Genomic DNA, 142,087 nt, shown 5'->3' with positions numbered 1-142,087 from the left:
TTGGTACAGAAACCTTTGTTTGCAATCACAGAGATCATATATTTCCTGTAGTTCTTGACCAGGTTTGCACACACTGCAGCAGGGATTTTGGCCCACTCCTCCATACAGACCTTCTCCAGATCCTTCAGATTTCGGGGCTGTCGCTGGGCAATATGGACTTTCAGCTCCCTCCAAAGATTTTCTATTGGGTTCAGGTCGGGAGACTGGCTAGGCCACTCCAGGACCTTGAGATGCTTCTTACGAAGCATCTCCTTAGTTGCCCTGGCTGTGTGTTTCGGGTCGTTGTCATGCTGGAAGACCCAGCCACGACCCATCTTCAATGCTCTTACTGAGGGAAGGAAAAGCAGAAAAGCATCCCCTTTGCAGAAAAGCATCCCCAAAGAATGATATTTCCACCACCATGCTTCACGGTTGGGATGGTGTTCTTGGGGTTGTACTCATCCTTCTTCTTCCTCCAAACACGGCAAGTGGAGTTTAAACCAAAAAGCTCTATTTTTGTCTCATCAGACTATGTGACCTTCTCCCATTCCTCCTCTGGATCATCCAGATGGTCATTGGCAAACTTCCGACGGGCCTGGACATGCGCTGGTTTGAGCAGGGGGACCTTGCGTGCGCTGCAGGATTTTAATCCATGACGGCATAGTGTGTTACTAATGGTTTTCTTTGAGACTGTGGTCCCAGCTCTCTTCAGGTCATTTACCAGGTCCTGTCGTGTAGTTCTGGGCTGATCCCTCACCTTCCTCATGATCATTGATGCCCCATGAGGTGAGATCTTGCATGGAGCCCCAGACCGAGGGTGATTGACCGTCATCTTGAACTTCTTCAATTTTCTAATAATTGCACCAACAGTTGTTGCCTTCTCACCAAGCTGCTTGCCTATTGTCCTGTAGCCCATCCCAGCCTTGTGCAGGTCTACAATTTTAGCCCTGATGTCCTTACACAGCTCTCTGGTTTTGGCCATTGTGGAGAGGTTGGAGTCTGTTTGAGTAAGTGTTTGGACAAGTGTCTTTTATACAGGTAATGAGTTCAAACAGGTGCAGTTAATACAGGTAATGAGTGGAGAACAGGAGGGCTTCTTAAAGAAAAACTAACAGGTCTGTGAGAGCCGGAATTCTTACTGGTTGGTAGGTGATCAAATACTTATGTCATGCAATAAAATGCAAATTAATTACTTAAAAATCATACAATGAGATTTTCTGGATTTTTGTTTTAGATTCCGTCTCTCACAGTTGAAGTGTACCTATGATAAAAATTACAGACCTCTACATGCTTTGTGAGAAGGAAAACCTGCAAAATCGGCAGTGTATCAAATACTTGTTCTCCCCACTGTATGCTCCAAATGCAATTCTGAAGTCTATACATCCACAGTGCGACTTCAACTGTTTTTTTTTTGGTGGGTCAAATTAACTCATTATTGTATTTTGTTTAATTTATATAACAACATTCCAACCTTGTTTAGCATTACCTAGTCTAGTCCAATTGTGGCATGATTCCACTATTTTCATTCGCTTGCATCAATTTCAAGTCGGACCTTTATTTTGAAAGCGAACCGCCGATTCCATTATTGCTGCTCACGTTGTGGTTCACAACAAACACGTAGTGACGTGAGTGGGCAAAAACGGTGGAGGAGGAGCATCCTCACATCGGACAGTAATCCGCACAATTCCGGAGAAGAAAAAAAATTAACCTACCAATCTATGTGCGATATTTGGTGAGACGAAACCCCACCCACTCTACTCAGAGTGGATGCAGGCAACAACACACACGCTGTTTTCACTTTTTTTCATTCAACTTTATTTTCTTTCAGATATCAATTTATAAAATTATAGTATTTTAATCTGTCATGACAACAAAAATACTTGCCATGAAGAATTCAGTGTTTTACGGACTGAAGACTCTCCAAAGCATCCATGCGAGGAATTTTAGGTAAGAGAAGTAACGTTAGTCAGAAACGTTGGCTAGCTAGCACGCGGATTAATTGGCAAAGTGTCAAAAGTGAGCTCAGCTGTCAAGCAAAGTAGTTTACAGTACAATCTATTTCCATCGTTTAACATTCAGAGTGCCACAGTGTATTTGTGGTCGTGTTTTTGAGACTTATAAATGCAAATGTTTGAATGGGGAGTCTGTCTATTTTTCATCCTCTTGTCATTTGCAGCATTGGAGCACAAGCTCTGGGTCCGGTCAACCTCAAGGGTCGCAGTTTCCTGACTTTAAAAGACTTCAGCTCAGATGAGATCAAACATCTTCTATGGGTGTCAAGTGACCTAAAACACAGGATCAAACATGAAAAACAGGTACAGTGAGGATCCATGTCACTAACCGAAGTTTTAATTTCAAATGGAAGATTTATAATGCACTGCTGATCGAGTTCAAGTGAGATAACGGTCACTTCTATTTGCAGTACCTTCCTCTTCTTCAAGGGAAGTCAATTGCCATGATATTTGAGAAGAGGAGCACCAGAACTAGAATGTCCACAGAAACAGGTGTGAGTTACATTTGTGTCAGGGTATGGTCTATCTACGCTTTTGGAGTAGAGAAATACCAAAATAGCTCCGCCACTCATGTTGGGTCGTGCAATCACTTAGGGAGTGGTTCAAATAAAAGTCATTTCAAAAGCCTCTTACATCATTGTGGATATTTAAGATACAGCAAATACAAGTTCCCACATAGCTTTTGTGCTGTGATTTTAAATGTGTGGGTGCATTGGAAAGTTCAGTTGCACTCTTTCATGGGGTCACAACTCTGAATGGGTCAGGAATCAGGACTAATGCAGAACACAATGAAACTGCTGAAAAGACACTCTCCCTCCATTTGTGGCAAAAATCTAACTCTGTTAGACTCACTTATCCCTACTATTTCATCTTGCTATCCTCACATTTGTATATATCTCTACCACATAGTTTCCCCCTGTTTTGTAAAGAGGAACATTGCATTGCAGATAGAAATGCATGATGAATGGACACAACTGTCTTCCATGTGGAATGTGCAATTACTTTCTATCAGCAATAGTAACATTTAGTGCGTTTGAATAAGCCCGTTATCATGTGTACTTCCTGCAGGTTTTTCTCTGCTGGGAGGACACCCCTGTTTCCTCACGTCTCAGGACATCCACCTGGGAGTGAACGAGAGCAGCACAGACACAGCCAGGTCAGTCGGTCAGCCAAGGCCACAGCAATAGCCAACTTTTTGCTCCTTGACTACACCAGGTTATCATCACCATTGGAATCAAACTTTATTGTGTGTGTGTGTGTGCAGGGTTCTCTCTGGGCTGTCAGACATAGTCCTGGCACGGGTGAACAGCCACACTACTCTGGAGGAGCTGGTGAAGGATGCATCCATCCCCATCATCAACGGCCTGTCTGACCTCTACCACCCCATCCAGATCCTCGCTGACTTCCTCACCCTGCAGGTACTGAAGCCTAACAAACAGGGATGCAAACTACTCACCTTTCGGTGAAATTCACCGTTTTCAATCCAAAATAGGTGACATACGGGATTCGTGTAGATCCGAGGGGGGCTTTGGATGACTACTGGCTGGATGCAAAAGAGTGATCCGTGTTTGGCGCAATACTGGCTGGATCCAAGGCTCAGCCAATTGTTCACATAACAGCAGAATGCAGGACGCGGCTGAAGAGAGAAGAGACAACCAATTCACTAGTTACAGCATCAGTGCGCCTCTGGAAAGAGCAGAGAGAGGAAAGGCAGTTTGCCAGTACAGCAGCATAACTTAACCAATTCGCTATAGTATTAACAGGTATACGACTCATTGCCGTTCCTCAAGTTATAACAAGTTAGTTGCTTACTGGACCATGGCAATCTGTGTGACATGTTAACTAGCTAACGAACTAACTACAATCTGTGAACTAATGTTTTCTCTACAGTATGTGGTTAATTTTCAGAATGAGAGAATTAGGTTAAAATGAGGTGTTGCTTGTTAAACAAGTGGATTCGGGGATCAAGTGTAGCTGTAGCTGAGCCTGGCTTAAGCTGGATGCCACTATAGAGGTGAAAGGAACACCACACTTTCCCTCTTTCTCACTTTCTCAACACAGTGGATAAAAAGGGGAATGCCAGGTGTTCTCTCTGCCTGAAAGAGATCAATTATGCCAACAAAGGGTATCATGCTCTGCTGGCACATTGTAGAACAGATGTCCACAGGCAGAAAGTGTACAATGTAATAATGTGCAGTGTAGCCCAAATATATTGTATTTGTTGTGTTGAACTTGACAGTAACGTGTGTGAGTGATGGGGGATTATTATTATTAATATTTTTTTCACCCCAATTTCGTGGTATCCAATTGGTAGTTACAGTCTTGTCTCATCGTTGCAACTCCCGTACGGACTTGGGAGAGGCAAAGGTCGAGAGCCGCGCGTCCTCCGAAACACAACTCAACCAAGCCCCACTGCTTCTTGACACAATGCCCATCCAACCCGGAAGCCAGCCGCACCAATGTGTCAGAGGAAACACTTACACCTGGCGACCTGGTCAGCGTGGACTGCGCCCGGCCCGCACGGGAGTCGCTAGTGCGCGATGAGACAAGGATATCCCTGCCGGCCAAACCCTCCCTTACCCGGACAACGCTGGGCCAATTGTGCGCCACCCCATGGGCCCTCCACCCGGGAGGCCCCTGATGGGGGATTATTTAATGTTTTATTCTGTGAACATTATTTTTGCACATGTAGCCTTGTGCACTTGATCGATGTCTATTATAGTGGCCACAAAAATAGAGCAAACAGAATGGCTGTTTGTTTCATTCTACTTTAAGATGTTTTTTCCTCAAGTGCAATATTTAGATGTGTGTGGTCACAAGCGTTCTATTATAAAGGCTGTTATGGCTAACTGCAATATTAGTGTACTGTTTTTTTCTCAAGACTTGTGTCATTTGCAGTAAAGTAGGCAACAAATAACATTGGATTGCTTTCTTTAAAATGTTTAGCTGTGAGTTAGGTTCACATTAACCACTTTTTATTTTTCACACAAGAGACTGATCATGTAGATTCTATTCTTTGTTGTTTAATTAGTTAACCTGCATTTCCCCCTAGCAGGGATTTTTTTGCACGTTTCAGTGCACAGAATTATGTCACCTTTTTGGGCCCTCACTTTGTTCAGGGATGTAAACTGCTATCAGATATAGATGGGCGGAGCTATAAGTACACTCCTGACCTGTAAAACAACCAACATCTAAAACTGACCCTAACCTTAACTATGCAAGTCAGTTAAGAACAAATTCTTATTTACAATGACGGCCTACCAAAAGGCCTCCTGCGGGGACCTGGGATTTTAAATAAATAATAAATACAATATAAATATAGAACAAAACACACATCACAACAAGAGAGACAACACTACGTGAAGAGAGACCTAAGACAACAACAGAGCAAGGCAGCAACATGACAACACAGCATGGTAGCAACACAACATGGTACAGCACAAAACATTATTGGGCGGAGTCAACAGCACAATTGTCAACAAGGTATTTCAATTGACTGATTTCCTTATATGAATTGTAACTCAGTAAAATTGTTGCATGTTGCGTTTTATATTTCTTTTGTATATATTTCCACTCTGATTTTGGAATAATATTGTGAAAATTATGATAATGTCCTTTTAGTGTAAGAGCTGTTTGAAAAGACCATCTGAAATGTCTGCCTGTTTTGTTGGGGATGGAGTTTTGGCCTACCATGGTGACATCACCATGCTGTAAATTAGTTCATAGACAAATAAGAACCTCTGTCAATAACAGCACATTTTCAGTTTTCCCCTCCCCACAAAGACCACTTCCAGACAGTCCTAACAAAATTCTTGCTTGAGAAATTGCCATTTACTAAGCTATTGTAGTTTATTTTTTTACCATTTTAATTGATTTAAAAAATCACAGTAAGGTACTTAATTATTACCCAGAAATGATTTGATATTGAGATAAAAACAACTGCATTGGCCCTTTAACCCCAACCAATTCTGTAAATACCGTTTTGCAGGTTAGGAGTGTCTGTATAGCCTTTTCCGACTGCCAGATTCAAAATGGCGCCGCTCTGTGTTTTACAGGAGCATTATGGTTCGTTGAGTGGGCTGACTATAAGCTGGATCGGAGATGGAAACAACGTGCTGCACTCCTTCATGATGACCGCAGCCAAACTGGGTGTCCATCTTAGAGTCGCCACGCCCAAGGTCCACATTCTCCCCTACCCATCGCTCCCTTTTCCTCCTTTATATAAGTTTCTTTTTAGTGGCCAAGCCACTGTGTTTTGTGGCCAGTGACATGTACTGGGGCTCTCTGTAACTTCACTCTCAGGGTTATGACCTGTATAGTACTGGTAGTTGAGCTCTAACTAACCCCATTACTCTGTATAGTACTGGTAGTTGAGCTCTAACTAACCTCATCACTCTGTATAGTACTGGTAGTTGAGCTCTAACTAACCTCATCACTCGGTATAGTACTGGTAGTTCAGCTCTAACCCCATCACTCTGTATAGTACTGGTAGTTCAGCTCTAACTAACCCCATCACTCTGTATAGTACTGGTAGTTGAGCTCTAACTAACCCCATCACTCTGTATAGTACTGGTAGTTGAGCTCTAACTAACCCCATCACTCTGTATAGTACTGGTAGTTGAGCTCTAACTAACCCCATCACTCTGTATAGTACTGGTAGTTGAGCTCTAACTAACCCCATCACTCTGTATAGTACTGGTAGTTGAGCTCTAACTAACCCCATCACTCTGTATAGTACTGGTAGTTGAGCTCTAACTAACCCCATCACTCTGTATAGTACTGGTAGTTGAGCTCTAACTAACCCCATCACTCTGTATAGTACTGGTAGTTGAGCTCTAACTAACCCCATCACTCTGTATAGTACTGGTAGTTGAGCTCTAACTAACCCCATCACTCTGTATAGTACTGGTAGTTGAGCTCTAACTAACCCCATCACTCTGTATAGTACTGGTAGTTGAGCTCTAACTAACCCCATCACTCTGTATAGTACTGGTAGTTGAGCTCTAACTAACCCCATCACTCTGTATAGTACTGGTAGTTGAGCTCTAACTAACCCCATCAGTCTGTATAGTACTGGTAGTTGAGCTCTAACTAACCCCATCACTCTGTATAGTACTGGTAGTTGAGCTCTAACTAACCCCATCACTCTGCCCTGCCTCCCTCTCAGGGTTATGACCCAGACAGCAGCATCATTCAGGAGGCACAGAGACTCTCCAAACAGGTGAGAATTTCTAGACTTATGGCGTCAGACTCTTTATTAGGATTGTATTACCTGGTTATTATTATTCTGATCGATACTAATGGTGTCAATACCAATAGCACAATGTCCTTCATTTTGTCTGCTGTGTGTCAGCATGGGACCCAGTTTCTCCTGACCTCTGACCCAGTGGAGGCAGCTCGAGGCAGTAACGTCCTGGTGACAGACACCTGGGTCAGCATGGGCCAGGAGGAGGAGAAGAAACAGAGGATCAAGGACTTTCTTGGCTACCAGATCACCATGCAGGTACATAAAACAGTAGACTCAAACAGTGAATAAATTGATGAGTATTCTCTTGCTGAATACTAACCCTACCCCAGGCAGCCCCCCTACCTCTAACCCCTTCATGTATGTGCCTGTTCACTCAATCATCATGTCTCCTGGTTATGTCCACCCCAGACAGGAAGTGTGGCAAAGCCAGACTGGACCTTCCTTCACTGTCTCCCACGGAAACAAGAAGAGGTGGACGACCAGGTGTTCTACTCCCCTCGCTCACTTGTCTTCCCTGAGGCTGAGAACAGGAAGTGGACCATCATGGTAAACTAAGCTGTGTACAGTAACAATATATAGTTAAATGTGGACTACTAGTAGTATTTGAATGAAGTTAAAATTGCCTTTTTAGGAAATCAGTCGGGGTCTCAACTTACTGTTGAGAGTTAGAATCGAAGAATACACAAGATGCAATTTCGAAATGTGGTTCTGCATCAGCAGTTTTTCTCTTGTTATGTCAGTCACTGACAGTACCTCAATAAGTCCATGTCAGCTAAACATTTTGTGATTGGTAAGTTAGTCTAGCCACTATCTAAACTTGTAGTAATCATGGTTGAATTACTGACCGAGGGCCCACATTGATTTTGTTCGTCAGTCTCACTCATATATCCTATTAAAAACTGCAAACATTTGTCTCCACCTTAAGGCAAAATGTGTAGAATTGCAGGAAATTGGCTTTAAAGCTGCACATTTTTCTATCCGCCCCATGGCAAAATGTGTTGAATTACAACTTGCTTTAAGACTGCAATATTTTCTCTACGTCCCATGTGTAGGAAATTAACTTAAAAGTTTTTTAAATCTCTGCTGTCAAGAGCGGGGCAGTCAAAATGTTTTGCTCACAAGATGGAGGGGGGAGTCACCCCAACAAAAAATGACTTAGGCCCCCAAAAGGCTAGGGTCTGCTCTGACTGCATTTGTGGACATAGGGGCAGCAGGTATTCTAGTGGTTTGAGCGTTGGGCCAGTAACCGAAAGGTAAGCTGACAAGGTAAAAGTCTGTCGTTCAAGGGCACTACTGTTCCCTGGTAGGCCGTCATTGTAAATAAGAATTTATTCTTAACTTACTTGCCTATTTAAATAAAGGTTAAATAATTAAAAATATAAATGTAATATGGATGTGGGTACACAGACCCACCAGCCACTGTGGCCTCATGAGTTCAGTTTTATGGCCCTCACCCCATTCAAATTTGACCTCTTTATTCTCAAGGAGAGATTCTTTCTTTCTCTTCATTTATTTGTGCCTCATGCTCTCTTTCTTTTAATTCTTTATTGCTCTCCATCTCTGCAGGGTCTGATGGTCTCTCTGCTGACTGACTACTCCCCCCAGATCCCCATGCCCAGATTCTAACTCTATCCCTACTTGCCAAAGGTATCCTAAGTTTACAGTTTTGTAATACTACAAAACAGCGCTCGGTCAAGTACTTGATTGACGTTGTAGTCTGCCAGGTACATTGGAGCCAGTTTTAAAATTGCAAACTTAAAATGTGCACTTAATGCATGAAAGTATTTTACAAATGTATTTGAACCAGGACTGAATCTGAGAGAATAAAAGCTTGTTTCTTTGTATTGGACATGTGATTTGTATACACAATTCTAGTTTAAGATATTAGGAATTGATTTTGGGGTTAAACAAATAAATAAAAGTACCTCAAAATGAACAGGCGTGTTTTCTGTCCTAACACTATCTTAGTTTACCAACAACTGCAAATTTGACCAAGTCTAAGGAAGAAATGCTGCGTTCCATGTGGTGCACCACAGAGATAGCTAGCATGTGCACCTAACGTTACCCTGCTCAGATTTGGCTGGGAAGATCACATTTATCCTTCCACATACAGGTTGCATCCAAATATACAGAATTACAATGTAATGCACGAATAAAGTTTGTAGAATGTAGGAAATTTAGCACACCATTTGCAACAGTAGTCGTGTAGACAAGACTTCTGTTATCAGATTACGAAGCTCGATTTGAAAAGATGGGTCTAGACGCACAAAAGTTGCTTTGCGTTTAGATCTGTCTGACCACTTTAGGAAGTGCTAATATTTAGAAAACCAGTTTTTTTTGTGGTAACTAAAACAATTTTATGCTAACTTGTTTGCAGTCCCTTTAGAATTGTGTGCTATGCTAGCTTGCTGCCTAGCTAGAGGTTTGCTGGTTACTTAGCAACAGAAGTTAGCTTCTGTCATCAACTACTGTTGTGTTGTTGTATTTAGCCTATGCCATCGTTTGTAGAATTTAATTTGAATATAGTCCAGGAACAGACACAATGTGGACACATTTAAATGTAGACAAGGCGTGGTCGGAACTCCATTATCAGAGTACAAAAGCTGCATGAACTGTCAAGTCTAGACACGTTACCACATAACCTTCACTCCAAATCAAAACTCAAAACCTACAACTTGGTTTGGGGCGGAATTACTGAATCACCTGGAAGGCTTACAACTACCAAAGATGATTATTCCAACACTTTACAGCAAATGCTCTGGAAAACAACAGAAACCTGAAAACACCATCCAACCTGGTACTGAGTGAGTAATGATTAGTCTGAAGCTCTATTTTATTTCCAAAAGCCAAGAAGAAAAATACATTCAATTACTTTATAAGGACTGAATACTAAATTAAGGCTGCCAAGCTTGATACAACTTCAATTAGCACTGGCGTGTCAAGTGAGAGGTGTCAGTCCTTCAGCCCAACAATGGCAGGAGAGTCACACAGTCTACTCAAACCAAATGGAGAGGCCTTAGAAACTGCCTCCTGCTGTTCAGAGGTAATTAAAATACAGTATGCAGTGTATATAAAGAATGATAAGGCAAGAAAAGATCACAAAATGAAGCTCCTTATGGAAAATTAAGAGAGACTTTTTGCTGACTATTATAGAAATGGGAACATCAGCAACCTCATCTTCCACACAAACCACCCCCTGGCATGGCACAGTGCTATATTAGCACACTACCCCTCTGTTAAAAGGGGGGGTGTTAACGAGGGTTGAAAACTACTAGACAACGAGGACTCTGAGTCAGCTAATATAAAGCTCTAAAGGTCTGGAACAGTAATGGTACAGGGCAACAACAAACAGTTTCAGCTGGACTTTCACCTAATCAAAGAATTAGTCCAGCAGGAGAAGCTCTCCTTTGAGAAAGATACCCCCACCCCGAGCGGGTCAGACCAGACCTCTTCATTATGTAACGCCACAGACGAGCAACCCCAAGCGGAAAGTCAACCTCCCAGCACAGAGTACTACCCCCTCATTGAAATGAAGGATACATTTACCCAGCTGGAGGTAAGGCAGGTGGACATGGAACAGCAGGTGAATACACTCCAGTCAGCATAGACCCAGACAACAGTCTAGCACAACAACACCACCTTAACCAGACCCGGAGAGCAGGAGGTGGAGAGAGACGTATCTGCACTCTGGACTGTGGTGAGAAAACTTCAATATAAAAAGCAAGAGCAGGAGAAGAACAGAGCACTAGAGGAGAGGATCAGACTGCTGGAGGAGAGGGTGAGAGGGATGGCGTGTGACAGATCAACCCACGAGAGAGGTGGCCACCCCTGCAGAGAAGCCAGCAGAACAGCCCACCTCAGCTCCTGACAAAAGCCTCAAAACCACAGCAGAATAGTCCACACCAGACCCTGACCATAGCGTCGACATCACAGCAGACAGATGAAGAACCCCAAGCCCAGGGGATCTCACCCCTCTGAGCACCCCCTGTCAGCCACCCGGATAGCCCTCCTGACAACCCCCACACCCACTGAGGACATACGCAAGACACAGATTGTACTCCTTATGGACTTAAATGGGAAATATATACAAGAAAATTTAAAAAATTCTCGAACACAGTGTGTTTAAACTCTGGTGTCCAAACACCCAGCGTGCCCTAGACTTTCTGTCTGAGGACCAACTAGGTTCACCTAGCCACATAATATTACACACAGGCACAAACAACCTGAGAACACAGCAGGAAAGGGTTGCCACAGCACTGAAGGGAGTGATTGCAAAAGCTGCTTCTACTTTTCCCAATGTACAAGTGGTTATCTCCACCCTGCTACCATACAGCGGGTAAATGCAAGTATTTCCCATGACAGTGCCTCAAAACCAAATGTTTTCCTGGCCCACCACTCCACCCTGGACTTGAACAGCATCTATGACCAGGTCCACCTATACAAGGCAGCAGTGCCCACCTTCGCCCGGACTCTAAAGGACATCGCTCTCAAACGAAGCCCCAACACTTCACACAGGAGCAACAGATTAATAGACGCCCCGCCCAGACCTGCGAGACACTCTCCCAGACCTGCGGGACCCCCCCTGGACCTACACAAAGGACCCATGCTGAGAAGACCTACATCCAGACCACAACACCACCAGCCACATACACACACCCCAACCAATCAACACCCCCCCAAGTCAACCTTCCCCACAACCCATTTAGGCCCCCTCAGATCCGACCTATGCCCCTCCTGCCCAACCCATGCTCCCCACCCCCGCAAAGAGGGCCTCAACATGGAAGTCACACATACGCCCAGGCCGTGAGCGGGTAAACAGGCCCAAACCCCACTCTTACACTAACCCAAGCCAATGGCATGTACCAGATGCTCAGCAGGCTCTGCTCACACTTACTGGCCTGAGGCCAAACCACACGACCAACAACATTGGACACTTTATGGAACACAAAGCCTTCATTATCTCATCCTGGAATATCCCGGGCCTGAGGTCATCTGCCTTTGGCCTAAAGATCAGGAGCCTGGACTTCATCAAAGAAATCTGAAATACAGGCATTGTCATCCCACAAGAAACCTGGTATAGAGGAAACAGGCGCATTGGTTGCCCTCTAGGTTACAGAGAGCTGGTAGTCCCATCCACTAAACTACCAGGTGTGAAACAGGGAAGGGATTCAGGGTATTTTTTTTATTTCAACTTTATTTAACCAGGTAGGCTAGTTGAGAGAACAAGTTCTCATTTGCAACTGCGACCTGGCCAAGATAAAGCAAAGCAGTTCGACACATACAACAACACAGAGTTACACATGGAATAAACAAACATACAATCAAGAATACAGTAGAACAATCTATATACAGCATCTGCAAATGAGGTAGGATAAGAGAGGTAAGGCAATAAATAGGCCATGGTGGCGAAGTAATTACAATATAGCAATTAAACACTGGAATGGGAGGGTGTGCAGAAGATGAATGTGCAAGTTGAGATACTGGGGTGCAAAGGAGCAAGATAAATAAATACAGTATGGGGATGAGGTAGTTGGATGGGCTATTAACAGATGAGCTGTGTACAGGTGCAGTGATCTGTGAGCTGCTCTGATAGCTGGTGCTTAAAGCTAGTGAGGGAGGTAAGAATCTCCAGCTTCAGAGATTTTTGCAGTTTGTTCCAGTCATTGGTCACGCCCAGCGCGTGCTGGAGCGCGTGCTACGGGTGGTGCTGCTATGCTGAGCTGAGATAAGGTGGGGTTTTACCTAGCAGAGACTTGTAGATGACCTGGAGCCAGTGGGTTTGGAGACGAGTGGTCACCCCCAAAGCCAATTCTTCCATTGGCAGCCTCTTTTTTTGGGGGGGGGGTGACCTGCTGGAGCGTGTGCTACGGGTGGGTGCTGCTATGGTGACCAGTGAGCTGACATAAGGCAGGGTTTTATCTAGCAGAGACTTGTAGATGACCTGGAGCCAGCGAGTTTAGTGACGAGTATGAAGCGAGGGCCAGCCAACGAGAGCATACAGGTCGCAGTGGTGGATAGTATATGGGACTTTGGTGACAAAACAGATGGCACTGTGATAGACTGCATCCAATTTGTTGAGTAGAGTGTTGGAGGCTATTTTGTAAATGACATCGCCAAAGTTGAGGATCGGTAGGATGGTCAGTTTTACAAGGGTATGTTTGGCAGCATGACTGAATGATGCTTTGTTGCGAAATAGGAAGCCGATTATAGATTTAATTTTGGATTGGAGATGTTTAATGTGAGTCTGGAAGGAGAGTTTACAGTCTAACCAGACACCTAGGTATTTGTAGTTGTCCACATATTCTTAGTTAGAACCGAGTAGTGATGCTGGACGGGCGAGTAGGTGCGAGCAGCGATCGGTTAAAGAGCATGCATTTAGTTTTACTTGCATTTAAGAGCAGTTGGAGGCCACGGAAGGAGAGTTGAATGGCATTTAAGCTCGTCTGGAGGTTAGTTAACACAGTGTCCAAAGAAGGGCCAGAGGTAAACAGAATGGTGTCGTCTGCGTAGAGGTGGATCAAAGAATCACCAGCAGCGAGAGCGACATCATTGATGTATACAGAGAAGAGAGTCGAACCCAGAATTGAACCCTGTGGCACCCCCATAGAGACTGCCAGAGGCCGAACAACAGGCCCTCCGATTTGACATACTGAACTCTATCGGAGAAGTAGTTGGTGAACCAAGCGAGGCAATCATTTGAGAAACCAAGGCTGTTGAGTCTGCCAATAAGAATGTTGTGATTGACAGAGTCGAAAGCCTTAGCCAGGTCGATGAATACAGCTGCACAATAATGTCTCTTATCGATGGTGGTTATGATATCGTTTAGGACCTTGAGCGTGGCTGAGGTGCACCCATGACCAGCTCTGAAACCAGATTGCATAGGGAGAAGGTACGGTGAGATTCGAAATGGTCGGTAATCTGTTTATTAACTTGGCTTTCAAAGACCTTAGAAAGGTAGGGTAGAATAGATATAGGTCTATAGCAGTTTGGGTCTAGAGTGCCACCCCCCTTTGAAGAGGGGGATGACCATGGCAGCTTTCCAATCTATGGGAATCTCAGACGATACAAAGAGAGGTTGAACAGGCTAGTAATAGGGGTTGCAACAATTTTGGCAGATCATTTTAGAAAGAGAGTGTCCAGATTGTGTAGCCCGGCAGATTTGTCGGGGTCCAGATTTTGTAGCTCTTTCAGAACATCAGCTATCTGGATTTGGGTGAAGGAGAAGTGGGGGAGGTTTGGGCGAGTTGCTGTGGGGGGCGCAGGGCTGTTGACCGGGGTAGGGGTAGCCAGGTGGAAGCATGGCCAAATGCTTATTGAAATTTTCAATTATTGTGGATTTATCGGTAGTGACAAGTGTTTCCTAGCCTCAGTGCAGTGGGCAGCTGGGAGGAGGTGCTCTTATTCTCCATGGACTTTACAGTGTCCCAGAACTTTTTTGAGTTTGTACTACAGGATGAAAATTTCTGTTTGAAAAAGCTAGCCTTAGCTTTCCTAACTGCCTGTGTATATTGGTTCCTAACTTCCCTGAAAAGTTGCATATCACGGGGGCTATTCGATGCTAATGCAGAACGCCACAGGATGTTTTTGTGCTGGTCAAGGGCAGTCAGGTCTGGAGTGAACCAAGGCTATATCTATTCCTAGTTCTACATTTTTTTGAATGGAGCATGTTTATTTAAGATGGTGAGGAAGGCACTTTTAAAGAATAACCAGGTATCCTCTACCGACAGGATGAGGTCAATGTCATTCCAGGATACCCCGGCCAGGTCGATTAGAAAGGCCTGTTTGTTGAAGTGTTTTAGGGAGCGTTTGACAGTGAGGAGGAGTGGTCGTTTGACCGCAGACCCATTACGGATGCAGGCAATGAAGCAGTGATCGCTGAGATCTTGGTTGAAAACAGCAGAGGTGTATTTGGAGGGCGAGTTAATTAGGATGATATCTCTGCGGGTGCCTGTGTTTACAGATTTGGGGTTGTACCTGGTAGGTTCATTGATAATTTGTGTGAGATTGAGGGCATCAAGTTTAGATTGTAAGATGGCCGGGGTGTTAAGCATGTCCCAGTTTAGGTCACCTAGCAGCCGAGCTCAGAAGATAGATGGGGGGGCAATCAATTCACATATGGTGTCCAGGGCAAAGCTGGGAGCAGAGGGAGGTCTATAGCAAGTGGCAACGGTGAGAGACTTGTTTCTGGAAAGGTGCATTTTTAGAAGTAGAAGCTCAAATAGTTTTGGTACAGACCTGGATAGTAACACAGAACTCTGCAGGCTATCTCTGCAGTAGATTGCAATACCGCCCCCTTTAGCAGTTCTATCTTGGTTGAAAATGTTATAGTTAGGAATGGAAATTTCAGGGTTTTTGGTGGTTTTCCTAAACCAGGATTCAGACACGGCTAAGTCATCCGGGTTGGCAGAATGTGCTAAAGCAGTGAATAAAGCAAACTTAGGGAGTAGGCTTCTAATGTTAACATGCATGAAACCAAGGCTTTTACAGTTACAGAAGTCAACAAATTAGAGCACCTGGGGAGTAGGAGTGGAGCTAGGCACTGCAGGTCCTAGATTAACCTCTACATCACCAGAGGAACAGAGGAGAAGTAGGATAAGGTTACGGCTAAAAGCTATAGGAACTGGTCGTCTAGCACGTTCGTAAAGGGAGAGTAAAGGGAGCAGATTTCTGGGCACGATAGCATAGATTCAAGGCATAATTTACAGACAAAGGTAAGGTAGGATGTGAGTACATTGGAGGTAAACCTAGGCATTGAGTAATGATGAGAGAGATATATTCTCCAGAGACGTTTAAACCATGTGATGTCATCGCATATATGGGAGGTGGAACAACATGGTTGGTTAAGGCATATTGAGCAGGGCTAGACGCTCTACAGTGAAATGAGACAGTAATCACTAACCAGGACAGTAATGGACAAGGCATATTGATATTAGGGAGAGGCATGCGTAGCCAAGTGATCGTATGGGTCCAGTGAGTGGTTGGGCTAGCTGGGGACATGGCGATTCAGACAGTTAGCAGGCCGGGGCTAGCAAGCTCGCAGAAGGGCCTTAGAGGGACGTCGCGATGGGAGAAAGTCTGTTTTTGCCTCCTCGTGCGGTGACATTGATAGACCAGTCGTGGAATTAGTAGGGTTCCAAGTAGCAGAGGGGTCCAAGTCCAATTGGCAAAATGGATATAGTGGTCCAAGAAACTGGCCGATGGATCAGCTAACAGTCCAATATGCTCTAGATAGTTAGCAGGCCGCAGTTAGCAGAATGGGCCTTCAGGGGACGTCGTGCCTGAGGGGCCTGTTGGGATCCTCGGGCAGATTATGTCGGTATTCCAGTCGTGAAGGATCGCCGTTGTTCCGTTCCCCCTACCGGCAGTAGAAGGGGTCCGGATATTGTAGCCGAGGAGTGGGCTTTAGGAGTAGCCCAGGAGCCCTAGCCGGGAGATGGGTCTAGCATGGGCTAGCTCCAGGCTAGTTGGTGCTTGCTCCGGGATGGAAACGTTAGCCAGGAGTAGTCAACCCGGGTTGCAGTTAGCTAGCTGCCATGATCCAGATGAAAAGGTTCAGAGTTTACTGTAGGAATCCAGGGATATGGAGAGAAAAATAGGTCCGGTATGCTCTGGTTTGAAATGCATTGTATGAACTAGTGAGAGCTTTCCGAGCTAAAGGTTAGCTAATGACCGCTAGCAGTGGTTAGCTGACTGATAGCTGGTAGCTAGTTAGCTAGCTAGCTTCAGTTGAGGTATTCCAGGTCAGAAGGTAAATAGAAATACTTTAGAAAAAAACAGATGCACACCACATTGAGTGAGGCGGTTTGCTGGAAATTATTTTGAAGTTGTATATGAGGACAATTATTAAAAAGAATGCTAATAAAAATATTTAAATGATATAAATATGGGACGAGACAAGACAAAGACAAAGAAGTCTGACTGCTATGCCATCTTGGGAAATGCTAATTTGGTATAGAGCGGACCTAACTCACTCCATTAAATTAATCAAAACAGGAACATTTTACTGTTGGATAGAAATTCAAAAGGAAATGATCTTAACAGAGAAAAATGTCCTCCTGTTTGTTACCTAAACTCAGCAAAAAAAAGAAACGTCCCTTTTTCAGGACCCTGTCTTTCAAAGATAATTCATAAAAATCCAAATAACTTCACAGATCTTCATTGTAAAGGGTTTAAACACTGTTTCCCATGCTTGTTCAATGAACCATAAACAATTAATGAACATGCACCTGTGGAACGGTTGTTAAGACACTAACAGCTTACATGAGGTAGTCAATTAAGGTCACAGTTATGAAAACAAAGGACACTAAAGAGGCCTTACTACTGACTCTGAAAACACCAAAAGAAAGATGCCCAGGGTCCCTGCTCATCTGCGTGAATGTGCCTTAGGCATGCTGCAAGGAGGCTTATGGACTGCAGATGTGGCCAGGGAAATAAATTGCAATGTCGGTACTGTGAAACGCCTAAGGCAGCACTACAGGGAGACCTTACCGTGGCAGACCACGTGTAACAGCACCTGCACAGGATTGGTACATCCGAATGCACAATCCCTCCATCAGTGCTCAGACTGTCCGCAATAGGCTGAGAGAGGCTGGACTGAGGTCTTGTAGGCCCTTGTAAGGCAGGTCCTCACTAGACATCACCGGCAACAACGTCGCCTATGAGCACAAACCCACCGTCGCTGGACCAGACAGGACTGGCAAAAGTGCTCCTCACTGACCAGTCGCGGTTTTGTCTCACCAGGGGTGATGGTCGGATTCGCGTTTATAGTCGAAGGAATGAACATTACACTGATGCCTGTACTCTGGAGCGGGATCGATTTGGAGGTGGAGGGTCCGTCATGGTCTAGGGCAGTGTGTCACAGCATCATTGGACTGAGCTTGTTGTCTTTGCAGGCAATCTCAATGCTGTGTGTTACATGGAAGACATCCTCCTCCCTCATGTGGTACCCTTCCTGCAGGCTCATCCTGACATGACCCTCCAGCTTGACAATGCCACCAGCCATACTGCTCGTTCTGTGAGTGATTTCCTGCAAGACAGGAATGTCAATGTTCTGCCATGGCCAGCAAAGAGCCCGGATCTTAATCCCATTGAGCAGGTGGGACCTGTTGGATCGGAGGGTGAGGTCAAGGGCCATTCCCCCCAGAAATGTCCAGGAACTTGCAGGAAGAGTGGGGTAACATCTCACAGCAAGAACTGGCAAATCTGGTGCAGTCCATGAGGAGGAGATGCACTGCAGTACTTAATGCAGCTGGTGGACACACCAGATACTGACTGTTACTTTTGATTTTGACCCCTTTGTTCAGGGCCACATTATTCCATTTCTGTTAGGCACATGTCTGTGGAACTTGTTCAGTTTATGATATCTCAGTTGTTGAATCTTGTTATGTTCATACAAATATTTACACATGTTAAGTTCGCTGAAAATAAATGCAGTTGACAGAGAGAGGATGTTTATTTATTTTTTGCTGAGTTTATATTCCCCCACTAGAATCCCCATACTTTAATGAAAACAGCTTCTCCATCCTGGAGGGGGAAATCAATCATTTCCAGGCCCAGGGACATGTATTGGTCTGTGGCGACCTAAATGCCAGAACTGGACAAGAACCTGACACCCTCAGCACACAGGGGGACAAACACCTGCCTGGAGGTGACAGCATTCCCTCCCCCATATGCCCCCCCTAGGCACAACTATGACATCATAACCAAAAAAAACAAGTCACAACTCCTGCAGCTCTATCGCACGCTGGGTATGTACAAAGTTAATGGTATGGTTTGAGGGGATTCCTATGGTAGGTACACCTATAGCTCATCTCTTGGCAGTAGTACTGTAGACTACTCTATCACTGACCTCAACCCAGAGTCTCTCAGAGCGTTCACAGTCAGCCCACTTACACCCCTATCAGACCACAGCAAAATCACAGTCTACTTGAACAGAGCAATACTCAATCATGAGGCATCAAAGCCAAAGGAACTGAGTAATATTAAGGCATATTGTAGTTTGGAAACCTACCAAAAAACAATTAGGCAACAATAAATTCAATCCCTTTTAGACAACTTCCTGGACAAAACATTCCACTGTAATAGTGAAGGTGTAAAAGAAATTGAGAAACCTGTCCAACCAAAAACATAGAGACCCGGAAAACCTGAATCTACACCTTCACTATGGTGAATCACTAAAACAATACAGAAATACACTATGGAAAAAGAAGGAACAGCATGTCAGAAATCAGCTCAATGTAATTGAAGAATCCATAGGCTCTAACCACTTCTGGGAAAATTGGAAAACACTAAACAAACAACAACACGAAGAAGTATCTATCCAAAATGGAGATGTATGGGTAAACCACTTCTCCAATCTTTTTGGCTCTATAACAAAGAACAAACAGCAAAAACATATACATGAGCAAATACGAATCTTAGAATCAACTATTAAAGACTACCAGAACCCACTGGATTCTCCAATTACCTTGAATGAACTACAGGACAAAATAAAAACCCTCCAACCCAAAAAGGCCTGTGGTGTTGATGGTATCCTCAATGAAATGATCAAATATATAGACAACAAATTCCAATTGGCTATACTAAAACACTAACATAATCCTTAGCTCTGGCATCTTCCCCAATATTTGTAACCAAGGACTGATCACCCCAATCCACAAAAGTGGAGATAAATTTGACCCCAATAACTACCGTGGGATATGCGTCAACAGCAGCCTTGTGAAAATCCTCTGCATTTTCATTAACATCAGACTTGTACATTTCCTCAGTGAAAACAATGTACTGCGCAAATGTCAAATTGGCTTTTTACCAAATTATTGTACGACAGACTACATATTCACCCTGCACACCCTAATTGACAAACAAACAAACAAACCAAAACAAAGGCAAAGTCTTCTCATGCTTTGTTGATTTAAAAAAAGTGGAAAGTGGTGTTGGGGCAAAAAACATACATCATTATAAAATCCATGTACATTATAAAATCCATGTACACAAACAAGTGTGCGGTTAAAATAGGCAGAAAACACACATTTCTTCCCACAGGGCCGTGGAGTGAGACAGGGATGCAGCCCCACCCTCTTCAACATATATATCAACGAATTGGCGAGGGCACTAGAAAAGTCTGCAGCACCCGGCCTCACTCTACTAGAATCTGAAGTCAAATGTCTACTGTTTGCTGATGATCTGATGTTTCTGTCTCCAACCAAGGAGGACCTACAACAGCACCTAGATCTTCTGCACAGATTCTGCCAGACCTGGGCCCTGACAGTAAATCTCAGTAATACCAAAATAATGGTGTTCCAAAAAAGGTCCAGTCGCCAGGACCACAAATACATATTCCATTTAGACACCATTGCCCTAGAGCACACTAAAAACGATACATATCTTGGCCTAAACATCAGCGCCACAGGTAACTTCCACACAGCTGTGAACGACCTGAGACACAAGGCAAGAAGGGACTTCTATGCCATCAAAAGGACTATAAAATTCGACATACAAATTAGGATTTGGCTAAAATACTTGAATCAGTTATAGAACCCATTGCTCTTTACGGTTGTGAGGTCTGGGGTCCGCTCAACAACCAAGAATTCATTAAATGGGACAAACCCCAAATTGAGATTCTGCATGCAGAATTCTGCAAAAATATCCAGTGTACAATGTAGAACACCAAATGATGCATGCAGAGCAGAATTAGGCCGATACCTGCTAATGATCAAAATCCAGAAAAGAGACGTTAAATTCTACAACCACCTAAAAGGAAGTGATTCCCAAACCTTCCATAACAAAGCCATCAACTACAGAGAGATGAACCTGGAGAAGAGTCCCCTAAGCAAACTGTCTCTGTTGACAAACAGACCCCACAGAGGCCCAGGACAGCAACACAATTAGACCCAAACGAATCATGAGTAAACAAAAAGAGAATTACTTGACACATCGGAAAGAATTAACAAACAAAGAGAGCAAACTAGAAGGCTATTTGGCCCTAAACAGAGAGTCCACAGTGGCAGAATACCTGACCACTGTGACTGACCCACACTTAAGGAAAGGTTTGACTTTGTACAGACTCAGTGTGCATAGCCTTCCTATTGAGAAAGGCCACCGTAGGCAGACCTGGCTCTCAAGAGAAGACAGGCTATGTGCACACTGCCCACAAAATGAGGTGGAAACTGAGCTGCACTTCCTAACCTGTAGCACAAACTCAAAAAAGTTCTGGGACACCTCCTCCCAGCTGCCCACTGCACTGAGGCTAGGAAACACTGTCACCACTGATAAATCCACGATAATTGAGAATTTCAATAAGCATTTTTCTATGGCTGGCCATGCTTTCCACCTGGCTACCCCTACCCCGGTCCAACAGCCCTGCACCCCCCACAGCAACTCCCCCATTTCTCCTTCACCCAAATCCAGATAGCTGATTTTCTGGAAGAGCTGCAAAATCTGGACCCCTACAAATCAGCCGGGCTAGACAATCTGGACCCTCTCTTTCTAAAATTATCCGCCACAATTGTTGCAACACCTATCGCTAGCCTGTTCAACCTCTCTTTCGTATCGTCTGATCCCAAAGATTGGAAAGCTGCCGCGGTCATCCCCCTCTTCAAAGGGGGAGACACTCTAGACCCAAACCGCTACAGACCTACAGTATATCTATCCTACCCTGCCTTTCTAAGGTCTTTGAAAGCCAAGTGAACAAACATATCACCGACCATTTTGAATCCCAACGTACCTTCTCTGCTATGGTTTCCGAGCTGGTCATGGGTGCACCTCAGCCACGCTCAAGTTCCTAAACTAAATCATAACCGCCATCGATAAAAGACAATACTGTGCAGCCGTATTTATCGACCTGGCCAAGGCCTTCGACTCTGTCAATCATCACATTCTTATCGGCAGACTCAACAGCCTTGGTTTCTCAAATGATTGCCTCGCTTGGTTCACCAACTACTTCTCAGACAGAGTTCAGTGAGTCAAATCAGAGGGCCTGGTGTCCGGACCTCTGGCAGTCTCTATGGGGGTGCCACTGGGTTCAATTCTCGGGCCGACTCTTTTCTCTGTATACATCAACGAGGTCGCTCTTGCTGCTGGTGATTCTCTGATCCAACTCTATGCAGACGACACTATTCTGTATTCTTCTGGCCCTTCTTTGGACACTGTGTTAACTAACCTCCAGATGAGTTTCAATGCCATACAACTCTCCTTCCGTGGCCTCCAACTGCTCTTAAATGCAAGTAAAACTAAATGCATGCTCTTCAACCGATCGCTGCCCGCACCTGCCCGCCCGTCCAGCATCACTACTCTGGACGGTTCTGACTTAGAATAAGTGGACAACTAGAAATACCTAGGTGTCTGGTTAGACTGTAAACTCTCCTTCCAGACTCGCGTTAAGAAATCCAAAATTAAATCTATAATCGGCTTCCAATTTCGCAACAAAGCATCCTTCACTCATGCTGCCAAACATACTCTCATAAAACTGACTATCCTACTGATCCTTGACTTCAGCAATGTCATTTACAAAATAGCCTCCAACACTCTACTCAGCAAATTGGATGCAGTCTATCACATTGCCATCCGTTTTGTCACCAAAGCCCCATATACTACCCACCACTGCGACCTTTATGCACTCGTTGGCTGGCTCGCTTCATATTTGTCGACAAACCCACTGGCTCTAGGTCATCTACAAGTCTTTGCTAGGTAAAGCCCCGCCTTATCTCAGCTCACTGTTCACCATAGCAGCACCCACCCGTATCACGTGCTCCAGCAGGTATATTTAATTTAATTTTTTAAATTTTTTAAATTTAACTAGGCAAGTCAGTTAAGAACAAATTCTTATTTTCAATGACGGCCTAGGAACAGTGGGTTAACTGCCTGTTCAGGGGCAGAACGACAGATTTGTACCTTGTCAGCTCGGGGATTTGAACTTGCAACCTTACTAGCCCAACGCTCTAACCACTAGGCTACCCTGCCGCCCCACTGGTCACCCCCAAAGACAATTCCTCCTTTGGTCACCTTTCCTTACAGTTCTCTGCTGCCAATGACTGGAACAAACTGCAAAAATCACTGAAGCTGGAGACTTATATCTCCCTCACCAACTTTAAGCACCAGCTGTCAGAGCAGCTCACACATCACTGCACCTGTACATAGCCCATCTGTAAATAGCCCATCGAACTACCTCATCCCCATATTGTTATATATATTTTTTGCTCCTTTGCACCCCAGTATCTCTACTTACACATTCATCTTCTGCACATCGATCACTCCACTGTTTATTTGCTAAATCGCCACTACGGCCTATTTATTACCTTACCTCCCTAATCTTACCTCATTTGCACACACTGTATATAGATTTTTTATATTGTTTTATTGACTGTATGTTTGTTTATTCCATGTGTAACTCTGTGTTGTTGTTTGTGTCTCACTGCTTTGCTTTATCTTGGCCAGGTCGCAGTTGTAAATGAAAACTTGTTTTCAACTGTCCTACCTGGTTAAATAAAGGTGAAATAAAATTAAAATAAACAACCTCCTGCCCAATGTATGACTATATTAGAGACACATATTTCCCCCAGATTACACAGATCCACAAAGAATTTGAAAACAAAGACGATTTTGATAAACTCCCATATCTTTCTGGTTTGAAATACCAGTGTGCCATCACAGCAGCAAGATGTGTGACCTGTTGCCACAAGAAAAGGTCAACCAGTGAAGAACAAACACCATTGTCAATACAACCCATATTTATGCTTATTTATTTTCCCTTTTGTACTTTAACCATTTGTACATCGTTACCACTAGGCAGGGTATCCTAGTGGTTAGAGCGTTGGAGTTCAATTCCCCGAGCTGACAAGGTACAAATCTGTCGTTCTGCCACTGAACAACCCACTTAACCCACTGTTCCTAGTCCGTCATTAAAAATAAGAATTTGTTCTTAACTGACTTGCCTAGTTAAATAAAGGTAAAATAAAAACTAAATGAAACAACACTGTATATATACATAATATGACATTTGTAATGTCTTAATTATTTTGGAACTTCTGTGAGTATAATGTTTCCTGTTCATTTTTGTTTATTTCACTTTTGTATATTATCTACTTCACTTGCTTTGGTAATGTGTTTCCCATGCCGATAAAGCCCCTTGAATTGAATTGATACACTCAGGATACAAGTAGCATCACATAAGGTACTCACTCACCGACAATAAAATGTTATTTGACAAACACATCAGAGGAGAGCGCGAACGCAGTCCCACACTACCAGAAATGATTCAATTGAGATTTCCACATTTGGGAAATTCGCAGTGGTCAGTCCAGTCAGAGTGCAATTGCTGATTCTAGGTGTCGGTGAAGGGGTACTCATTTCAGTACAAATATTACCGGCTAACGGTTACCACTTTGGATCCTGATAATAACGCATCATATCGACCAGGGGGTTCGTGACAGTTATGCATGCAGTTGCGGAAAGAGCGATGCAAATGCGATTCATTTTGTTTATGAGATTATATTAGTATAATATCGCGTATTTTCCCATGATGCAACACAGTATACATTATTGATACATTTACCTTTTAATATCTAAACGGCTGTCTGATATCACAAAAGTAGGTGATGTACCAAATTCTGAAATCACGTTTGTGCACATAGCCAAACGAATGACATCAAATATATATATTTCGTAGCAATTCAGGCATTGTAAGCATAGTAGTTTCCTCGTGCTTGTGTTCTGCGCTCAGTAAAACATGTAGCATTTAGACCATCGACCACAGGGTGGCAATGTGCATTACAACCCCTAGATACGGTTTCCACTAGATTCCACAGCCACACAATCAAAATAGTCTATATCGTACAAATGTTGGTCTTCATTGAAGGTTAGGCATACGGTTAGCAATGTGGTTGTGGTTCAGATTTGAAATCAAATTTAAAGAAGGTAATTTTAGAAAAAGGTGGAGTTTAGCTATCATTTTGACTTTGTGAATGTGGAAGGTAGTAGCGACCCCCAGATATGGGGAAGATGACCTACACCTCAGTGGAGACACAGTAGCCTACGACTTCCTCCACAAGACAGAGTAGTAGGCTGGGCTAAATGACAGTAATAGTAAGCGGGATGAACGTTTTTCTTATCAGTAAGTGTATTTATGCATAAACCATGCACATCACTCACTTTAAGTTTTTGCAGGTAGGCCGATATAGCCAGGCCACAAGTAGGGTACACTTAAAAGTGTCCACCACATCCACCAATGCATTAGACTACATACAACCATTTGGCCAATTGTTATCATGAAGATTATACAGCTCTTTATGCAGACTAAATAGAATAACACTTTTAAGTTCTCAACTATCTCCCCTCATCAAGTGGGTGCACTCATTGGCCTAAGTAGAGTTGTTTTACTCACTCGAGATGTTATAATTACTAATTGTACAAAATAATAACAATAATATAAATAACTAAACAACCCAAAAGGGGTTGCCTATTTGTGTACAAAAAATATATATATAAACGGTTTAAAATATGGCAGTACATCATACCCATGTCTAATACGTTTTTGTATCAGTTGAATTTTGTATTATTTCAATTCTATGAATGTATGTATGACAAAATCACTCTGCATTTACTGTCCTTGCTTTTCATCATAAAGTCAATTCAGATGTGGTTGGAAAACAATGAATAGTAGGACAATTATTGAACAGAAGTTTGTTAAAAAATGATCAGTGAAAGTAGGCCAATAAGCAACGTTGGGGACAGTTCCACATGCAAGACCCTAACGTTACTTATAATTGTGTCAGTCACTCTTGCTATTGCTAGCTATAACTTTTGGAAATGCATCAGAGGCGTGAATTTAGTGGCGGGTCGTGCGTCCAAAAAAGTCCATTCCTGAATTTGCAACTCGCCTCAAGAAGATTCATTTCTGAGTGCGTTGGTTGGAACGTCATCGCTGTCCATTTGTGTGTTCATTGTTAGCAGCAGCAAGCAGGCAGGTTGGCGTGTGCCTTCACGAAAAGGCACTCAAAGAAACATTACCACAATCACCACATTTGGAAACAGACGACGGCATTAATTGTTATTTTCTCGCAAAAATAGTGTTTTATATTCGTTTGATAATGTCGGTGGGCATCGAGTCGGGATTCTCAAGTGAGGAGGTTCTGAACGTTCGCTTCCCACTCCACCGGGCGTGCAGGGATGGAGATATCGGTGCGTTGTGCTCGCTTCTTCAGTGTACCTCAAACCCGGCGGACCTAGCAGTGGAGGACTCTTTCTACGGCTGGACACCCATACATTGGGCTGCTCATTTCGGAAAGGTACAATATATATATATATTTTTTACAATGAAATTATAGAGAAAAGAGGCAAGGCCTCCAGTCACTTTCACTAGACATGCTGACACTGAATGATACATATTCACATAGCTAGCTAACGTTAACGTACCATAATTTGATTAATTGTTGCCAGGAAATGGTTTGAAACATGTACTTTGTAGGCTGCTCTTTCTCTATAGGCAAGTGTAATTTGACATGGGGACGGTTGAAAATGAACAGTGTTGTGCCTCCAGCTAAGAGGAAAGTGACTAGACTCCATCAAGCAATCAACGAATATCTTTCAGCCGTCGACGGCAAATATTTGTTATATCTGTGGCGGGCTCGCTTGTTTATTGGTTACGGTGGGAACCAATAACCTGCAACGCGCCAAAAAGGCAGTTTACAAACACGCGGGGATCCTTCCCATGCGGAAGTGTTTACATAAAAATAGTAAACAAGTCAACTGAAGGACGAGGTGTGCATGGTTTTAAATCAGCCTCACCACTGACTAAATACTAATGCATTTTGAGAGAGCAGAGTAAAGTACAACAACAATAGCGACACTGTATCAATTCTAACATCTATGTCAAACAAACAGAACAGCACCCCCTGTCCATGTCCCTGCCTGGTTAGTGATGTGTACCTATCTCAGCCCCAGGCATAGGTTCCAAAATCCAATCAGCCATTGACTCTGTCTCCTCCTCTTTGCTGCTGAGTGAACATGATTCACCCCGAGTTACTGTATCCTGATGGGAATGATGGGTGTTTAGATGAAACAGCAGGGTTTTAAAAATAATACAGGCATGGTCTGCCTCACTTAATGGCTGACCACAAGGCATTTTGTGTTTGTAAGAAGCAGTTGTTTGTCTTGCGTTGATCATAAAAGAGGAACTCACACCAACACTATATACACACTATATCGAGCATGGCCAACTTCCAGGTTACACCGCTGTGTTAAATGTCTTGCTATATCAGACACTGCTACAGCACTGCTGGAGGAAAACACGTTTGTTCAAGCCAATCTGAGGGTCATCCTTGAGGAATGAAGGAATGAATTTGGGAAACCTCATCTAGTCAAGTTAGAATTGATGCGTTATTATATTACTCTGGTGGTGCATAACTGGGTGTGATTGTACCGGCTGTAAAAATAACCCTAGGGCGGGATTTGATTACAGGAAGTAGTCATACTGTAGGCCTTTGTCTTTTGATTTATTGTTACACTATAAGGTTTTGCTCGAAGGACTGTGGATTACCTCATCAAGGCAGGACAGACACAGCAGAGTGTTTTCAATCACTGTATTGGTATTTAGTAATACAATTAATTTCTCTCTCTCTCACACACACAGTTGGAGTGTGTGACGCGTTTGGTGCAGGTGGGCTGTGGGGTCAACTCGGTGACCACGAGGTTTGCTCAGACGCCCACTCACATCGCTGCATTTGGGGGCCACCCAGAGTGCCTGCTGTGGCTGCTGCAAGCTGGTGCTGACATCAACAGACAGGTACAGTGCACATGGATGGACACACACACTTACCAAAACACACGTCTATGTGCACACACACACAGCAGGGTTTCCGTTAACAGGTAATAGCCGGCTTTTGTCCAATCTTTATTTAATAAAAAAGCCGATAAATAAAATGTTTGCGGCCAATTGTCCGGGAGAAGAAATCCCATAGTAAAATGTTTTTGTATTTTTGCCTATTCATTGATTTCAGTTGGTGGAAATGCCTTTGACTGGTCATGCTAATTGGTATATATGTCAATTAGCATACTTTAGTGGAATTAAATTGGCGTGTGTACACAGTATATTCGTTATGCATCTTATTTATCACACATGTACAGCATACAGATACAGAGCCTTTGAGTGGAAAATCTGTCAGACAGCTAATGGAAAAAAAACTATGCATATCGGTCCGTTAAATTAAAATGTTGCTGGTCAAATGTCCGGCACTACGTTTTCCTAACGGAAACCCTGACGCGTGTCCATTCGTAAAGGAAAGGGGGGCAGCCCTAGTGAAAATGACAGGGGTGTGTGAGAGAGTGGGGTTGAGCTCAGACTGATCCTATCAGAGGGATCATCCTGGCTTTGTGCCACTCGACCTGACCCTTGACCCCTCTGGACTAGTGCCTGTTACGTAGAAATAGATTCAATGTGACAGTTGATAGGAAAAATACCAAGGCGCTTGCAAGAGATTCTGTTTTGTGGCTATCGTCGTTATTGTATCCTTAATACCAGTTTAACGTTGTGTTTGAAGAGCCCCAGACAGCCTGCTTCTGCCCTCATGTTGTTGGATTAAAGACTGAAAAGCCTGTCTGAGCCCCAGGCCACTAGTTGGTGTGCACGTACGCTTATCTACATGTGAAAAGCCAATAGGGTTTGCATTTAGACTTGACGTCATCGTGTGAGTGTGTGTTTTTCTGTCATGCTCTTTCATTTCTGCTCCTGTGTTGTGTACACACACTTCACTGACCATCTCTGACGCTTCACTGCACCGCTCAGAGAAATCAGATTAGTAGGTCACGATTACACAACTCTTAGCTGCATCTCCTCTTGGCTTGCTGCAACACATCACTGTTATTTCTAATACAGCCTACATTTAAAATGTCCCTGATCCAACACATTTAAAAATTAGCCATCCAGTTTCCCCAGCATTAAACACATCACCCTCTTTTAAAGGCCTAATGCAGTCAAAAAGGTGATATTGCTGTGTTTTTTTATTTCCACATTCCTCCCCGGACAGTCCTAGCAAAATTTCTTGCTTGAAAATTGCTCTTTGCTAAGAAGCTATTTTTGTTTCTGTGACCATTATATAAAAAAATATTTATTATTTGTTTTAAATAATTCACAGTAAACTCCTTTTACATTTTCACCAGAAATGATTTGATATTGAGATAAAAACAGCTGCATTGGCCCTTTAACCCCTCCCTCCCTTGTGTGGTTTTAATAGAGCCACCCTACATTCTCTGGGTGTGGACAAATATGACTATGGATGGAGGAGGGATTTTGTTTTGAAAAATTCTCTCTGCCGCCTCCTCCTTCAGCACCTCTCTCACTTTCTCTCTCCTGAAGGAGGGATCTATTTTGAAAAATGCTCTTACTACCTTGCCACTGCCCTCTCTCTCTACCACCTTCCTCCCTCCCCCCTTTCTCTCAGCCTGTGGCCTGCTGTGTAGCTGGGGTGAAGAGTTCAGGCTCTGCCCCTGGAGCACTCTACCCTGGTTTGGGAGCGGGGGAGTGAGGCTAACCGGCTGCATATTATTGCCGCTCTAGAAACCAATGTGAGCAACTCATTCAGTTTGTGTAAATACGGTGTAACGTGTTTATTTCTGTCTGTCCGTGTATCTCCTGTCTCTCTCTCAGGACTATGTTGGTGAGACTCCTATCCATAAGGCTGCCCGTGCAGGCAGTCTGGACTGTGTCAACGCTCTCCTGATTCAGGGGGCGAAAGCTGAGTAAGTCGAGCTACTGCACCCCCTGTGTGCTCGGTCTTCTCCTCACTGTAACATCCAACAGCTCCCATATCTACAACATTTACACGAGGATTCCATCAAAACTCGGTTAACGACCTGTACTTGTACGGTTCACACTGTGCTCCATGTTCAAACTGTGCAAATGGGTGTATTTGTTTTGTATGGGTCTTGGGTTCTCTAGACTGACAAGGAAGTAGAATTACTACACGGGCACAACCAGTGGAATAACATGTGTAGTTACCCTCTAACAAGCATGCAGAGATATACCATGTTTGTAACTTATATTTTATGTTCAAAACTTTAACAATGGTAAGCGCTATAGCTGCCTGTACTTACACTTTGTTACAAGGTCATTTAATGAGTTATGTCCTTAGTCAGTAGTTACTCAGGAATTGCAGCTATGAAAAGTTGTTGCTGAGATGTCCACCTCAGTGTATGTCCTGTTACTGTAGGAACCAGACAAGGACAGCAGAACCATTCATTTCATTTGAGGGATACACATTTCCAGATAAATGAAGAAACAATAAAAGATTCCTGTTAACTTTAACCTGAATCCGATCATGTTGCTCCACTCTCCTTGGCTGTGCCTCTGTTTGGGCCATCTGAAGTCACAACACTACCTACACCAAGGGATTCTAACTATTCCTGGAGAGTTACTGGTGGTGCAAGCTTTTGTTCCAGGCCTATAGTCACATCTGACTCAACTAATCATGGTATTCTGTTTGGAGCATGATTAGGTGCACTGAGTGTGTGCACTCAGGGCTGAACCAAAAGCATGCATACCCAGTCCCTTTCCAGGACTTAGTCAGGTGTTCGAGACCCTACTCTTAAACTGGTCTGAGAGAACCTCGCTCTTCAGCACTAGTCATTATCTGAACATGGAGCTGTGTCTTTATAGGGAAAAAAAGTTTTGATGGAGTTCTCCTGCAAATGTGACCCGTGAGCTTTACCATATTGAAAATGTTATTTGGATGTTATGTTTAAACTGTAGATTATGATTTGTATAATTGAGAGCATTTGTCTTCTTTGTTCACATGTTGATTTGGTAAGTGTATTTCTATAGTTGTAGCGGCTGACCAAATGCACATTTCCTCGTTGAATGAACGCAGAGAGGGGAAAGGGCTGATTCCTGGTAAATCTGAACAAAACATCCCTTTTACTTGCTTGGAGATGACACTGAAAACCCATCATCCCTTAATGAGCTTCTGCTCTCACTCCTTGTCTTATTTTCTTTGACCCAAACGATGTGAAAGGATTTGAGCGGTTAAAAATGAGTCAATGTGGCAGAAACACCACATAATGAACTTGTCACCTATCCAGTCCTTTCTCACCATTGGAAATAAATGAAGAACTAGTTGAGAGGAAGTTGTTAATATTATCTGGAGGTAGCCAGCCATAGTCTCCCATCACTACAAAAGAGCTTGTCACGATGCATGCAGATAGAGAGAGATGGACAGGGAGCAAAGAGAGACATACTGAATTAGTATGAATTGTCTTAAATGCCCTCCTCTGTTCTTGCCCTTTTCAAAATGTCAGTAGAGAAGTTCAAATTTTAAATAAATAGGATAAATTCCCAACCTTGTAATGGAGAAGAAAATGATAAGCTGTGCAACGGCTGCCATGATCTGAACCAAGGATGGAAGCTGTTACCATGTTATAAAAGCTTGTTTGGTGATTTGGCAAACACCCAGGTGGTAGAGGAACTACACCAGCCAGTCAGCTCCAGTGCCCAAGGTTCCAGGTAGCTGATGAGTGGTTTACCTGATGTGAACTACACACATGTACACCTCACCCTAGACACCTGTATTTGTGCTTCAGCAGTATTTTAGGTTTGTGTAACTCTAGAAGGAACCACAAAAGAAAGAGTTATTGTTGACGCCAACAGTTGTTAATCCCTCACGCCCTCAGTATGTTTTCCAGAGACTCTGACTTCTAAATGGAAACATTCAGAAACATACAACTAGCCAGTCCTGTTTGTTGTCTTTTGATTGAGTGCTATTTGATATACCTGAGGAATTGCAGTATGAAGTGACACTTACATACTCACTCAACTTGAAAGACGATAAAGGTCTGTTTGACGTGATTAGAATACAGGAGAGGCTCTGCTCGCCATACTGTGGATGTGCTCCTAAACATTCTCAGTGCCAGCTACTTTATCTCCTTACAAGTAAATGTGTTGATTTATTTAGTCTAAAACAAAAAGTGCCTCACCAAACGTCAACAGAGATTAATCTCATAGGGAGGGTAGACTATACCTGCGGTGTCCCACAGATGATGGATGTAAAATGGACAGTCTGAGGGAGATGATCTTTTTTTGTCCTTTTAAAACGGATGGATTTTTAATAATGGCCTGCATTTGTTCTGCTGTCAATTATTCTGTAGGTTAGACGCTGCCTGAGGCAAACTGCATTTATTGATATTATTTATACTAGTCACACACAGATAGTGAAAAGTTAGTACATGTATTTAGTAAAGGCCACTACCATGCCCTGCAAATATTTTGCTTCCAACAGTTTTAGGATGTTCCTCATTGTATGATCAAGTGCCATCGTGTTTAGGTAGATGGAGATACTAGAATCCTACTACCAGAGTAGTTTTAAAACCTTGGCCATGCAAACAGATGTGTTCTTGTCAAGATGCATTGTTGACAGCAGCCAGCAGAGATGGTCTGTTTGACAGGGATCTAATTATTTCACAGCAGATTTTTTTTGAATTTAGTTGCTAAGTGATTTAAAAATATATGTATTTTTATTGATTTATGTTTTTCTGTCTCGAGGACAAATTAGTAGTTTGATTCTGTCAAGGGAATTTGAGGCAGAAATAGTTGTTTTTAAATCCTCTTTGTTGTATCTGTGGGACAACCGGTATACATATTCGGCTGTCCGTCAATCATAACCCGAACGAACACACACCAGAAACTACCAGTGAGTTTATATGCCATGTGTTTATTTTAACACTGCCTGGGTTTACTATATAACTGTTACTAGAACCTTTCTGATTAGGAAGAAACTAAACTACATGTATTGCCAGGGAGAAACAGAAACCAGCAGGACACTGCAGCGCTTGGGGGTTTGAGTTCGAGGCCTACATCCCTGAACTAGTGAAATGTAACATCTCTTATTGTAGGTGGTCATAAGCTACTCTACTCCTTATTTAAGCTGACATACAGTCAGTTATGCCATTCTGCATTGAGGTGAAGTGTATTTTAGTTTCTGGCAGGAATTATGACAATTCTTATAATTCTCATCAAGTAGAGTTGCGACCTAACCAAACGTTGTATTATGTAAATGAGCCTATAGTTTTGCTTGTCTTTGTGAATGACACACAAAACCGAATGCCAACAAATGTAGCCAATATTGTTATAGTAATAGTTAACCCAGGTAGAAAACTAAAATAAAACTTGGTATGTCAATTTAATTTAAAATCACTGGTGTTGGGGGGGGGGACATCTACATGATGTTCATTCTTCTGATGAAATGTGCATTTGGTCGCCAGCCACTGAACTATTTTGAAAGTTGTTTATGACTGTTTTTCCCTAAAGGTCCTATAAATGCTACTGTACAGCTGTTTTGAGTTAATGTTTGATGTCACCATGTTTTCTTTGACAGCTGCAGCTCATGTTCTGTTTCTGATGGCCCAGCATTCTATAGTAACAGAGAAAGCAAACTAGACAGGAGGCTCATGGCATTAGATTCTTTTTTGTCTACAATACATTCTTAAATTCAAAAATATTGCCCCGTCTAGAAAGTGACCTAAGAAATTATAGGTGAAAATAAAATTAGTCACAACCTTAAATATATTAATGTTAGCCTCATGTCTCATTAGTACCAAGCAGTAGTTTTGTCCCCTGCATGCTTCCATTGACATATGGTGCTTCAAAGGGCCCAAGGGTTTATCCAATAGCAAACTGGTTGTAAAATGTAGGCTAATCCACATGAAACCAGCTTTTATTTTGGCTTCTGAAAGACAAACTATAAAGGTTGTAAAAATAATAATCTCCGCAGGTTTTGGATGAAGCCATTTTCTCTTGTGCTCCGTGGTTACTTCCACAACTGCTCAGTTCCCAGAGATGGAGCTGATAAAACTGAAATGGAAACCCATTTGACCATTGATTTATATGTATGGCTCAGGCTATAGCCTTAGTTTTCCTCCTGTGTTAAAGGTAGCTATAGTTTGAGTAAATCTAGCCTATCGATGCTATTAAGAGCAAAAATATATACTTTTGGCCGTGTATGTGGATACCCCTTCAAATTAGTGGTTTTGGCTATTTCAGCCACACCCGTTGCTGACAGCTGTATAAAATTGAGTACACAGCCATGCAATCTCCATAGACAGACATTGGCAGTAGAATGGCTCGTATGGAAGGAGCTCAGTGACTTTCAACATGGCACCATCATAGGATGCCACCTTTTCAGCAAGTCAGTTTGTCAAATTTCTGCCCTGCTAGAGCTGCCCCGGTCAACTGTAAGTGCTGTTATTGTGAAGTGGAAACGTCTAGGAGCAACAGCGGCAGGCCACACAAGCTTACAGAACAGGACTACCGAGTGCTGAAGCGCATGTAAAAATTGTCTGTGCTCGGTTGCAGTAACACTACGAGTTCCAAACTGCCTCTGTAAGCAATGTCGGCACAATAACGGTTTTCACGGCCGCACACAAGCCTAAGATCACCATGCGCAATGCCAAGCGTCTGCTGTAGTGGTGTAAAGCTCGCCACCATTACTCTGGAGCAGTGGAAACGTGTTCTCTGGAGTGATGAATCACGCTTCACCATCTGACAGTCCGACGGATGAATCTGGGTTTGGCGGATGCCAGGAGAACGCTACCTGATTGAATGCATTGTGCCAACTGTAAGGTTTGGAGGAGGAATAATGATCTGGAGTTGTTTTTCATGGTTTGGGCTAGGCCCCTTAGTTGTGTTGAAGGGAAATCTTTTTCCTATTTTTTTGTACATTTTTGTTGTATTTTTACCCCCGTTTCTTCCCAATTTTGTGATAGCCAATTGGTAGTTAGTCTTGTCCCATTGCTGCAACTCCCTACGGACTCTGGAGAGGCGAAGGTCAAGGGCCACTCGTCCTCCGAAAAACGACCCAGCCAAGCCGCGCTGCTTCTTGACACACTGCTAGTTTAACCGAGAAGCCAGCCACACCAATGTGCCGGAGGAAACACCCTCCAGCTGGCAACCGAGTCAGCTTACAGGTGCCCGGCCCGCCACAAGGAGTCACTAGATCGCGATGGGACAAAGAAATCTCAGCTGGCCAAACCCTCCCCTAACCCGGATGATGCTGGGCCAATTGTGCGCGCGCTTGTGTCTCCCAGTCACATCCGGCTGTGACAGCCTGGGATCAAACCCGTGGCTGTAGTGATGTGTCAAGCACTGCAATGCAGTGCCTTTAGACTGCTGCGCCACTCGGGAGGCCTGTGAAGGGAAATCTTAACACTACAGCATACAATGACATTGTAGACGATTATGTGCTTCCAACTTTATGGCAACAGTTTTGGAAAGGCCATTTCTTGTTTTAGCATGACAATGTCTCCGTGCACGAAGCAAGGTCCATACAGAAATGCTTTGTCGATCGGTGTGGAAGAACTTGACTGGCCTGCACAGAACCCTGACCTCAACCCCATCGAAAACCTTTGGAATGAATTGGAACACCGATTGCAAGCCAGGCCTAATCGCCCAACATCTGTGCATGACCTCACTAATGCTCTTGTGGCTGAATGGAAGCAAGACCTGCAGTAATGTTCCAACATCTAGTGGAAAGCCTTCCCAGAGGAGTGGAGGCTGTTATAGCAGCAAAGGGGGACCAACTCCATATTAGACGAGCACTTGTCCACATACTTTAGGCCATGTAGAGTATGCAAGCTCTCTCGCTTATGTTGTGAATCATCAGAGAATACTGAACACTTCATTTGAACTTGGTTCAGATGGGTGGCAATATCCATGTGCTGTAGAGGAGACGGCGTCGATGCGCTAGTCTAATAGTAATGTTGGCCCTTTTTAGTGCTATTGACCCATTGAAGCATGCAGGCTAAATAAAATGTGCGTATTAGTTTCAAATGGAACATCAGTAAAGCCCTTAAAAAAAATTACATTTACTATAAATGGCAATGCTACAAAAATGCATTCAGCTTTAAATAACTTCTACAAACAACGTTAGGCTGTTATTGGGCCTACCGTTCACGCGCCAGCTCTAATTCTACTGTAAACGTAGCTCCGTTGCACGCAGACATTCCCACACAGACTGGTGCCAGGTTTACACAACAGCTTCCTTTGAATTCTGGAAGTTATGTCTATACCAGCCAGATTAATGTTTGTTTGAGGGGAGCTTTTTAATTTAAATTAACTGCTGACGAAGGAAATGGTTTATTTTTGTAAGATTAAGCCGCATGTAAACAGACTTATTTTGACTGGCGGCAAATACAATTGAACATCCTACAGTATGAATCATATTCATAAATATAGCATTTTCTTACTGTTGCCAACTATACGTTTATCATGATATTGAATAGTACATTACATTTTGAACTTTCAAATGCACCCAACCATTTTAAACTTGTTACTCTCAAAATACTTGGTCTAAGCTGTTATCTGGTGTACCTATCAGATGATTGCACACACTCTTGTTTTGATGCTCTATTGATGGAGAGCTTCCATGCCAAGCACCACCATTAGCAACACACTCTGTTGTCATTAATGTGTTGCATGGCACAGTTCCACCAGGAGGATTCAATTCTGAGAATTAAAAAAAATGTTCCTGTCTACCTAAACGGTCCATCCCTTTTCCCTTCACTGTGACGCATTCAGTCGTTGAGCCAAAAACATCTCCATCTTTAAAAGTATTTCAAAATAATTAGAACTAATATGGGTGAACTAATACTATAACTTCTTTTTTGTTCTTAATCTATTAGGGATTTGATCTGATATTCCTTGGTCAGACTTGTCCCCCATTTGGGGATATAGCTACATTGTTGCTGCTGCTACAAAAATTGTTAATAGATATTTATTGTACCATACTTCTCTCTGCGTTTCATGAACAGAGCTCTCTCTCTCACTTCTGAAGAGGACATTTGAACCTTGACCAATCACAGAAGTCACTTTTGCGCTGTGCTTTTTCTGCTTTGCCACTTTACTCCAGTACCCTTTCCCCTTCCTGCTTCTCGCCCCTCAAGAGGAACCCCTCCTGATCTTTGCTGTGACTTTCAGCTGACCTTAGATTGACCTTCTCCTTGGACATTTTGAGGGAAGATGGTGAATAAATGAAGATGTCCAAATCAGGCAGTTTACCATTAAAACATTTTCTCTCACATTTTTGGTCTACATAACGTGTGGTTCTCCCATAGACACCAGTGTGATAGCAGCTAGGTCTGGTCTACGAACCAGAAAAAATGAGGGAGGGAGATTTCTCGCTTCCATCTGATTTGAGCTCTTGTCTGCTCCCCCTCAAATTCCAGTCTGACTTACCATTTAACTGATCAATACCTCTGCATTGTGCTACACAATTTACATCAGAGGTCAAGCCTATTCAGCTTCTCAAACCACAACATGAAGAGCAGCTAGAATGATTTATCTTTAAGATAGACCCAAATATGCAGACCATGGACATTTTCTGAAGCCATGGAACGTGTCCTTGTTTGTCCCTGAACCACCTCAACTAGCCTGAAACATGATTATCATAAAGAAGAGTTATAGCTCAACCATCTAGCATAGCGTTTTCTGCATCTGAAGTTCAACAAAGCAAGACTATGACCTATTTTGGGGGGGGGGGGTTCGATGGTGGCAGTGCATTAAAACGTTATTCTGGACACGTGCTTTTCTTGTGCCCTGATCATCTTGAATCATCGCAAACATCTCAGCCTGCAGACTTGGTTGTGTTCTATCGTTTTTGATTCAGGTCTTTTATTTCCCTGTTAACACACTACTGCCCTTTTTCCAGATGACATTGGACAATTTACCTAATCTCTTGGTATCATCGATCTGAGACCTTCGTCAATACATGCAGAAAAGCAGCAAGTGGCAGCAGCATTCTGTTCAGGGAATTTCAGGTTAAACATTCTAGTTTATTAAATATATAAATATATGCTTAAAATATCAATTCTATTAGGTTTCACTCATAGTCATCCATTTAAATTGACAAACATTCACAGTCAACCTCGAATACCTAAAGACATGCATAGATCGTTTTGATGCTTAACATGTCAATATTTAATTTAATTTCACTTTTGCATTCTCCTTTTGGATTTCTTGTCATGAGCCTCAAGCACGTTCAGGATTTTACAATGAGCTCCTCTAGGGGGAAAGCTCAGCATAGGTAGTTGATAAATCACTCCGGGTAGGGTAGTGGATAGACTGGAGTCCAGAGTAGCACAGTCTCTAGGGTCAAACAGTGCCTGAACTATTTAACTGTATAATGCTAACAATTCTGTCATAATGGTTCTTAACTGTCATATTATACATTTTATAGGGCCTATACTATTTCTGCTGCGTAGAAGACAAACTGTTCTGTTTTTGAATGTCACCTTCAGTATTAACCCTATGATACCATAAGATCTGTTTTGATTATCTGATCTTCTGTCACCTTTCCCCTTATGAAAGTGGCATTAAGAAAGAAATACTCCAGAAAATCTTATGGTCTCTTCTTCTTTTGTACTGTTAACAAATAAGACTCAGAAACCTCCACGTCTCAATGTTTTGCAGCCATTGAATTCGAAATGACTTGATTTTTTCAAGTAATCCTAGAAAAGGGGGAGAATAGACACTGCAGAGTCTGCCCCGTTCCCTGGGATAGCCGTACTGTTGTGGCATTGAGTGTTCTCACTATCGCTTCCTATCTACACACTGGCAAACTGTTGAGGTATTTCTTGCGGTGATTGGTTTTAATGCTAGGACATTTATGAATATTTAAAAAAAGTAAATTTCTTTAGACATGTTTAGACCTGCATGCTTTGCTTAATATTACCTGTTCCTGTATTTATTTGTTTGTTTCTGTTTGTAAACTAACCGTAGGACCCATTTATGAGTAGTGAGCTTTAATCAGTCACAGGTCAGCATGATTTTAGGATCTCTCTTGAAGGTGATAGGCTAGCAACAGAAGACAGTGGCTGTGTGCTCAGAACTCAAAAGCAAAGCATACCAGGCATTTAAAAAGAGAAATGAACGCTTCCTTACTTACTGTTCAGATTCGGACATGGTCATGATCATTTCAAATCCAACAGGCTGATTCTTCAAGGTACTGTATCATTCTTCAGCATTTCACACACAGATGACGGGTCTCACTGACAGGACATTATGATTGTTTATTGTAGATATCATTATGGGGTGTGTTGAGGTTAAAATAAGGATGGCCTTAATTTCCCCCGCTCTCCCTGACCTGAACCATAGATTCATCAAACTTTTCAGCAAAGCACAACATCTAAGTGGATTGATTACTTTGTCACTAGAGCACTGGTTTCCAACCTGCCGTCTGCAGAGGTGTACAGCAGATTTTCTGCAATAAAATAAACATCTTCCATATTTATAACAGTTGGGGGTATTAGTGGTATTATAAGCAATTTTACATTTCACAATACAAATTAATAATAGGCCTTTAATTTGTTAACATTTAGTGAATTTTAGCAATCAATGTATGTTGAATTATTTTTAGACTCTGCGAATGTTGGTCCTCAAGCTTTTGATGGTGATTTGGCTGTCCACGTAACGGAAAAGGTTGGGAACCGCTGCACTAGAGGAACCAAATGGGAGCAGAGGTGCTAGGATGTGGTGAGAGTTTTGGAAATGGAATGTAGAGGGCTAGAAATCTGGGAGAGGAAGAGGGGAAATGCAAGGCCTCCCTTATCTAAAGGGAGATAGCAATTAGCCTGTCGTTGTCCATGCCAACTCTGACATGTCATTCAAAAGACTCCCCTGCTGAGGTATGTGGTGCGTTAAACCAGGGACAGAAAAATAATCATAGCTGAAAGCAACAAAAAGAAAACTGCAGGATTAAAAACCCACTTAACTAAGTGTTTTTATTGGACATTCCGTCTTAATGCTATGCAGCTTTACCATATTCAGGGACGTGAGATCTGATTCAAATGCACAAAATACAATGTCCTCTTGACTTACTAACCATAGTTTATTAATGGATTACTGTAGATGTTTGAGTCAAAATTTAAATTTAAAAAATCTTGCCATGTAGTATTTAATCAGTACATGAAAAGGAACATAGTCTAACTGCATACAAATCCAAACATTCCTTTTATTGTGCAGGAACAATGTTTTTGGGACCTGTCTCCAAATATAATTCACAGGAGACTGGGGTATTTCCTATTGCTTATTGACCTATTTAAAGACAAGACGTGCAGAATGAGTAACTAAAATAGAGCCTCTACAGTGGGGCTCGGATCCTGTGAAGGGAAACACAACATTATTATCCAGCTTTAACAGCACTCTGAGCACAGTGTTGCCAAAATAGAGGGGTTACTATGGAGACGCTTGGAGATTTTGATAGAGTTGGAGAGGGACAAGAAGAAGAGAACTACTCCATCTCCATAATTAAGAAGTGAAATGACAGAACTTCAGCTGAGTATCCGAAGTTGAGGGTTTTGATGAGATGTCAACGCTTCGTCTGGATAGATAAACCCAGTAATGGACAGTTGGAGTCAAAGGCCATTATTGACATGCCAATTGATGATCCATCTAATAATGCTGAGATTCTAATGTCGTCTACCAACTCATTCAAGTGCAATAATTAATTGAAACATTAAAGTCAAATTGTCAGTGAAATATATTTTCCCTCTGTCTCAGCAGTGGTATTTCAGTAGCTGGAGGTCATGTATGTAGCTGATATTCAGTTTGAAGGTTAATTTATGAAGTTGTAGTGACAATTTACTTAAAGGAGTGGTCACAATGCCTCCATTGGCTTTGGTGAATGGACATTTATCACCAACACTTCAATTAAAGTCTCACTGAGGGTTTTTCAGACGATGCCAGTCTGTTTCTGCTATAACCAACTCCTTTGTTGTCATGGCATCATAATGATAATCAATCAAATGTATTTATAAAGCCATTTTTACTCCAACCTCTGTTACAACGTGCTACACAGAAACCCTGCCTAAAACCCCAAACAGCAAGCAATGCAGATGTAGATGCACGGTGGCTAGGAACAACTCCCTAGAACGGCAGGAATCTAGGAATTAACCGAGAGGAACCAGGCTCTGAGGGGTGGCCAGTCCTCTTCTGGCTGTGCTGGGTGGAGATAAGAGTACATGGCCAAGATGTTCAAACGTTCATAGATGACCAGAAGGGTCAAATAATAATAATCACTGTGGTTGTAGAGGCTGCAACAGGTCAGCACCTCAGGAGTAAATGTCAGTTGGCTGAGTAGTTAAAGGATAAACAGTGACATCCTTTCAATGGGGACCACTTTGTGTACAAAGGAGCAGCATAGAATGTTTCCCAGAAATTCTGGTAGTTTCCCAGAAATGTTGGTAGTCATATGTTTCAGTCACACATTTATTATGCAGAATGTAATGTAATCAAATTTTTGAGGGAAAAAAACTATGTCAACGTGTGGTTTATCTGAAAATGTTTTAATATACTTCATATACAGGTTAAAAATAAAGGAAGCGACAACATAGTGTCGTAATAGGCCATTGGGCCACCGAGCCAGAACAGCTTCAATGCACCTTGGAATAGATTCTATCAGTGTCTGGAACTCTATTGGAGGGATGTGACACCATTCTTCCACCAGAAATTCTGTAATTTGGTGTTTTGTTGGTGGTGGAAAACGCTGTCTCAGGCATTGCTCCAGAATCTGTTCAATTGAGTTGACTGAGACAGCCATGGCATATGGTTTTCATGCTCATCAAACCATTGTGACCACTCGTGCACTGTGGATGGGGACATTATCCTATGGGGGCCTGCCCAGCCTTTTTATACATGACCCTAAACATGATGGGATTTTGACTTATTTAACTCAGGAACCACACATGCCAAGTATACAATATACTTTGTGCCCTAATTTACTTTAGTGTTTCCTTTATTTTCAGACCTTTCCCTGTTATATTCAATGAAGATTGTTGGGGGCTACAGTCTGTTCATAACATCATGTTGAGTGCTCCATTATTTTCTTCACTCAATAACTGACAAAGGATCTGTGTGGGGCCATTATGGTAGTACAGGTAAAAGTATGGGTAAAGCGTTACGTATCACATTACATGTCACTCATTAATGTAACATCAGGTAGTCTGAGGAGCAACCTGTCACTTTGGATATGTTTCCACAGGCAGCCCTATTGTGATCTCTCTTTTCACTTATTGGTCTTTTGATCAACAGATCTGAAAAAGATCGAATGTGAAAAGATCTGATTTGACTGGTCAAAATACCAATTGGTGGGAAAAATATCAGTATTGGGCTACCTGTCTAACTGCAACCATTGGTACTTTTGGGTGTATGCTATCCTATCGGTTACTCCAATGTCTGATTACACATTACGGTCAAATTATGGCTCCCGAGTGGCACAGCAGTCTAAGGCACTGCATCTGTGCTAGAAGCGTCACTACAGACACCCTGGTTCGAATTCACTCTGGTTCGAACATCCGGCCGTGATTGGGAGTCCCATACTGCGGCACACTATTGGTCCGGGTTTGGCCAGCGTCGGCCGTCATTGAAAATAAGAATTTGTTCTTAACTGACTTGCCTAGTTAAATAAAGGTTACAAATTATTGTATTGAAATGTTATTTCCATGATTTCTTCTTACAGCCCATGTGCTCTAAAAAAAATACTATTGTTGTAAACAAGAACACTTTTGCAGTTTGACTCTTCGTTATTTTTCTTTCATAAAACAAACTTAAAAGGATCTTTAGTCGGTGTAATTTATCCATAATACATCAGTCAAATTCAAGGAGGTGGAGTTTCTACCTTTTAAAATTTTAATCCCTATATTTTAATGACACATCTGGTCTTTGTTAGTTACAGCAAGGGGTGGGTCCAGGCCTGGGATTGGATCAGAAGGGTAGGGGTTAGGCTGTAGACTCTTCCTCCTTAACAACGTGGGAGATTATTGGTGGAATTAACTCTGACCTTTCAGTGACTGACTATTTCCTTCCTAATAAGAGACAATTCTTTCATCAGAGCCTCATTATTTGGGTCATAGTTCAGATATAAATAGACTGAAAGATGGGTCTCTAACTGTATGAGTACACATTGCATATAACCTACATAGTATCATTTAGTTTGGTTGATCATAAACTATATCCTGTTTCTCCCTTCAACATATTCACTTGCAGAGTTGGGTTGAAGTGTTACCTGATTACCTATACAATAATGGTTATTTCTCAGAGAAGCCAGAACACAATACTTGGCGTCTTGTTCTTTGTGCACATCGTGTTCCCCACACTGGTTGTCTCAGATTCTCTGGCACCCTGAATGATTGTTACTCCTCTTAGTGAGACCCGTCAGTCTACATGCTCACAACAACATTCTATATAAACAAAGCTGTTGCTTGAAGGTAGAATCTCTTGGAAGCGTTCATTTTTGTTTTTTCAAACTTGGTCAGAAGGGGGGATATGTATGCAAGTTAATCATGTGATTTTTATTTTTATTCTTATTCAACAGAGAAATGTGATCTCAAGCACGTTATTTACAGTGCGTTGTTTGTATTTTTGTTTGACTGCACATTAAGATAGTAATAGGGAGTGTAAGAGAAACAAAGCAGTGAGTTTATGAATGAGTGAACCATATCTAAACTGAAGTGTGTGTATAACTTCCTGGATGTCACTGGGTTGCTGCACCTTTCACTTTATGTATATTTACAATTGATATTTCTACAGTACATCCATAAGACGATTCTACGACCACATACAGCAACACAAAACACTGGGGTAGTTTCTCAGATTTCATTGTTCTTAGTGCATCATTGGAATCTATGAGAGGCACACACTGCCCACAGAAGGGCAAGTGTTCCCGTTTTCTAATTTCCAAATAGAAGTTCATTCCTTGACACACAGGCCTGCCTCAACCTTCTTCCCCTCACAAAGACCTGGTTGTTCGCCTTGCACAATCATTTTCCCGCAGAATCCAATGGTGTTTAGCCTCAGAAATAACAAGTGTGGAACTGTTCTCCCGCCAGCCAGCAGAAATTTTGGGCAATTGGCATCCAGACAGTCAAGCTTATGGCCTCCGTTTGCTTAGAGTATTTTTCTAGACACTTCCAGGAAATGAATTGAACTGGTTCCATGGCAGCGCAGACCTCTATCCTTACAAGGGAATGTTTTTGGTTTGCTACAACGCATGCCAGGACAGGAGCAGTGACCTGGCAATTCTTTACTTGTCTATGACCTACTTAGAAGCGGGTCTTTTTGGTCTGGCCCTATTTGATAGCTTTATATTTGACTTGGTACCCAGGTTAGAGTAGTACTATATTTTAGACTAATTTGCTTTGACACTCACTTATCCCTTTCACATTTTTTACCCAATGATTTAAAAATCCAGACCGAGAGCTGCCCAAACAGTGATGCAAGAGTGACTCTAATACTCTGAAGTGTTACCCACCCAGTGACATCCTTGCCTTATAGCATATCTAGAAGCATTATGGAAATCATGCTCACTGCATTGCTGTTTGCTCATTCATAAAGTCCTACTGTATGTTTATTACAGGTTTATAGCGGCAACAGAAAATGACTAAACAGACTGTTATGCACACGCCTGAATCTGAGACCAAATCACCCATTGGTATTGTTGTTGTCTGTTGCGATACCAACGTGGATGGTATGGTGTTTTCTTAACCTTATTGGGTCCTTCTGATTGGATGCCAGCTGCTTTGACACCATGACATGTCTGTTTTCATTTAAAAAAATGTTCTCTTCTTAAACCGTGAGTGGCACTGAGCTCCAACTCATCGAGTCTCTTTTTCACTTTCCTATCCTGGAAGAACGAAGACATCTTTGGTCATTCTTGTTCCTTGAAGATTACTCTGCAGTTCTGTTTGTTTCTTTCCCTGTCTTTTCCCTCTTTTTTTTCTTTTCTGTGTCTCATCAAAACATGGACATCATGGATGTACTGAAAAAGGCTGCTTCCCGTGATATGTGCCTAACCAATGAGGAGTTGGAGGACCTCAATGCCTGTCCTGTGGCCTGCAGTTTGACCACATTTAGAAAGATAACTTTGATCCTGTGTTGCCAGTCTCTTCTACTCACTTTGTCAAGATTGTCATTATTCAGCTTTTTTAGATCTAAAGTTTCAAAGGCACTTTTCTTAAATTCTCTCATACATGCATGCATACATGCACATTTTCCACAAGGTAGACTTGACCATGATTTTGAACCTGCTCAACATCTCTGTACCTGAACGTCAAGAATTGACACCACCTTGCATAACTTTTAATGTGAAGGAAATGTCTTCCTTTGGAAATTTGTGCCAATTTGGGGCGTCACCAATCCAAAACCGAACAATTCCTCTTTGTGATGGCTTTTAACTGAACGAGTCCATGATCTCCAAGGACGTACATTTCTTCTGCTCAATCTTTCAGACATTTGATACCAGAAATCAACCTAAGGAATATTTTGACAATTTGACACACAAATATTTCTGGAATGCGGAAGTGATTTTGGTTTTGAGATTCACGCATTATTCATATGTATGTATAACAGTTGTTTATCATGTTCTCTTGCAGTGGACATATTTACGTGTCATTTAAAAATACATTTTATTTCCAAAACCTTAAATTATAACTAACAAAGGTGAAGAAATGATCTAATAGGATCAGTTGTCATCTCTCACTCAGAGATGATGTTAGGCTAGCAGAGGCAGTCAGGGACCTGTGTGTGTGTGTGTGTGTGTGTGTGTGTGTGTGTGTGTGTGTGTGTGATCCCTGGCTATGGCAGGGTGTGGGTTTCTCTAACACTCTCTTCTCTTATTGCACAGTATGAGGAACGCTAGTGGGCTGTCCGCTGCTGACCTGGCCCATGCCCAGGGGTTTCACGAGTGTGCTGAGATACTATCCAATGCCCAGAACCTGCAGCGGTACCAGAACCTGACCCAGCTTAATGGCTTTGGTCTGAACGGTGCCATCCAGAACGGAGGCCACTCCCACCCTCTCATTCAAGGGCGGAGCCTCCTTAACGGGGCACCAAATAGAAAGCGGTCGTTTGATAACATGGAAGACAATCAAATCAAGAAGGCCAGAACTGAAGGTTAGGTTTTTGCATTTGTTATACTTTATAAAAAATAACCTAATCAAACCTGGGAGGAGATTATAAATGTTTTTCATGACTTTCCATTATTATACGTGAAAAAGCATCAAGTGTCAAAACCTCATAAAATCCTGTTGTAAAACCAGGATTAACCTTTGAGTGCTGGCCTATTGAGAATCTGGTTGAATACATTATTGTTCCCTTAGTTGTGCAGCGTTACAATGAGCAGTATGAAGAAGGGGATGGGAGGGGACTTGCCTGTGGCTGCTTGCCAGGCCTCTGATGTTGGCATGTGTAAATGTATGGCTTGTTTTATTGGACTTCTGCAAACTCTGGAGTAGAATTGTGAGTGGTTGTCAGGAAGTTGATTGACGCTGCAGGGTATCAGGTAATGGGGAAGTGGATGATTATTGCTGAATGAAGCTTACAATTGGGCTTTGGACTCACTGAGTAAGTTTGATTATTCTAGCATGCTAAATTGCAGTCTCCCCTTATGCCCAGGCAGCTGTGCATGATGGAATGACCTCTTTGGGCCTGTAGGGTTTTCTGCCCTGTATGTTGTGTTCTCATCTAGTCCTGTTCTTGATGGTAGTTCAACATGCTCATCCACTGCTCTCACCAGGTCTGTGCCTGCCGCTGGGGATGCTGAACGGGAATGGGTTGGTCTGCGGTGTCGGAGAGGTACTGATGGAGAGCATGCACCCAGAGAGTATGGAGTCAGCAGCGCCGCCGGCAGTGAGCTCAGGTGGGCCAGGACCCTTTGCGTTTGGGATGAATGGGTCTGCGCCGGTGCCAGGCCTGGTGGGCCAGGGGGGAGTGGAGGTGTCTACCCCAGCTGCTAAGGAGCAAGAGATCTTCACTGTGGCCTCCATGCAGATCCCCTGTCGCTGCACTAACTCCTACGCCTACCTGTAGAGGCCTTAGTGTGTTGAGTAAGAGTGTTGACCCTCCTAGTGGTTGTATCTTGGTAGAATGTCCACCAGGCCCTCTGGCCATGTTTTCCAACAGATGGCATTACTTTCTTTGGCATGGTATTGTTGGGTTTTTGGCATGGTAATGTTATACTCTTGCGGTTCTAAAAGTATGGGTGTAAATAACTTGTATTGTACACATTGTACATACATGTTATGAAAAACATTGCCTTGCTACCATAATCGCTAGAGAAACATGAATTTTTTGTGTTTTGTTTTACTGGTAGCTTTGAATGATTCACAATATTCTTGTTAAAAAAATCTCTTGTGTTTTTGGCAAAGCCCCTTTTAGGATGAGTGAATTCTGTTTTGCACAATTATCCTTTCACCGCCCCTACATTGCACAATGTTAACTGTAATAACGTTGTCAAATGATAATTCCAGTTCTTTAATGTAGAAACGCCCACACCTTGGGTACAATGTACTGAAACAAGCCTCAGTTTATGGAGAAGGTTAGACTTCAAGTCATTGAGGCTGCACTGACGTTTCCCTCTGCATCATGAATATGCAATGACAGCATTCTGCCCTTTTATGATGATGAGTTAGACAGTGATGTGTTTACTGAGTACTGTATTTAGTGGTGCCATTGTGACGCTGCTCCGCCCAATAAGGGGCAAAAGACAGAATTTGTCCATCTCATGTCAGAATGAAGAGGCCACTAGAGAATGTTCCTATCCTCAGTGTAATAAGATGAAGCATATTTTGTTTTATTAGTTAAATTTTCCCCTCTGAGAAACATTTGTATTAACTCTTGTCTTATAGCTATAAAGCTATTTAGTTTTTTTTTATACAAGAACTCTTATGCCAAAGCATATCTTTACATAAATATATAGAGTACATAAACCTTCGCTATGCAGCTTTTCTATATTATGTGAGCTTTTAGGTATTTCCAAGGTACTATTTGAACTGACACTGTCCTGTTCGCTAGCAGACTGTAGACTTTGGTTCTGTTAGACACTTCTAGTGCCCCTTCTCTTTCTGCTTTTCTAGCAGAGGACTTTGTACGCTTTTCTGTATAGCCTAGTACCTATTGTGTGTGTGTGTGTGGTGTTGAAAATGGTGTAAGTTTATATTGACTGTTTTTCAAGTGTTGGCTTGTTTTGTTGTATTATAATGTACTATTACTTTGCTAACTTCACTAATGACAAAAGTTAAATGTTGATAAATGAGTGTGATAAGTAGTGCTACCATTTTCACGAAACAAGGGGAAGCTACTCTTTCCTAAGGCTGGAAATCGTTTGAGGGGAAAAAAAGGAACCTTCGTAAATATATTGTTCACAAACTTAAAATCCCTCCTCCCATCCATCTGCTTCATACATGAAGGACAATTGTTCTGTCAAGGAATCTGCCCTGCACTACTATTTGGTTTGTACAGAATCACAAATGGTAATGAGTAGATTACATTTATTAGAGCTTCTGATGCTCAGTGCTGAGTAGTTTTGTATACTTTTAAACTCATTAAATGTTCATTCCTTTGAATAACATGATTGTGGCTTTGTTTTTTTTTGTGTACATGAGAAAGAATCTCAACATTGGTCTGAACACACTGAGGAGTAATCTATTTCATCTTTCAATTGAAGTGCCCTGAATGACTGGGAGGTTTGGCGCCCTCTAGTGATATTGAGATAGCTGGGCAGGCCCTCAGTTGTGCTGTCTTGTTTCTAACAGGCTGACTGCGTGGCGTGAGCGTTGCAAAATAATTTCAGACATCTATATTATTCAATTATTGCACCTACAATGGCAACGCAGAGGGAGCAAGGGCTAAAATAGAAGTCAGTTCTATTTGTGATGCAGATTGCGCTGCAAGTCCTGCCTCTCCCATCTCCTCATTGGTTTATAGAAGCAGGTACCCACGTGCCATCTCCTCGGTTATACCCACGTAGGTGACTGAAAGACGAACGAGGTCAGTGGCGGTAATAGGTTACCAAGGTCAAACCGGTAACCCAACTGCGCGCGTGCGCTATCGTGCATACATTTATTTTGTCCCCCCCCTACACCAAACGCGATCACGACACGCAGGTTAAAATATCAAAACAAACTCTGAACCAATTACTTTAATTTTGGGACAGTTCAAAAAGCATTAAACATTTATGGCAATTTAGCTAGCTAGCTTGCACTTGCTAGCTAATGTGTCCTATTTAGCTAGCTTGCTGTAGCTAGCTGATTTGTCCTGGGATATAAACATTGAGTTTTTATTTTACCTGAAATGCACAAGGTCCTCTACTCCAACAAATAATCCACACAAAACGATCAACCAAATCGTTTCTAGTCATCTCTCCTCCTAGGCTTTTTCTTCTCTTGACTTTTTATATTGCGATTGGCAACGTTCATAAATTAGGTGCATTACCGCCACCGACCTCGTTCGTCTTTCAGTCACCCACGTGGGTATAACCGAGGAGATGGCACGTCATTACCTGCTTCTGTAAACCAATGAGAAGATGGGAGAGGCAGGACTTGCAGCGCGATCTGTGTCAGAAATAGAACTGACTTCTATTTTAGCCCTTGGCAACGCAGATGCTCGTTGGCGGTGAGCAGTGTGGGTGCAGTAATTGAATAATCTAGATTTCTACATTTATTTTGCAATGCTATCGCCCGCGACACAAGCGGTGTAGTCAGCCTGTTAGGATATGCCCCATTACAGCAAGTGGTGGCAGCATGTTAACTTCTTGTTTCTAGGACTATATGATAGTGTCTCATTGAAAATCTTAAGCATGGTGTTTTATGACATTGTCGTCTGTGTTGACATCTATAAGGGACTTTGATCATCTCATCTTGCCTGAACCAATGGGAGTGGGGAAGGGGGAGCAGTGATTGGTGTGTCAATATAACCAGGAAGAGTACAGTGAATCAGGATGTGACCTAGTGCATTCAAGTACAAGGGTGAACGATAACGAGGTTATGTAACATTTTCTGTAACCCATTTGGCAACCTATCGATTTGAATTCCTGCATAGATTGAGTCACAGGTTTACAGTTTCTGAAATGTTATTCTCTAAGGGGAATAGTTGTGCAAAACAAAATCAAATTGTATATATTTCCTTATCTCTTTAAGTGTGAAGTTGTGGCCCTGTACTGATAAACACAGTATTTGAAATCATTTTGACCAGGTGTCTCATTTCCAATGGCAGGTGATCCTCTAGAAGCAGGTTTAGGGTGTGAGGGGATCCCCTTAAACAGGCACTGCCCCCCAACACACCTGAATGGGTGTGACTCTACCATCACCCCTGACGACATCGTCCCCCACCACGTCTACAGGGATGCAGCAGAGCACATGGTTGCCACTGGTAACGCAGGCAGCCAGGTGGAACACCAGACATCGGTGAAGGCAGAGCAGCAGTACAACCATCAGCAGTATAACCATGCCCTGTTCAGCACCATGCTCCTCTACCACGGCTCCTAAGGTGGAAGGATCCTGTTGTCAGGCCATCCCTCGGCTTGCCTGTCATTTATGCTTGATGTAAGCAAGCATTCATACGCCTTAAAACCATGAAGTGTGTTGAGTGGCTGCTTCTTTATATGGTCATTGTGTAGTTTATGTATGTTAAGGGAAGGGCCATCTCTCCTGAAGGGGAGTGTTTACTTTTCAGTTTATGGATATGAAATGTTCTGTAAAACAGTCACTTGTTTCGTGATACCTTTTTGTGATGTGAAAAGTCCATTTTGAGTGGCTAAAGAAAAAGCTACAGTTAAGGCATATAATGCATTCTCTTTATTTTCAACTTAATGTTTATACATCTGTTTGTTCAGTTATCCTCGGGTCAAAACTAGCCTGAATGTAAAGGAAAGTGTTACGTCAGAAGTCTCAAATGAGATGGGTTTTTCTGAGTAATGAAATGATGCCTCAACCTTTGAAACCCTTGTTTGTTTGAAGAATGTCTGTTAACTATGAGGCAGGTTTTGTTTTGTCATCCTCGTTCATCTGTATCCTGATAAATTAAATGACCTAAAAGCACATTGAGATGTGATTATTCTTCTAATTGTCAGATGTAACTGTATGCACTAATGGATGGGGAACAATACAGTATGCTATGACATTGAAATACAGATAGGATATTCAACAACAAAAATGAATGAACTACTATCCTGTATTCTTTATGCCTCGTATAAAGATTGAATATTTGAAGATCTATTTCCTCCCATAGTTTATTCAATAAGTAAACTGAAATTGAACTTCCAAATTGTACACATGGGATTGGAATTTCAATGTACTTTTTGTACTGAGTGAAGTGACCCTGGGTGCTCTGGACCCTCTGTTGGATTGCATATGACATGACCCATTTGTTAAATAATGGGTTTGAGTTGTACTCAATGCACCTGTACTTACTGCAACAAGTCCCCGTGTTTGCATAGTGAGTGTTATTCAACACCATTTGACCACCCAGGTGCCTGGCAACTGCACGGGAACACTGCAGGCAATGGATTTATGCTCTGTCCCCGTGCATGTGTGTCCTGGCTGACATGCGCAGTGTGGTCTAGGCCTCCATAATGGGACAAATCGACATCTCTTTTATATGTACACTGAACCAAAATATAAACAGTGTTGTAATGTGTTGGTTTTATGAGATGAAATAAATATCCCAGAAATGTTCAAGATGCACAAAAAACATTGCTCTCAGATTTTGTGCAAAAATGTGTTTACATCTCTGTTAGTGAGCATTTCTCCTTTGCCAAGATAATCCATCCACCTGACAGGTGTTTTATATCAAGAAGCTGATTAAACAGCATTTTTATTAATTTTTATTTCACCTTTATTTAACCAGGTAGGCCAGTTGAGAATAAGTTCTCATTTACAACTGCGACCTGGCCAAGATAATGCAAAGCAGTGCGACAAAAACAAGAGTTACACATGGGATAAACAAGCGTACCGTCAATAATACAATAGGAAAATCTGTAAACAGTGTGCAAATGAAGTAAGGAGGTAAGGCAATAAATAGGCCAATAGTGGCGAAGTAATTACAATTTAGCGATTTACACTGGAGTGATATGTGCAGATGAGGATATGCAGGTAGAAATACTGGTGTGCAAAAGAGCAGAAAAACAAAACAAATATGGGGATGAGGTAGGTAGTTGGTTGGATGGGCTATTTACAGATGGGCTGTGTACAGCTGCAGCTCTGTAAGCTGCTCTGGCAGCTGACGCTTAAAGTTAGTGAGGGAAATATAAGTCTCCAACTTCAGAGATTTTTGCAGTTCGTTCCAGTCATTGGCAGCAGAGAACTGGAAGGAAAGGAGGTCAAAGTAGATGTTGGCTTACCTGCTATACCTGCTGGAGCATGTGATACGGGTGGGTGTTGCTATGGTGACCAGTGAGCTGAGATAAGGCGGAGCTTTACCTAGCAAGGACTTCTAGATGACCTGGAGCCAGTGGGTTTGTCGAGGAATATGTAGCGAGGACCAGCCAACGAGAGCATACAGGTCGCAGTGGTGGGTAGTATATGGGGCTTTGGTGACAAAACGGATGGCACTGTGATAGACTACATCCAATTTGCTGAGTAGAATGTTGGAGGCTATTTTGTAAATGACATCGCCGTAGTCGAGGATCGGTAGGATAGTCAGTTTTACGAGGGTATGTTTGGCAGCATGAGTGAAGGAGGCTTTATTGTGAAATAGTAAGCTGATTCTAGATTTAACTTTGGATTGGAGATGCTTAATGTGAGTCTGGAAGGAGAGTTTACAGTCTAACCAGACACCTAGGTATTTGTAATTGTCCACATATTCTAAGTCAGAATCGTCCAGAGTAGTGATGCTGGACGGGCGGGCAGCAATCGGTTGAAGAGCATGCATTTCGTTTTACTAGCATTTAAGAGCAGTTGGAGGCCACGGCAGGAGTGTTGTATGGCGTTGAAGCTCGTTTGGAGGTTTGTTAACCCTGTGTCCAAAGACGGGCCAGATGTATACAGAATGGTGTCACCTGCGTAGAGATGGATCAAAGAATCACCCGCTGCAAGAGCGACATCATTGATATATACGGAAAAAGAGTCGGCCCGAGAACTGAACCCTGTGGCACCCCCATAGAGACTGCCAGAGGTCCGGACATCAGGCCCTCCAATTTAACACTGAACTCAGTCAGAGAAGTAGTTGGTGAATCAGGTGAGGCAGTCATTAGAGAAACCAAGGCTGTTGAGTCTGCCGATAAGAATGCGGTGATTGATAGAGTCGAAACCTTGGCCAGGTCGATGGAGATGGCTGCACAGTACAGTCTTTTATCGATGGCGGTTATGATATCGTTTAGGACCTTGAGCGTGGCTGAGGTACACCCGTGACCAGCTCGGAAACCAGATTGCATAGTGGGAAGGTACGGTGGGATTCGAAATGGTCGGTGATCTGTTTGTTCACTTGGCTTTCAAAGATCTTAGAAAGGCAGGGTAGGATAGATATAGGTCTGTAACAGTTTGGGTCTAGCGTGTCTCCCCCTTTGAAGCGGGGGGGGTGGATGACCGCGGCCGCGTTCCAATCTTTAGGAAGTGATCATTACACATCTGCACCTTGTGCTGGGGACAATAAAAGGCCACTAAAATGTGCAGTTTTGTCACAACACAATGACACAGATGTCTCAAGTTTTGAGGGCGCGTACAAATGGCATGCTGACTGCAGGAACGTCCACCAGAGCTGTTGCCAAAGAATTGAATTTTCATTTCTCTAACATAAGTCACCAACTTTGTTGTAGAGAATTTGGCAGTACGTCCATCCGGGACACAACTGCAGACCATGTGTATGGCGTTGTGCGGGCGAGCGGTTTTCTGATGTCAACGTTGTGAACAGAGTGCCCCATGGTGGCGTGGGGTTATGGTATGGGCAGGCATAAGGTACAGACAATAAACACAATTGCATTTTATCGATGACATTTTGAATGCACAGAGATACTGTGACGAGATCCTAAAGGCCCATCGTCGTGCCATTCATCCACCGCCATCATCTCATGTTTTAGCATGATAATGCACGCCCCCATGTCGCAAGGATCTGTAAACAATTCCTGGAAGCTGAAAATGTCCCAGTTCTTCCATGGCCTGCATGTACGACAACTTCGCACAGCCATTGAAGATGAGTGGGACAACATTCCACAGGCCACAATCAACAGCCTGACCAACTCGATGCAAAGGAGATGTTTCACCCTACATGAGGCAAATGGTGGTCACATCGGAGGGACTGTTGTCCGGTCCTCTGACAGTCTCTATGGTGTGCCACAGGGTTCAATTCTCGGGTCGACTCTCTTTTCTGTATACATCAATGATGTTGCTCTTGCTGCTGGTGATTTTCTGACCCACCTCTACGCAGACGACACCATTCTGTATACTTCTGGCCCCTCCTTGGACACTGTGTTAACTAAGCTCCAGACGAGCTTCAATGCCATACAACTCTCCATCTGTGGCCTCCAACTGCTCTTAAACGCAAATAAAACTAAATGCATGCTATTCAATCGATCACTGCCCGCACCTGCCCGCCCGTCCAGCATCACTACTCTGGACGGCTCTGACATAGAATGCGTGGACAACTACAAATACCTGGGTGTCTGGTTAGACTGTAAACTCTCCTTCCAGACTCACATTAAGCATCTCCAATCCAAAATTTAATTTAGAATCAGCTTCCTATATCGCAACAAAGCATCCTTCACTCATGCTGCCAAACATTCTCTCATAAAACTGACCATCCTACTGATCCTCGACTTCGGCGATCATCTATAAAATAGCCTCCAACACTCTACTCAACAAACTGGATGCAGTCTATCACAGTGCCATCCATTTTGTCACCAAAGCCCCATACACTACCCACCATTGTGACCTGTACGCTCTCGTTGGTTGGCCCTCGCTTCATACTCGTCGCCAGATCCACTGGCTACAGGTTATCTACAAGTCTCTGCTAGGTAAAGCCCCGCCTTATCTCAGCTCACTGATCACCATAGCAGCACCCACTCGTTGCACGCGCTCCAGCAGATATATCTCACTGGTCACCCCCAAAGCCAATTCCTCCTTTGGTCGTCTTTCCTTCCAGTTCTCTGCTGCCCATGACTGGAACGAATTGCAAAAAATCTCTGAAGCTGGAGACTCACATCTCCCTCACTAGCTTTAAGCACCAGCTGTCAGAGCAGCTTACAGATCACTGCACCTGTACATAGCCCATCTGTAAACACCCCATCTATCTACCTACCTCATCCCCATACTGGTATTTATTTATTTATTTTGCTCCCCAGTATCTCTACCTGCACATTCATCTTCTGCCAATCTACCATTCCAGTGTTTAATTGCTATATTGTAATTACTTCGCCACCATGGCCTATTTATTTCCTTAACTTACCTAATTTGCACTCACTGTATATAGACTTTTTGTTATCTTTTGTTCTACTGTATTATTGACTGTATGTTTTGTTTATTCCATGTGTAACTCTGTGTTGTTGTATGTGTTGAATTGCTACGCTTTATCAGGTCGCAGTTGCAAATGAGAACTTGTTCTCAACTAGCCTACCTGGTTAAATAAAGGTTAAATAAAATAAATAAAACATCAGATACTGACTGGTTTTCTAATCCACAGCCCCCTTTTTTTGTGACAAAAGATGGATATTGTTGCATGTTGAGTTTATTTTGTTCAGTATAATTCCCTTGGTACTAGTATGATTCTCCTGACATGTTCAGAACTTATGATCACACACCACAGGATAGAAAGAATACAGGTAAGATTGCATAACAGAATGCAACAATATGCAGGCAGCTATAATATGTTGTACTGAACTGCTACCGAATAGTTGGGTGCATAAAGCGATTTACTCATTTGCCAAGCACTAACTTGTCTTTAAATGTAACTAGGCAAGTCAGTTAATAAGAACAAATTCGTATTTACAATGATGGCCTACACCGGCCAAACCCGGACGATGCCAATTGTGCGCCGCCCTATGGGACTCCCCAGCACGGCCGGTTGTGATACAGCCTGGAACAAAACCGTACATTTATTTGTAATACCTTTACATATTTAGTTTACGATGTCTACTCCGGAAAGAAGACGACTGATCTCTCCATATACTGTTCACGTGTGCGAACACCCGTTTGTCAGCTGTCGCCCAGGCCTGTCCGACCTTGATCGCTGGACATTTATTGACCTCACTGTACAAACACCACGTCATTGTAACCACGCCCCCCGTCAAACACGCTCTCAGAGCCAAAGGACAAAAAAGAAAAATAGGGTGAGACTATGTAATTGGACACGTATTAAACATTGTTTTTTTATACATCATACGCCATTCAATTCACACACTTAAGGAAGAAGTAACACATTCAAGGGAAAATACATTAAAAGCTCAATTATCTAATGTATCGTTTTACTTAAGAAGAATACACAAAATACGTCGCCTATTTGCTGAAGTGGTATCGCCTAATAAACCACGCACTAGCGGCTAGGGTAGGAGGATAGGATTTCAGAGGCGACAGCGAAAAAGGAACTGAATGTTGTTGTAAACACAACATTAACCAGTTAGCTATATTATAAATACATTTAGTGTAAACAAAACAGTACATTTATTTGTATTACCTTTATATATATTTAGTTTACGATGTCTACTCCTGCAAGAAGACGACTGATGAGAGATTTTAAGCGGTGAGTTGAAGATTTTTCACGGGTGGTGTTAATGATATGCCTGAAGCTAGCTTGTCAGCTAAGGGTACTTGGCTAGCTTGCTAACGCGACCAAGTCATCCAGCCGTCTATTTGATATTTGGTGTTTTATTTAGTTTAACAAATTTGCTATGTTGCCTTTGAAAATAGCGGATGCTTTACACAACAGTCTGCCGCTAAAGTCGACCCTAAAACATTAGCGACTTATTTCGTCAGCAAGCTAGTTTGCTTACAAGACTTGACTAGCCAGCTAACGTTACTCGGCTAGCTAAGAAAACAACTCGCTCTTTCCAAGGCGAGTCACCATAGTTAACTCGCAAACGAAACTGAGTTAAATTAACTAGACGTCATAAAATTAATCAGGTTGTGTTTAATATTTCGAGGGATATTTTTTTGCGACATCCTTGAACTTCATATCAAACCATGCATAACGTTTATGAATACGACTGACTTTTTAGCTAAACACTAATCTAGGGTTTCTGCTTTGGTTGATAATATTGCAAGTAAATTAAGAGTACACTAATTCAGTAATGTTGTAATATACTACAGCTATCAGTTTGAAAATGGGGCTAACAGTTCCTTAAGTTAGGTAGCAAGTAATTTGAAACGTGGAAGTTGTTTCTTTTCCTCGGACCCCCATAGGCTACAAGAAGACCCTCCGGCTGGTGTCAGTGGTGCCCCTTCCGAAAACAACATCATGGTGTGGAATGCAGTCATATTCGGGTAAGACGGTAAAGCGCAACCGGTCCGATGTGCACATTCAGACTGTGTTCTCTGTCACAGATGTTCAGTACAAATATTACATTAACACCTAGCAAAATATCTACTCATACGGAGCCTAGCGTTACCTTCAATCCTTAAGATCCAAGGACCGTGTGTTCATTTCAGAGGTAACAGTAGACTGGCCGAGAAAACAGCCAAATACTCAATTTTTAAACGTGAATCGAGTCAACTGAATCGAGTTAAATAAATATGAAGCCCTTTACGTTCATATCACAAGTATTAACACAAATGCAAAAAAAAAACCCCCCAAAACATACTGTTTTAACCGGTTTTATCACAGTTGCAGCCGACAGTATTTTTCAGTGACAACACGTTTCTGGCTGCCTTTCGTTATACACAGGTGTTCCGCGCATGCTAAAGAGCTAAGTACCACAAGTTGTCGCTCTGTCTTAAGTAAACACAGGCTCTAACATGGAGCTATGGCGGTGTGGGAACTCTAACTCTATAAAGGTGTGTGTCTATTTGTGTTTTTCTCACCGATATGAAAGTAGTCCTTATGCTCCCAAAATCCAAAATGGTACCACAAGTGATGCATGTTAATATTCAGACCTAGCGCCAGGGCTCTTAACAAAACTCCCCTGTACAGAAGACTCCTTCTTCCAATGACTCTTATGTGTAATATCATGGAACTGGGTGAGAGTCATGGTAAAGGACTATGTAACACCATGCTCCATCAGCAAATATTGCTGAGTTTGGGTTCTGAAACAGCATTTGCTAGTTATTGGTCATTCTGTGAGAGCCAGGTCATGTCAAGACCTTTTTAGGCCAATGACACAAACAATTAAGTGAATTATCTGCTCATTGTAATGTTCCTTCATCTGTATAACTTATTTATGGGGAACTGACACAATATTTCATGCACACACAAACTTAATGTATTTATTTCCCTTTACAGCCCAGAAGGGACACCTTTTGAGGATGGTGAGTACAGCACTGTACACCCCAATCTTTCTATTTGCATACTCTGTGCAGTTAAGGTTTTTGTGACATAATTGTAGATTTGATAAATTCCACATGAAGTAGGCTAGAGCATGTCAATCATCAACTACCTGTTTTATCTAACAGCGGTATTGCAGATAGTGCTACAGCTGTAATTGCAAAACACGTTTTCTAACATTCTTGGTTGCGTGATATTAGCCGTGGTTCTAATTCATATTTCCCTCCATCTTTTATATGTTCCAGGCACATTTAAGCTCACTGTTGAGTTCACAGAAGAATACCCCAACAAACCCCCCACAGTGCGATTTGTGTCAAAGATGTTTCATCCAAATGGTATGTTGTCACAACGAAAGTAGCAAAACATTCCAATAATGATTAGTATTGCCTACAAAGATTAACACTATTTTTACCCTTCCATTTTATTTACAGTGTATGCAGATGGGAGTATATGTCTGGACATTCTACAGAATAGATGGAGTCCAACCTATGACGTATCATCCATTCTTACCTCAATCCAGGTAGACACATTTATCACGTTTTCCATGCATCCTCCTGTCAACATTTAGTCCTACTGCGACGGAGCAGAGATAAGCCACAACAGACCTTAGACTTCCCATACTGAAGTGCCATGGTGCATATTCCTACTGTTATGCCAAACTCTGTGTGCTGTAGAATGCCTGTCTCATCTACTCTGTTGGCCTATCTCCCTTCCCTCCTTCCAGTCCCTGCTAGACGAACCAAACCCCAACAGTCCGGCCAACAGTCAGGCGGCTCAGCTTTACCAGGAAAACAAGAGGGAGTACGAGAAGCGTGTGTCGGCCATTGTAGAACAAAGCTGGAGGGACAGTTGACCAGACCCTCTCCCTTCTGTCCTCCTCTGTCCCCAGCACTGCGCTGTGTGTGACTCAAGTTCTAGTGGAGTACATCTTCATTTAGTTTTTCTTTTTAAGCTTTTATGCACTTTACCTCTCCCTTCCCTTGTAGAACCTCTTTTTTTTCTGACACGCTTGGAGTGATTGTTAATTTTTTTTGTTGTATTTTCCCCTCATATTTTGGCCCATCGGGGACGTATGTGCTGAATCTTGCCTTTGCCACTACGCTCTTCAATTGAGGACCATTTTTGGATATCAATTACCTTGCCTCATCCCTTCACTGAAACAAATGAGTTGGACTAATTTGTTTAAAGTTTGGAAGAAATATCAATTATGATAACCTAGCTTGTAGGTTCCTTCTTTGGTGTGCTCCCCTTACTTTATATCAAGCTAATTTTACAAAGCAGCATCTGAGCTATCAAGCTCTACCTTTCTTTGGACAATTGCTGCCTGTGTTCATCCTAAACACCCTGATTGAGAATCAGACCCACAAGCTTAACCCATGTCTTTGCTGTGTTGTGAGCTCTGTTACATGCATGACAGTGAGTGCATTCATGTTGTTCAGTACCCTCAATGTATATAGGAAAACATACATCTGGATTTATGTACAGATTTTGCACTGGTTGTTCATGTCATTTTTTCCAGCACTTGTAAATAAAGGCAAAACTACCTTTACTTTGACCGTAGTACTGTTTCTCTTGGATACCGACAGTAAACCATGTGCTCCCTACAGTATTCATCAATCCATTCTATATTTAGCTTTGTGGCATCAGTGATCTGTGAAACTAGCTTCAAAATTCATGAATCTGTTAACCTCATTCAACACTATTGAAGCAAACCTTAATGAGAACTCCACATCTAAAACCAATCACAATTGCAGAACCGCATGGAGTGATTGTGTACACAACACCAAATGACACGAGTTGTTGCTTTGCTATTTTTGACTGGCAGTATGCAAAGAGCAGAGGGGGATATGTCATTTGCAGAACCCCTTGGTAAGGATTTTAGGCTAGGTTTCTATGATGTAAATACTTTACTACCGTTGGACTAGATACATTTAATTCACCTTACTGGTGTCAAGTGAAAGTCCTCATGAACACGCCCATTGCCAAGGGGATTTGATGTCACACACTCCATAAAACATTTCCAACTTAATCATCTCTTAAGTGTCTACAATGCATTTTGCTAGGGCAGTCCTATCAGTAATGGCACTTCAAGCAAAGGGCAGTCACATCTCAGATACACACAAAGACAATTCAACAGGAAGTTCAGATGTATTGCACAATCTTGGATTAATTTTTTATTTGTTCAGAAGAGCATTAAGGTGATACAGCAATGTCAATCATTGGTGTGGCTATTTGATAAAATGATCTATTACATTATACTGTATCTGTCGTGAACCAGGATGTCCATCTTCCAGTACAGCATTTACTAAAATAAGTCCCTCTTTCCAATTCATTTTCAAACAGCATTGGAAGTAGAAAAAAACTAACCTAACATGACAATGTCCGCTGGGCTAGGTAGAGAAGCTACCTGTTGTAGGCCCTTTCCTTCTTCGCCCTCTCTAGGGCCTTGTCCATTGTCTTCTCATTCTCGCCCCTGCATTTGGGGCAGAACCACTTCCCCTTGGGCTTGTGATGTAGCGCCACACAGGAGAAGTGGAACCACTCGATGAGACACTCGTCGTTATCACAGCCAATCATCTCGCCGTAGGATACTTGTTCACACAGGCAGTAAGTGGGCTCGTCTGGGTCGATGGGCAGGTCTAGGGGTGACACTTCCCTCTCCGACTTGCCCTTTGACCTCTTCTTCTTCTTGGACGATGTTTTGGCCCTCTTCTCTCTGGGCACCCCCATGGCCACCTCATCAACATGACCCATGCTTCCATAGCTCTCCCAATTCTCTCCGCTTTTCTGCCGCCGTGACCGTTTCCCGCCAGACTTGTCCCCCCCGCCGGCTGAGCACGGTGTCACCTCGTCACGCCTCTTGTCATGGTGACCAGCTTTGCCCGGAGTTGTTGTTTCTGCCGACGGCGCTATGGAGGCTGCGGTCGTTGTCATGGCAGTTGATGTGGGTACATGTGTATCAGGGTTCTCCTTGGAGGCGTGGAGGAGCTCAGAATGCCAGTCCACCTGTCTGCTACAGTTCTCCACCAACTCCACCTGGAACAGTACAGAGTGAGTATGTCTGTATATATATTTTAAACACTGTGGGTTTTGATCAGTGAGGTGACATGCAGTACCAGTCAAAAGTTTGGATAACCCACTCATTCCAGTTAATTTTTTTACATTGTAGAATAAGACAAACTATGAAATAACACATATGGAATCATGTAGTAACCCATTTTTTTTTACATTAAAATATGTGATTCTTCAAAGTAGCCACCCTTTGCTTTGGACAATATTGGCAACCTCTCAACAAGGTTAATGAGGTAGTTAACTGGAATGAATTTCAATTAACAGGTGTGCCTTGTTAGTTAATTTGATCCAATCAGTTGTTGCGACAAGATAGGGTTGTTACACAGAAGATTTCCAAATATGGCTAAAGACCAAGTCCATATTATCGCAAGAACAGCTCAAATAAGCAAAGAGAAACGACAGTCCATCATTACTTTAAGACACGAAGGTTAGTCAATGCGGAAAATGTCAAAAACTTTGTTTCTTTAAGTGCAGTTGCAAAAACCATCAAGCGCTATGATTAAACTGGCTCTCATGAGGACTGCCAAAGGAAAGGAAGACCCAGAGTTACCTCTGCTGCAGAGGATAAGTTCACTTGAGTTACCAGCCTCAGAATTTACAGCCCAAATAAATCCTTTAGAGTTCAAGAGACACATCCCAACATAAACTATTAGGAGGAGACTGTCAATTGCTGCAAAGAAACTACTAAAATGACACCAATAAGAGACTTGCTTGGGCCAATTTGAGATTTCTTGTTTCCAACCCTTGTGTGTTTGAGATGCAGAGTAGGTGAACGGATGATCTCCGCATGTGTGGTTCCCACAGTGAAGCATGGAGGAGGTGGTGTGATGGTGCTTTGCTGGTGACACTGTCTTATGTATTTAGAATTCAAGACACACTTAACCAGCATGGCTTCCATAGCATTCTGCAGCAATAAGCCATCCCATCTGGTTTGCACATATACCGCATTTTATGATATACCGGTATTGATGCAGTGACCAGTTTGGGTTTTTACTTTACCTTCTAAACCAGTATTTGAATGTTTGGTTGGTTAAATGTGATACGCCATGTGTGTAGTATGAGCTAAAAATAAGGACGCGCGACAACGAGATTCTAGCTCTAGCCTGTTTATTAACCTAACCCTCGCATGTCATATATAGGAACGGATACCCCCAAGGGACATCCTACAACAATGTGTAATGTTGTAATGTGTAATTTTGATAGTTTACTTCGCTACTTGAATCATCTCTCTCCGCCCTGTTCTCCGTTCCACACACAGCCACGCCCCCTGTCACTGAAGGAGCGCATTTGACTTCAACCACGAGACACTTGCGTTCAGTCAAGAATGCGGTTTTCACTTTGCTTATATATAGAATCAACTAGCGTTCTATAATGACACTAAGTTTGTGTTTCTTTACATCAGTAAACAGCTAGTTTGTCAATTTCTTAGCAAGTTGCCCTAAATCTTGTGGGACGCTAATTATTAGCCGCTAATGCTAATAGCTACTGAGTAAGAGCAAACGTAGCTAGCTAATACAGGTGATGGTGTAGACCTAAATCAGCATGTTGTTTGTGTAACAGCATCTTCTAAATCAATGAGGAATATGCAAAGCAAGAATGTTAGCTTCATGTAGCTAAGAGAAAACATGCAACGTAGCCAAAGCTCATAGGGTCCCCTAGGAAACACTTATCAAAACTTTAGTTCCTACCCTGTCACAATAACGCCTTCCTGGCATTTTAATTAGTTGCCATCTCAAACACTGTATTCAAAATGCCCACTATTATATTCTAACTATAGAATTAGATTAGTCATTATATTTCCAAGATTCCAACAGTTTTGCTCTAATTCGCAAGTCAAATCACAATTGCAACATTTGGTTAAAAAAAAAAAACAATCCTAGATTATTTGCCCATATCATGCAGCCCTATGTGGCAGTGTGAGAATTCTCAATTGAGCAGTGGTTGTAAAGTACTTAAGTAGTACTTGAAAGTGTTTTTACTTAAGTCTTATTTTGGGGTATATGTACATTTTTACTCCATACATTTTCTCTGATACCTAAAAGTACTTGTTACATTTTGAATGCTTAGCAGGACAGGAAAATGGTCCAATTCACACAATTGTCAAGAGAATATCCCATGTCATCTAATGCCTCTGATCTGGTAGACTCAAACACAAATGCTTTGTTTGTAAATTATGTCTGAGTGTTGGAGTGTGCCCCTGGCTATCTGTAAATAAAAACAAGAAAATGGGGCCACCTGGTTTGCTTAATATTTGGAATTTGAAACGATTTATACTTTTACTTTGATAGCTAAGTACATTTTATCAATTACATTTACTTTTGGTACTTAAGTATATCTAAAACCAAATACTTTTAGACATTTACTCAAGTTGTATTTTACAGGGTGAATCCCATTTACTTGAGTAATTTTCTATTAATGTATCTTTACTTTTACTCAAGTATGATAATTGGGTACTTTTTCCACCACTGCAACTGAGTGCAGGAAACGCAGAAGTGATAAGTGCTGAAATGTGTTTTGGTTGAAGTTGAATTGAACAGTATAAAACAATCAGAATGGAGAAAGACTCATTGAAATTGCTTAGAATGTACATGTTGCCACCCTAGGATCACTCACTACTCACAAAGCAAACATAGAACTTTGATTATTCAAAACTAAAAATACCATACCATTTTTTATTTTATTTTTTACAAATACCGTGATATAATATTTTGGCCATATCACTTAGCCCTAAGTGGGACTGTTTTTCAACAGGACAATGACCAAAACACACCTCCAGGCTGTGTAAGGGTTATTTGACCAAGGAGAGTGATGGACTGCTGCATCAGATGACCTGGCCTCTACAATCACCTGACCTCAACCCAATTGAGATGGTTTGGGATGAATTTGACCGCAGAGTTAAGGAAAGCAGCCAACAAGTGCACAGCTTGTGGGGGAATTCCTTCAAGACTGTTGGAAAAGCATTCCGGGTGAAGCTGGTTGAGAGAATGCCAAGCATGTGCAAAGCTGTCATCAAGGCAAAGGGTGGCTACTTTGAAGAATCTCAAATATATTTAGATTTGTTTAATACTTTTTTGGTTACTACATGATTCCATATGTGTTATTTCATAGTTTTGATGTCTTCACTATTATTCTACAATGTAGAAAATAGTAAAAAATAACGAAAACCCCTTGAATGAGTAGGTGTCCAAACCTTTGACTGGTATTGCAAGTTGGTCAAGGAGAGTGACCAATATGGGCTTTGTTGCAGCCTCATCCATCAATATTATTGCTTTTCAAGTTGGAAAATCAAACTTATTCTGTCCGCAGGACAGTTGAGCTAACGTAGGCTAATGTGATTAGCATGAGGTTGTAAGAAACAAAAAAAAGATTCCCAGGACATATACATATCTGATATGGGCAGAAAGTTTAAATTCTTGTTAATATAACTGCACTGTCCAATTTACAGTAGCTATTATAGTGAAAGAATACCATGCTATTGTTTGAGAAGTGCGCACAATTATGAACTTGAAAATGTATGAATAAACCAATAAGGCACATTTGGGCAGTCTTGATACAACATTTTGAATAGATATGCAAGATTTCACTGCATCACTCAGACTTTGCACATAAAGTGCTGCTATATAGTGGCCAAAGTCTGAATTGCACCCGGGCTAGAATAATTAATTATGCCCTTTCTATTGCATTTCAAAAATGGCACAGAAAAAACCAAAAAAGTATTCCTTTTGTATTTTATTTTACCAGATCTAATATGTTATTCTCCTACATTAATTTCACATTTCCACAAACTTCAAAGTGTTTCCTTTCAAATGGTATCAATAATACACATATCCTTGCTTCAGGACCTGAGCTACAGGCAGGTAGATTTAGGTATGTCATTTTAGGCGAAAATTGAAAAAGTGGTTTAAGCAAAGTATAAAAGGGGAGACACTTTTGTCCATAAACAATAATACAGGCAGCCAGCCACGTTCACGCACCATCTGCCCAGCAATCTGGATCTTCTCATCTCCCAGCTCCTGGCTGCGGATAAGAGCTCTCTGGATGGCCAGTTGAAGTCTATGCCGCTGGAGAGGGTCGGACTCCCGACTGTAGCGCTCATAAACGTCATCCAACTCTTGCAGGCCATCTGAGGCAGGCAGGCGGGCCGGGCCATAGGATCCAAGAGATATAACAAACATGGCCCATAGATAGCGTAAAGTGGATGGAGTGGCAGTTTTATTATGGAGCTAAACAAACGTGTATTACTCTAGTAAGCTAAATACATTTACATAACTTGAAACGAATATTGTTTTAAATTTTACATAAAATAGTAGACACCTTTTATTCAAATAACTTAATCGAATGATACAAGCTAGCTAGCCTGTACATCTGGACGCCAGTACCCAGCTACTGCTAGAAACTAGCAGCGTAACTTCAGCTTGCTAGGTTAACTGAGTCGTAGCAGTTATGTAAACTGGCTATATTGATTAACGTTACCTAGCAGGTAGCTAGCAAAGTTGGTCAGTGGATGAAACGTGAACGATTTACCTTGATATGTCGCATCAATTTCCTTCATAAGCGACACACTCCTCTGTATGTCGAAAGGCAGTGATTCGACCAAATCCAAATATTCTTCCACATAATTTGAAACGACGTGGACCGGGTCGCCGTTAGACGAATTTAACATTCTCGTCAGTCAATGTCCACACGAAGCTGTCCACAAAAAAATAAAATGTTACACAGAACATCCTTCTACAACATTATGGCACACAGAACATCCGAAACTCAATCCTACAGTACACGTTGGACGAATAAATCTATTTTACGTTTAAGCTGACCTTTTCCCTTACTGTATCCATGAAACCTAGTTCCACTATCTAACGTTTAACAGGAGGAAGCTTCAGGCTCTTAGCGCCTACTGTGTTAGCGAACTAGCTACAATTAGCTAGTAGCGGTAACGTCGTTACAGCCTTCACACTGATTACGGTCTGAACACGCTAATGAAGTAATGCAAACGACCCATTTTTACTCACCAGAAACGTTATATTTTTCCGTTTACTGAAGCTCATACAATGTATTCAATCCAACTGGAGAATATTCTAACCGTGCATTGATTAGAGCGTGAAGAACGGTAAATTTGAGTTGAACAAATAAACCGGTTTGTTTTGCGCATGCGCATCCCGTGAAACAAACTCGACATGTGTTGATTAATTTTTTTGTGAAGATACTTTTTCGGCAACGACGTTTGAATCTGTTTTTAAGTCTATTGTTTTAATGCATTTAGTTTACAATTATGCAGATCTTGTGAAAATGGTTGATGCCTGACATGTTGATGTTACATCTTAGCTTGATACAGTTCCATAGTTTTGCTCTGATTTTATGAAGGCGATAACCCGGTAAATCGTAAATACAATGTATGCGCCCTCAGGTGGCAGTATGACAGAATGGCAATTATTTAAAATGTAAACAAAGTTTCTCTCCATCGCAGGCATCTCGCACTGTTTGAGCTGACTGTTATCATTGATACATTGGATAATCTAACTCTGTGCAACACTGTGAGGGAGGTAGAAGACAGAACAAAGAAGTTAACTTTCAAACAACATTTTAATATTTACAATGTAAAAGATGTTTATGACAAAAACAGGAGACCACACCGGTGCCATACTGTCACCAAGATTCTATTCTGGATGACAGTAAAGATAGAGAATGGATTCTCAGGATTCCCATGGAAGAGTGTGTCGTTATGTCTATGTACAGTATGTATGCATGTATGTAAGTGTATGTACAGTACGTATGTGAGTATCTTGGACCCCTGTAGACCGTTCTCAGCTCTCAAATAGTTTTTTGAAGGCGGAGCTGATCTCCTGGATCATGTCTGTGGTGGTGGTGGCTCGCCAATGTTTGTGAAAGGCCTGTTTGTTACACTGTCTGGTCAGAGAACAGGCCCCGAACGCTGCCACCACTGACGGGTTCACACTGAGGCAGAGATTGGAGAACATATTACAGTTACGGCAATGACAAATAAACGGTCCAATTAGGCCAACTAAGTAACAATGGCAGCCCCTTCTAATGTTCTCATAGAACTATATTCATTTTGGCCATGTCAGTGTATAAGCACATAATGGTAATGAATATGGTACCTTTTGGTCATGTCTGCTGAGGAGGTATATGCCCAGTGTGCCAGCACTCCCAGAGAGCCAGATAGGAGGTCACCTTGTCCCCCACACCTACACCCGCTGCCCTCCTGTCTGCACAAGATCACTGGACGTCACAGAGACACAGGACACAGTCAGAGCTTTACAGGAAATTGTGTGAATGTCGCATTTAGTCTAAGTGTAGCTGTGCGTGTGCGCGTGACAGACACTAACCCTTGTTGCCGTCAGTGATAAGGTCGTCCTCCCCCTTGAGCACCACAGTCAGGTTGCCCATGGCAACACTGAGCTCCATGGCACTCCTCTGATGGTCACTGCTATCCAGAGGCTCATGGTGCTGAAAAAGACAGACAGACAGTAGGATAATGATAAACACACAACACACACAGAGCTGAACTGGCAGACTCACCATAGCCTCATACAACTGGGTGAATTCCATGTAGTTGGGAGTGAGGATGCCCTTCTTGTACCCTTGGATGACTGATGGTTGCTGAGCAACCAGCCACAGCCCGTCCTATTGGTGGAACATACAATCACTGCACATCTTTGTGAAGAAATCTAAATCTATTAACAAAGTGAAAATATGTTTTGTGTATAGTACTTACTGCATCAATAACTATAGGGATATCTCTTGCTTTGGACTTCTCAATTACTTCCTGAAGAGAAAAAAAGTCATGAAAACATTGGTAATATGTCAACTGTCAACTAAAATTGACTGTGTGTGTGTGTGTGTGTTCAGTGTCCCATGTGCCTTGGCGGTTTTCAGCAGCATTTCGTCTCTGCCCAGCCCCGGGCCCACCACCAGGCAGTGAAGTCTGGGGAGCCATTTCTCTATCTCCTCCACTGCATTGGGGCTGTCCCTATAGATAATATTAACACAGTTATCATCAACAAAGACATCCATTATATGCACACTGCTTACAAATAGGCTTCCATTCCTAGACAGAACTTACAGCACAGGATGAACTATGAGCTCCGGACTGTAGGATTTGATCACTGTTGCTGCAGCTTTAGCGCAGAATACGTGTGACACGTCGGCCCCCTGGGAAGTGATACAGCAGAGGTTTTGTCATCATATCAATGTCTTTCCCAGAGTAAAAAATGACACAGGACCAAGAAAGCTACTTTGTGCTTACCACTTTCAATGCAGAGATAGCAGCAAAGTACGGAGCTCCTGTATACCTTACCATGACAAGAAAAACAATCAGAAAGAAGGATACAAAGAAGAACATTTTAGAATATCTTTGGTACCTCACACAATATGGGTATACTCCAGAAAACCTTAATTTAGAAATCCAAGTTAAAGGTGGGGCTGGGTCACTTGGATAACTTACTCCTGACATCCCCCAATAATCGCAATCTGCCCATCTTGGCCTTTGTGCTTTTTAGACGTCAGCTGAGGGACTATATTCTTCACCAGTGGAAGGATATCATCCATTCCTCGGCGTGCTGCTGTCCCAAGGGAGAAGGAGCGCTCGAGGACTGAAAAAGGAGAGAAGTATTCAGAGTTTACTTAAAACTTGTCACTTCCCTGCGCTAACTGCTTGTGTGTGCATTTAGTTCAGCCTAGATGTCTTTGTGGGTCTGTTTCAGCCTTATTCAGTTCTGTTTGACCTGTTGACAAGCAGTCTCACCAGAGCTGGCCATTGGTTAAACACAGGCCAACTGAGTAAGAGAAGCAAATACCTAAACCTGCGTTGGACTGTGGTTGACTGTGGTAGCTGGGCCACTCAGCCTGGGACTGCGGATGACTGTGGTGGCTGGGCCACTCAGCCTGGGGCTGGGGCGAGCGGACTCGGCGGTGACTCGACCGACCACGCCTCATTTGGCCAGAGGCGGACATGGGCACACCTGGCTGCATGGACTCCATGGTATTCAGAGCAGGCGGCATTGCTGTGTTTGGGGTAGCTGTGGCGACAGGGTTCCTGGTGGCGATGCTGGAAAACATCTGTCCCAACACCTGGAGCATGTGGAGCTCACGGGCATGTTTGGCTTCTCGCCGGTGGTCCTCGGCCTGCAGACGCTGCTCCTCCATCTGGTAGAAGTTCTGCTCAGCACTTTGCTCCAGGAGGCGCTTCGTCACACTGTCCAGGGCCAGGTCGGCGTGCCGCTTCTTGGGTCGCTTGGAGGATGGCCCACCAGCTGACTGGCTGCTGATCTGTCTGACTGTAGTGCCTGTTGAGGAGGAGTGGATGGAGGTTTGAGAGCTGCCACTGTGGTAGTATTGGTATACTAGCTATCGTTGATTTCGCAAATACGGGCACTTTTTTGGATGTTTTTGAAAATGAAACCTCTTGAAACTTTTTTTAATCTATATGAATATTTTCTTCACTCTATCCGGAAACAAGATCAAATAGTAGCTGAGACCATACTATTTAAGAGTAGAAAGATTTTTTATAGGTTTCCCCAAATACCTGAGGGGAAATGTCAATACCACCACGTCATAAAATTGTCCATATATGCCTTGATGAAACTCAGAAACATGTATTTACCACATCAAAATCTTAATATTTGACATTTTAGGAATTATCTTAAGAACAAGCATATACAAGGTTCACATATGGGAATCATAATCAATATCAATTGTAATTTTAATACACATTTAATACACATTTACCGTGATGGTAATGACAGTGTGGTGGAAATTACATTTCATATAAAACTTAAAAATACCATTAAATATTTTGAACGTCACAGTTGTACATGTTTCATTTTATTGAAGATATAGAACACAATTCAAAACCTCAAAAAACAAAAGGTTACATGCCTCAAGAACTTAAAGCGTATTTTAGAACAATTGTTGGATTCAATGCATTAGGCAGAAATACATCTACAAGGTTGTAAACACTAGTTGACATTAAACAAATTGTTGTTCACTGGCTGCAGTCTATTGATTCAGGCTCATGAGACAGGTATGTGCTCACTCAAGACTCTATTGCTTAACGAGAGAGCAAATTTCCTCCCAGACTGCGCCATCAGGCATCATATGCCGTTTAGTCACTGGATGAGGCTCAGGGACAAGCCCAAGCACATTCTCTGGTTGGTACCATACAATTTCCTCTCTCGTTGGCCAAAATAATCTGTTTGCTCTCACACGACTCATCGTCTTGACTAGAGCACTGCTCTCTGCATCAACATCTTGTATAATACCAGGGTAAGGGTATTCATATTTCACAACACACCACTTTCCAATCAGTCTCTCATGTATGTCTGCAATGGGCAGTTTTGCACTACGAAATAGTTGTGGTGCAGTGCAGGTTGAAATGAAGATTGTGCTTTGTCTGCCTCTGTTGAATTATCACGGTCTGTGGCCCAAAACAATCACAGATGTGGAGTTGAGCACCAACAACTGAGAGCTCTCCATGTGATTTGTCCTGTAATGGCAGTGATGATCTGTAAACAACATAGAACATTTCTTAAATTGATGAATATACAGGAAATCTCTAACACATTCTGTTAACACCTTCAGTAAACACATAAATGACTTAGAATGAAAAGATAGTGATTTGAAAATCTACAATTTGATCTACATTTTGTAATTACAAATCTATAGTTTTACATGAAACATATTACCTGGTGTATTTTCATTGTTCCACGGATCGTCTCAATACGATCTGGAAGCAGAGGATCAATATTCTCAATCTCTTGCTCTGTGACGTAAAAGAGCTTCACATTTGACTGCTCTTTGGAAAGTTCCTCGTAGAACCCTTCCATTCTGAAGGTCATTTTCTCTTGCCACTATGGAATGAACTTCTCTTCACAGCTGCACCGATTTCATCCGCAGGACCTTTCCCATGTCCAGACTCCAAAAAATCCCATGTGACCTTCTGAAAGCCCAGTTGAAATGGAATTGTGCTCAGGTAGAATACATTATTCTTGAATCTGTACTGTGTGGTTGGTGCATCTATTACAACATGGAAGACAGTGGCAAATGGATTCAACTCATGAAGGTGGCAGAGAACTTTGGAGAGATGACTGATACATTTTGCCATTACCACCACATTGTCCTTACCATCACAGTTCATTATGTGGTGGTAATTACATGTGGTGGGAAATACATTTTTACAGTATTTGGTCATAAAGAGCAGGGATTCTTGCATGAAGTCGAACATCAAACATACAATGTATCCTAAATAATTATTTGAAATTATAGCCTATTTGATAATGAAGTACAATATCTCAAAACATATTTACCTTTATTTTCTCTCATTTCCTGGCATCAAACTCTGAATCTCCCTCAATGAGCTCCACTGTCTCTATTCATATCCATAATAACCAAGTACACAAACTTTAAAAAAAAATATATATTATGTAATTTGCTTGTCCTCGCAGTGGCAGACCACGTGTAACAACACCTGCACAGGATCGGTACATCCGAACATCACACCTGCGGGCTTGTAGGCCTGTTGTAAAGGCAGGTCCTCACCAGACATCAACAGCAACAACGTTGCCTATGGACACAAACCCACCATCGCTGGACCAGACAAGACTGGCAAAAAAGTGCTCTTCACTGACGAGTCGCAGTTTTGTCTCACGAGGGGTGATGGTCAGATTCACGTTTATCGTCCAAAGAACGAGCGTTACACTGAGGCCTGTACTCTGGAGCGGGATCGGTTTGGATTTGGAGGTGGAGGGTCCGTCATGGTCTGGGGCTGTGTGTCACAGCATCATCGGCCTGAGCTTGTTGTCATTGCAGGCAATCTCAACGCTGTGCGTTACAGGGAAGACATCCTCCTCCCTCATGTGCTACCCTTCCTGCAGGCTCATCCTGACATGTCCCTCCAGCATGACAATGCCACCAGCCATACTGCTCGTTCTGTGCGTGATTTCTTGCAAGACAGGAATGTCAGTGTTCTGCCATGGCCAGCGAAGAGCCCGGATCTCAATCCCATTGAGCACATCTGGGATCTGTTGGATCGGTGGGTGAAGGCCAGGGTCATTCCTCCCAGAAATGTCCAGGAACTTGCAGGTGCCTTGGTGGAAGAGTGGGGTAACATCTCACAGCAAGAACTGGGAAATCTGGTGCAGTCCATGAGGAGGAGATGCACTGCAGTACTTAATGCAGCTGGTGGCCACACCAGATACTGACTGTTACTTTCGATTTATTTTGACCCTGCCTTTGTTCAGGGCCACATTATTCCATATCTGTTAGTCACGTCTGTGGAACTTGTTCAGTTTATGATGTCTCAGTTGTTGAATCTTGTTATGTTCAAACAAATATTTACACATGTTAACTTTGCTGAAAATAAACACAGTTGACAGTGAGAGGACGTTTCTTTTTTTGCTGAGTTTATATAGTTTCCATTTTACTCTTTTTTAATCAGGTGCATTAAATATTTTCACTGAAAGCTGAAAAATAAGTTACGGTAATTTTACTCTACTTAATGGATGTGAAATAATAAATTGTATCTTAAAAATCAAACCCTGCGACACAAAAAGGCCTGTATTTGCAAAATAATCCATATAACAATGTAACGACATGCCATACTAATGGTACTTACTATTTCCCACTGTCACAGGGGTGGGAGGGTATTCGAGCTTCACTTGTGTTTCTGGGTAGGAGCTTTCCCCTGTGCTCTCCAAGTATGGGTCCTGTGGAGGGTCTGTGTCCACTTCCTCCTCGGTCTCATCCCCCACGGCCCCACTGTCTAACAACTCCTGGGGGTCAATCTGGGGACGGCAGCTTAGTATCGTCTCCATGGCATCGTAGAACTTGCAGATTTTGTGGTATTGTCCGTTGTTCCTCAGGTTGCCCTCCTTGGCCAGGATAAACTGCCTTTTCAGGCTTTTGATTCGCACCCTACACTGCTCTGGGGTTCTTTCGAACCCCATAATTACCAACCTTCTGGCGACGTCGCGGTAGACATGACTGTTTCGGAAGTTTCCGCCCAACGCCGTCTGGATGTCCCGCTCCCCCCAGATATTCAGCAAGGTTCTGGTTTCGACATCCGACCAGAGAAAGCCCCGTGTTGAATTGGCGAGCATAATTAGCAGGTGCGAGAACAACTGATGCGTAATTTCTTTTAAAGCAAGGTCAACCTGTATCAAACCTCGACATTCAGAGCCTGATTAAGAAAGGCTAGGTAACAGGTAACATTTTACCTGGACATGGATGGTGCACATTCAGCAGCCAGATGTTGTTTTTCAGACAATGCACTTTCATACAATGGAGATTAGTGTCTGCAAAACTGATTATGGGCCCCCACCATACACTCGAGTACCGCAACATAAACGGTCATTGATATCCGGAATCCTTGGGACGTCACTACCCCCTTTGAAGATGAAATGCAAAATGGTTAAGGTAGGGTTAGGGTTTAAGGTAGGGACGTCCCAAGGATTCCGAATAGCAATGACCTAAAACAACGGCCAGGGACAGCATGTGTACTACATCACAGGGATTAGCTCACAGAGCTCCACTGGGTCCTAAAGGAAATAGGACGATTCAGGGATTGTGGTGTATAAAAAGTGACAGCGACATAATTTTAAAAAGCAGTACAGTATTTTTTGTTTCCACTTTAACTTCATCGTTCATATAGGTTACAGCAATCAACAGTAGAGGCAAAAGACAACCAAATATCCAAGTTCCATGTTTGCATGATTCGGTCATGCTCTTGCGAGCCTATTAGAAGCCGTAGGTAAACCGTGTAATGAGAGGCGGCGCGCACACACTGACAGTTCTTACTTAGACACGAATTGTGAGTTACTGCTGAAAATAGGATAGATAGACGCTTCACTGGGATGAGAGGCGCTAAAAGATCCAAACAAAAACAGGAAGTGTGTTGATAGGAGCATAAAGCTAGATAAAGGACTTCGAGTAAGTAGACAATGGACCTGATCGGACAGCTCAGAGCCTCTGCTCTTTTCTGTCCATAAGAAACATTTGGATTGGTGGAAGAGGCAGGGCAGGAACAAGGAAGGCGGGTGGTCAGTTTCGCCTTTTTTCTTTCCCCGATGAGTTTGTGGTGTTTTGCTTTGAAAATAGAAGTAAAAAAATATATGTGCCAATATAGGTCTGACAGCGATCTCCATTTTGAAGTAGTTAATTTTCTTCTTCACGATTGGCTGATCCCTCCTGATGTCCCGGTTGGACATGACTCCAACAGGGTTATCAGGAGGGATCAGCCAATAAAGTCGGACATTCCACCCAGTTGACTACATTAAAATGGTGGAAGCCCTCAATGGCACTTTTCATGCTAAAATGCCCTGAAGGCCACTAGAGGCCTCCAGAGCTATATAATAATACAGTATAATATCAAATCGTATTAGTCACATGCACCGAATACAACAAGTGTAGTAGACCTTACAGTGAAATGCTTACTTATGAGCCCCTAACCGACAGTGCAGTTTAAAAAAAATACAGATAGGAATAAGAGATAAAATGTAACAAGTAATTAAAGAGGAGTAAGTAAAAAAAAAAAAAAAAATTATATACAGGGGGTGTGCGGGGGCACCGGTTAGTTGAGGTAGTATGTACATGTAGGTAGAGATAATTGAAGTGACTATGCATAGATGACAACAGAGAGTGGCAGTGGTGTGGAGAGGGGAGCGGGGGCAATGTGAATAGTCTGGGTAGCTATTTGACTAGATGTTCAGGAGTATTATGGCTTTGGGAGTAGAAGCTGTTTTGAAGCCTCTTGGACCTAGACTTGGCGCTCCGGTACCGCTTGCCTTGCGGTAGCAGAGAGAACATTCTATGACTAGGGTGGCTGGAGTCTTAGACAATTTTTAGGGCCTTCCTCTGACACCGACTGGTATAGAGGTCCTGGATGGCAGGAAGCTTGGCCCCAGTGATGTACTGGGCCGTACAGTCTACCCTCAGTAGTGCCTTGCAGTCAGAGACCGAGCAGTTGCCATACCAGGCAGTGATGCAACCAGTCAGGATGCTCTCGATGGTGCAGCTGTAGAACCTTTTGAGGATCTGGGGACCCATGCCAAATCTTTTCAGTCTCCTTAGGGGTAATATACAGTACCAGTCAAAAGTTTGGACACACCTACTGATTCCAGGCTTTTTCTTTCTTTCTTTTTCTTTATTCAACATTGCAGAATAATAGTGAAGACATCAAAACTATGAACTAACACTTATGGAATCATGTAATACCCCACCCCAAAAAGTGTTAAACAAATCAAAATATATATTAGATTTGAGATTATTCAAAGTAGCCACCCTTTGCCGCCTTGATGACAGCTTTGCACACTCTTGGCATTCTCTCAACCAGCTTCATGAGGTAGTCACCTGGAATGCATTTCAATTAACAGGTGTGCCTTGTTAAAAGTTAATTTGTGTAATTTATTTGCTTCTTAATGAGTTTGAGGCAATAAGTTGTGTTGTGACAAGGTATTTTTGGTATTTATTATGGATCCCTATTAGCTGATGCCAAGGCAGTAGCTACTCTTCCTGGGGTCCGGCAAAATGAAGTCAGTTAAACAATTTTGAAAACATTACAATACATTCATTACATAATTCACAACACACTAAATGTGTGCCCTCAGGCCCATAGTCCACTACCAGATATCTACAATGCAAAGTCCATGTATATGTGTGTGTATAGTGAGTATGTTATCGTGTGTGTGTGTATGCATGTGTCTGTTTGTGTTACTTCACACAGTCCCTCTGTTCCATAAGGTGTATTTTTACCTGCTTTTTAAATCTGATTCTACTGCTTGCATCAGTTACCTGATGTGGAAAAGAGTTTCATGTAGTCATGGCTCAACGTAGTACTGTGCGCCTCCCAAAGTCTGTTCTGGACTTGGGGACTGTGAAGAGACCTCTGGTGGCATGTCTTGTGGGGTATGCATGTGTGTCCGAGCTGTGTGCTAGTATTTTAAAACAGACAGCTCTGTACCTTCAGCACCTCTTACAAAAATAAGAAATTAGGAAGTCAATCTCTCTTCCACTTTGAGCCATGGGAGATTGATGCATGTCATTAATGTTGTTGTTAGTGTTAAGAAGGCAGAGCAGCACTTTATTATGGACAGACTTCTCCCCATCTTAGCTACTGTTGTATGTTTTGACCATGACAGTTTACATTCCAGGGTTACTCCAGGCAGTTTAGTCACCTCAACTTGCTCATTTTACACATGATTTATTATGAGATGTAGTTGAGGTTTAGGGTTTAGTGAATGATTTTTCTCAAATACAATGCTTTTAGTTTTGGAAATATTTAGGACTAACTTATTCCTTGCTACCCATTCCGAAACTAACTGCAACTCTTTAATATGTAGCTAGATGTAGTAGGCTAATGTTAACCAGGTAGCCTAAGACAACAAAAACTAAAAGTGTGTACTGTATGACAGAGTCATGGACCATTTAGGCTGTATCACAACCGGCCGTGATTGGGAGTCCCATAGGGCAGTGCACAATTGACCCAGCGTCGTCCGGGTTTAGCCGGTGTAGGCTGTCATTGTAAATACGAATTTGTTCCTAACTGGACTTGCTTAGTTAAATAAAAGGTTAAAAAAAAGAGAAAAAAAATACATTTAGGCAACATGAAAGAGGAGGATGGCAAATGTCAAAGTCGGGTGAGTCAACATGTTTTTCTACTTATGCACACATACACAGAAGTCAGTAACATGGACAGCCACATGATATCTAGCTTACGTTGATTGGACTAAATTGTTTTTGGAATCTTTTAGTTGTCGCTGTATTAGGTGATTTGATGATGTAGAAATGTTGAAGTTGAAATGGTGCTGGAATAGTGGAGGCAGCTCCCCTTTTCCTTGCAATAACTATAACATTAACTTGACTGATCTGTAGGTCACGTTACTGTTTGTTACATGCAATATGCTTTGTGGACTTCACCAGACAGATGTTGCTCTCCGATTTTGGGATGAAACAAAAGGTGTGGTTGAATTTATTCTGCCACGGTGTCTTCTTATTGCCTCTGCCTATATATATATATATATATATATATATATATATACAGTGCCTTGCGAAAGTATTCGGCCCCCTTGAACTTTGCGACCTTTTGCCACATTTCAGGCTTCAAACAAAGATATAAAACTGTATTTTTTTGTGAAGAATCAACAACAAGTGGGACACAATCATGAAGTGGAACGACATTTATTGGATATTTCAAACTTTTTTAACAAATCAAAAACTGAAAAATTGGGCATGCAAAATTATTCAGCCCCCTTAAGTTAATACTTTGTAGCGCCACCTTTTGCTGCGATTACAGCTGTAAGTCGCTTGGGGTATGTCTCTATCAGTTTTGCACATCGAGAGACTGAATTTTTTTCCCATTCCTCCTTGCAAAACAGCTCGAGCTCAGTGAGGTTGGATGGAGAGCATTTGTGAACAGCAGTTTTCAGTTCTTTCCACAGATTCTCGATTGGATTCAGGTCTGGACTTTGACTTGGCCATTCTAACACCTGGATATGTTTATTTTTGAACCATTCCATTGTAGATTTTGCTTTATGTTTTGGATCATTGTCTTGTTGGAAGACAAATCTCCGTCCCAGTCTCAGGTCTTTTGCAGACTCCATCAGGTTTTCTTCCAGAATGGTCCTGTAATTTGGCTCCATCCATCTTCCCATCAATTTTAACCATCTTTCCTGTCTCTGCTGAAGAAAAGCAGGCCCAAACCATGATGCTGCCACCACCATGTTTGACAGTCGGGATGGTGTGTTCAGGGTGATGAGCTGTGTTGCTTTTACGCCAAACATAACGTTTTGCATTGTTGCCAAAAAGTTCAATTTTGGTTTCATCTGACCAGAGCACCTTCTTCCACATGTTGGTGTGTCTCCCAGGTGGCTTGTGCCAAACTTTAAACAACACTTTTTATGGATATCTTTAAGAAATGGCTTTCTTCTTGCCACTCTTCCATAAAGGCCAGATTTGTGCAATATACGACTGATTGTTGTCCTATGGACAGAGTCTCCCACCTCATCTGTAGATCTCTGCAGTTCATCCAGAGTGATCATGGGCCTCTTGGCTGCATCTCTGATCAGTCTTCTCCTTGTATGAGCTGAAGGTTTAGAGGGACGGCCAGGTCTTGGTAGATTTGCAGTGGTCTGATACTCCTTCCATTTCAATATTATCGCTTGCACAGTGCTCCTTGGGATGTTTAAAGCTTGGGAAATCTTTTTGTATAGAAATCCGGCTTTAAACTTCTTCACAACAGTATCTCGGACCTGCCTGGTGTGTTCCTTGTTCTTCATGATGCTCTCTGCGCTTTTAACGGACCTCTGAGACTATCACAGTGCAGGTGCATTTATACGGAGACTTGATTACACACAGGTGGATTGTATTTATCATCATTAGTCATTTAGGTCAACATTGGATCATTCAGAGATCCTCACTGAACTTCTGGAGAGAGTTTGCTGCACTGAAAGTAAAGGGGCTGAATAATTTTGCACGCCCAATTTTTCAGTTTTTGATTTGTTAAAAAGTTTGAAATATCCAATAAATGTCGTTCCACTTCATGATTGTGTCTCACTTGTTGTTGATTCTTCACAAAAAATACAGTTTTATATCTTTATGTTTTAAGCCTGAAATGTGGCAAAAGGTCGCAAAGTTCAAGGGGGCCGAATACTTTCGCAAGGCACTGTATATATATATATATATATATATATATATATATATATATATATACACACACACACACACGTATGTGAACACCCCTTCAAAATGAGTGAATTCGGCTATTTCAGCCATACCCATTGCTGACGGGTGTATAAAATCGAGCACAAAGCCATGCAACATTGGCAGTGGAATGGCCTTACTGAAAAGCTCTGTGACTTTCCAATAAGTCAGTTCATCAATTTGCTGCCCTGCTAGAGCTGCCCCGGTTATTGTGAAGTAGAAATGTTTAGGAGCAACAATGGCTCAGCTGCGAAGTGGTAGGCCACACAAGGTCACAGAACAGGACTGACGAGTGCTGAAGCGAGTAGCGCATAAAAATAGTTTGTCCTCGGTTGCAACACTCACTACAGAGTTCCAAACTGCCTCTGAAAGCAACATCAGCACGTGAACTGTTCATATGGAGCTTCATGAAATGGGTTTCCATGGCCGAGCAGGCGCACACAAGCCTAAGATCCCCATGCGCAATGCTAAGCGTTGGCTGGAGTGGTCTAAAGCTCGCTGCCATTGGACTCTGGAGCAGTGGAAACACGCTTCACCATCTGGCAGTCTGACAGACTGCCCCAATGCTACCTGCCCCAATGCATAGTGCCAACTGTAAAGTTTGGTGGTAGAGGAATAATGGTCTGGGGCTGTTTTTCATGGTTCGGACTAGGCCCTTTAGTTCCAGTGGAGGAAAATATTAACACTACAGCATACAATGACATTTTAAGGCCATTCTGTGCTTCCAATTTTGTGGCAACAGTTTGGGGAAGCCCCTTTCCTATTTCAGCATGACAATGTCCCCATGCACAAAGCGAGGTCCATACAGAAATGGTTTGATGAGATTGGTGTGGAAGAACTTGACTGGCCTGCACAGAGCCCTGACCTCAACCCCATCTAACACCTTTGGGATGAATTGGAACGCTGACTGCAAGCCAGGCTTAAATCGCCCAACCTCTCTAACACTCTTGCGGCTGAATGGAAGCATGTCCCCGTAGCAATGTTCCAACATCTAGTGGGAAGCCTTCCCAGAAGAGTGGAAGCTGTTATAGCAGCAAAGGAGTGGCCAACTCCATATTAATGCCCATGATTTTGGAATGAGATGTTCGACGAGCAGGTCCACATACTTTTGCTCATGTAGTGCATATTAAGGTGGCAAGGCATATGAACTAACAGGTTATGGAGCAAACAACTCAATTATCACAACACACTTTTCCCCCCTGGCTTGGCTTCCCCAGTGATTTTACCCACACACAGCTACTGCAAGGGACACATAGGTCAACAAATATATTTGGTAGTTATTCATCTGATTGCTAAAGTTGATTTAAAAAAAAATCCATTAACCAGCCATCTATCTTGAAACTTCTGGTGGAAGCTAGCTAACGGTAGCTTACTCCTACCAACAGAGTTCACCTTAGCTAGTAAGCAAACAAGCAAGGTGGACTCCAGCTAGATTTCAAGAAAATGAGCTAGCTACATAATTGGTAGCTATATTCTAAAGACTAGTCAGTTACTGACAATGACTATTTTTGTCAAACTACTTTGTTCCCCTGCTTGTTTATTTATGCATGTATGTGTGACCTAAAGTTGTCAAGAAAAATGCACCTCCTAATTTTACTGCAAATAGTCTGTTGTTTTCATATCATTTGGCTGATTAGGGGGCTTGTGCACATTTACATGTGTTACTGGCTAAGATCATTCTTATTCATGTTTTTGTTGTATTTCAGGTGGTGGCATTGCTGATAGGCCAGTATGCTGATAGGCCAGGGGCCATATTCACAATGAATCTCAAGAGTAGGAGTACTAATTTTAGGATCAGTTTTGCCTTCACACTGAGTACAATTACATTGTCAATGAGGAGGTTATCCTAGATAACCATCCCCACTCAGACGCTTTGTGAATATGGGCCTTGGAAGAAAGCTGTTGCCAAATACCTTGCACAGCAGTCATTTCACCACAGGACCCTAGAGCAGGGGTAGGCAACCCTGTTCTTGGAGTGCCACAGGTACTGCAGGATTTTAGTTTGCTTCGTTGCGGAACGGTTTGTACTGAGTGCCACGTTTTCCCAAAACGTTCTTGAACAGACTTTGAGATACGTTTGCTCCGTTGGGTGGGTGTGGCTTGAAGCAATGAGTGAGGTATTTTAAAGGGCAACGGGTGCATTTTGAATCCACGACCCAACCCCTCCCTGTTTTTCAACTGGTCGTTCAGTACAGCTACATTTCCATTCAACAGAATGTTCTATTAAGTTTTTATGTGCTGAACGCAGCCCTGACCAACTCAGCTAATTGATCAGCGACTGGCTAAATTCAACACACCTGGTCTTCCAGGTCGGTTAAATCAATCATTGACTAATCATTGACCGGCCCTAGAGGCATTAGTCAATGCTTATGAACTGAATATTGAATGTGAATTTCAACCTATCAAATTCAATTTTATTGGTCACATAAGCATATTTAGCAGATGTTATTGCGGGTGTAGCGAAATGCTTGTTTTCCTAGCTCCAACAATGCTGTAGTATCTAACAATTCACAACAATACACACAAATCTAAAAGTAAAATAATGGAATTAGGAAATATATAAATATTAGGATAAGCAATGTCTAAGTGGCATTGACTAAAATACAGTACAGTATATACATATGAAATTAGTAAAACAGTATGTAAACATTATTAATGTGACCAGTGATTCCATGTCTATGTACATAGGGCAGCAGCCTATAAGGTGCAGGGTTGAGTAACCAGGTGTTAACCGGCTAGTAATGGCTATTTAACAGTCTTTTGGCCTTGCGATAGACTGAGAAACAGCTTCTCTCTGTCCCAGATTTGATGCACCTGTACTGACCTCGCCTTCTGAATGATAGCGGGGTGAACAGGCTAGTAATCCGGCCTACTACTGTTGTATCATCTGCAAACTTGATGATTGAGTTGGTGCATGGCCACGCAGACATGGGTGAACAGGGAGTATAGGAGGGGGCTGAGTATGCACCCTTGTGGGGCTCCTGTGTTGAGGATCAGCATAGTGGAGGTGTTGTTTGCTACCTTCACTGCCTGGGGGCAGTCCGTCAGGAAGTCCAGGACCCAGTTGCACAGGGCGGGGTTTAGACCCAGGGCCCCGAGCTTAATGATAAGCTTGGAGAGTATAATGGCATTGAATGCTGAGCTATAGTCAATGAATAGCATTCTTACATAGGTATTCCTCTTGTCCAGTTTGGATAAGGCAGTGTGCAGTGCAATGGTGATTGCATCATCTGTGGATATATTGGGGCGGTATGCAAATTGAAGAGGGTCTAGGGTGTCATGTAAGGTGGAGGTGAAATGATCCTTAACTAGCCTCTCAAAGCACTTTATGATGGTGACAAAAATGAGTGCTACGGAGCGATAATAATTTACTTCAGTTACCTTTGCTTTCTTGGGTACAGGAACAATGGTGGACATCTTGAAGCAAGTGGGGACAGCAGACTGGGATAAGGAGAGATTGAATATGTCTATAAAACACTCCAGCCAGCTGGTCTGCGCATGCTCTGAGGACGCGGCTAGGGATGCCGTCTGGGCCGGCAGACTTGTGAGGGTTAACACGCATAAATGTCTTACTCACGTCGGCCACGGAGAAGGAGAGCCCACAGTCCTTGGTAGCTGGCCGTGTCAGTGGCACTGTGTTATCCTCAAAGCAGGCAAATGTGTTTAAGCTTGTCCCGGAGCAAGACGCCACGTCGCGGACACCGACTGGTTTTCCCTTTGTAGTATGTGATTGTAGACCCTGCCACATACGTCTCGTGTCTGAGCCGTTGAATTCCTCTTTGTCTCTGTACTGACATTTTGCCTGTTTGATTGCCTTATGGAGGGAATAATTGCACTGTTTGTATTCAACCATATTCCCAGTCACCTTGCCGTGGTTAAATGCGGTGGTTCGCGCTTTCAGTTTGGTATGGGTAGGTTTTAATAGTCACAGTAGGAACGACATCCCCTATACACTTCCTGAAGAACACTAACAAAAGGGTTGAATTGTTCAGCAACATGGGCAGGAAATTCTAACATTTATTTTATTTATTTATTTCACCTATATTTAACCAAGTAGGCTAGTTGAGAACACCTTTATTTAACCAAGTAGGCTAGTTGAGAACACCTTTATTTAACCAAGTAGGCTAGTTGAGAACACCTTTATTTAACCAAGTAGGCTAGGTGAGAACACCTTTATTTAACCAAGTAGGCTAGTTGAGAACACCTTTATTTAACCAAGTAGGCTAGTTGAGAACAAGTTCTCATTTACAACTACGACCTGGCCAAGATAAAGCAAAGCATTTCGACACATACAACAACACAGAGTTACACATGGAATAAACAAACATACAATCAAGAATACAGTAGAAGAATATATATACAGCATGTACAAATGAGGTAGGATAAGAGAAGTAAGGCAATAAATAGGCCATGGTGGCTAAGTAATTACAATATAGCTATTAAACACTGGAGTGGTAGGGTGTGCAGAAGATGAATGTGCAAGTAGAGATACTGGGGTGCAAAGGAGCAAGATAAATAAATAAATACAGTATGGGGATGAGGTAGATTGGATGGGCTATTAACAGATGAGCTGTGTACAGGTGCCGTGATCTGTGAGCTGCTCTGACAGCTGGTGCTTAAAGCTAGTGAGGGAGGTAAGAGTCTCCAGCTTCAGAGATTTTTGCAGTTCGTTCCAGTCATTGGCAGCAGAGAAGTGGAAGGAGAGGCGGCCAAAGGAAGAATTGGCTCTGGGGGTGACCAGTGAGATATACCTACTGGAGCGCGTGCTACGGGTGGGTGCTGCTATGGTGACCAGTGAGCTGAGATAAGGCGGGGCTTTACCTAGCAGAGGCTTGTAGATGACCTGGAGCCAGTGGGTTTGGCGACGAGTATGACGCGAGGGCCAGCCAACGAGAGCGTACAGGTCGCAGTGGTGGGTAGTATATGGGGCTTTTGGTGACAAAATGGATGGCACTGTGATAGACTGCATCCAATTTGTTGAGTAGAGTGTTTGAGGCTATTTTGTAAATGACATCGCCGAAGTCGAGGATTGGTAGGATGATCAGTTTTACGAGGGTATGTTTGGCAGCATGAGTGAAGGATGCTTTGTTGCGATTAGGAAGCCGATTCTAGATTTAATTTTGGATTGCTTAATGCGAGTCTGGAAGGAGAGTTTACAGTCTAACCAGACACCTAGGTATTTGTAGTTGTCCACATATTCTAAGTCAGAAAGATCCAGAGTTGTGATTCTAGGCAGGCGGGCAGGTGCGGGCAGCGATTGGTTGAAGAGCATGCATTTAGTTTTACTTGCATTGAAGAGCAGTTGGAGGCCACGGAAGGAGAGTTGTATGGCATTGAAGCTCATCTGGAGATAAGTTAATACAGTGTCCAAAGAAGTGCCAGAGGTATACAGAATGGTGTTGTCCGCGTAGAGGTGGATCAGTAGGGATGACCAGGGACGTTCTCTTGATACGTGTGTGAATTTGACCTTTTTCCTGTACTGTTAAGCATTCAAATTGTAACTAGTACTTTTGGGTGTCAGGCAAAATGTATGGTGTTGAAAAGTACATAATATTCTTTAGGAATGTATTGAAGTAAAAGTTAAAGTTGTCAAAAATATAAATAGTAAATTCAAGTACAGATACCCCCAAAAATGACTAAAGTAGTACTTTAAAGTATTTTTACCTAAGTATTTTACACCACTGCCACCCACATATGTTTGCTTGACACCCCTTCATTATCATATCGGAGGAATAAATACAGAAATAAATGAAGAATAAAATGAAAGAAAGTGTGATTCATTATTTACATAATATTTTATCTATTTATGTGTGCAATTATTCACTCATCCATTTATTTATTTATCTATTTATGTGTGTATTTATGTATTTATTTATTTAAGTTTGGACACACCTACTCATTCAAGGGTTTTCCTTATTTTTACTATTTTCTACATTGTAGAATAATAGTGAAGACATCAAAACTATGAAATAACACATATGGAATCATGTAATAACCAAAAAAGTGTTAAACAAATCAAAATATATTTTATATTTGAGATTCTTCAAAGTCGCCACCCTTTGCCTTGATGACAGCTTTGCACACTCTTGGCATTCTCTCAACCAGCTTCATGAGGTCGTCACCTGGAATGCATTTCAATTAACAGGTGTGCCTTGTTAAAGTTAATTTGTGTAATTTCTTTCCTTCTTAATTGCATTTGAGCCAATCAGTTGTGTTGTGACAAGGTAGGGGTGGTATACAGAAGATAGCCCTATTTGGTAAAAGACCAAGTACATATAGCAATTACAGCTCAAATAAGCAAAGAGAAACGACAGTCCATGATTACTTTAAGACATGAAGGTCTGTCAATGCGTTTCTTCAAGTGCAGTCGCCAAAACTGGCTCTATGATGAAACTGTCTCTCATGAGCACCACCACAGGAAAGGAAGACCCAGAGTTACTTCTGCTGCAGAGGATGAATTAATTAGATTTAACTGCACCTCCGATTGCAGCCCAAATAAATGCTTCACGGAGTTCAAGTAACAGACATCTCAACATCAACTGTTCAGAGGAGACTGCGTAAATCAGGCCTTCATGGTCGATTTGCTACAAAGAAACTACTACTAAAGGACACCAATAATAAGAAGAGACTTGCTTGGGCCAAGAAACTTGAGCAAAGGACATTAGACTGATGGAAATCTGTCCTTTGGTCTGATGAGTCCAAATTTGAGATTTTTAATCTCTGCATGTGTGGTTCCCACCGTAAAGCATGGAGAATGAGGTGTGATGGTGTGGGGATGCTTTGCTGGTGACACTGTCTGTGAATTGTTTAGAATTCAAGGCACACTTAACCAGCATGGCTACCACAGCGATATGCATTCCCATCTGGTTTGTGCTTAGTGGGACTTTAATTTGTTTTTCAACAGGAAAATGACCCAACACATCTCCCGGCTGTGTAAAGGCTATTGCCGACCAAGAAGGAGAGTGATGGAGTGCTGCATCAGAAGACATGGCCTCCACAATCACCCGACCTCAACCCAATTGGGATGGTTTGGGACGAGTTGGACCACAGAGTGAAGGAAAAGCAGCCAACAAGTGCTCAGCATATGTGGGAACTCCTTCAAGACTGTTGGAAAAACATTTCTCATTAAGCTGGTTGAGAGAATTCCAAGAGTGCGCAAAGCTGTCATCAAGGCAAAGGGAGGCTACTTTGAAGAATTTGTTTAATACATCTTTTTGGTAAATACATGATTCCATAAGTGTTATTTCATAGTTTTGAGGTCTTCACCATTATTCTACAATGTAGAAAATAGTTAAATAAAGAAAAACCATTGAATGTGTTGGTGTGTCCAAACTCTTGACTGGTTCTGTCTTTAGGTATTTATGTGTGCATTTATTTATCCATTTAATTATAGTCAGGGCAGCTTTGATCCTCCATACTTAAAAGAAACTCCACTGAAAAAGCATCATATGATGATTTCTGTATTTTGAAAGTTACATATCAATGGACAAATGAAACAAATACCAAAATATAGTTTTTCGGTGGAGTTTTCCTTTAAGTTTTCCTAACCTGCTATGAAAAGTAAAATCTGATGTTAATTTGAATAAATCTGGATCCCTTCTATCCATGACCCTCCAAGCTTTTCCTAACCGTAACCTGATTCTCTTAACCTGGTACGTTAATTCTCATCACCTGCTGCGTAAATTCTCCTAATATTCTATGTAAAGATAAATCTGACATCAATTTGACAAAAGCTGGATCCCTTCTAGCCATGACCCTTCAAGCTTTTAAATCAACGTCCGGTTTCATCACAATTTTTGAAGTTCACTTTCAACAAGTGGACGAGAGAGAGGGAAGAGCTGTGGTCGTCTAACTTGAAGTGTTTGTTATATCGAGATGTTGATTGTATAATCGCTTGAATTATATCGAATACCCAGGACGATTTCGGTGGGTTTTAATCGGTTGATGTCAATATGACAATTGCACTTTATCTGTAAAACTAGTGTTTTTAAATGAAAGTGAAGTACAGCATCGAGTGTGTCTCTGCTAGACCGCTGAGGAGGTTTGCCAAGCGGCGTGGGTCAAGAACCATGCCCGAACTTTCCAAGATGAGGAAGCCTGACGTCAAAGTTGTCATTCTGGGCGACATGAACGTTGGGAAGACCTCGCTGCTTCACAGGTACACGGAGAAGAAATTTAAAGACACCATCAGCACCGTAGGAGGGGCGTTTTTCCTCAAACAGTGGGGACCCTACAATATCTCCATTTGGGACACTGCTGGTAAGGTGTTCAATATTGACTGTTATGAGTAAGGGCTAGTTTAGTAGGCTACACTGATTTTTAAATGTGTGGAAGTTCGGTGACTGGTTCGGTGGAGATCAGTTTCCTCAATGTTTGATCTCCACCGCCTGTTTAGAGAACCTCTACACATTTAAAAATCGGTGTAGCCTGATATTATTTAATTACGCAAGTCGGTTAAGAACAAATTCTTATTTACAATGACTGCTACCCCAGCCAAACACGTATGACGCTGGGCCAATTGTGTGCCTATTACTCCAAATCACGGCCGGTTGTCATACAGCCTGGAATCGAACCAGGGTCTGTAGTGACTCCTCTACCACTGAGATGCAGTGTCTTAGCGCGCTGCGCCACCATAGGCTCTTTACAATGGTCAGCTCTGTTGTTGATTTCCAGTGTTGACTTGTGGAGAGCATGTGACTACACCACCTAAGGGTTGCTTGTCCTGTACAGCCCCTTTCATGACTGAGTGTTAGATTAGTGATCTGGTTTACCAGTTTAAATAAACTACTGAACAAGAACCACAATGTCAGAGAAGTTGATGCATATTACGTTTTGACTAGATCATATTGCGCAGAGTCAATAAAATTGCCTTGAAATCATGGCTAATTCATTCATACCCCAAAACCCATATCATGTTGCAGTTGGCAATGTGGATGAGGTTATAGCACATGATTTTATATAGTACTAAAACGTTATCTGATGCTCAAGGACAGTAACATTGCATTTTATATTGCTACATTCATGAAAGGTTAGGCTATATCATTCAAGATCTGGTGTTAGGCATTGGGCTTGGTGTTGCCAGAAGATACCGACCCGACTATTACGCTTGTTTACACTGAGCTACACTAGGGTCAGATGGCAGTCATGGTTACATTAAGACACTGGTGCCGGAGTGAGATATGGGTTGGAATACCTACCTCAATGCAGCGACGGGATATGCCACTGTACTCCAAATGTTAATTATCCGCACTGATACATAGAGAAGATTTGAAATACTGCTTGTTTTAAAGGAGAACTGCCCTTTTCGTCGTCATGCTACAAGACATGACCAAACATCTCAATCCAAAATCATTGACATTAATATAGAGTTTGTTCCCCCCCCTTTGCTGCAATAACAGCCTCCACTCTTCTGGGAAGGCTTTCCGCTAGATGTTGGAACATTTTTATGGGTACTTGCTTCTAGAGGTCAACCGATTAATCGGAATGGCTGATTTAATTAGGGCCGATTTTCAAGTTTTCATAACAATCGGAAATCGGTATTATTGGACACCGATTTGGCCAATTTAAAAAATATATTTTTACATTTTTTTTTTTTACACCTTTTTAATCTTTCTCTAACTAGGCAAGTCAGTTAAGAACACATTGTTATTTTCAATGACCGCCTAGGAACGGTGGGTTAACTGCCTTGTTCAGGGGCAGAACGACAGATTTTTACCTTGTCAGCTCGGGGATTCCATCTTGCAACCTTCCGGTTACTAGTCCAACGCTCTAACCACCTGCCTCTCATTGCACTCCACGAGGAGCCTGCCTGTTACGCGAATGCAGTAAGCCAAGGTAAGTTGCTAGCTAGCATTAAACTAATCTTATAAACAATCAATCAATCATAATCACTAGTTAACTACACATGGTTGATATTACTAGTTTATCTAGCGTGTCCTGCGTTGCATATAATCCATGCGGTGCATATTCATGAAAAAGGACTGTCCTTGCTCCAACGTGTACCTAACCATAAACATCAATGCCTTTCTTAAAATCAATACACAGAAGTATATATTTTTAAACCTGCATATTTAGCTAAAAGCAATCCAGGTTAACAGGCAATTTTAACCAGGTGAATTTGTGTCACTTCTCTTGCGTTCATTGTACGCAGAGTCGGGGTATGTGCAACAGTTTGGGCTGCCTAATTTGCCAGAATTGTGCATAATTATGACATAACATTGACGGTTGTGCAATGTAACAGGAATATTTAGACTTATGGATGCCACCCGTTAGATAAAATACGGAACGGTTCCGTATTTCACTGAAAGAATAAACGTCTTGTTTTCGAGATTACAGTTTCCGGAGTCGACCATATTAATGACCGAAGGCTCTTATTTCTGTGTGTTATTATGTTATAATTAAGTCTGATTTGATAGAGCAGTCTGACTGAGCGATGGTAGGCACCAGCAGGCTCGTAAGCATTCATTCAAACAGCACTTTCGTGCATTTTGCCAGCAGCTTTTTGCTGTGCTTCAAGCATTGCGCTGTTTATGACTTCAAGACTATCAACTCTTGAGATTAGGATGGTGTAACTGATGTGAAATGGCAAGCTAGTTAGCGGGGTGCGCACTAATAGTGTTTCAAACGTCACTCGCTCTGAGACTTGGAGTAGTTATTGGTAACGCTGCTTCGAGGGTGGCTGTTGTCGATGTGTTCCTGGTTCGAGCCCAGATGGGGGCGAGGAGAGGGACGGAAGCTATACTGTTACACTGGCAATACTAAAGTGCCTATAAGAACATCCAATAGTCAAAGGTATATGAAATACAAATGGTTTAGAGAGAAATATTGCTATGATAACTACAGCCTAAAACTTCTTACCTGGGAATATTGAAGACTCGTGTTAAAAGGAACCACCAGCTTTCATATGTTCTCATGTTCTGAGCAAGGAACTTAAACGTTCGCTTTTTGACATGGCACATATTGCACTTTTACTTCTCCAACACTTTGTTTTTGCATTGTTTAAACCAAATTGAACATGTTTCATTCTTTTTTTAGGCAAAATTGATTTTATCGATGTATTATATTAAGTAAAAAACAAGTGCTCATTCAGTATTGTTGTAATTGTCATTATTATAAATAAATAAAAATGTCAGTATTGTTGTAATTGTCATTATTATAAATAAATAAAAATGTCAGATTAATTGGTATCGGCTTTTTTGGTCCTTCAATTATCGGTATCGGCGTTGAAAAAATCATAATCGGTCGACCTCTAATTGCTTCTATTCAGCCACAAGAGCATTAGTGAGGTTGGACACTGATGTTGGGCGATTAGACATGGCTCTCAGTCGGCGTTCCAATTCATTCCAATGGTGTTTGATGGGGTTGAGGTCAGGGCTCTGTGCAGGTCAGTCAAGTTCTTCCACACCGATCTCATCAAACAATTTCTGTATGGGCCTTTTTTGTGCAGAGGGGGGATTGTCATGCTAAAACAGGAATGCGCTTTCCCCAAACTGTTGCCACAAAGTTGGAAGAATGTCATTGTATGCTGTAGTGTCAAGATTTCCCTTCTGGAATGAAGGGGCCTAGCCTGAACCATGAAACATAGCCCCAGACCATTATTCCTCCTGCACCAAACATTACAGTTGACCCTGCATTTGGGCGGGTAGTGTACTCCTGGCATCTGCCAAACCCAGATTCGTCTGTCGGACTGTCAGATGGTGAAGTGGGATTCATCACTCCAGAGAACACGTTTCCAGAGTCCAATGGCGGCACGCTTTACACCACTCCTGCCGACACCATGCGCAATGCCAAGAGATCTTAGGCTTGTGTGTGGCTGCTCGACCATGGAAACCCATTTCATGAAGCTCCTGACAAACCGTCCTTGTGCTGACGTTGCTTCCAGAGGCACTTTGGAACTCGGTAGTGAGTGTTGAAACCGAGGACAGGTGATTTTTAGGCTCTACATGCATCAGCACTCTGCGGTCCTGTTCTGTGAGCTTGTGTGGCCTACCACTTTGCGGATGAGCCGTTGTTGCTCCTGAATGTTTCCACTTCACAATAACAGCAATTACAGTTGCCTGGGGCAGCTCTAGCAGGGCAACGATCTGACTTGTTGTAAAGGTGGCATCCTATGACTGCCACGTTGAAAGTCTGAGCTCTTCAGTAAAGCAATTCTACTGCCAGTGTTTGTCTATGGAGATTGCATGGTTTTTTGCTTGATCTTATACACCTTTCTGCAAAAGGTGTGGCTGAAATAGCCGAATCAACTAATTTTGAAGGGGTGTCCACATACTTTTGTGTCTATACATTTAGTAGCTAGCAGTAGTCACCAAAGCCATTTTGGAATGGCAGTGTCATCCAATCAGCTCCTTTTTGTTGGTCAACGTGATGTCATTTGCTAATGGCTGATATGCCTACAGCTGCCTGGCATGAGGACAAAAAGGTCAATTTCCTTGGAAAACTGGAACTTTTTTAATCTTCTCTATAGAGCAGTGTGGATCAAGGTCAAATTTGTAGTACAGTGGCATATCCCATCCCTGCATTGAGGTACGTTTTCCAAGCCATATCACACGCCGGCTCCACGGTTTCTTAATGTAGGTTAACCATGTTTACCTTCCGACCTCAGTGTAAACAAGCGTAATGGTAGGGTCGGCGTCTTCTGGAAAGGCTGGGGGCAATGCCTAACAGCCAACACTACTGATTTTGCATGATTTTTACCAAATGTACAAAATCAAGGCCCAGTTGATATAAAGAGACAAAATGCAACAAATCAAGTCAACATTTTGTAATGATGACAATCTGTTTATTCCTGTGTTACCCAATCAACGACTGCCATCTCAGGGTTACCCAATCACATTTGCGTAAGTCTGGAGGTGGTGCACGTAATGTAATATGCAATGGTGACTTAATTACAATATTGAATTCACCAGAGTTTCATTGAATGATGTTTTGGTTGTTTAGACCTGAAATTTTTCAAAGACACAGACCTGAACTCCACATTCAGTGTTTTTGAAAGCCCCCAGGCTCTCATCAGGTTGTAACCTGTAAATAATGACAGGAATTGGTTATCTGTATCAAATTGGAACTTTCTGATATTCTATAATAACAGGGGAGATGTGATGTCTGGATATATGACCTACATTTTGACCATCCTGGGCTCATATTTACCAAGAGTCAGTGTACTTTTATTTGGCCTATTTAGCGATTTCCTTACGAACCCAAGACAAAAATAGACCATGATTTGGGCAATTTTCTAGAAAAGTAATCCTTAGAATGGTCCTTTTTGTAGGAAGGATTCTTGACTTATATTTGACATTTGTATCTATAATTGAGAAAATATTGATCAAATTTGGCAAATTTATGACATTTTGGGCTTACCCAAAGCCTCCTTTAAGACTCGGTAATGTTTCATCTGTAAGTGCTACAAAGCCCGAATTGGTGTCATATGACGCTTTACCGCTTGCTCTGTAATATGAGGAGTATTTTGATTTAAGTAATATTTGGTTTTGCATTCATTTGAATATTGAGCAACATTTTTGATTCGGCAAAAGTTTCATGATACTGTTGAACATAATATACTCTGGGGCATATCAATGTTCCAAAGTGGGACCTCTGCTACTTTCTGAAGTTATGGCTCTTTTTACTGAGAAATGGCACAGTAGGCAATGTAACCAATCACAGGCCTCTTTATACTTGTATCAATGTACATTCTGCAAATCACTAGCAGAGGGTGACCACTTTGAATCCACTTTCATTTTGTTTGTAATTTCTCAATTTTGATCATAACTCTAAAAGTAGACTTATGCACTTATAATTCACAGCAGCTAAAAGAAAGGTGACTTGGTCATATGACACTACAATGGGATAAAAGGACTATTCGCAACAGCAACATGATTTTGGTCAACTTACCGCAAGAAACTGGTGACAAAATGCTCAAATGAGTGTTTAATTTACTTTCACAGCATTGTCAGAAGTCTTATGGGACTTAGGCCTAACTCCAGTCAAGTGACTGATGTTGGTTTAGAAAGGTAGAAAAACCACTGAAGCACATCAACACTATTTCCCATCCCTGCTCCATATCCCCATGACCTCTCTCTGCAGGATGCTGTTGTCTTTAGTCACTCACTGGGTTAGGGTTACAGTCAAGGGCTTCGCTTTCTGACTCCGTCACAGTGCTGTGTCCACGTGAGGTTAAAATAGGAAGTTGATCTAGTTATATGATTGTGCAATTAAGGCATAAACTGTTTGGGAGTGGATGATTGACAGAAAATAGTAGGGCTCAGATGTTGTAACTTCCCCCAAATCTCTGGCCATGTAGGGTGTTCAACCATAAAATGCTTATTTCATTCAATGTTTATTGAGATATGTTCATTCAATAGAGAATTGCATCAGAAATACAATAGATAGTCCATACCCTATCTCGCAAACAATTTCAAAGATTTTGCTGAGTTAGTTCATATAAGGAAATTGGTCAATTGAAATAAACTCATTAGGCCCTAATCTATGGATTTCATATGACTGGGCAGGGGTGCACTGATCAGCCAGACCCACCCACTGGGGCACCAGGCCCAGTTTCCCCTCAAAAGGGCATTATTACAGACAGAAATACTACTCCCAAATGATCTAAAACAACGGATGGATTATCTTGACAATGGAGAAATGCTCACTAACAGGGATGCAAACACATTAGGGCACAACATTTTTGGCTCTTTTTGCTAATGGAACTTTTTTTAGATTTTTTTTTCAGCTCATGAAATATGAACATATTTTTGTTCAGTATAGTTCAGACAATATGGAGGTTTTTACTCAAAATCTAGTATGATTATAGTGAATATAGAATGTCATTATGGTCTAAAAGTGGTCGCTGCTTAATCAAACTGTCACTGCTCCATGGTCAGAACGGCACTTCAAACGTCAACTGCCAAGCTAGCTGGCATGACACTCCGTAACGTTAGTTTACCAGGCTTTTCGGGCCAACTGGACATTCCTCTCGCCCATCCCGGTTGACTCCTTGCCTACTCCTTGGTCTTCTTCTTGGTTCAAAACTAGATGGCTGTAGTCAGGTGACTTATTGTCAAAAGCAACCCACTTGTAACACAGCCACCTGGTGAAGGCAGTCAATGGCTTAGTGTTCCAAAACTGTTCGCCTGTTTCCCCCCCCCAGAAATGTCAGGGAACTTGCAGGTGCCTTGGTGGAAGAGTGGGGTAACATCTCACAGCAAATCTGGTGCAGTCCATGAGGAAATGCACTGCAGTACTTAATGCAGCTGGTGGCCACACCAGAGCTCAACGTTACTTTTGATTTTGACCCCTTTGTTCAGGGACACATTATTCCATTCATGTTAGTCACATGTCTGTGGAACTGGTTCAGTTTATGTCTCAGTTGTTGATTCTTGTTATGTTCATACAAATATTTACACATGTTAAGTTCGCTGAAAATAAATGCAGTTGACAGAGAGGACATTTCTTTTTTGTTCTGTGTGTGTGTATATCCAAACTAAGACTCGATTTCATTATCTACTCTCCCTGACATTTTTTGTTTCAGTTTGCATTGTTAATTTCTTGTATCAAGTTGATTTTGATTGGTCCAAAGTGCGGAAATATCTCAATGTTACTAACGCCGAAATATGAGGAGATGCAACCAAGAGCTGTGTAGTCTACACTAGTAACTATCACAACAAACTAACGCCCTTATTTAATCAACACTTTTGTACAATCTAATGATTAATTGTATGTGATTCATAATAATATAGGCTAAAGAAATAGATTCAGACATTAATTTAGTAGCACGCTCTTGAATTTACCCGCGTTTCACTCCATTCTAGAACTGTGCGTGAATTCCGTACAGCATGGTATACCCAGACTGGTGAAACGGCTTTGATTCTGCAATCATTGAAAACAAGGAATGAATGTCAGCCAAGTCTATGATATCACAAACAAATGAAATGGGAACATCACCAAGATTGGTTCCTTGTCTGTGTACCCAATGGGAGTTCCTACTGTGATTTTTAAAAAATTAAGCGGACTCGTGTTATGACACTTGGAGGGTTAGCTTTTTAGTATAGCCAACAGTACAAATGTAAAGACGAACGCATACTCCCAAACACCTACTACTCACACGTACACTCATCCACACATTCAGTCTCACTTCAATCAAAGGGTGTGGTTGCCTAAACATGAGACTGTTGGTTACTCCATGGATATCAGTCTGAAAGAAGTCGCTGTAGAGGACTCCATAGTCTCTACAAAGCAGAATGTTGAATAAAATTATATTTACACTTGTAGTAACTTGACAAGGAATGCCCACACGCATTTCTATATTACTTTCCTTTATTTTCAATCAAATAAATAAGATTTACAAATGCAGCAAAGCTTTATACAGCCCACTCAACGTGTGATAGTCGCCTTGTACAGATCCGACTCTGGGTGATGACCTCCTCAAAGGGAAAATGCCACGGTCAATGCCAATAACCATGCACACATGAAGAGCAATCATACTATACTGCAGGTTAAGTACAATACATATTCAATGTCATTATTTATATAGTGTCCACACTAACACTTCTCCCCCTTAATTTCATTACCCCCTGTAAGGACATAAACAGAAGGGTAACCAGTAAACCACATCAGTGTTTCCTTTTTTCTTCACAACACTTTAGAACTTCTGCTAGTGTTACTGTAAATGTAAACAATAAGAGAGTCCTTATTTTCTACTAGGTCTGCTGTTCCACACACACTAACACCACGAGTGTCTCAACTACAGAGTTGGTCTTTCAGAAGGCCTGTGACTACGCTGTGATCTGCGCAGTACTCCTGGTGTTCCACGAGACACCGGTAAGGTGTCTCCCAGTGGCGATGGGTCTGAGGAGCACAGGAGCGGGTTCCACCCTCTGCTGGAACCACTGAATGCCGCTTTTCCTCAGATACTGTTTCCTGTGGGATTTCAACTTGTATACTACCACCCGCAGCTGTTCCATCTGAAAACATGGTATTTTCTTTGTCATAGTGCAGGCGGATGTGATCCTGGTGTCTGCGCATGACTCGACCATCAGTCAGTTTGACCACAAAGGAGGCTGGACCACTGACTCAGAATGATACCTGGCAACCAGTGTTGGCTGCTTGTGAAGTTGTGGATGTAGACTGTGTCATTGGGTTTTAACTGTCTCGCCCTCGCGTGGTGGTTGTCTCTTTTTGTTTCTCCTGCTTCCGTTCCACTCGTGCTTTGAAATCCCGACGCAGTAGATCCAGGTGAGCTTTTGGACATCTAAGCTGGAGCCTGTCCTCTTTGTGGCGTGATGCTGTAATGGAACAAGAACCGAGAGAGCTTAGTTGTGATGGTTCCTCCAGTCATCCTTTTGAGCCCCTCTTTCAGTATCTGTACAGCCCGCTCCGCTAAGCCCTTTTAGGACAAGTGAAATGGAGAACTGCGGACATGGAGAATCCCGTTTCTCCACGTTAATTCTTGGAACAAGTCACAGGTAAAGGTTGTCGGACGTGAGTCAGGCAAACCATGGGTTGCAAATAGCCAAAGAAGCTTTTCGATGGTTGTGGTCGCTGTGATGTTGCTCCACCATGACCAGGAACATGTGGCCCACGAAAGGGCCTGCAAAGTCTGTGCAGCCTGGACCATGGGCGGTCAGGCCACTCCCATAGATGTAGTGGCTTGGGTGGAGCCATCTTCTGGTTGATCTGGTGCCCAGAACATTATTTCACTTTGGTTTCTACGTCCTGATCCATGTCAGGCCACCAGATGTAAGATCTGGCTAAACTTTTCATCCGGGAGGCACGTGGGTGAGCCTCTGATCTCATCTATGACTTGTGAACAGCCAGGGGAGGAACAACTTCTCTGTACTGCCAGAGTATGCAGCCATCCTGCACACTCAGCTCAGTATTGTGCTTTGCATAATTAGGATTCATTAGGAAAATTGTCTCTCGAGGCACCACAGTTGTGGCGGGCATCTCTGGTAACAGACGGCTGAGCTCGTTTGCGTTGTCCTTCCCTGCTCTGTACACGAAGGTGTACTGGTAAGCTGACAGTGTGGCACAGCGCTGTATCCTTGCTGAAGCCTTGGGAGGAATGCATCTTGATTCACTGAATAGATTCTTCAGTGGTTTGTGGTCAGTGCATATGGTGAAATGATGACCGTGGAGGTACTGATGAAAGCGTTTCACAGCAAAGACTATGGCCAGACCTTCCTTGTCTTAATGAATAACCCTGCTCAGCACTCGTCAGTGTGCATGATGCAAATCCAATGGGTTTTTCTGATCCGTCCTCCATCTGATAAGAGTACTGCCCCGATGCTGTAGGGCGGGGCGTTACATGACAATTATCTCTTTGTCTTGGTCAAAATGAACCAGCAGTTCTGCTGATTTGTAGTAGTGCTTTCGCTTCCTGGAAAGCTTTCTTTTGTGCTCGCCCCCACTATCATTTACGGTCTTTGGCGCAGCTGAAAAAGTGGAGCCAACACATGACAGCTCAGGGAGTAACTTACCATAGTAGTTCACCATGCCCAAGAATGACCTGCGTTCAGACATGTTCTTGGGATTTCTAGTATCGTTGATTGCGCTGACTTTGTCCTCCACAGGACAGACCCTGCACTGATCTTGTGACCTAGGTACACTACCGTTCAAACGTTTGGGGTCACTTAGAAATGTCTGTTTTCCATGAAAACATACATGAAATTAGTTGCAAAATGAATAGAAAATATAGTCAAGACATTGACAAGGTTTATAAATAATGATTTTTAAGGTAAATTGTCCTTCAAACTTCGCTTTCATCAAAGAGTCCTCCATTTGCAGAAATTACAGCCTTGCAGACCTTGGGCATTCTAGTTGTCAATTTGTTGAGGTAATCTGAAGAGGTTTCACCCCGTGCTTCCCGAAGCACCTCCCACAAGTTAGATTGGTTTGATGGGCACTTCTTACGTACCATACGGTCAAGCTACTCCCACATCTCAATAGGGTTGAGATCCAGTGACTGTGCTGGCCAGTCCATTATAGACACAATACCAGCTGACTGCTTCTTCCCTAAATGGTTATTGCGTAGTTTGGAGCTTCGCTTTGGGTCATTGTCCTGTTGTAGGAGGAAATTGTCTCCAATTTAAGTGCCGTCCACAGGGTATGGCATGGTGTTGCAAAATGGAGTGATTTCCTTCTTCAAGATCCCTTTTACCCTGTACAAATCTCCCACTTTACCACCACCAAACCACCCTCCGACCATCACATTGCCTCCACCATGCTTGACAGATGGCGTCAAGCACTCCTCCAGTATATCTTAATATTTTTCTGCGTCTCACAAATATTCTTCTTTGTGATCCGAACACCTCAACTTAGATTAGTCTATCCATAACACTTTTTTTCCCGATCTTCCTCTGTCCAGTGTCTGTTATTTTGCCCATCTTAATCTTTTCTTTTTATTGGCCACTGAGAAATTGCTTTCTTTGCAACTCTACCGAGGAGGCCAGCATCGTGGATTCGCCTCTTCACTGTTGACGTTGAGACTGGTGTTTTGCAGGTACTATTTAATGAAGCTGCCAGTTGAGGACTTGTGAGGCATCTGTTTCTCAAACTAGACACACTAATGTACCTGTCCTCTTGCTCAGTTGTGCACTGTGGCCTCTCTCCGCTTTCTGTTCTGGTTCGAGACAGTTTGCACTGTTCTGTGAAGGGAGTAGTACACAGCGTTGTACGAGAGCTTCAGTTTATTGGCAATTTCTCGCATGGAGTAGCCTTCATTTCTCAGAACAATAGTCTGAGATACTCAACTAGTCTAAAGAAGGCCAGTTTTATTGCTTCTGTAATCAGAACAACAGGTTTTAGCTGTGCTAACATAATTGCAAAAGGGTTTTCTAATGATCAATTAGCCTTTTTAAAATGATTAACTTGGATTAGCTAACACAACGTGCCATTGGAACACAGGAGTGATGGTTGCTGATAATGGGCTTCTCTACACCTATGTAGATATTCCATAAATCAGCCATTTCCAGCTACAATAGTCATTTACAACATTAACAATGTCTACACTGTGTTTCTGACCAATTTGATGTTTTTAATGGGCAAATGGGCTTTTCTTTCAAAAACGGTAGTGTATGTCACACTCTACTTGGAATGTGCACTTGCAACGCTTCAGGCGCCTGCCTGGGAGAATCTCTAACACCTGGTCCAGATGGCTGTTCTCCTCCTACGTCTCACCTGTAACCAGGATGTCATGCAGATACGCTGCTACGTGAGGGATCCCATTCCAGATTGTCCTCTGGAAAATGGCTGGACTGGATACCACGCCGAAAACCAAGCGGTTGTACCTGAACAAGCCTTTGTGCGTGTTGTCTGACACACTTGAGTCCTTGTCCAGGAGGAACTGTTGGTAGGCATGACTCGTGTCAAGCTTTGAACGTCTTGCCTCCAGCAAGCGTCGCTGTAGATGGTGAGTTTGTAGTCCCCACATATACGCAGTGATGTCACTGTTCAGAATGGGAACAATTTGAGCTGCCCAGCGGGAGAACTGAATGGGTTAGTTTCTTGCAGCTGCTCCAACTCCATCTTCCACTTTCTTTTTCATGGCGTAAGGCACTGTCCTGGGTTTGAAAAAGTGAGGCTCTGCCTAGGGATCCACGAACAGCTTAACTGCAGTGTGCCCAGTTCATCTTTAAAAATCTCAGGGTACGTTTAAGTGACATCCTCAGTCGTGTGTGTCTCACCCAAGTGCAGTTGTATTTTGGTGAGCCAGTCACACCCTCGTAAACTGAGCCCATTCCTTTTCACCTCCAGAGGCCCCAGCAATGGTATGGTCTCCCCGGTGTTCGTACGCAGTTTGATCCCTGCTGGTGTGAGGGCTAGGCCTGTTTTGAGCCCCACATTTGTTTGTAGTTCTCCTCACTGATAAGAGGCAGAGTTTCTCCATCTGCTTTCCATCTCCCGCCACTGTAGCATAGATGGGCTCTGCACACGGCTCACTCACATTAAACATGTTGTAGGAACAATGCTCTTCCGTGCTCTCTAGGTGGTGTGCTGCTGACTGCGGCTTCTTAGCTGTGAACTTGCCCTGCCCAGTCTGCCCACCCTCTGGCTTGCTCCTAGGACCCCTGCATTTTTTTTTTTATATAGCTAATTGTCCCTTTTTTTGCAATTGTGACAGACCGTATCTTTGAACTTAGTTGTTTGCACGTGTTCCCCCACAACTAACATTCCACTGCTTTTTTTCCTGATGCACGGCACCACTTCCTCTGTTAGCCTTTTGAATATTTTTAGCATTACTAACGGCCATCTCATCCCTTGAGATATTTCTAAGGCTCTCTTAAATCAGTGTGGCTTCCCCCACCAAACGGCACTCTATGCCGTCCTCATTAATGCCACAGACTGATCTGTCACGGAGCATGTTCTCAAACACAGCCCCAAACTCAATATTCAGAGTTCATGTAATTCAGCAACAAAGTTAGCAACAGACTGACCTGTTTTCCGTAAATGGCAGTTAAACTTGAACCTCTGGACAATCACCGATTGCTTCGGATTTTGGTGAGTCTGAACTAAAGCAATTAGATCCATAAAAGGAATGTCCCCATAGTGTAGCCAAATTCCTCATAAGCTTGTAGGTTTTAGCCCCACACACACTCAAGAGGATAGAGCGCTGTTTAGCCTCACTTATTTTTAATTTTTATTTCACCTTTATTTAACCAGGTAGGCTAGTTGAGAAGTTCTCATTTGCTACTGTGACCTGGCCAAGATAAAGCATAGCAGTGTGAACAGACAACACAGAGTTGCACATGGAGTAAACAATAAACAAGTCAATAACACAGTAGAAAAAAATAAGTCTATATACATTGTGTGCAAAAGGCATGAGGAGGTAGGCGAATAATTACAATTTTGCAGATTAACACTGGAGTGATAAATGATCAGATTGTCATGTGCAGGTAGAGATACTGGTGTGCAAAAGAGCATAAAAGTAAATAAATAAAAACAGTATGGGGATGAGGTAGGTAAATTGGGTGGGCTATTTACCGATGGACTATGTACAGCTGCAGCGATCGGTTAGCTGCTCAGATAGCAGATGTTAGAAGTTGGAGACTTATCTCCCTCACCAACTTCAGTGAATTTTTTTTTTTTTTTTTTTTTTTTTTTTGCAATTCGTCACAGGCAGCAGAGAACTGGAAGGAAAGTCATCTGTAATTCCATTAGCCAAAACTGTCCCATCCTTTCCACATATTCCATCCAGTCCTTTTTCTCTTCCACAAACTCAGTGATGGTCCCAAACATTGCCATTATAACGCCAACGTTAGAGATTTTTCCTCGTTAGTGATTTTTCACTTGCTGCTGATTGTCACTGTTGGCGTTTCCCTCCAGCGGCGTCTGCTTTCCGTCGCTCATTAAGCTAGCTAGCTAACTGACTACCTCCACTGTTTCTTAGCTAGCTTGCGCATCGCCCTGTACATGTGGATCCTCGTCGCCTAAAAAATGTAGCAACACAGTGGTCTAAGGCAATGCTAGAGACCCTTGTTCGATCCCGGCCTGTATCACAACCGGTCGTGATCGGGAGTTCCAAAGGGCGGCGCACAATTGGCTCAGTGTCGTCCGAGTTAGGGGAGGGTATGGCCAGGGTAGGTAGTCGTTGTAAATAAGAATTTGTTCTTAATTGACTTGCCTAGTTAAATAACTTGACAAGGAAGGCCCACACGCATTTCTATATTACTTTCATCCTAAAAAATAAAAGGTGTAAAAATGCAGCAAAGCGATACAGCCCACTCCACGTGTGATAGTCGCCTTGTACAGATCCGACTCTGGGTGATGACCTCAAAAGGAAAGGTCACGGCCAATTCCAATAATAACGATGCACACATGAATAGCAATCATACTATACTGCTGGTAAGTACAATACATATTCAATGTCATTATTTATATAGTGTCCACACTATAACACATTACCTGTACATGCTGTTGGGCCTCTTGGCGGTAGGAGGTGGCGCTGGTGTAGCCACAGGAAAGTGTTTACCGTTTTGCTGTGCCGGTAGGTTCTGTCGCTGGTATTTTCTACCTGTTGACTCAGTGGATCACATGCCATATGTAAACAATAGCTGAATGTAACCGCATTCTGGCTAGTAGAGGTCATGAGAGGAAACTTTCCTGAATCAAACACTCGTTTCTGCCTGATGTAGAATTTATGCCATTCAACATCACTTCTTCAGGTGGCAGTAGCCTCAGTGGGCTCGTAAACAACCAGACCGTACGCTTTTCAGGGGAAATGGAAGACAGAACCTGTGATATGACTTTGTTTTTTGATGTTAACAAGGAGACACTCCATTTTAACTGGATTGTTTGAGCAGAGCTGAAGAGAATATCCTCCTCCTTTTCATTATAATTATTTTTTTGTTCTCGTCAAGACCAGAATGTGGGGAATCTAGTTTCAGGCGTTTTCTTTCAATAGGTTATAGTAGTATTTATAATAAACCGACAATTACAATCCCGGAAATGTACCCCTTTACTTGGTTCAACTTCCTGTAGAAATTACACAGCCAGTCGCCGGCGGCTGCTCAGTCACATGACAGGGAGGTGACTGTGTAGCGGGTCAGGGTGACGGCATATGCTTCAACCTCTCACTCACCCATAACCCACTCACTGGACATAATATAACCCTGCTTGATCATGCTGTACAGACACACCAAGGGGGGAGGGGGTGTGGTTTAGTGTCTCCATGATCAGCACTTGTCATCCTGGTTGTCCCTCCTCCCAGCAGATGTATCATCTTCTGTTTATTACCCTGCTTTATATTGTTTGTTTCTGAGCAGAATAGGACCCTAACCCCACTGCCCCGCACTGAAATTTTACCCTGGAGAAAGTTATTTCAAACAACAATCTTCCCCTTCCCTAACTCTGTTGATCCTAGCGATTTGTCTCTGTCAGCATACTCGATTTCAGCTCAGTTGGCTCTCCTTATTTGTTTGTTTTTTATGTCAGGCAGGCTACTCCTGGATACTCAGGTTGAATTACTGTACATACTGTATCTTACAACCTGTGAAACACTTCATTTGGACCTTGTTCAAAGGCTCCCTGGATTTTTGCACGTATTTTGGCTGTGACCGTGAAGTGTTCAGAACAAAGTCTCCAAGATCAAACTTGACTTAAACACACACTGAAGAGCTCTTGTCTATTTCTTCAACAATGGTTGCTTTTGTTTTTCAGCTATTCTCTTGCTCTCTCTCGCTACCTGTAGTTTGGAAGCCCATTATATTAAGCTTGTGAATTTGTCTGGTTGTTTTTGCCTTTACTTGACATTCATTGGTCTATATTAGAACACAATCATGTTTATGTTTTGACTCTTGTATGCAACTACTATGTGCTTAACGTGTTCTGATCATTCTTTCCGGTGTGTCCCCCAGGTCGGGAGCAGTTCCACGGGCTGGGCTCCATGTACTGCCGGGGCGCTGCTGCTGTCATCCTCACCTACGACGTAACCAACTGGCAGAGTCTGGCTGAGCTGGAGGAGCGCTTCCTGTCCCTGACCGACACTGCCAATCACGACTGCATCTACGCCATCGTGGGCAACAAGGCCGACCTCACAGACCTCCAGGCACAGGTGGGAGCCACCCAAGACGGCCTAACCGAGGACCAGGGAGAGGAGGACGGGGAGAGGCCCAGGGTGCCTTCTGCCTGCCCCACCCCTCCAGCCTCTCCCGTCTCCCTGTCGGGGGTGTCGGTCAACAAGCAGGTGAGCCGGGAGGATGCAGTGGCGTTGTATGGGAGGATCCTGAGATACAAGGGTATGGAGGAGACTAACAGCCTGCCTGCTGACAAGATGTGCTTTGAGACCAGTGCTAAGACGGGCTACAACGTGGACCCTCTGTTTGAGGCTCTGTTTGACATGGTGCTGCCCTCCATCATCAGGAAGAGGACTGAGAGAGAGGGATCACCCACCGTGGACCTGGATGAGTGCAGCGGGGCAGGGAAACGGCCAAGGGCCGCCTGCTGCTAGGGACTACCGAGTTTTAGACTGATCGTAAAGAGGAGTTTTCATGCCATGTCAATGTTGCTCTCCCAAGAGATTCTAAGATTTGTCAGCATTGACCGATTTTTGATACACATACTTTCAAGCAATCAATCAAACATTTATTCTTCCAATGAGATGCCAAGGATTGTTATGGAGTAAGAAGGAGTTGGATTTCTGAGGCTCTGATGTGCATGTAATTGAGTTCTGGACAAAATGGTGTGTAGTTTGTAAATGGACCGTTTAGAAATCAATCACAGATGATTTTCTTGAATGAGAATGTCACATGCCTTTTTGTTCAACAGCACAAATTGTTTGACTACCAGGGTGGGCACATTTTGAATTGTGTAAAATTAATCTTATTGTAAGGATGTTTTTAAATGTTTGTTTAACAATCAGCTTTGTTTGCATTTGTACGTTCTGTTGCATGTTAAGTTTTATTACATCCTTTTTTTTTTTCATTTGCACCTGATCTACACCGGACAATGTGCATTTATATGGAAGACATTTTAAACGTGCTTGATATTTTCAAAGATACGATAATAAAGATTCTCATTTTGAAATTGTGATGTAGTTTGAGCTGAGGTGTGAACGTCAATGCAAATTCAACAAACAAAACCATTTATTTTAGTTATGACACCATTACAATACGTTTCTATGGATTCATAGCACCTAATGGTATTCAACATAATTACATTGAACTAATGGCCAAATAAAGCCGTTCATCTGAAGTGGCTGGAAATGTACCATATAAAACTGGTGTTATTTTAATGGCCAATTCAACAGACTTCCTAGGACCTAAAATGTGATAAACAAATACATGCTCTGGAGGGAGCGCTGACCAGATTTTGTTCAACCAGTCCTTGTAGCTTAGACTTTGGACAGAGTTGTTTGCATTTCTGTGCTGGCTTGATTCCAGCAGGGACTGAGCTGACTTTCATATGAACAATGTATACTGGGAAAATGTGATGTCATGGGTAAAAAAAAAGAAGTTTTTAGTTATGAGTGAATTAAGTTCATTCAGCAGATATAAATATAAAGTAAATCAGTGCATTTTGTGATCAAAGCAATTTGTGAATGTCACGTTCGGGTAAGAGCTGTAAAATATATTGATATAGCGAACAAACTGAGGCAACGGTTTGCACAGTGGCTCTTATGTTATGTGCGAACACAATAAAGCAGAATAATACTGAATGTTAAGAGCAAAAACCTCAACCAAACCTAATTTACAATTGGTTGAGGGTCACTATTAGTGAAGTGGCATTAGCACTTATACCTGAATAATAAAACCAACTTTAAAAAAAAGTAATATCTGAAGCGGTACACACCAATCAATTTGATAACTGAAGCGGTGCGTACACACACACACACACACGGGCATCTTTGGTTGTTTCAGCTGTATGTTCTTGGTATGGTCAGTTAAACATATTTGGTGTATAATTATAGCTGAGGTAATAAGTTAGAGCACCATATCAAATGGGACAAACAATTAAAAAGCATTTACATTTATATTTCATATCGCTGACTTTATGGCAGGGATTTATTTCTTAACACCGCATACTTGCTCTCCATTTGAAGCGTTCACACAGTCCTTCAGTCCTCACTAGTCAAGGTTCGGGGGAGTAGGATGAAGCTGTCCCATAGATGCTGATCTAAGGTTAGTTTTGCGTTTCCGCTTCATGGCTACAGTTAAGAATTGGGGAGGGTAAGCTAAACCTAGATCTGTGCCTAAGACCAAAGGCAATAACTACCTGAATTGTGTTTGGCAGGGGGGTATGGTCACAGGAAATGACATCTTAGGGTGAACCAGGTCACAGGTTCTTCATGCAGACCTGACAACGGCTGATGCGTGAGAGGAGCTGGCCTGCTTTCAGGGTCTCTGAGGCAGGTTCTGCATGGAAGGACTGTTCGATGGAGGTGAGCCAGAAGCTGTGTTTGTTGGCGAAGTAGTGGCAGGTGCCCTTGGCCCCGTTACACTCGATGAAGGGTGTGGTACGGAAGTCCTCCAGACAGGAACCAGGAGATGACAGAGACTGACCCCCACCCTCATCACCTGCTGCCGTGTGCTGGGGGGGAGGGGTAAGAGGTTGTATGAACACTGATACGAACGTCTTATTCAACTTCCTACCTATGGCATTTATATTCCCTGACGTGAAAGAACTGAACAGATTAAAGCAAATTCCCAGTAGGCTTCAATCATATGGCTTTCACCTGTCCTGCGTTTTCAGATCAGTAGAGATGAAGAATGGGAGACAAGGAGAGGAGGGCACTTCAGATCGTGTAGAAAAGGAAGCAAAGAGACTCACCATGAGGAAGGAGTAACCAATCCACAAGCTGCGCCAGCCAGCAGGGCATTGTGGGATGGTAATATCCTGGCTGTGCACGGCGATGGCGACGGACGGAGCTTCGCACACAGAGCAGCGGCTGATGTAGGGTTTGATATCACCTTCCTCCACGGGCATCATGGGAAGGGGCGCGGTGGTGGACAGCCAATAGGATTTGTCGTTGCGGCTGGCGTAGTAGCAGACGTCTCCGGGGTTGCAGTACAGGAAGGGCATGGTGTTGAAACGAGGGAGGCAGGAGCCCGCCAGACCTGGGATCAACAGATCAATTCAATCAACCGATCAATCAATTAACCAATAAATGTAATCATATAAAATGACGACCCTGAGCTACAGCCACTACAGGCAAACTTGAGACATCCTTACTTGTTCTATCTGCCAATCCAATTAAATCTGAATAGACATGAGTATAACCCAATAATCATGTGGTGTTTATGTGAATTTCCTGTCTTTTAGTTTTTCTTATCTCTTTCTCACCTAGGTCCTGGTTGTGGGCCTTCTCCTGGCCCTCGAAGTACAGCAGACTGTAGCCGTCCCACAGCTTCGACATGCCCACGGGGCACATGGGGGTCTGCTCTGATTGGCTGTGCTTCACCAGCAGGTATCCCACGCTCACACTGCGGCCCGGCATGCCATGCAACCCTGTAGTTCCTGGGTTACCATGGTGACCTAGGGGTCAGAGAGAGAGGTTCAAATGCATCTGTGCGTAATATATAAAATATGTGGAATGTTTTTGTCTGTTTTCTTTTCTAAATGTTTGTGTGGTTAAAATGTATTTCCATTAAAAACACAACATTTCTAGGTCTTATAAATCACACCACCATAAAAACAGCAAATGGAATACTGGATTTCATTTGTTTCAGATCAGCATCCTAAAATCCCTTTATCAGTAAGCTAATTACAGAACTAATAATTTTTTTAATATATTTTTTTATTTCACCTTTATTTAACCAGGTAGGCTAGTTGAGAACAAGTTCTCATTTGCAACTGCGACCTGGCCAAGATAAAGCATAGCAGTGTGAACAGACAACACAGAGTTACACATGGAGTAAACAATGAACAAGTCAATAACACAGTAGGAAAAAAAGGGGAGTCTATATACATTGTGTGCAAAAGGCATGAGGAGGTAGGCGAATAATTACAATTTTGCAGATTAATAACACTGGAGTGATAAATGATCAGATGGTCATGTACAGGTAGAGATATTGGTGTGCAAAAGAGCAGAAAAGTAAATAAATAAAAACAGTATGGGGATGAGGTAGGTAAAAATGGGTGGGCTATTTACCGATAGACTATGTACAGCTGCAGCGATCGGTTAACTGCTCAGACAGCAGATGTTTGAAGTTGGTGAGGGAGATAAAAGTCTCCAACTTCAGCGATTTTTGCAATTCGTTCCAGTCACAGGCAGCAGAGAACTGGAATGAAAGGCGGCCAAATGAGGTGTTGGCTTTAGGGATGATCAGTGAGATACACCTGCTGGAGCGCGTGCTACGGATGGGTGTTGCCATCGTCACCAGTGAACTGAGATAAGGCGGAGCTTTACCTAGCATGGACTTGTAGATGACCTGGAGCCAGTGGGTCTGGCGACGAATATGTAGCGAGGGCCAGCCGACTAGAGCATACAAGTCGCAGTGGTGGGTGGTATAAGGTGCTTTAGTGACAAAACGGATGGCACTGTGATAAACTGCATCCAGTTTGCTGAGTAGAGTGTTGGAAGCAATTTTGTAGATGACATCGCCGAAGTCGAGGATCGGTAGGATAGTCAGTTTTACTAGGGTAAGTTTGGCGGTGTGAGTGAAGGAGGCTTTGTTGTGGAATAGAAAGCCGATTCTTGATTTGATTTTCGATTGGAGATATTGATATGAGTCTGGAAGGAGAGTTTAAAGTCTAGCCAGACACCTAGGTACTTATAGATGTCCACATATTCAAGGTCGGAACCATCCAGGGTGGTGATGCTGGTCAGGCGTGCGGGTGCAGGCAGCGAACAGTTGAAAAGCATGCATTTGGTTTTACTAGCGTTTAAGAGCAGTTGGAGGCCACGGAAGGAGTGTTGTATGGCATTGAAGCTCGTTTGGAGGTTAGATGGCACAGTGTCCAAGGACGGGCCGGAAGTATATAGAATGGTGTCGTCTGCGTAGAGGTGGATCAGGGAATCGCCCGCAGCAAGAGCAACATCATTGATATATACAGAGAAAAGAGTCAGCCCGAGGATTGAACCCTGTGGCACCCCCATAGAGACTGCCAGAGGACCGGACAGCATGCCCTCCGATTTGACACACTGAACTCTGTCTGCAAAGTAATTGGTGAACCAGGCAAGGCAGTCATCCGAAAAACCGAGGCTACTGAGTCTGCTGATAAGAATATGGTGATTGACAGAGTCGAACGCCTTGGCAAGGTCGATGAAGATGGCTGCACAGTACTGTCTTTTATCGATGGCGGTTATGATATCGTTTAGTACCTTGAGCGTGGCTGAGGTGCACCCGTGACCGGCTCGGAAACCCGATTGCATAGCGGAGAAGGTACGGTGGGATTCGAGATGGTCAGTGACCTGTTAGTTGACTTGGCTGTTGACCTGTTTGGCTGTTTGGCTGCTTGGCTGTTGACCTGTTTGTTGACTTGGCTTTCGAAGACCTTAGATAGGCAGGGCAGGATGGATATGGGTCTGTAACCTATAATCACTACAGACCATGGGTCATTTCTCTCATAATACACTAGTGGCTCATTCAGACCAATAACACTCTTTGATCCAAACCATTTGGGGGAAACAATCTCCCTCTCTCAATCCAGGCCTGAGTGCTATAATTCTAATATACCCCGTTGCCCTGGCACACCTGCCATACTGTACCTACCTTCCATGCCCTGCAGACCAAGATGGCCCCTCCCTCCAACATTCCCACGGTACCCAGGGGTACCTGGTGTGCCACCCACCCCTGGCATCCCCTTCTGCCCCTGGGGCCCAAAGTAGCCTGGAGGGGGAGATGGGGAATAGGGGTAAGGAAGTAGGAAAATGGGGGAAAAAAAGGTCAGAGAAAAGATTGCTAATCCCACAGAAGAAACTGTATATAGAACAGTATATTATATTGTCAACAACACAACACTGTAACACATTCTCCTACCTGGATCTCCAGGGGGTCCTTTAGGGCCGCTCTCCCCTCGTACCCCCTCCGGTCCTCGGATACCCTGAGGACCTGGAGCACCCCTCTCTCCTGGCATCCTGGTGGGTAGTGGGGCTGGGCCCTGGTTACCTGGGAATCCTGGATAACCTGCAGGACCAGACCAGGCCACACACAGTTTGTACGTGAGAAACAGGCAACTTTCATGATAATGTAGGTGATTTTCAGGTGAATTATAGTGATGTGCAGAGTGATATCAAACAGAGTGAGGTGACATCCTTACCTGTGAGTCCAGTACTTCCTTTTGGGCCGGAAGGACCTCGGTCTCCTTGGAAACCAGACCTACCAGGAAATCCCATCATCCCTTGACCTCCCTTCACACCTTTGTAACAAAAGCCATGGCTGTTACTTTTACTGTTTCAGTGAAAGGTTAAACAGCTCAATATTCCCTGTCTGTCAAAAGTGAAACATATAACAAAACATAATTCTGGATTGTATTTTGGAATTTCTCCTCTATACTATAATCTATACTATAATCCTACATTCTTATGAAAAAGGGTTCCAAAAGGATTCTTCGGGTTTCTCCATAGAGTAACCCTTTTTGGTTCCATGTAGGAATTACAACATGTAGGAATTCCAAAACAGAATCCAGAATGATGTTTTGTTATCCTACGGGGACAGCCAAAGAACCCTTTTAGGTTCTAGATAGCACCTTTTGTTCTAAGAGTATATGATCCGCACCTTTCTTCCCAGACACTCCGCTCTGTCCTTGGTATCCTGATGGTCCCTGATCCCCCTGCTTTCCTTTCAGACCAGGGAATCCAGTGACGCCATACTGGCCAGTTAAACCCTTCTCTCCATATTGAGAGGGCTCACCAGGTAAACCACGGGGCCCAGGGAAACCTGCAAAACAAAACAACCATTATTAGCACACCAAATACACACACAAAACACTTCACACACTACACATCCCAGAGGATAAAAACTTGGTCCGTTAATCTACTCTAAATCAACACATTCCACTCCGTCATTTTCTACTCCACCTGGCAGTCCTTTGGGTCCAGGGAAGCCAGGTTCTCCTGACGGTCCGGGTCTGTCTGAGGTGCCCTGTGGCCCTTGGGGGCCCTGAAACCCTGGGGGTCCCACCTGGCCCTGGTCACCTGAGGACAAGAAGAGAAGAGGGAGGTCTTCGACACTATAAAACACAAAATGTCCTCCAAACTTTGTAACAAAAAAATGCAATGTTTCTTTAGGAGCAGTGACTAACCTGGTTGTCCTTGAACTCCCTTCAAACCCAGCGATCCGGGTGTCCCAACCTCGGAGTTGGGTATACCTGTCTCTCCCCTCGCTCCCTTAGCACCGGGGTCACCTGGGGTTCCAAAGTTATCCTGACCTGGAAGTCCAGGGATTCCCTTCTGACCCTTCAGCCCATCCAGTCCGAATATACCCTTTAGTCCCGGGAAACCTGCAGAGAGGAGCAGATCAAAGACAGTGTTAAGGCAAAGGTTTTGTGTATGTGCACACCCGTGTGTGTGTGTGTGTGTGTGTGTGTACCTCTCTGTCCGGGGAAGCCTGGTTGTCCATGTGTGCCTGATTCTCCGGGGACCCCAGGCCATCCCTTCGTACCCTGGTTGCCTGGAAACCCTTGTTGACCATCAGATCCTGGAGACAACAACCACATAGAGTCAGACAGGTAACAGTCAGACACAGGCAATGAATGACACTCATTCTAATAATGTGAGCAACAGGGCAAGACGTCAAGTCTCTTACCTACAGGTCCTCCTGTGCCAGGTTCACCTGGCACGCCCTTCATGCCCTCAATACCATGGAAACCTCCACCTCCCCTGTCTCCCAGATTCCCAATGTAGCCCTTCTGACCTGTAGGGAGAGACAGAGGGCATCAGGAACACTGTTACCATGGTAACACTTCTCAGAGAGCATCTTAAGTAGACTCATTTTCTTCATCTGCACTGATCTGATAACATAGAATAGGTAAAAGCAATATGGTGGAGGCCTACCAGGTATTTGCTCTCACCAGTCCATGCAGATGTAGGATCTTAATTTGACCAGTTTTGTAGCAGGAGTAAAATAATCCTGAAGCAGGATGATTAGATTATATATACAGTGTCAGTCAAACGTTTGGACACACCTACTCATACAAGGGTTTAACTTTATTTTGACTGTTTTCTACATTTTAGAATAATAGTTAAGACATCAAAACTATGAAATAACACATATGGAATTGTAGTAACCAAAAACGTGTTAAACAAATCAAAATAGATTTTAGATTCTTCAAAGTAGCCACCCTTTGCCTTGATGACAGCTTTTCACACTCTTGGAATTCTCTCAACCAGCTTCACCTAGAATGCTTTTCCATCAGTCTTGAGTTCCCACATATGCTGAGCACTTGTTGGCTGCTTTTCCTCCACTCTGTGGTCCAACTCATCCTAAACCAACTCAATTGGGTTGAAGACGGCCTGGACAGAGATGGCCGCCTCCATTCGCTTTCCTAGGAAACTATGCAGTATTTAGTTTTTTTTAAAGTGTTATTTCTTACATTGGTACCCCAGGTAATCTTAGGTTTTATTACATATAGTCGGGAGGAACTACTGGATATAAGAGCAACGTCAACTCACCATCATTACGACCAGGAATACGACTTTCCCGAACCAGCCCAGTCGCGGACCAGGATGTCTTGCTCCCAGACAGACTAAACAACTTATTTGCTCGCTTTGAGGACAATACAATGTCACTGACACGGCCAGCTACCAAAACCTGCGGACTCTCCTTCACTACAGCCGACGTGAGTAAAACATTTAAATGTGTTAATCCTTGCAAGGCTGCCGGCCCAGACGGCATCCCCAGCTGCGTCCTCAGAGCATGCGCAGACCAGCTGGCTGGTGTGTTTATGGACATATTCAATCAATCCTTATCCCAGTCTGCTGTTCCCACATGCTTCAAGAGGGCCACAATTGTTCCTGATCCCAAAAAAGCTAAGGTAACTGGCCCTCGGACAGTGGTGTCAGGAAAATAACCTCACACTCAACGTCAACAAAACAAAGTAGATGATCGTGGACTTTCGGAAACAGCAGAGGGAGCACCCCCCTATCCACATCGACGGGACAGTAGTGGAGAGGGTAGTAAGTTTTAAGTTCCTCGGCGTACACATCACGGACAAACTGAAATGGTCCACTCACACAGACAGCGTGGTAAAGAAGGCGCAGCAGCGCCTCTTCAACCTCAGGAGGCTGAAGAAATTCGGCTTGTCACCAAAAGCACTCACAAACTTTTACAGATGCACAATCGAGAGCATCTTGTTGGTCTGTATCACCGCCTGGTACGGCAACTGCTCCGCCCACAACCGTAAGGCTCTCAAGAGGTTAGTGAGGTCTGCACAACGCATCACCGGGGGCAAACTACCTGCCTTCTAGGACACCTACACCACCCGATGTCACAGGAAGGCCATAAAGATCATCAAGGACAAAAACCACCCGAGCCACTGCCTGTTCACCCCACTATCATCCAGAAGGAGAGGTCAGTACAGGTGCATCAAAGCAGGAACCGAGAGACTGAAAAACAGCTTCTATCTCAAGGCCATCAGACTGTTAAACAGCCACCACTAACATTGAGTGGCTGCTGCTGCCAACATACTGACTCAACTCCAGCCACTTTAATATTGGAAAAATTGATGTAAAAAAATGTATCACTAGCCACTTTAAACAATGCCACTTAATATAATGTTAACATACCCTACATTACTCATCTCATATGTACTGTATATACTGTACTCGATACCATCTACTGCATCTTGCCTATGCCGTTCTGTACCATCACTCATTCATATATCTTTATTTGAGCTGTTCTTGCCATAATATGGACTTGGTCTTTTACCAAATAAGGCTATCTTCTATATACCTCCCCTACCTTGTCACAACACAACTGATCGGCTCAAACGCATTAAGAAGGAACTAAATTCCACAAATGAACTTTAATTGAAAAGTTAATTGAAATGCATTCCAGCTGACTACCTCATGAAGCTGGTTGAGAGAATGCCAAGAGTGTGCAAAGCTGTCATCAAGGCAAAGGGTGGCTACTTTGCAGAATCTCAAATATAAAATATATTTTGATTTGTTATACACTTTTCTGGTTACTACTTGATTCCATATGTGTTATTTCAGAGTTTGATGTCTTCACTGTTATTCTACAATGTAGAAAATAGTAAAAATAAAGAAAAACCCTTGAATGTCCAAACTTTTGACTGGTACTGTATATAAAACAGTGATTATGTCTAACAGGAAATTAGTTTTGTCTACAGCTATAGTTTAGGTGTGATATCTAGTCAAAGAAAGTGAACTACTGGTTTTCAGTGAATTTATGTAAATTCAAAATTTGAATTTCCTACGACAACAGAGTGATGAAATTAAGATACAACATCTGTAGTTCCTAGTGCAAATGAAGTAAGCCAGTCTGAATGAGTGACTCACCTGGAAGCCCAGGGAAACCATCCTCCCCCCTCAGTCCTGTGGATCCGGGCATGTCGATTACGGCACCCCCCTCACCTGGAAAAGAAAACAATGACGTATTTCAGCAAGTACCTTTTACTACTCATTCTTTCTTCTGTGGAACTTAAATAGGCCTGGGACTTTAGCTTCGAGTCCAAGTGCTTAACAAAGACAAGATTTAACTGAGTTGAAACTGCTGGAAAGTGGAGTTTGGAGGACTACTGGCGTCTACGGTACTGTACGTATCCATGAGTTTTGGGACGGACAGGGGGCGTCATACCTTTGACACCCTTCACTCCTGGATCTCCTGAGGATCCGTAGGCACCGGGGTTACCTTTATCCCCCTGAAAAACACACACAGAGATACAGCATTAGATCGGACAGAGATATCCGTCTGTTCTAACCTGGTCGTTGAACATGTTTAGCATGAAAACTACAGGTGCAGGCTGCAGCAGAGACACAATGGGAACCAGACAACATGGTCTCACCCTGTGACCAGACATCCCGGGAAAGCCGCTGATTCCATTTGATCCTGTCAGACCAGGCATTCCTTTTGGCCCCGGAAGTCCCTGTGCGCCTGGGTTGCCTTGGAAACCCTTCTCATCGCTGGGGTCTCCGGGAACGCCGTGGTAGCCCTCCATTCCCGGAACACCGGGAAAACCTTTAGGACCTGTGGAAGAGAGAGAGGGAAGGTGAAGAGGGGATCAGAATGAGACTAGTGAAATGAAAAGGAGGATGAGGAGGACAGAATGTGAATAAAGAAGAGAGGGGGGATAGGGAGGGCATGAAGCCTGAATATCCCTACTCACCTCTGGGTCCAGTGAATCCAATCTGTCCTGTGGTTCCATCTTCTCCCTTTGTCCCCTTCATGTCTTTGATGATCTGACGAGGGATGTGGGGTTTCTCGCCAGTTGGACCCCTCAGACCACGGTCACCTAGGAGACAGCGGGGGTGAGAGTGAGTGTCAAATCAGATAAAAGGATCGAAAGAGAACGTGAGGGACAGGGAAAGAGAGAAGAAGAGCACAGAAACATACACAATTCTAATGGCAGTTCCGTCTCACCCTTTGAACCATAGTCGCCCATGTTTCCTTTCTGTCCAAATTCGCCGGGATTGCCAGTCTCTCCTTTCTGTCCAGAGAAGCCCTTCAGGCCCGACACACCAGGCATTCCTCCAAACCCTGACATGCCACGAGACCCTTTGATACCTGGAACAGGAAGTGACATCTCAAGTCAGGAGGATAGTCCTCACATCAGCATCTAGTTATGATATACACTGCGTATACCAAACATTAAGAACACCTTCCTAATATTGAGTTGCACCCCCTTTGGACCTCAGAAAAGCCTAAATTTGTCGGGGCATAGACTCTACAATACTGGCCCATGTTGACTCCAATGCTTCCCACAGTTGTGTCAAGTTGGCTGGATGTTCTTTGAGTGGTGGACCATTCTTGATACACATTGGAAACTGTTGAGAGTGAAAAACCCAGCAGCGCTGCAGTTCTTGACACACTCAAACCGGTGCCCCTGGCACCTACTACCATAACCCGTTCAGAAAGGCACAAAAATATTGTGAATAGTACACATACACAATCCATGACTCAAGTGTCTCAATGTTTAAAAATCTTTCTTTAACCTGTCTCCTCCCCTTCATCTGCACTAATTTAAGTGAATCAATATGACATCAATATGGGATCATAGCTTCCACCTGTATTCACCTGGTCAGTCTATTTCATGGAAAGAGCAAGTGTTCCTAATGTTTGTATACTCAGTGTATTTCATTCCTCACTGCAAAACTCTAGTGTGACATCGCATCATCATATCAACTATTCATCAGAAAATGACATGTGGACTGTGAGAGTATGACCATATATGACCACTAACTCTATAAGTAGAACATTGCACAGAAGATGACTCCACTGTGTATAATAACTTACCCTTGAACCCTGGCAGGCCAGAGTGTCCTGTAGGTCCTGGCACTCCGGGGTCACCCTGGTCTCCGGTGTTTCCCTCAGCGCCCTGACTACCAAACTCCCCCAGTGTCCCCTTTAGTCCTATGGGCCCTGGTGTGCCAGGGTCCCCCTGATCACCCCTGTTTCCGCTCAAACCTGGAAGTGACATACATACACAGTGTATTAGGTTATATCTCTTCAAAGCAAACAGAAAAAAAGTTAAGAAAGAGAAGTTAATCAGTCATGTTTCTGACCTGGTTGTCCGGTGCTTCCTGTTGGTCCAGGGACACCAGCCGTTCCGGGTACACCTGGCCAGCCATACTTCCCAGCAGCTCCCGGTCCTCCTTGCTCCCCTTGCAGACCTGAAGGACCTACGACGCCCTTGAACCCAATCATACCAGGCATGCCACCCATCCCTAAGAGAGAAGGGCAGAGAGAGGCCATTACAATAACTATACAGTGCATTCGGAAAGTATTCAGACCCCTTGACTTTTTCCACATTTTAAAACATTACAGCCTTATTCCAAAATGGATTAAATCGTTTCCCCCCCTCATCAATCTACACAAACAATATCCCATAATGACAAAATAAAAACTGGTTTTTAGATTTATTTGAAAATATATTAAAAATAAAAATCAGAAGTATCAAATCAAACATTATTTGTCATATGTGCCGAATACAACAGGTGAAATGCTTACTTTACTACAAGCCCTTATGTCACGCCCTGACCTTAGAGAGCTTTTTATGTCTCTATTTTGATTTGGTCAGGGTGTGATTTGGGTGGGCATTCTATGTTCTTTTTCTATGTTTTCTATTTCTTTGTTTTGGCAGGGTGTGTTTGGACCAAGGAACTTTAAACTCTCGACCTGCTCCACTACAGCCCTGTTAATGTTAATGAGGGCCTGTTTGACTTGCCTTTTCCTGTAGTCCACGATCAGCTCCTTTGTCTTGCTCACGTTGAGGGAGAGGTTGTTGTCCTGGCACCACACTGCCAGTCCTCTGACCTCTCCTACAGGCTGTCTCATCGTTGTAGTTGACCAGGCCTACCACTGTTGTGTCATCAGCAAACTTAATGATGGATGCTGTTGATGTGAGCCATGACCAGCCTTTCAAAGCACTTCATGGCTACCGACGTGAGTGCTACGGGGCGGTAATCATTTAGGCAGGTTACCTTCGCTTACTTGGGCACAGGGACTATGGTGGTCTGCTTGAAACATCTAGGGGAGAGGTTGAAAATGTCAGTGAAGACACTTTCCAGTTGGTCCGCGCATGCTTTGAGTACACGTCCTGGTAATCCGTCTCGCAGCTTCGTGAATGTTGACCTGTTTAATGGTCTTGCTCACATCGGCTGCCGAGAGTGTTATCACATAGTCGTCCGGAACAGCTGGTGCTCTCATGCATGCGTCAGTGTTGCTTGCCTCGAAGCAAGCATAAAAGGAATTTAGCTCGTCTGGTAGGCTCTTCACTGGGCAGCTCACGGCTGGGTTTCCCTTTGTAGTCTGTAATAGTTTTCAAGCCCTGCCACATCCAACGAGCGTCAGAGATGATGTAGTAGGATTCAATATATTTAAAAAAATAAATAATTTTGTACCCCCTTATTTTTTGATTTTGTGGTATCCAATTGGTACAGTAGTTACAGTCTTGTCTCATCGCTGCAACTCCCGTACGGACTCGGGAGAGGTGAAGGTCGAGAGCTGTGCATCCTTCGAAACACAACCCAGCCAAGTCGCACTGCTTCTTGACACAACGCTCAAGTAACCCAGAAGCCAGCCGCACCAATGTGTCGGAGGAAACACCGTACACCTGGCGACCGTGTCAACGTGCATGGCCTGCCACAGGAGTCGCTAGAGCGCGATGGGACAAGAACATCCCTGCCGGCCAAACCCTCCCCTAACCCGGGCGACGCTGGCCAATTGTGCGCCGCCCATGGGTCTCCCGGTCACGGCTGGCTGCGAAAGAGCCTGGACTCTAACCAGGGTCTCTAGTAGCACAGCTAGCACTGCGATGCAGTGCCTTAGACCACCGTGCCACTCGGAAGGTAGTAGAATTCAATCTTAATCCTGTATTGACGCTTTGTCTGTTTGATGGTTCGTCTGAGGGTGTAGCAAGATTTCTTATAAGAGTATGGATTAGTGTCCCGCTCCTTGAAAGAGGCAGCTCCAGCCTTTAGCTCAATGCGGATGTTTCCTGTAATCCATGGCTTCTGGTTGGGATATGTATGTATGGTCACTGTGGGGATGACGTCATCGATGCACTTATTGATGAAGCCGGTGACTGAGGTGGTATACTCCTCAATGCCATTGGATGAATCCCGGAACATATTCCAGTCTGTGCTAGCAAAACAGTCCTGTAGCGTAGCATCCGTGTCATCTGACCACTTCCATATTGAGCGAGTCACTGGTACTTCCTGCTTTAGTTTGTGCTTGTAAGCAGGAATCAGGAGGACGTTTGCCAAATGGATTGCGAGGAAGAGCTTTGTATGTGTCTCTTTGTGTGGAGTAAAGGTGGTCTAGACATGCTGGTAGAAATGAGGTAAAATTGATGTAAGTTTGTCTGCATTAAAGTCCCTGGCAACTAGGAGCGCCACTTATAAAAGAGCATTTTCCTGTTTGCTTATGACCTTATACAATTGGTTGAGCGTGGTCTTAGTGCCAGCATTGGTTTGTGGTGGTAAATAGATGGCTACGAAGAATATAGATGACAACTGTCTTGGTTGGAAGTGTGTTCTACAGCTTATCATAAGTTACTGTGCCTCATGCGAGCAATACCTCAAGACTTCTTTAATATTAGACATCACGCACCAGCTGTTATTGACAAATAGACACACACCCCGCCCCTTCTCTTACCAGACATAGCTTCTCTGTCCTGCCGATACATAGAAAATCCCGCCAGCTCTATATTATCCGTGTCGTCGTTCAGCCACAACTCGATGAAACATAAGATATTACAGTTTTTAATGTCCCGTTGGTAGGATAGTCTTGATCGTATATCATCCAGTTTGTTTTCCAATGATTGCACGTTGGCCAATAGAACGGATAGTAGTGGAGGTTTACTCACTCGCCTACAAATTCTCAGAATGCAGCCCGACCTCTGTTTTTTATTCACGCAAATGACAGGGATTTGGGCCCGTTCCCGAGAAAGCAGTATATTCTTTGCGTAGGACTCATTAAATAAAAAATCTTTGTCCAGTTTGAGGTGAGTAATCACTGTTCTGATGTCCAGAAGTTGTTTTCGGTCATAAGAGAAGGTAGCAGCAACATAATGAACAAAATAAGTAAAAAAACAAACGCAAAAATAGCACAGTTGGTTAGGAGCCCGTAAAACGGCAGCCACCCCCTCCAGTGCCATTCATAGTATCACATTTAAATAAGTATTCAGACCATTTACTCAGTACTTTATTGAAGCACATTACAGCCTCGAGTCTTCTTGGGTATGACGCTACAAGCTTGGCACACCTGTATTTGGGGAGTTTCTCCCATTCTTTTCTGCAGATCCTCTCAAGCTCTATCAGGTTGGATGGGGAGTATCGCTGCACAGCTATTTTCAGGTTTCTCCAGAGATGTTCGATCGGGTTCAAGTCCGAGCTCTGGCTGGGCGACTCAAGAACAGTCAGAGACTTGTCCCGAAGTCACTCCTGTGTTGTCTTGGCTGTGTGTTTAGGGTCGTTGTCCTGTTGGAAGGTAAACCTTAGCCCCAGTCTGAGGTCCTGACTAGTCTCAAAGTCCCTGCTGCTGAAAAACTTCCCCACAGCATGATGCTGCCACCAGCATTTTTTATTTATTTAACCTTTATTTAACTTGGCAAGTCAGTTAAGAACAAATTCTTATTTACAATGACGGCCTACAGGGGAACAGTGGGTTAACTGCCTTGTTCAGGGGCAGAACGACAGATTTTTACCTTCTCAGCTCGGGGATTCGTTCCAGCAACCTTTCAGTTACTGGCCCAATGCTCTAACCACTAGGATATCTGCCGACCCGAAGAATTCTTCACAGTAGGTGCCATGTTTCCTCCAGATGTAACGCTTGGCATTCAGGCCAAAGAGTTCATTCTTTGTTTCATCAACCAGAGAATCTTGTTTCTCATAGTCTGAGAGTCCTTTAGGTGTCTTTTGGCAAACTCCAAGCGGGCTGTCATGTGCCTTTTACTGAGGAATGGCTTCCGTCTGGCCACTCTACCATGAAGGCCTGTTTGGTGGAATGCTGCAGAGATGGTTGTCCTTCTGGAAGGTTCTCCCATCTCCGCAGAGGAACTCTGGAACTCTTTCAGAGTGACCATCGGGTTCTTGGTCACCTCACTGACCAAGGCCCTTCTCCCCTGATTGCTCAGTTTGGCTGGGCGGCCAGCTCTAGGAAGAGTCTTACTGGTTACAAACTTCTTCCATTTAAGAATGATGGAGGCCACTGTGTACTTGGGATCTTCAATACATTTTTTGCTACCTTTCCCCAGATCTGTGACTCGACACAATCCAGTCTTGGAGCTCTGCTGACAATTCCTTCGACCACATTGCTTGGTTTTTGCTCTGACATGCACTGTCAACTGTGGGACCTTATATAAATCATGTCCAATCAATAAAATTTACCACAGGTGGACTCCAATCAAGTTGTAGAAACATCTCAAGAATGATCAATGGAAACAGGATGCACCTGAGCTCAAATTTCGAGTCTCTTAGCTAAGGGTCTGAATACTTATGTAAACAATGTATTTCTGTTTTTATTTGTAATACATTTGCAAAAATGTCTAAAAACCCGTTTTTGCTTTGTCAAGGGGTATAGTATTGTGTAGACTGATGAGGCCCAAAAATAATTTAATCAATTTTAGAGTAACGCTGTAAAGTAACAAAATGTGGAAAAAGGGAAGGGGTCTAAATACTTTCCAAATGCACGTTTGAAAATGTGGAGAAATTGTAGTTTTTCATCTTGCAGGTTTGTTATGTTATTAGTACCCACCTGGGTAACCCTCGTTTCCAGGCTCTCCGCTGAGCCCTTTAGGTCCCTGCTCTCCAGGAAGACCCACTTCTCCACGTTGTCCGGTTGACGCTCCCCAGATCTCCCCGTGAGGTCCCTTCTCTCCTGGCTCCCCGTTCCGACCCTGTTGACCTGGCAGACCTTGGGTTCCAGAATTACCCTTTGAGCCAGGCTGACCCAAGTCTCCATGGAGGCCCCTAAAACCTGGGAGAGAGGACCAGACCATTAGAACTACCAGCAGTATTAAAGCACTAGGGGCGGATTCCAACCAAAGTTAAGTGTGTGTAAACGTAATTACCTTCTTATACGCTTTTCTCTCTATGTGTATTCTGACCTAGAACTTCAGCACGAGAATAGCCTGCTATTCACCAGCTATTTGTTTGGGGTGGTGATCGAATAAATGAAGGTGTGGTGTAGTTGTGTCTACAGATATTCTGACCTTGACTTCATTTTGTAATAATTCCACCACCTTCATGCGAGAGGAAACCATGACTAACGTCTTGCATCTACTTTCTTCCTATATAAATAACACCACTAACCATGCACTGTCATTTACAACTTGATAAGAGCTATTGATAAGAGCTGAAAACCCTATTGAATGAAAACTCCACCAGAAAATCTGTTGGCCAGCAAATGGGAGGGTTTTCAGCAGTTTAATGAAATGTATTCAGAGAGCAAAAGGTAGCCACACCTACAGAGCACGTTACGTGACTGAATAATGTATGTCTGAATACCAAATACTGAGAAATGTGTAGGAAAGGCATGTGTAGGAAAGGTGCAAATGTTCCAAGTCTGAATCGGTCCCTAGGCCTAAGTGCATCCATTACAAGTGGGAGTAAATGTACCTGTGATCTGCTCTGATGCTATGTGTATAATGCACGCTCTAGAATGCCCTTCAAGCCAATCAGAAACGAGTATTCAACAATGCCATGGTATTTACACAGGCAGCCCAATTCTGATCTTTTTTCCAGTAATTGATCTTTTGACCAATCAGATCAGCTCTTTCGCCATAGTAAACACAGCCATAGAATAGTATAACAGTTAAAGCAGCAAAATCATCACCTGGATATCCAGGTGACCCTCCTCTGCCTTGATCTCCTATCTCTCCTTTGGCCCCGTTATCTCCAAGTACACCTGTTGATCCTTTTTGACCTGGGAGACCTGAAGCACAGACAAAAGGACATACAGGAAGCTAGACATCCATTTGGATCTTGACAGAAAAAAACAGGGCATATGACACATTTTCTGTTTTGCATTCTAAAAGCTTACCTAGGAAACCTTCTAACCCGTGGGGTCCTGGTGGTCCTGGTATACCGGGTGGTCCAGGTATGGCATCGCAATCACCTGAGTAAAAAAATAACACAGAGATTGTATCAACAATTACTAGAAGAATGGTTCTGAATTTAACTCTAACTCTATACACAGTGACTAGAAGCTAACCCAAGACACAAAGGCTATGGAAGCAAAGCACCAGTCGTGAAGTTGAGTAACTTGATCAAAATGCTGTTAGTCCAGCTACCTGTGATGTCATTCTGTTCTCCATCTCCTTTCGGACTACAGCCAGACACTCCTTTCAATGACAATGAGAGAGAGATTGGAGAGAGAGAGATAGAAAGAAAAGGAGATGCATTCGAAATAAGGGTTAGAAAAAGTTCAAGCATGATCTCAAACATGTACTGTTGTGGCTGGATTGAGGGATGCAGACGGACTGCATCAGGGCCCATCTGGAGAGAGGTGAGGAAAGATGAAGGTGGAAGAATCCTTTCGATCATGGACACAAGGGTATAAGAACTTCTCGCACACCCCCATTCATGACAAGGCCTTGGAGTCCACAACTGCAACTAGTCTTTCTGTTGTTCCCACAAATAGCGGAAGTGGAGAGAGATAAAAGGAGAGGAAGAGAGAGAGAGACAGAGAGAGAAGGATAGATAGGGATGGAGAGAATGCGCAAGAGAAATAAAGACAGAAGGTGAGAGTGATTGGGAAAGCGAGGGAGAGAGAGAGACAGAAGGAGTCAGAGTGACTGGGAAAGAGAGAGAGAGAGAGAAAGACAGAAGGAGAGAGTGATTGGGAAAGCGAGGGAGAGAGAGAGACAGAAGGAGTCAGAGTGACTGGGAGAGAGAGAGAGAGACAGAAGAGGGAGAGGGTAACACACCTGGATCGCCAGCTCGACCTTTGATACCAGCATGACCCTGCTCCCCATCATCGCCTTGCAACCCTCGAACCCCTTTAGTTGTACCTAGAACCCGTCCTGGTTCTCCCATCTGTCCCAACAACCCAGGCAGACCCGGCCGGCCCTGATAACCTTTTTCTCCAGTGAGACCAGCAGGTGCATCTCCCTAGAACAGAGAACACAGGATACATAAATTCAGAACATATTATTAAATTCAGCTATTATTATCAATAAAAAATAAAGTAGATAGCTAGTGCTTATAATTTTTTAATAGGTTATATACAGTATATCTGAATGTAAGTGTTGACACTGAGGTGGGAAAGAGAGAGTGTACACTTAGGAAAAAGGGTTCCAAAGGGGTTCTTCGGCTGTCCCCATAGGAGCACCCTTTTTGGTTCCAGTTAGAACCCTTTTGGTTTCCATGTAGAACCCTCTGTGCAAAGGGTTCTAAATGGAATCCAAAAAGGTTATACCTGGAACCATAAAGGTTCTACCTGGAACCATAAAGGTTCTACCTGGAACCAAAAATGATTCTTCAAAGGGTTCTCCTATGGCGACAGCCAAAGAACCGTTTTAGGTTCTAGATAGCGCGTTTCTTTCGATGAGTGTAGGGAGTTCTTACTGAAGGACCACGATTCCCAGGGAATCCATTGATCCCACTGGGCCCAGGGAAGCCCTGCATTCCTGGGTCACCTGTCGCACCTGGGTCTCCTGGGTCCCCGGCATATCCTGTAGAGTTCCCACACAAACACGCTAGTTTACACATACACTTACACCAGTGGAGGCTGATGAGGGGAGGATGGCTCATAATAATGGCTGGAATGGAGCAAATGGAATGGTATCAAACCCATGGAAACAATGTGTTTGATGTATCTGATACCATTCCACCCATTCCGCTCCAGTTATTAACACTGAGCCCGTTCCCCCAATTCAGGTGCCGCCAACCTCCTGTGACTTACATGCATAATGGTGTGTCACAAGGTGCACAAGTGTGTGTAAAGAAAGTGAATAAGAATACTTCACCTTTCTCTTTGGCCTGAACGAACTCGCCCTTCCTGCCCTTTGGACCCGGTTGTCCTGTGGCACCAGGGAACCCCTGAGGAGGAGGGAGAGAGGACGAGGAGGAGGAGGAGGAGGAGGAGGAGGGAGGGAGAGGAGGAGGAGGAGGGAGGAGGAGGAGGGAGGGAGAGAGGAGGGAGAGGAGGAGGAGGGAGGAGGAGGGAGGGGGGGAGGGAGAGAGAAGGAGGAGGAGGGAGGGAGGAGGAGGGAGGGAGAGAGGAGGGAGGAGGAGGGAGGGAGAGAGGAGGAGGAGGAGGAGGGAGGGAGAGAGGAGGAGGAGGGGAGAGAGGGGGAGGGAGAGAGGAGGAGGAGGAGAGAGGAGGAGGAGGGAGGAGGAGGGAGGGAGAGAGGAGGGAGAGAGGGGGCATAGAGTAAGGAATTAGGAAGCCAGTGAGAGAGAATTTGATGGACAAGTTAAGAAAGACAAGGGTGTTTATGAAAAATGTTGCCCCATTGTAGGTTTCAAGCTTTATTAGTTGTATGTACAGGTTCCTTCTCAACAACAAGAAATAATATGAACATAGAGTAAATGCCTCAGGAGCATAGAATAAACATTTCAGCATAAGTATAATACAAAAAAGACACTATTTATAGTCCAATATTTACACGTGTTTTGGGGAAGAAGGATTGGGGAGCAAGTGTTTAAATTGTGGAGTATTCAGCAATCATAATAATTCTGGTAGCAGCAGTTGTGGTGTGTGTGTAGCATTAATGTATATGTGTGTATGTCTGTCTGTGTGTGTGGGTGTGTGAGTGAGTGCATGTTTGTTGTGAGGTAGATGTTGTCAAGCTAAGGTGGTGTAAGTTGTTCTTACAGGCAGTCCGATGACACCTCGGGGTCCTGGCTCTCCTGACTCTCCCTGCTGACCAACCTCGCCACTCTTTCCAGTGTCGCCTTGGCTACCAGCAGGGCCGGGCAGGCCCGGAGGGGAATGGACAATGTTGCACTCGCACAACCCGTGATCACCTAAAACACACACATTCCGATCAGCTATACTGGAACACATAACGTGATCATAGTGCAGAAATGAACATTACGTTGTGAACACGCACCTTTCAGTCCTTTTCTTCCCGCAGAGCCTGGCCGCCCTCTCGGCCCTGAAAATCCCTTGTAGAAGTCCGCCCCTGCAGATATTTAGACACAGAGAAGCACATATTAAGACTTACAGACACTCCACAACAATCCTTAAAGTAACTGTCCAGTAAAAAGTTAATATTCTGTCAACTCCCAAATAATGTTGTTGACTATACTTGTATTTGTGGCCAAAGTATAAATTGGAGAGAAGAAAATTTAGAAACGCCACCTCAAACATGTATCTCAAGAGGACTGTTTAAACAATGCTTGATATTTCCTCATAGAACATGATGTTGGCTGAGCTAGCCAATCAGCGGTCTACCCGCATTCATATTTTTATTGACTGGGATACACCCACATCATTCAAATACAGGAATGCTTTTTAACATACTTAATACAAATGTTTTATGTTATATTGTAATTAATGATATGTCTTCTTTCACAGAAATCTGGAAACACTGGACAGTTACTTTAAATATCACCCTATACAACATTTTAATAAAATATCAAAATGAATCTCTTTCATGTCCACACTCACACGATCCTGGTGGTCCGGGTGGGCCCCCGAGCCCAGGCAGGCCATTGATACCCGGGGGTCCGGGGCTGAGGGCAGGGATACCTAGCTCTCCAGGTTCGCCCATCTCTCCCTTTACCCCCGGCTCTCCGAATGGACCCCACAGATCCACCACTGTTGGAACATAAAAGATGAAGGAGATAGGAGAAGATGAATGATTACTGAGGAAACCAAACCAAAAACCAAAAACACAAAACACAACTACACCATACATCATCTTGTTTTTTTTTCAATTTAAAGTTTTATTCACATCATCTTGTTTTAAGACTTGTTAACAATACAGTTTTAAAAATTGTTATTCTACCATTATAGTAAGTACAATAGACAAATCTACTAGCTAAGTAACACTACGGATCACTGACTGGATAAGTAAGGTTTTGGCACTGACCTTGTTGTTGATCATGATCCTTCCTGGCAGGAGGTCCAGCGCGGCCTGGAAGACCTTTCTCCCCCTCCAGACCCCTCTGGCCCTGGGGACCCAGCTGTCCAGGAGGACCAGGGGGACCAACTACACCACCCAACCCAACCCCAAAATGGGCACCAATCAATATCTATATAACAATCAATGTTATAACAATATAACAGTAAGGAACATAATATAAAAACTCCCATATTCAATGAAAAGTTGACTACCTGGAGTAAGACGATACTGTATATTGATAGACTTGCTGAGAGTGTAGCTGATTGACTTGAATGAAAACTGACTCGTTGATAGAAAAGGGTTTGATGATTTCACTGGTTAATCATACCTCTGTCCTGCCCTCCTGAGGGACCATCATGATAAATCAGCTCCCCTGGTTCTCCTCTGGCACCCTAAAACCCACAACACCCATCTGTTAAAACCTACTATATAGTTTCTGTGTGTAAGGATTTGAATGAACGTTTATAATGGACTAGTGTTTCTCAAAGCTCAAAACAGTGTTTTGATGCGAGTATTAACTGTAGGACCACCTTTTGACCATCTCTGCCCCTCAGTCCTGGTTCTCCCAAGTCCCCCTGGAGAGAGAGAGAGAGAGAGGAAGGGAGGAAGAGAGGAAGCAGGAGGGATAGAGAGAGAGAGAGAGAGAGAGAGAGAGAGGAAGGGAGGAAGCAGGAGGGAGAGAGAGAGACAGAGAGAGAGGAAGAGAGGAAGCAGGAGGGATAGAGAGAGACAGAGAGAGAGAGAGAGAGAGAGAGTGAGAGAGAGAGAAATTTGAATAGAGATGGAGGGAAGGGGGATAGTTAGACAAAGTGTTCAACAGCACCATCAAGAGGACAAAATATGCAACTGCAACACCTCTATTGGCCCATACAAACCTATGCAAAGACCAAAACATTCAAGTGTAATTATATCAGTGGAGGCTGATGAGGGGAGGACGGTTCATAATAATATCTGGAACTGTCTGTTATGGCTGGAACGGAGTGAATGGAATCAAATGACTTTGTTTGATACCATTCCATTTACTCCATTCCAGACATTATTATGAGCCGTCCTCCCCTCAGCAGCCTCCCCTGATTTATATAGAGGTCTTGGCATTGTTTGGCTACACACTCATACCCTCAGTCCTTGCTCTCCATCCCGACCAGGGATGCCCTGAAAGAACACACATAAACATTCAACAGGTCAGTATGTCACAAGCAGTGACAGGGGGCAGGTTAATATGTTCATGCACAATGCATACAGTATAATGTATGTATAACATTTGTATGATACTAACCCGTTGTCCAGGCATCCCTATAACACCAGTCTCTCCTTTGTTGTCAGCCTGATAAGAAAGAGATAACAGAGATGAGTTAGTCAACAATAATCTACAGTGCTAACATGTCCCATTGTGACTACACATGTTAGGATGGAGCATGGTGTTATAAAGACCACAGGAGAAGAGAGGTCACTTACCTCAGGACCAGTATCACCTTTCAACCCTTTCTCGCCCTTTATGCCCTGGACTCAGAGCAGAACAGCATTAGAGTGACTTGGTCAACACACAATCAGAATCACTGGGAAAAGATCCATATTAATTGCATGTTTTTGAACATATTAAATTGGAGTGTGGAGCTGTACTGACATTGGGTCCAGTAATTGGACCGGTCTGGGAATGGGTGGAGTTCCCTTGGGGACCAGGCTTTCCAGCGTCACCCTGTGGCCAGAGAGAGAAGTGCAGTGAGAAGATTACAGCAGAGATGAGGACAGCACTGACAAATCATTATTTTTTTTGTAGTTAAACACATGAAGTGCTGGGCAGTACAAACGATATAAAAATCGAATAAAAGTGCCTGTAGCCACTCACAGGTTCTCCTTTGACCCCTTTCAACACTTTGGTCATGGTGCCCTGAGCAGAAAACACACCAGGTTAAAACATCCTTAGAATTACGTTTATCTCATTCACTAGCTATGTACGAGAGATGAAACAGACCTTACCTTTGGCCCAGGAAGACCAGGATACCCTTGTGGGCCCTGAGACAAACCAGAAGAATGATTAGGTGTCTAGTACAGAGTATGTCACAGAAGGTTGTGTATGGTATAAGGTACAGCAACGCATTCACACACAAAACACACCACTAACCTGTGGTCCCGGGAGTCCTCTGTAGCCAGACCGACCTGGGTAACCCTGAGGACCCTGAGAGAGAGAACGTCAGAGTGCAATGCAATTTATAACATGTAGTATATCAATAGTTGAATAGGCTGGCTATCTTGTACCATAACGTTAAAGTGACAGGGAAAGGTGTCAGCGTCATAATCAAATCAAATGTTATTTGTCACATGCACCGAATACCGTGAAATACTTACTTACAAGCCCTTAACCAAAAGTGCAGTCCAAGAAATATAGTTAAGAAAATATTTTCTCAATAAAATAAAGTACAAATAAAAAGTAACACGGTAGAATTACATAACAATTACGAGGCTATATAGGGGGCCTGGTACCAAGTAAATGTGAGGGGTACAGGTGTATCCGAGGTCATATGTACATGTCGGTAGGGGTACAGGTTAGTTGAGGTAATGTGTACATGTCGGTAGGGGTACAGGTTAGTTGAGGTAATGTGTACATGTAGGTAGTGGTACAGGTTAGTTGAGGTAATGTGTACATGTAGGTAGGGGTACAGGTTAGTTGAGGTCATGTGTACATGTAGGTAAGGGTACAGGTTAGTTGAGGTCATGTGTACATGTCGGTAGGGGTACAGGTTAGTTGAGGTAATGTGTACATGTAGGTAGTGGTACAGGTTAGTTGAGGTAATGTGTACATGTAGGTAGGGGTACAGGTTAGTTGAGGTCATGTGTACATGTAGGTAGGGGTACAGGTTAGTTGAGGTCATGTGTACATGTAGGTAGGGGTACAGGTTAGTTGAGGTAATGTGTACATGTAGGTAGGGGTACAGGTTAGTTGAGGTAATGTGTACATGTAGGTAGGGGTACAGGTTAGTTGAGGTAATGTGTACATGTAGGTAAGGGTACAGGTTAGTTGAGGTCATGTGTACATGTAGGTAAGGGTACAGGTTAGTTGAGGTCATGTGTACATGTAGGTAGGGGTACAGGTTAGTTGAGGTCATGTGTACATGTAGGTAGGGGTACAGGTTAGTTGAGGTAATGTGTACATGTAGGTAGGGGTACAGGTTAGTTGAGGTAATGTGTACATGTAGGTAGGGGTACAGGTTAGTTGAGGTAATGTGTACATGTAGGTAAGGGTACAGGTTAGTTGAGGTCATGTGTACATGTAGGTAAGGGTACAGGTTAGTTGAGGTCATGTGTACATGTAGGTAGGGGTACAGGTTAGTTGAGGTCATGTGTACATGTAGGTAGGGGTACAGGTTAGTTGAGGTCATGTGTACATGTAGGTAGGGGTACAGGTTAGTTGAGGTCATGTGTACATGTAGGTAAGGGTACAGGTTAGTTGAGGTCATGTGTACATGTAGGTAAGGGTACAGGTTAGTTGAGGTCATGTGTACATGTAGGTAAGGGTACAGGTTAGTTGAGGTCATGTGTACATGTAGGTAAGGGTACAGGTTAGTTGAGGTCATGTGTACATGTAGGTAAGGGTACAGGTTAGTTGAGGTCATGTGTACATGTAGGTAGGGGTACAGGTTAGTTGAGGTCATGTGTACATGTAGGTAAGGGTACAGGTTAGTTGAGGTCATGTGTACATGTAGGTAAGGGTACAGGTTAGTTGAGGTAATGTGTACATGTAGGTAAGGGTACAGGTTAGTTGAGGTCATGTGTACATGTAGGTAAGGGTACAGGTTAGTTGAGGTCATGTGTACATGTAGGTAAGGGTACAGGTTAGTTGAGGTCATGTGTACATGTAGGTAAGGGTACAGGTTAGTTGAGGTCATGTGTACATGTAGAGTGTAGTACAGTGACTATGTATAGATGATTAGATGATAAACAGCGAGTGGCAGCAGTCAATGTAAATATACTCACAACTAATCCAGGATATCCGGGCTGCCCTGAATCTCCCTTTAGAAAAGTCACACAGAGAGAAGAGGTTGTTTGTTTGTAGAATACAAAAGCACATCATGTGTGTGTAAAGGACGTCACGCTGTTTGCTTAGCGAGTACCACTTCCTCCTGATTCGGCGAATACCTGGCGCAAACTCAGGACCTCTGCCTTGCTAGCACACTTGACCACCATCCTGAAGGATCTTACCAGTCGGCGCCACATGAAAAGCTAGCTATTCACTGGAGCAAGTGGTGACACTTCAGGCTGAGGAGGAAGTTGCACACATTCCCATGTGCTACAATCACCCCTCAAACTTACTCAACAGCGACTCCAGCGTTGAGCTGAGGGCAACTGTAGATCAGGGTTAAGGCACTAGTGTAAAGGATGTCACACAGCTTGCTTAGGGAGTACCATTTCCTCCCGGGACCTCTGCCTTGCTAGCACGTACACCTGACCACCCTCTTGAAGCGTCTTACCAGTCGGTGCCATGCGAAAAGCAGTCACATACACTAGACAGGTGCAGTGAAATGTGCTGTTTTACAGGGTCAGACATAGTAGTACAGCGCCCCTGGAGCAGTTTAGGGTTAAGTGCCTTGCTCAAGGGCACATCAACAGATTTTTCACCTTATCGGCTCGAGTATTTTATCCAGCGACCTTTCGGTTACTGGCCCAACTGACATGATGTACCATTTAAAACAGCCTTTACTATGGACACAGAGGTCATACAGTGCTCTGACAGCCTTTGGAGTAGATACTACTGTATGTAATACTATATCAGATCTATTCCACAGTCCTCCAGCCCTCTCCTCTCACCCTGAAGCGCTCCATGAACACACTCAGCTCCAGAGTGTCTCCCTTCTGTCCCTTCCTGCCCATCTGGCCCTGTGGAGAGAAACGGAGAGAGAGAGACGGGGAGAGAGAGAGAGATGGAGAGAGAAACGGAGAGAGACGGAGAGAGAGAGAGAGAGAGAGAGACGGAGAGAGCGAGACGGAGAGAGAGAGACGGAGAGAGAGAGACGGAGAGAGAGAGACAGAGAGAGAGAGACAGAGAGAGAGAGAGAGAGAGAGAGAGAGAGACGGAGAGAGAAGAGAGAGAGAGACGGAGAGAGAGAGCGAGAGAGAGCGAGACGGAGAGAGAGACGGAGAGAGAGTGACGGAGAGAGAGAGCGAGAGAGAGAGAGAGAGACAGAGAGAGAGACAGAGAGAGAGAAAGAGAGTGAGAGAGAGCGAGAGAGACAGAGAGAGAGGGCGAGAGAGACGAGAGAGACAGAGAGAGAGAGAGAGAGATGGAGAGAGACAGAGAGAGAGTGAGAGTGAGAGGGGGGAATGGGTAGACAATTAAAAGAGAAAATATAAAGAAAGGAAGTTATTCAATGTCTCAGTCTACAAGGTGGAAACCCTGATTCTTTCTCTACAAACATCTCTGGTGACATCAACTGGGCTCATACGTACATTATACCCGGGCTGGCCATCGTAGCCTGGTTGCCCTGCCGACCCTGAGTCTCCGTGTGTTCCGTTGCACCCGTCTGCTCCAGGTTTCCCACGAGGCCCAGCCTGTCCTGGGTGGCCCTGGATGATGACATGGAGCAGTTCATGAGTATCCTTAACAACATCAGTACAGTTCTTAAAGTATAAACAAAATAACAGCAGATGTTTTTTTTGGCATGTGTGTCTGTTATTTATCTGTTTTTGGAGAAAATCATCTTAATCCCACTTACAGGAATACCATCCAACCCGGAAAACCCAGGAACACCAGTCATCCCCTGCGGAGAAAGGAAAAACACTCACTGTATATAAGTCCATACCAAAACTCGATGAGTGGACACACTACTAGGCCGGTGTCTGAGATCTCTAGAGAAGAATTCCCCAGTCAGTGTTCCTCACCACAGAACCCTTGGGGCCGATGAAGCCTCCTCTGCCCCTGTCGCCCTTCTCTCCCTGGACTCCCTGGACTCCTGGGTCCCCTAGACGTCCTGGAGGCCCCTGGGGGCCCTGAGAACCAAGAAGACCAGGCTGGCCCTGAGGAAGAGAGACATGTTCATCAAAAGACAGAGGAGAGACAATACAATAATTGGGGGATGGAGACATTAACATTCAAATGTATATGTGATGAAAAGAGTGTTTAAACTCACCTGTTGATGCTATAAAAATAACATAGAAACGCCATTCACTCGCCTTACAGGCAGGTAACTGGGGGTTTAGTATTGAATAGAGGTTAAAGCATCACAACAACGCAACTTCTCCTACATAATGAGTTGGCTGTCAAATGATATGAACATCTACAGCAGCTAAACATGTTGCAGTGGAGGTGAGACTCCACTCAGTGGTGGTTTTCTGGCATTACTAAAAGTATAGGTGGAGAAACACTGTTTAGACTGGGGGAACAGTGAGGAAGCAGGTAGTCCGGTCGTCACTAGTTACCACAGCCACAAAGTCATAAACCATGCTTATTCTTACAAGTTCTCTTCTTAAAATGTCATTTTAAACCTAACCTTTACCTTAACCACACTGCTAACCTTATGCCTAACACTAACCTTACATTAAGACAACGATATAGCACATTATACTTGTGGCTGTGTTATCTAGTGGAAACCGGGTCAGACGAAATGAAAATCATCATTAGACTTTGCCACCACAAAGTTGATAAATATGTGAAATTTGTCCCTCTGGCCCATGGACTAAGGGTGAGAGCTTTTTCAGCAAAGTGGGAATAAAGCGCCAAAATAATGTACACTATGTAAATCTATTTGCAACAGGACGTAGACATTTGACTAGAAACATAAACTCGGATTAACTGAAAGTAATCAATTACTAAAACACAGCTCTGAAGAAGACCTAAATAATCCCTGATAGAACTCTGTTGGCCTCGACAGAAATGTATTTTCTAGCCCTGGCTGGCCATTACCAGCCAATTATAAACCAATGCTTTCCACAAAGGCATGAAATCACAGTCATTATATTCAGGTAACAATTTCTCAATTAACATAAATGTATACATCACAATTATTATTATTATTATTATGTAGAACCTTACATTAAGCACAAATAAACCAGGGTACACATTTCTCTCTCCCTTGGGATTGAGCAATTGCATTACCCCGCACACACATTACCCCCGTGTTCCTCTGCTCAGACGTTGCTGACGCATGCCAGATCTTACACCGCCTGGATAGGTATTTTACGTATCAGCTAACCACAACATATGTTATAGCAATCTGGTGCCCAATGGCACAGTTGATGACATAACACACTGGTTAATGCATGTAACATCTGAGCAGGGGAATAGGACCATGATAACTGGCGCTCCCGACCACAGCTCTGGTGGACACACCCCTTCCCGACCACAGCTCTGGTGGACACACCCCTTCCCGAGCACGGCTCTGGTGGACACACCCCTTCCCAAGGACGGCTCTGGTGGACACACCCCTTCCCAAGGACGGCTCTGGTGGACACACCCCTTCCCGACCACAGCTCTGGTTTACACACCCCTTCCCGACCACAGCTCTGGTGGACACACCCCTTCCCGACCACAGCTCTGATGGACACACCCCTTCCCGACCACAGCTCTGGTGGACACACCCCTTCCCGACCACAGCTCTGGTGGACACACCCCTTCCCGACCATAGCTCTGGTGGACACACCCCTTCCCGACCACAGCTCTGGTGGACACACCCCTTCCCGACCACAGCTCTGGTGGACACACCCCTTCCCGACCACAGCTCTGGTGGACACACCCCTTCCCGACCACAGCTCTGGTGGACATACCCCTTCCCGAGCACGGCTCTGGTGGACACACCCCTTCCCGACCACGGCTCTGGTGGACACACCCCTTCCTGAGCACGGCTCTGGTGGACACACCCCTTCCCGACCACAGCTCTGGTGGACACACCCCTTCCCGACCACAGCTCTGGTGGACACACCCCTTCCCGACCACAGCTCTGATGGACACACCCCTTCCCGACCACAGCTCTGGTGGACACACCCCTTCCCGACCATAGCTCTGGTGGACACACCCCTTCCCGACCACAGCTCTGGTGGACACACCCCTTCCCGACCACAGCTCTGGTGGACACACCCCTTCCCGACCACAGCTCTGGTGGACACACCCCTTCCCGACCACAGCTCTGGTGGACACACCCCTTCCCGACCACAGCTCTGGTGGACACACCCCTTCCCGACCACAGCTCTGGTGGACACACCCCTTCCCGACCACAGCTCTGGTGGACACACCCCTTCCCGAGCACGGCTCTGGTGGACACACCCCTTCCCGAGCACGGCTCTGGTGGACACACCCCTTCCCGACCACAGCTCTGGTTGACACACCCCTTCCCGAGCACGGTGAAAGGAACAAACATTTAGGAGTTGAGAGGAATTCAAGGAAGTCGGGTAGCTTCAGACTTAATCAATAAACCGTTTCCAAATTCTGGTTATTTAATAAGGCAGGTCAGAATATAAGACACGGATTCCAGCTCTGTGACACACTGCATTCAGGAAGTTTTCAGACCCTTTGACTTTTTCCACATTTTGTTACATTACAGCCTTATTCTAAAATTGATGACATTTTTTTTTTCATCATCAATCTACACACAATACCCCGTAATGACAAAGCAAAAACAGGTTTTTATACATCAAATTTATAAAGAATAGAAAATGAAAAATCATATTTACATACATATTCAGACCCTTTTTCTCAGTACATTGTTGAAGCACCTTCGGCAGTGATTACAGCCTCAAAACTTCTTCCATTTAAGACTGATGGAGGCCACTGTGTTCTTGGGGACCTTCATTGCTGCAGAAATGTTTTGGTACCTTTCCCCAGATCTTTGCCTCGACACAATCTTGTCTCAGAGCCTTATGGACAATTCCTTCGACCTCATGGCTTGGTTTTTGCTCTGACATAGACTGTCTACTGTGGGACCTTATATAGACAGGTGTGCGCCTTTCCAAATCATGTCCAATCAATTGAATTTACCAAAGGTGGATTTCAATCAAGTTGTAGAAACATCTCAAGGATGATCAATGGAAACAGGATGCACCTGAGCTCAATTGCAAGTCTCATAGCAAAGGACCTGAATACTTATATAAACCAGGTATTTCTAAAAACCTATTTTCGCTTTGTTATTATGGAGTATTGTGTGTAGATTAATGTGTGGAAAAATTTATTGAATCCATTTTAGAATAAGGCTGTAACGTAACAAAATGTGGAAAAAGTGAAGGGGTCTGAATACTTTCCGAATGCCCTGTGTATAGATACATATAGACTACATATCACAGGAGGCTGGTGGAAGGAACTATATGAGGACGGCTCAGTGTAATGGTTGGAATGGATTCAATGGAATGGTACCAAACACACGAAACACATGGAAACAATATGTTTGACTCCGTTCCATTGATTCCATTCCAGCCATTACAATGAGCTCCTCCCACCAGCCTCCTCTGCTACATATCCTTGCCTATGCCAGCAGTCTAATTTAAACTGCCAAGCATAACTTCAGAGAGAACTGGAAACACCCAAACCTTGGTTACGACTTTGTGGTATCAACCTATGGCCATAAGAGAGAGACATGTCTTTCTTCTTGAGCTTTGTAAAGTTACGCATAGTCAACCACTACTCTCTTCTGCCATCCAGTGATTATGGGAGACTAAACTTTAGTTTAAAATAAAAATCAACTGTGTTTGACTCCTATGAGCTACCTCTTATCTGAATGATGGTACACAGTCCTTTATTTCTGGTAACTCTGCCTGGGAACATGTCAAATCCTGCATATGAGTATATGTTCTGATATACAGACACACACACACACACACACACACACACACACACACACACACACACACACACACACACACACACACACACACACACACACACACACACACACACACACACACACACACACACACACACACACACACACACACACACACACACACACACACACACACACACACACACACACACACACACACACACACACACACACACACACACACACACACACACACTTCCTTTAATCTCTCCATCAAATACACAGAGCATGCAGTCAGATAAGAGAGTGGCTTGGGGCAGGAGGAGAGAAAGCTGGGTGTCCTGTCTGATGCCTGTTTAAATCAGAACAACAATGAAATGTTCAAAATGCGATCCCATGTCATGTCAGAGTTAAAAGGCCAATCAGAGCGTTATTCAGTCCAGCGTGTTTTGGTTATTGGCTGTTTGAAGCTTCACAAAGTCTAATCTACCAACTAAATAAACCGTTGTGATTAAGATACTCTGTGTGTAGAAAGAGAAAGAGCTCAGGGTTGGATAGGGAAGGAAAAGAGAATGTGAGAAGTGCCATATCTGTAGTGATGAGGATGGTTGAAATACAGTATACTGAACAAAAATATAAACGCGACATGTAAAGTGTTGGTCCCATGTTTCATAAGCCGAAAACAAAAGATCCTAGAAATTTTACATATGAACAAAAAGCTTATTTCTCTCAAATTCTTTGCACAAATTTGTTTATGGCTGGAGGTTGGGGGAACCATAGTAATAAGAGGAAATAAAACACAAAGTCAGACAACAAGGCAGTCAAACCCCCTGAAGCCTATTATACAGAGTGATAGAGTGTATCTGACCACCAAGTTTGTGCTTGAGAGGGGGAGGTTCGTGTGTGTATGTTTGTGCCATCGATGCAGGTGTATGCATTTCGGCAATGGCTTTTGGCAAAATCTTACCAATGTGAGTTATACAGGCTCCTGACCAATCCTGTGTGTTTTGTGTGTTTTTTCACGCTGATCTTACATAATCATTTCCTATGACTGAAAACAGCTTCTGGACGTAGAACAGCGATCACTAATCTCGATTTGGATGACAAATTCTACTTCAACGAGTTGGCAGTTCTAGAAGTTGTTCTTACTCTGGACCAGGCCTTAATCCCCAGGACTCAAAAGAGGAAGCGACGGGGAGTGCAAATATACCGCCTCTACACTCCGTTCTGTTGTCACTAGAGAACAAATTGGATGAGCTCCATTTGAGACTATCCTATTAGCAGGACCTGAAGAACTGTAGACCGGTCGGCAGCCTCGGGTAAAATGAGGGGGAGGGGTGTGTCTCTTTGTTAACAACAGCTGGTGTGCGATCTTTAATGTTAAGGAAGTCTCAAGTTGTTGCTAGTCAGAATACCTCATGATAAGCTGTAGACCATACTATTTACCAAGAGCGTTTTCATCTATATTTTTTGTTGCTATCTATTTATCCCCCCAAACCGATGCTGGCACTAAGACCACACTCAACGAGCTGTATAAGGCCATAAGTAAACAAGAAAATGCACATCCAGAGGCGGTGCTTCTCGTGGCTGGTGGTTTTAATGCAGGGAAACTAAAATGCGTTTTACCTCATTTATACCACCATGTCATCTGTGCCAAAGGGAGAGCGAGGGAGACAAAATTCTATATCACCTCTACTCAACACACAGAAAGGCATACAAGGCTCTCTCTCGCCCTCCCTCTGGCATATCTGACCATAACTCTATCCTCCTGATTCCTGCTTACAAGCAAAAACTCAAACAGGAAGTACCAGTGACGCGCTCAATAGGGAAGTGGTCTGATGATCCGGATGCTAAGCTACAGGAATATTTTGCGAGCACAGACTGGAATATGTTCAGGGATTCATCTGATAACATTGAGGAGTTTACCACCTCAGTCACCAGCTTCATTAATAAGTGCATCGACGACCCCACAGTGACCGTACGTACGGAAGCCATTGATTACAGAAAACATTTGCACTGAGCTAAAGACTAGAGCTGCCACTTTCAAGGAGTGGGACACTAATCCGGACGATTATACGGAATCCCGCTACGACCTCCAAGGAGCCAACAAACATACAATGTGTCAATACAGGACTAAGATCGAATCCTACTATAACGGATTGTAAACTATAACGGATTACAAAGAAAAGGGAAACCCAGCCGCTAACTACCCAGTGACGCGAACCTACCAGACTAGCTAAATGCTAGGCAAGCAACACTGAACCATGCATGAGTGCACCAACTGTTCTGGACGTCTGTGCTATCTCGCTCTCCATAGCTAATGTGAGTAAGACCTTTAAACAGATGAATATTCACAAAGCCGCGGGGCCAGATTAATTACCAGGATGCGTACTCAGAGTATGTGCTGACCAACTGGAACATGTCTTTACTGATATTTTCAACCTATCCCTGACAAAGTCTGTAATACCTCAATACGGGTGCGTAATTAGTCTCCTCCTGTACTCTTAGTTCACCTATGACTGCGTGGCCGTGCACGATTCCAACATCATCATTAAGTTTGCTGACGACATGACGGTGGTTGGCCTGATCACCGTGATGATGATACAGCCTACATGGAAGAGGTCAGAGACCTAGCAGTGTGGTGCCAGGACAACAACCTCTCCCCTAACGTTAGCAAGACAAAGGAGTTGATTTTGGACTACAGGAAACAGAGGGCCGAGCATGCCCCCATCGACATCGACGGAGCTGTAATGGAGCGGGTCGAGAGCCATAAGTTCCTTGGTGTCAACATCACTAAAGAATTGTCATGGTCCATACAAACCAACACAGTCGTGAAGAAGGCACGACAATGTCTCTTCCCCCTCAGGAGGCTGAAAAGATTTGACATGGGCCCTCAGATCTTCAAAAAGTTCTACAGCTGCACCATCGAGAGCATCTTGACTAGCTGCATCAAGGCTTGGTATGGCAACTGCTTGGCATCCGACGTCACTTCTGGAACCAACAGGACCCTAAACTTCTACCCCCAAACCATAAGACTGCTAAATAGTTCACCAAATAGCTACCCAGACTCTGCATTGACCCTTTTTGCACCAACTCCTTTGACTCATCACATACACTGCTGCCACTGTCTATTATATTTTCTGTTGCCTAGTTACTTTATCCCTCCCTATATATACATACTGTACCTCAAGTACCTCGTACCCCTGCACATCAACTCGGTACTGGTAACCTGTGTATCTGGCCTTTCTGTGACATCGGGTGCTGTTAAAACCCCAGCTACAATAAATGCAGCCTCTGGATATATGGTTTCCAGTTTAATCATGAATCATACACCCGCACCCTTCTTCTTCCCTGAGAGATGTTTATTGTTGTCGGTGCGACTCACAAAGAATCCCGGTGGCTGTACCGACTCCGACAGCATGTTCCCAGAGAGCCATGTTTCCGTGAAACAGAGTATGTTACAATCCCGGATGTCTCTCTGGAAAGCAACCCTAGCCCTAATTTCCTCTACCTTGTTATCTAGAGACTGGACATTAGTGAGTAAAATACTCGGAATCGGTGGGTGGTGTGCGCGACTCCGAATTCTGACCAGAAGGCAGCTCCGTCTACCTCTCCTGCGGTGACGTTGTTTTTGGTCAGCCTCTGGAAACAGTTAGAATGCCTTGGGTGGTTCGAACAAAGCATCCGCTTCACGAAAGTCGTATTCCTGGTCGTAATGTTGGTAAATTGACGTCGCTCTGATATTCGATAGTTCTTCCCGGCTGTATGTAATAACATTTAAGATTTTCTGGGCTAACAATGTAAGAAATAATACACAAAAAACAAAATACTACATAGTTTCCTCAGAACTAGAAGCGAGAAGACCCTCTCTGATGGCGCCATCTTGCTTGTGCACAATTTTGTTGTGTTACACCCTGAATTCAAAATGGATTAAATAGATTATTTTTGTCACCATCTACACACACAATACCCCATAATGACAAAGTGAAAACACAGTTTTTTACAGAAATATCTGAATTACATAAGTATTCACACCTCTGAGTCAATACATGTTAGAATCACCTTTGTGAACTCTTTAACTGTTTTAAAATCACTATTGGAATCACAGGGAAATCCCTGAGTGGTTTCCTTCCTCTCCGGCAACTAGGAAAGTTAGGAAGGATGCCTGTATCTTTATAGTGATTGGGTGTATTGATATGCTATACAAAGTGTAATTAATAACTACACCATGCTCAAAGGGAAATTCAATGTCACCAATAGGTGCCCTTCTTAGTGAGGCATTGGAAAACCTTCCTGGTCTTTGTGGTTGAATATGTGTTTGAAATTCACTGCTCGACTGAGGGACCTTACAGACTATTGTACGTGTGGGGTACAGACATCATGAGGCGGTCATTCAAAAATCATGTTAAACACTATTACTGCAAACAGAGTGAGCCCATGCAACTTAGTATGTGACATGTTAAGCAGATTTTTACTCTTGTACTTATTTAGGCTTAACTTTAAATTCAGGCTGTTGTCTGTGTGTGTTGTGTGTTTGTGTGTGTTGTGTTGTGCATATATAAGAGACAACTGTCTAGTGCAGTGCTATGGAATGCACTGGGCTGTATGTTTCTGCATGGCTAAAACACAGAGCTGATAAATGCCATTCTTCATGTGAAGCTGATAAAGGAGGGGAAGGGGAGATATGGGTACAGGGTGTGTGTAATTGTGTGTGAGTGTTTAAGAATCAGGGGAGGACATCTTAACCAAAACAATTGTAAATCACAGGGGACCTGAACAAACACCACAATATCTGAAGCAAATTAACCCCTTCACCTCACTCCTACTCTGTTGTCCACCCTCTGCTAAATGTAATCTTTCACATTCAACTCCACTCCTTTCTTTCTTTCTTTCTTTCTCTCCTCTCCTATCTATTTCTTAATTCTAAATCTCTGTTTTCCTATCAGACACGGCACACAAGTCAGCTCAACGTCTAGTTTTTTATTTACATTTACAAATGTAAATTCAACGTGAAATTAACAACAAATATCACCATGTCATTGGATTTAGGTTAAAAGTTTGGTGAAAAAATGATGAAATGCCCTTAGGTTGATGACTTTTTGCAAATCCAATGAGTTTTCCACGTTGATTCAACGTCATCACATTGCTTTTTGGGGTTTGAAATTACGTGGAAACAATGTTGATTCAACCAGTTTTTGTCTAGTGGATATGTAACTCATCTTCTCCTTCTCTCTCAATTCTCCTCCTGATCTTCTGACCTAGTTCTGTCAGCTGTTTTATCAGAGGCCCAGCTCCCTGGCACACAGCTTCTCCACAAATAGAGAGAGAATGGATATGATATCAGTCCTGGGTCGACCTCTTTACATACTGTAGCCGGGTAATGGTACTCCTCCAGCAGAGGGAGGAGAAAGCTGTGTGTGTGTGTGTGTTTGTGCATGTGCGTGTGCGTGTGTGTGTCTGTGTGTGTGTGTCTCTGTGTGTGTGTGTGTGTGTGTGTGTGTGTGTGTGTGTGTGTGTGTGTGTGTGTGTGTGTGTGTGTGTGTGTGTGTGTGTGTGTGTGTGTGTGTGTGTGTGTGTGTCTCTGTGTGTGTGTGTGTCTCTGTGTGTGTGTGTGTGTGTGTGTGTGTGTGTGTGTGTGTGTGTGTGTGTGTGTGGTATATAGAGATAGAAAGAACCATCGGGACTGCATTCTAAACACGAGAGAAAAGTTCTAGAGTGAGCAGTCCAACCTGCTCTGAGCTTTGGGCTGGTTCCAACACAGAGGAGTTAGAGAGCAGCTTAAGTCTACAGTAGAAAGAGTGTAGGGTCTAGGAATGTCCTGTGTGCATTCAATATGCTTAATACATACCCACCTAAATTGCTCATTTAAACCCTGACACACTGCCCAACACAAGCACACATGCATATCGCACACAGACTCATGACTCTACAATTACTTACAGGTGGAAAGGTGTCTGCCCTCAATCATACTTTACAGATGTCAGAGGAAGGGCCAAAG

General features: G+C 43.2%; 7 protein-coding genes and 1 pseudogene across 18 annotated transcripts in view; 4 read left to right on the top strand and 4 right to left on the bottom strand.

Annotated features, from left to right (window-relative positions):
- Positions 1 to 1,617: 1,617 nt before the first annotated feature.
- Positions 1,618 to 9,175, top strand: otc (ornithine transcarbamylase). The gene is made up of 10 exons (XM_024409728.2): positions 1,618 to 1,926; positions 2,156 to 2,294; positions 2,402 to 2,483; positions 3,060 to 3,147; positions 3,256 to 3,409; positions 6,047 to 6,169; positions 7,159 to 7,212; positions 7,345 to 7,494; positions 7,648 to 7,785; positions 8,806 to 9,175. Exons 1-10 carry the CDS (start codon positions 1,844 to 1,846, stop codon positions 8,863 to 8,865), a joined length of 1,071 nt encoding a protein of 356 aa, XP_024265496.1. The 5' UTR covers positions 1,618 to 1,843; the 3' UTR covers positions 8,866 to 9,175.
- A 15,273-nt stretch (positions 9,176 to 24,448) lies between these two features.
- Positions 24,449 to 24,590, bottom strand: LOC112246239 (annotated as a pseudogene).
- A 1,554-nt stretch (positions 24,591 to 26,144) lies between these two features.
- Positions 26,145 to 51,080, top strand: ankrd10b (ankyrin repeat domain 10b). Of its 2 annotated transcripts, XM_024409713.2 has the most exons (6): positions 26,145 to 26,519; positions 27,863 to 28,015; positions 29,876 to 29,967; positions 45,888 to 46,156; positions 46,779 to 46,901; positions 50,255 to 51,080. In XM_024409713.2, the coding sequence occupies exons 1-6, from the start codon at positions 26,322 to 26,324 to the stop codon at positions 50,524 to 50,526; spliced, it is 1,107 nt and encodes a 368-aa protein (XP_024265481.1). In that variant the 5' UTR covers positions 26,145 to 26,321; the 3' UTR covers positions 50,527 to 51,080. The 2 variants fall into 2 exon arrangements, with proteins under 2 accessions (XP_024265481.1, XP_024265487.1); XM_024409719.2 differs by lacking the exon at positions 50,255 to 51,080 and having other exon boundaries at positions 26,149 to 26,519; positions 46,779 to 48,609.
- Positions 51,081 to 56,494: 5,414 nt separating this feature from the next.
- LOC112241645 (ubiquitin-conjugating enzyme E2 A) lies at positions 56,495 to 59,999 on the top strand. Of its 2 annotated transcripts, XM_024409700.2 has the most exons (6): positions 56,500 to 56,707; positions 57,367 to 57,447; positions 58,403 to 58,428; positions 58,690 to 58,779; positions 58,876 to 58,964; positions 59,169 to 59,999. In XM_024409700.2, exons 1-6 carry the CDS (start codon positions 56,664 to 56,666, stop codon positions 59,295 to 59,297), a joined length of 459 nt encoding a protein of 152 aa, XP_024265468.1. In that variant the 5' UTR covers positions 56,500 to 56,663; the 3' UTR covers positions 59,298 to 59,999. The 2 variants fall into 2 exon arrangements, with proteins under 2 accessions (XP_024265471.1, XP_024265468.1); XM_024409703.2 differs by lacking the exon at positions 57,367 to 57,447 and having other exon boundaries at positions 56,495 to 56,707.
- Positions 60,000 to 60,585: 586 nt separating this feature from the next.
- Positions 60,586 to 66,976, bottom strand: LOC112241620 (inhibitor of growth protein 1). 3 transcript variants are annotated; one of them, XM_024409695.1, is made up of 5 exons: positions 66,526 to 66,976; positions 66,041 to 66,205; positions 65,491 to 65,639; positions 60,984 to 61,480; positions 60,586 to 60,935 (listed from the first exon to the last, which is right to left on the bottom strand). In XM_024409695.1, the coding sequence occupies exons 2-5, from the start codon at positions 66,177 to 66,179 to the stop codon at positions 60,848 to 60,850; spliced, it is 873 nt and encodes a 290-aa protein (XP_024265463.1). In that variant the 5' UTR covers positions 66,180 to 66,205; positions 66,526 to 66,976; the 3' UTR covers positions 60,586 to 60,847. The 3 variants fall into 3 exon arrangements, with proteins under 3 accessions (XP_024265463.1, XP_024265454.1, XP_024265457.1); XM_024409686.1 differs by having other exon boundaries at positions 60,586 to 61,480; XM_024409689.2 differs by lacking the exon at positions 66,526 to 66,976 and adding an exon at positions 66,331 to 66,482 and having other exon boundaries at positions 60,586 to 61,480.
- Positions 66,977 to 67,077: 101 nt separating this feature from the next.
- On the bottom strand, positions 67,078 to 81,305 carry LOC112241578 (ATP-dependent (S)-NAD(P)H-hydrate dehydratase). 7 transcript variants are annotated; one of them, XM_024409658.2, is made up of 11 exons: positions 81,139 to 81,305; positions 69,331 to 69,819; positions 68,979 to 69,126; positions 68,781 to 68,826; positions 68,598 to 68,686; positions 68,396 to 68,504; positions 68,250 to 68,300; positions 68,054 to 68,158; positions 67,861 to 67,981; positions 67,633 to 67,753; positions 67,078 to 67,468 (listed from the first exon to the last, which is right to left on the bottom strand). In XM_024409658.2, the coding sequence occupies exons 1-11, from the start codon at positions 81,152 to 81,154 to the stop codon at positions 67,318 to 67,320; spliced, it is 1,446 nt and encodes a 481-aa protein (XP_024265426.2). In that variant the 5' UTR covers positions 81,155 to 81,305; the 3' UTR covers positions 67,078 to 67,317. The 7 variants fall into 7 exon arrangements, with proteins under 7 accessions (XP_024265426.2, XP_042175762.1, XP_024265432.1 ...); XM_042319828.1 differs by lacking the exon at positions 81,139 to 81,305 and adding an exon at positions 73,146 to 74,650 and having other exon boundaries at positions 68,979 to 69,127; positions 69,380 to 69,819; XM_024409664.2 differs by lacking the exon at positions 81,139 to 81,305 and adding an exon at positions 73,747 to 74,649.
- Positions 81,306 to 86,956: 5,651 nt separating this feature from the next.
- On the top strand, positions 86,957 to 104,737 carry LOC112241555 (ras-related protein Rab-20). Its single transcript, XM_024409629.2, has 2 exons — positions 86,957 to 87,484; positions 103,570 to 104,737. Exons 1-2 carry the CDS (start codon positions 87,217 to 87,219, stop codon positions 104,160 to 104,162), a joined length of 861 nt encoding a protein of 286 aa, XP_024265397.1. The 5' UTR covers positions 86,957 to 87,216; the 3' UTR covers positions 104,163 to 104,737.
- A 41-nt stretch (positions 104,738 to 104,778) lies between these two features.
- Positions 104,779 to 142,087, bottom strand: part of LOC112241524 (collagen alpha-2(IV) chain) — a 133,088-nt gene continuing 95,779 nt past the window's right edge. Inside the window, exons 5-47 of one of the 2 annotated variants that reach the window (XM_024409607.2) lie at positions 132,224 to 132,358; positions 132,058 to 132,102; positions 131,792 to 131,908; positions 131,153 to 131,221; positions 130,322 to 130,357; positions 128,472 to 128,525; positions 128,327 to 128,362; positions 128,196 to 128,237; positions 127,974 to 128,045; positions 127,805 to 127,849; positions 127,626 to 127,673; positions 127,466 to 127,501; positions 126,880 to 126,924; positions 126,678 to 126,741; positions 126,317 to 126,436; positions 125,893 to 126,042; positions 125,333 to 125,404; positions 125,095 to 125,246; positions 124,244 to 124,316; positions 123,843 to 123,949; positions 123,203 to 123,386; positions 122,567 to 122,617; positions 122,317 to 122,391; positions 122,110 to 122,208; positions 121,030 to 121,251; positions 116,337 to 116,498; positions 116,068 to 116,238; positions 115,195 to 115,338; positions 114,941 to 115,066; positions 114,620 to 114,801; positions 114,412 to 114,475; positions 114,114 to 114,188; positions 111,400 to 111,507; positions 111,184 to 111,291; positions 110,897 to 111,094; positions 110,673 to 110,789; positions 110,371 to 110,532; positions 109,913 to 110,011; positions 109,633 to 109,779; positions 109,366 to 109,482; positions 106,994 to 107,185; positions 106,481 to 106,767; positions 104,779 to 106,240 (exon numbers count right to left, since the gene is read on the bottom strand). In XM_024409607.2, coding sequence (XP_024265375.1) covers positions 105,986 to 106,240; positions 106,481 to 106,767; positions 106,994 to 107,185; positions 109,366 to 109,482; positions 109,633 to 109,779; positions 109,913 to 110,011; positions 110,371 to 110,532; positions 110,673 to 110,789; positions 110,897 to 111,094; positions 111,184 to 111,291; positions 111,400 to 111,507; positions 114,114 to 114,188; positions 114,412 to 114,475; positions 114,620 to 114,801; positions 114,941 to 115,066; positions 115,195 to 115,338; positions 116,068 to 116,238; positions 116,337 to 116,498; positions 121,030 to 121,251; positions 122,110 to 122,208; positions 122,317 to 122,391; positions 122,567 to 122,617; positions 123,203 to 123,386; positions 123,843 to 123,949; positions 124,244 to 124,316; positions 125,095 to 125,246; positions 125,333 to 125,404; positions 125,893 to 126,042; positions 126,317 to 126,436; positions 126,678 to 126,741; positions 126,880 to 126,924; positions 127,466 to 127,501; positions 127,626 to 127,673; positions 127,805 to 127,849; positions 127,974 to 128,045; positions 128,196 to 128,237; positions 128,327 to 128,362; positions 128,472 to 128,525; positions 130,322 to 130,357; positions 131,153 to 131,221; positions 131,792 to 131,908; positions 132,058 to 132,102; positions 132,224 to 132,358 — 4,863 coding nt within the window. In that variant the 3' untranslated portion in view covers positions 104,779 to 105,985. The remainder of the gene's footprint in view (positions 106,241 to 106,480; positions 106,768 to 106,993; positions 107,186 to 109,365; positions 109,483 to 109,632; positions 109,780 to 109,912; positions 110,012 to 110,370; positions 110,533 to 110,672; positions 110,790 to 110,896; positions 111,095 to 111,183; positions 111,292 to 111,399; positions 111,508 to 114,113; positions 114,189 to 114,411; positions 114,476 to 114,619; positions 114,802 to 114,940; positions 115,067 to 115,194; positions 115,339 to 116,067; positions 116,239 to 116,336; positions 116,499 to 121,029; positions 121,252 to 122,109; positions 122,209 to 122,316; positions 122,392 to 122,566; positions 122,618 to 123,202; positions 123,387 to 123,842; positions 123,950 to 124,243; positions 124,317 to 125,094; positions 125,247 to 125,332; positions 125,405 to 125,892; positions 126,043 to 126,316; positions 126,437 to 126,677; positions 126,742 to 126,879; positions 126,925 to 127,465; positions 127,502 to 127,625; positions 127,674 to 127,804; positions 127,850 to 127,973; positions 128,046 to 128,195; positions 128,238 to 128,326; positions 128,363 to 128,471; positions 128,526 to 130,321; positions 130,358 to 131,152; positions 131,222 to 131,791; positions 131,909 to 132,057; positions 132,103 to 132,223; positions 132,359 to 142,087) is intronic. The other variant, XM_024409611.2, reaches the window with a different exon arrangement.

The sequence above is a fragment of the Oncorhynchus tshawytscha genome, linkage group LG03 (genome assembly GCF_018296145.1).
Source record: "Oncorhynchus tshawytscha isolate Ot180627B linkage group LG03, Otsh_v2.0, whole genome shotgun sequence".
In the NCBI taxonomy this organism is placed as follows: domain Eukaryota; kingdom Metazoa; phylum Chordata; class Actinopteri; order Salmoniformes; family Salmonidae; genus Oncorhynchus; species Oncorhynchus tshawytscha.
Note: the sequence above shows the minus strand (reverse complement) of the source record. Positions and strands in the feature narration are given on the sequence as shown.

Bases quoted from the DNA above. Each gene is read 5' to 3' on its own strand.
- otc (XM_024409728.2), top strand. From the start codon at position 1,844: ATGACAACAAAAATACTTGCCATGAAGAATTCAGTGTTTTACGGACTG. The intron at 2,295-2,401 runs GTACAGTGAGGA...TTCTATTTGCAG, and splicing joins GGATCAAACATGAAAAACAG to TACCTTCCTCTTCTTCAAGG. The intron at 7,495-7,647 runs GTACATAAAACA...TGTCCACCCCAG, and splicing joins GCTACCAGATCACCATGCAG to ACAGGAAGTGTGGCAAAGCC.
- ankrd10b (XM_024409713.2), top strand. From the start codon at position 26,322: ATGTCGGTGGGCATCGAGTCGGGATTCTCAAGTGAGGAGGTTCTGAAC. The intron at 26,520-27,862 runs GTACAATATATA...TCACACACACAG, and splicing joins GGGCTGCTCATTTCGGAAAG to TTGGAGTGTGTGACGCGTTT. The intron at 28,016-29,875 runs GTACAGTGCACA...TCTCTCTCTCAG, and splicing joins GTGCTGACATCAACAGACAG to GACTATGTTGGTGAGACTCC.
- LOC112241645 (XM_024409700.2), top strand. From the start codon at position 56,664: ATGTCTACTCCTGCAAGAAGACGACTGATGAGAGATTTTAAGCG. The intron at 56,708-57,366 runs GTGAGTTGAAGA...GGACCCCCATAG, and splicing joins CTGATGAGAGATTTTAAGCG to GCTACAAGAAGACCCTCCGG. The intron at 57,448-58,402 runs GTAAGACGGTAA...TTCCCTTTACAG, and splicing joins TGGAATGCAGTCATATTCGG to CCCAGAAGGGACACCTTTTG.
- LOC112241620 (XM_024409686.1), bottom strand. From the start codon at position 66,179: ATGTTAAATTCGTCTAACGGCGACCCGGTCCACGTCGTTTCAAATTAT. The intron at 65,640-66,040 runs GTAAATCGTTCA...TGCCTGCCTCAG, and splicing joins AATTGATGCGACATATCAAG to ATGGCCTGCAAGAGTTGGAT. The intron at 61,481-65,490 runs GTGCGTGAACGT...GTACTGTTCCAG, and splicing joins TCCAGATTGCTGGGCAGATG to GTGGAGTTGGTGGAGAACTG.
- LOC112241578 (XM_024409646.2), bottom strand. From the start codon at position 73,629: ATGCTCGCCAATTCAACACGGGGCTTTCTCTGGTCGGATGTCGAAACC. The intron at 68,687-68,780 runs GTAAGCACAAAG...ATCACTTCCCAG, and splicing joins CTATCTCTGCATTGAAAGTG to GGGGCCGACGTGTCACACGT. The intron at 67,754-67,860 runs GTTAGTGTCTGT...TGTGACGTCCAG, and splicing joins TATCACTGACGGCAACAAGG to TGATCTTGTGCAGACAGGAG.
- LOC112241555 (XM_024409629.2), top strand. From the start codon at position 87,217: ATGAAAGTGAAGTACAGCATCGAGTGTGTCTCTGCTAGACCGCTGAGG. The intron at 87,485-103,569 runs GTAAGGTGTTCA...TGTGTCCCCCAG, and splicing joins CTCCATTTGGGACACTGCTG to GTCGGGAGCAGTTCCACGGG.